The sequence below is a fragment of the Drosophila bipectinata genome, chromosome XR (genome assembly GCF_030179905.1).
Source record: "Drosophila bipectinata strain 14024-0381.07 chromosome XR, DbipHiC1v2, whole genome shotgun sequence".
NCBI lineage: Eukaryota > Metazoa > Arthropoda > Insecta > Diptera > Drosophilidae > Drosophila > Drosophila bipectinata.
Genome location: NC_091735.1, coordinates 11,246,784 through 11,390,962, shown reverse-complemented (window position 1 = coordinate 11,390,962; position 144,179 = coordinate 11,246,784). Strand labels below are relative to the sequence as shown.

The following is a 144,179-nucleotide window of genomic DNA, read 5'->3' as shown; positions in this document are numbered from 1 at the left end:
AAAACCAATCAAACTTTGCCAGATCAAAGAAAACGATTAAATATTCATAAATAAATGTTTTGCGCATTATTTTTATTAGCAATCAAAATACCAAAACTATTAGTGTGGTCATCATAATTTCTTACGGTGCAGTAAAGTTTTTGACCAAGTTGTGTTTTGCTCCGGCTGTAGGTCCATAATTTATCCTTTTTTTGCTCGCATTGTTGTGGCCGTCGAGCTCCTTTTTTCCTGTCACGTTTCTGTCGAAAAATTGTTGCGGTTGACCAAAATTATTTTTATGTTACCCCAAAAAGGGCGAAAAAAGCGAAGGGTAAAGTAAACAGGAAACTTTGTCAACGTGTTCGGTCAAAAAGGCTGGTGGCGTTCTAGCAAGTAGGGCAAGGACTACGGCTGAACCAATGTGTCAGCCATCACTCATCACTCACACACACCCCACAACGACCTAAACACATGTGGGCAAGAGCATGTTTGTGGCAGGGACATAAAGCCGAAATCCTCAACGCTAATTTGTGCATGATAAATTATTTATGTTAAAGCGAAAACCGCCGGAAACAAGCACCAACCGCACGGACAGCATAATCCGGCTAAGCAAAAATTACAATCTGAACTTAGGCAAGTTATGAGAGTCGGCTTTCCTGGAAAACTGGCTGGGAGAAGTCGTCTTCCATGCTATCGTCGTCACTTCACCTCTCATGTTGTGAGCTAGCTCGAAATAAATTGTCAGCAGACTAATCCCTTGAACCGCTCAGCCAACACGAATCATTCATTCACAAATCATTTTTCCCTCCTTCGATATGACTACTTGATTTTATATTTTCTACGCCCCCCCACACTCCATTCCATCGTGTTTTTCGGATTTTCCAACTGGCTTTCGTATTTTGTATACCCACAGGAATGCACTGGGGGAAGAAGCCGAAGCAGTAGCCGGGTAATGGAATCAAAGGGAATCAATAGGGAATCACAGTGAATTCGAATCGTTTCTTGGATAAACAGATTATACAAGCTTAAGCGGAGGACCCTGTGAATAAAAAAACAAGAAAGAAGAGCTAACTTCGGGCGGAGCTTCGGGCTCCGAAGCCCTTGCAGTTAAAACAGGAAAAATCCGATATAGTTGGCCGATCCCGGTCGTTCCGATTTATATACTGCGTGCAAAGGAAAGAAGGGTGTGTGCATAGTTTCAAGTCGATAGCTTTAAAACTGAGAGACTAGTTCGCATAGAGACAGACAGACGGACAGACGCACATGCTCATATCAACTCAGGAGGTGATCCTGATCAAGAATATATATACTTCATAGGGTCGGAGATGTCTCCTTCACTGCGTTGCACACTTTTGGACAAAATTAAAATACCCTCTGCAAGGGTATAATAAATCATGTTGTTTGTTTTTCATTTTAACTTAAACACTAGCTTGCCAATTGGTGACAGCCTTTCCAACAAAGGAAGCCATTTCTTATATTCAAAGGGTACTGAAAGGGACTTTACCTCTTGAAGATTTAAACTATTTTGTAGATGGCAGAAATATTTATTTTGTAGAGAAGAGTAGATATTTTTTATATTTTTTGAGTAGATCCCTTAATATGAAAAATATGGAAAATCTACGAATCAATGAATTTAATTACCGACCTTCTGCTTAAAGCCATCTGGGACACATTTACATTAGACCCTTCCATTTTGAATTAACATCCGTAGATCCGTTTCATCGCGTTATTGGGTTATGCAGGCCCAGGAAAATTGGGCCCCAACATAGGGCAAGCCATCAGCTTATTGATGCAGGATTCCTCCACTTAGTTCAACCACACCTTCTGACCTCTGCCTTCTGCCCTCCAGCTTCCCTTTCCCTTCAGCCGACGGAGACAAAGTCCTTGAGCATAATCAGCTGCTCCTTTGGCCGATGCACTTAAAGTCATTTGCTCGCCGCCCTATCCAGCATTTTTATCCGCACTCCCGGTCTTTGCTGGTAAAGCTGAAAGAAGACTCTGCTGTTTGTTGCCCATTTCATTGCTTTGGCAAACACTTCCGCCAGCTGCTACCTTCATTTGAATGGCCACAGTGTGTCGGGTAAATGGGCAAGGAGACTTGCTCAAAGTACAGTGGTTTCACAACAATATTTTTGTTTTTCAACAAATATAAAAAATATCTACTATCTTGACTGTACAAAAAGATTAATATATCGTTTGTCGTACTGACCTCTTCTCCCTTTATTGGTTTAAAAACAACTATTTAATTTAGTTGTTGAATTTACTTGAATTTATATAAAATGAAACCACTGTGCAACTAAGCCGGGAGCTGATCAAATGACGGCCATTTTGCGTCTGCTTTTGTTGGCATTTGGCAATGGCTCTGCAAGGTGTCCAGCATTGTTTCAATTAGTGTTGCAAGGCCACTATAGAGGGGCGGCAAGAAGGTGCACCCAAAGATGGGGACGTAGCAGTGGGCGATGGCGACCTGCAGCCCAACCCTTCTGGCCACTCATTAGCAGCGCTTGCAGATTGCGGTCTGCGGCTGATGCCTGAACTTTCCCACTCAGGATTAGCCACCTGCATGTCCGAGATCTCTCTCCCCGGAAAGGGTTCCGTCCAAATGCTTCGTCCCCTTCTGGCAGCAATTTGGGGAATCCACAATTGGTCGAGTCTAAAGTGGTAATTTTGGGCGAAAAAACTAAAACGTGCTTCCCAAATAAAAGGTCAGTCGAATGTTCGAGATAAGTGATTTTAGGGAGCTTATATGAAAGCTTAAAATAATTTTGGTTTACTTTTAAATAATTTACCTTTTTTGATGATTTTAAATTCCAAATGCTTGGAGAAACATTTCTATAAAACTTATTTGTTTCGGAACATGGTTGGAAAGTATTTATTAATTACTCTGATCACTTTATGTTTTAAGCACCGCTGTCTGTTGTCGTTGAATATTTAATTTTTTGTCATTTTTCGAAGCGTACTTTTTTCTGTAGTCCTTTTGCAGCTCGTTGTCCTGGGTACTGGCGCACCTACCTTTGCCTTTTCTTGCTCAATCGTATGCTTTGTGCATTTATAATCATTTTTCATAAATGTCTGACCAGTGGAGTTGAACGTGGAGCGAGTGGAGTGGATGGCCGAGGATACATGGAGCATTTGGCAGGGACTATTCGCATTTACTGTGACAGCTCTCAAAGGATTAGACGTGTTTCACATTTTAAACTGTTCTAGGCCGGACTGTCGGACTTCCTCAGGACAAAGACGAGGTCCAGGATGAGGATGCGGATGACGAAACGCGCAAGTACCATAAGGACACATGATGAATCAGATAAAGTGGATGTTGATAAAAACGATAGTTTCGTGGAATATCCGATTTTTTCAGAGCGTTAAAGTAAAGTGTGTCAAAATAAAATTTCCATAAGTATTGTGTACTATATAATATTTGAATAAAACGTGTTTGTCGTCATCTCCCAAATAAAACAAGAAAGGACGGCTAAAGTCGAGTTTCACGACTATATTATACCCGGTAATCATCTCTTCCACCCGCAATTTAACTAACCTTTAAAGTTAAAACTTTAACCGTATGGATTCTCAACAACAAATTTTGGTTGCATACTTTTGCGATTGGGAAAAACAACAACAACAAACCTACGGCCTTACATACAGATTCCAATTTGACTGCTTTTTATACCCTTGCAGAGGGTATTATAATTTTGGTCAAAAGTGTGCAACGCAGTGAAGGAGACATCTCCGACCCTATAAAGTATATATATTCTTGATCAGGATCACCTCCTGAGTTGATATGAGCATGTCCGTCTGTCCGTCTGTCTGTCCGTCTGTCTGTTTCTACGCAAACTAGTCTCTCAGTTTTAAAGCTATCGTCTTGAAACTTTGCACACACCCTTCTTTTTTTTGCACGCAGTATATAAGTCGTAAGCCCGGATCGGCCGACTATATCCTATAGCTGCCATATAACTGATTGATCGGAAATGGTATAACTTTGGTGTTTTTAAAGTTAGAGAGTTCAAATTTTAGGTGAGAGCTATTTTAAGCTATATTCAAAATAATACGACATGCCAAATTTCGTAAGGATCGGCCGACTATATCCTATAGCTGCCATATAACTGAACGATCGGAAATGACCCAACTTTGACCCAACTCGTGTTTTTAGAAAATAGAAAGCTGGAACTTGGTACAGATTATATATTTGGTCAGTTGATCCGACCTACCAAATTTCATTAGGATCGGCCGACTATATCCTATAGCTGCCATATAACTGAACGATCGGAAATGGTACTTGGTAGAAATATCAACTTTCGTATTTTTGAAGATAGAAGTTTGGGACTTTTTTTAGATTTTGTATTGTAAAAAATTGGATTATATATTCCTATTGCCATAAGGATCGGCCAACTATATCCGATGTTTGCGATATATATCCGGTTTTAACTGCAAGGGTATATAAACTTCGGCTCCGCCCGAAGTTAGCTTTCCTTTCTTGTTGATTTTTAGGTCGCGCTTTTAAAGTCAATTGTTCAGTGTCGTTTTGTTTAGGCCTAAAAACGCGGGAATATGTTAACAACTTGCAGCTAGTGAGTCAATTAAAGTGAAAATTCGAAGCTAAAAGTGTCTTTATAGAAAATAAAGATCAAGTTATCAAGGTAAATTTATAATTTTAAACGTTTTTCTATATTCAAATAGGTTTCAGTCGTTTTTTCCAATGTGTCTAGGGAAAAAGTACATTTGTTCTGTTAAAGTTTTCATTTAAGTGCCTTAAAAGTAAAAATTTAATGTTTTTAACAAATTACTATAAAATCAATTATTAGTATCGTTTTTTGCCGGTTTTTGCCCATTTTCAAAAAAAAAAATACATGTCCCAGGTGCTAATGAGTTCTCTCATGCAGCGCTCCTCGAAGTTTGGGAGGAGAGAAACCGGAAAGACGACTCTGTTAGAGGCTTAAATTAAATTTAAAAAGAAAGGAAAGCTAAGTAGCTTGTAGTTAAAACCGGATATATATCGCAAACATCGGATATAGATGGCCGATCCTTATGGGAATATGAATATATAATTCAATTTATTACAATACAAAATCTAAAAAAAGTCCCAAACTTCTATCTTCAAACATACCAAAGTTGGTATTTCAACCAAAAACCATTTCCGATCGTTCAGTTATATGGCAGCTATAGGATATAGTCGGCCGATCGGTCGGACGAAATTTGGCATGTCGCATTATTTTGCCAAAAATAGCTCTCGTGTAAAATTTGAACTCTCTAACTCTGAAAGCACCAAAGTATCCGCAAAAAAACGTATCCATAGTGCATTGGAACAGTTTGGCATTACTTAAAACATTTTCCAAAAACATTATCGAACTGGCGCTAACACCAGATTTCTAGTTTTCGGGAGTGGAGATTTGATCTGCGAGAATATCATACTATCCTAAGTACCAAATCTGATAGTTCTATCTCTTATAGTCTGTGAGATCCACGCGTTCATACGGACAGACGAACATGGCTATAATGACTCGGCTGTTGATGTTGATCAAGAATATGCATACTTTATTGGGTCGGAGATGATTCCTCCTCTATTCCTTCTCATAGATTCACACGACTACAATATACCCTTGTACATTATGAGTACCGGATATAAAAAACATTAAATTCGAAAGGACTTTCTAATTTAAGGATGTAGTCTCATGTGTGAGGTTGAAAAAATCAATTTTTTTTTTTTTTTATATTTTGGTAGTATTGTTTATTATGAATGTACTGTTAAAGTTTCAAATAAAAATATCAAATAATGACAGAGATACAGCCCATAATCGAGAGCGCGCCTTCACCGAAAAGTATGAGTTTCTCGGTAGCGTCTAAACTTTAAACGCGTTTTTCTCGAAACGACATTTTTGTGTGCGGCGCAGGTGATTTACAAAATTCTATGGTACCGATCTAGCTGAAATTTGGATATGTTGTTCTAAAAAGTAACACCTCTGTCCCGTACTAGAATCATTTATTTTTAATGATTAGTTTTTTTTTTATCATTAATTTAAGATAAATTTTTTTAATTTTTTTTAATTTTTTGTTTTGTGAGTTCGCCATTTTGTTGTTTATTGATGAAAATATTTCATTCTAGTACGGGACAGAGCCATTAGCTTACAAAACAATAATCTATTCTAATTTTTTGTTTCGGATGACTCTAGCAGTCGAAATCACCTGCGCCAGGGACCTATCTTTTTTTTTTATATGCATACTTTGGCATGCTATAAAGTGTATTAAACTACACAAGAATAAATTAAACGAAATATTTTCAAATAGTTTATGATGCTTATAAAAACATATTTGAAAATTGAAACGATCGCATTATTTTTTATTACAAAAAAATTTTTTTGAAATAACCTCTAAAAAGTAGGCCGGCACATGAGACTACATCCTTAAGGTGTTGGTTTGAAGGGAATGCTCTATCTGGAGCAAGAAATTTTAAGCTTCATCATATTTTTTTTTAGTAATTATTTGAAATTGTTAAATTTGACCACCTAATTAAAATTTGCAATTTAAACTTTTATAGACTAATGTTAATTAATTAGTGGTTGAATAAATATATTATTACGTTAAGAAAGGAGGATTTTCAACTTTGGAATATAGTACGTAAAATAAAATATATAAACTAAGGCTAAATTCCTTAAGACGTCAAAGATTCAAGGTTCAAAACACTTGCCAAAGACATTTGATATGGAAAAGATTTTTTGGAGTGCATTAACACTGGCATACCGTTAAACCCTTTCAGCAGTGGGGTCGCTCAATTTTCATATGTTGCTCCAGTTGGCCATTTATTGTTTTTTTTGCGTTTTAACTTTTTTAATTCACCAAAACTGATTTAAGCCGCTTACCTCCATCCGCCTCCGCTTCGCATTCGGCTTTCTCCCCCAATATGCAACACCCACAGTAGTCGGCTCATAAGCTGGACAGACGCTTTCAAAATGCCAATTCTGCGTGTCGGTGGCACACTCCCCCTCTTCCTTTTGGACGATTTTCTCCTCCGCGTGGGTTTGGGTAATTGACGTTGATGGAGATTATAGAGACATTATGTTGCGACAGCGCAAGTCCTGCCTTCCCCACTTTTAGAATCATGATTGTAAAAATAAATAAAAACATCGTGCAATATGGGAATTACAAAGAAAACGCGGATTGTGACTTTTGATACAGTTTTCAAAATGGGTTTGATGAATTCCATTGTCATGCCATTACTTAATTGGAATAACTACCAAGTTCTGAAGTTTGTTCACATATAGGACTAATTTGGATTAAATTTCTGACTTGGATTAAAAATCAGGTACTTCTATGTCTGCGTATTGGGCACTTGGCGTCCCCACCCACATTTCGAGAGAGAGGTATGAAGTTTTCTGAGAACACCCGGGAAGAAATAATAAAGAATAATCAAATAATAAATAGGAACTTAAAGAAAATTTCAGTCCCGTTTATGGTAAAGATCTGAAACAGTCAAAAAATCCGAAATACAGCCAATAGGATATAGAACGCACCTTTATCCAGAAAATCAGATGTGCAGATGTGCAGGAAATCCATATTTAAAATGGATAAATTTTGTCCAGATTGTACAAGATTGTATTTGTGTCCAGTACCTGATTGTTTTAACTGAAAGGGTATGCCAACTTCAGCTCCACTCGATGTTAGCTTTCCTTCTTATTCTTATGAATAAGCCGATTCTTATGGCCGATTCTTACGAAATTTGATAAGTTGAATTAACTGACTAAAAATAGAATCTGTACCAACATTCAGCTTTTTATCTTCAAAAGTTGGGTCATTTCCGATTGTTCAGTTATATGATAGCTATAGGATGTAGTCGGCCGATGCCTATGAAATTTGGCATGTCCTATTATTTTGTTAATAACTTTAGAATTTAAACCAGGGGTGCCCAGCCCCATTGCTCTCGGAGCTCCTTTGTTGTTGGAATTGCTCGTTATATGGGAAATGAAATTTTATATACGTGTGTGGCTCGTAGCATAGGCAAGGGCTAAATACAAAAACAATTTTTCGTTTTTCGAGTTAAGCAACAACAATTGTATAGTGTCTCAGTTTTTCGTACTAATACGAAGGCACTTTGTTTTTTTATTACCGAAAACTTTTCACTGCAAAAAATTACTTTTGGTTGAGATCTCAAAAAGAATGGTTAACATCTGAGCTATTAATTTCTTTTATTTATAACTTTATTACAGTTTTTAATTTTTATTTCATAAATATTTTTGTATTACTTTTTTCCATTGAAAATTGTACTATAATTTTTTTCAGTATACCGACATGACTTGCAAAAAAAATTTCTAGCTTTAATGTATTGGTGATTTTTTGCATTGGTATTCGAGTTTGCTCTGTCCTATGCTGAGCTTGGGCACCCCTGATTTAAACTCTCTAACTCTAAAAACCCCAAAATTATACCATTTCCGATCAATCAGTTATATGGCAGCTATAGGATATAGTCGGCCGATCTCGACCGTTTCGACATATATATGATCAAGAACGACGTGATCCTGATCAAGAATATACATATAGGGTATAGGGTATATACTTTATAGGGTCAGAGATGTCTCCTTCACTCTGTTGCACACTTTTGACCAAAATTTTAATACCCTCTGCAAGGGTATAACAACATAAGACGGTGTCGCGGCTTTCGTTTATGAGGGCGCGTCTAATGAAGCGGCAACAAATGCGCTTTTCAAGACACTGTAAAAAACAAACTTTTTTCAAAAATACATAAATGTTAACAATTTCATTTTTTATTTGCTTAGTAGCATGACCTTGAATTAAAGTTTTTATTTTCACAATTTTGACTTCTAGAATAGTTAAAAAATATATTTTATAGTTATATATCTTATAACTTATATCTTTTTAGAATATATTCTATATTGTATATAGACCAGAAAGTTACAATGTACATTTTTATGATGATGCTTATATATGCTTAAGCATTTTATCAAATATTTTTATTTTTTTTGAGAAAAATTGAATGTATTAAAAAGTTGTTTATGATATGTCATAAATAGTACTATATCAGTAGACTTTTTTTTATAATTTATTAAAGTTCCGCATATTACTTTACTTTTTTTTAGGAACAGCCAAAAGGGATAATTTTTGTTGGCCTACTATATTGCAATAATTTAATTAAATTGTGTAAGACAATAAACTAAAATTCATTTTTTATTCTTCATTTTTTATTTTTATTTTTATTTTATTTTTTTTTTTTGCTAATTTTTCCATTTTCCATGTATTAAATATTAATATGTTTTTTAGATGCAGCGTTTTCAGCTCCGTTGCCAGTCGGGTTGGAATCATCAAATGAGGCGTCATTAAATAATAAGTCTTGGTTTGGACTAGAAGTTTGATAAAAACAAAACCAGGGAGCGAGGCAAGATGAAGAAATTAAGTGGCTGGAAGGAGAAAGCAAGGTATAGAAAGTTTGGCCAAAAGCTATAAAAAAGAAGGCCACGCCCCGATTAACGACTTTATTTTCGGTTAAGTTTTAAGCAAAGCGTGAAAATTAGCTCCAACCGACACACTGGGAAGCTCAGTTGGCCCTGTCAATCACTTAATCAGTCAGTCAGTCAATCAGTCAGTCAGTCAGCCAGTCTGTGAGACGAAAGGAGTTTGGCAGAGGAAGCGGGAGCACGGAGGAGGCGCCATCTAAGGCGTGGCACTTCCATTTCCGCTTCAAGACTTTTAGAAAAAAAGAAGAAATGGCGGAAAGAACATTGCGCCAAACCCTCTACCCACATTTTCCTGTATCTCTTGTGCTTTTCAAGTGTCTCTCTTTCCTATCCCCTCTGTTCCGCCCACTCTGCGAACCCTGCTCCCCTTGTCCGGTGGCGCCTTTTTGTTTGCCATTTCCGAGCGGGGCGTGAAAAGTGGTTTCTATTTATTTATTTATATTCCCATTGTGGAAGTTGCAGGTAGCGAAAAAGTGGCATTATTTCCATTGGACATGGAATTGAAAGAATTGGGATGCGAGGACTCAGTACGCCAGTTGAAAGTTGCAAGGAGATTAGCGAAGTTATATCGCTTCATAGGGGCACGGTGTGCATATTTAAATTGAAACTTCACGTAAAGAAGCAGAGACAGGGAGGGTAATCCCGTAAATGATATAAGTTGGCTATCGATCAGCCATATTGAACTTTAAAGTGCTTCCCGTTGGGCTTCCTAGAACCACAAAGCGCCAGGTTTGAATAACGCCTGTTAGGTGAACCTTAAGGTTTTATGAGAAAATAAAGCCCTTTTGTTACAAAGAACTGTTTTAAAGGCATATAAACGAATTTATAAAGGTACATACACTATTCTTCACCTCTTAAGTCGATATAAGCATGCCCTGTCTATTCCTACACGAAATAGTCTCATCGAGTAACTTTGAGTATATCCTATAGCTGCTATACATATGTATATATAACAGAAAATTCGGAAAATTTGAAATTTGGCATCGTATTATTTTGCCGAAAATAGCATTCAGTTTATCAGTTCCTATATATCCTATAGCTGTCATATAACTGAACGATCGAAAATGACCCAACTTTCGTGTTTCTAAAGATAGAAAGCTGAATAATACAGATTCTATTTTTGGCCAGTTGATCCAACCTACCAAATTTCCTTAGGATCGGCCGACTATATCCTATAGCTGCCATATAACTGAACGATCGGAAATGGTATTTGGTAGAAATATCAACTTCGTATTTTTGAAGATAGATGTTTGGGACTTTTTTTAGATTTTGTATTGTAATAAATTGGATTATATATTCATATTCCCCTAAGCATCGGCCAACTATATCCGATGTTTGCGATATATATCCGGTTTAAACTGCAAGGGTATATAAACTTCGGCTCCGCCCGAAGTTAGCTTTCCTTTCTTGTTTTTATATATTTTATTGTAATTAATTGGTTTTATTATGATATTCTCATAAGGACCGGCATACTATATCCGATGTTTGCAATATATATATCCGCTTTTAACTGCAAGGGTATATCAACTTCGGCTCCGCCCGAAGTTAGCTTTCCTTTCTTGTTTAATTTTATTTTTGCTTGTTAAACACTGAATTATAGGGAAAAGGACTTAATTTTTAAGTTCAGCAAGAGAATAAGTTGGGGTGTTTTAGCTGTTTGTTCTTTCATTTCGATGCCATGCCACACTTGCCCACTTTCTCCGCTCATAGGGGCTGAGATGGTGAAAGTTTATAATCTTTTACTGAGCTGAAAACTAATTGCAATGTAAATAAATTACAGGCGACATTTGCAGCGCCAGAGTCGTCCTGCGTCCTTCTCATTTCTGGCGGCCTAGCGTTTTGGCAACCTCCTGCTGACGCATAGCAATATTTCACTCAATATTCCCCAGTCGGCGGATAATGCCACTCACACTTCCTTTCCGGCCAATTTGGGAGTAGCTTCCCAACGCCCACTTGTCGAAAAACGCATTCAACTCGACTTAACTAACTATTAAGCACTACTTGAAGTTTTACTCAGGATATATACGTAAGTATTCGTATTCTTTGTCCTTGCAGTCAGCCAAAGTGACTTTCCCTTCCCCATTCTCCAGACTATGTGGCCAAAGGGCGTGGCTGGGGGAACGGAAGAGGCATATTCCTGAAGGGTATTTTTAGGATAAATGTAATTGGATAGAAAACTTACTATTTCAAAATTAAGCCAAGACGAAGCCAATTCGATGAAAGGTACTGCCTATTTTGTTTGATCGTTTCTTGAAAGCTCTTAAATTGTGAATAATATTATAATAAACACAACACAAATTGTTTAGTTATTTCTTCATTAACTCATTTGATGCTAGTTTATCGAAATGACTTTTCTACCCTTAAATTTTGTAAATACCATAAATATTATAATATTATAAATATTTGTAAATAATATATATTTTGTCACAAGTTGACACTTTTTACACTGTTACAACACTGTTTCGAAGAATAAAAAATTTTAACTGTTGCACCTGACTTAAAAAAAAAACAGAGTATTGCGGCTTCGGTTCTATCCAGAATTGCGGGTTTCTTGTCGGTTTTAGATGTCCTTGGTCGTTTTTCTTGTCGGCATCGTTTGCAGCAAATCCTTGTCATTGTGTCATTACGACTTTGTGAGCGTGTGCCAAATAAGCGAGGACTCATGCAAGGGACCCCTTGTCGATTTACATGAATTGCAATTAGTGCGCTCCGCAGCCAAATCCCTTGTAGCATTGGCCACTCTTGCCCCAAATGGTCCTTGGTCAGGACACGTTTCTTAACCCATTGCCAGGCATGTTTGCGGTGTGCCTTTGTGCCGTCCAAATGTGCCGGAAAGTGTTTCCGCCCCTGGGAGTAGGCCAAAACCAGAAAACGGTACTCACCGAATCAGGGACAAGGGACCAGGGATCAGGACTCGAGAAAAGGACCTCTTTGAAGAGGATCCTGCTGCCGGCTTTTGGTGTGTGTAACTCATGCCTATCAAGTGCATCCGGCTGGCACATCCGTTTGGCAACAGCTTTCAGCTTTTATGGCTTTTAAATAGTTCCAGCCAGAAAAGTTTTCCAGGCCCCTCCTTTAAAAGTTCTCACCTATTAGCTAGGCACTTTTGACAGCCTGTCCTACCAAGCGCCAAATTTATGAGCGTATTAAGGGGATTCTTTACTTTCATTTTTTTCTTCATTATACCCTTGCAGAGGGTATTATAATTTTTTCCAAAAGTGTGCAACGCAGTGAAGGAGACATCTCCGACCCTATAAAGTATATATATTCTTGATCAGGATCACCTCCTGAATTGATATGATATGAGCGTCTGTCTGTCTGTTTCTACGCGAACTAATCTCTTAGTTTTAAAGCTATCGAATTAAAACTTTGCACACACCCTTTTTTCCTTTGCACGCAGTATAAAAGTCGGAACGGCCGGGATCGGCCGACTATAGCTGCCTGTAGCTGTCATATAACTGATTGATCGGAAATGGTGTAACTTTGGTGTTTTCAGAGTTAGAAAGTTCAAATTTTACACGAGAGCTATTTTTGGCAAAATAATACGACATGCCAAATTATTGGTTTTACTAGGATCGGCCAACTGTATCCGATGTTTGCGATATATATCCGGTTTTAACTGCAAGGGTATATCAACTTCGGCTCCGTCCGAAGCTAGCTTTCTTTTCTTGTTTTTATTAATTTTATATATGTAGGTAGTAAATGTAAAAATTCAATAAGCTTAACAAATATTTAATAGATCATTGTTTGATACTTATACAGGTACTTAAAACTATTAATCGTAGAAAACTGATATACATATGTGCAACACTGTTTATATGACAAAAATCAATATTATATACATTTGTATTTTAATTTTACTATTTTATTAATAGTATAGGATAAAATAGTATAGTATCTCCTTATTGCTGATCTAATAATTTCAATCGCTTCGGCATTGAATTTGCCAAGTTTTGGAGGACAGCTATATCAATGGATTCCATTCCTTTAAATCTTTAGGGTCTCAAATTGCCTTTCACCTCCAAAAAATTTGGCTGACAGAATGGTCCAAAGATCCTTAATCGGATTTTAGTCCGGACTAGCTGGCCACTGCATCAAATCGATTGCTTAACTTTCCAGAATCGTCTTCGTATACCGCGCTACGTGTATAGGAGCGTTATCCTGTTAAAAGACAAAATCTCTGGGATGAAACTCTTCGGAAAATGGTACTAGCTCACTTTTCAAGAGATTCGTATAAATTTCCCCATTCATCTAACATGGCACAAGGCAGTGGTCGGCACGGCCCTATTCCGCGGGTATATGAAATTTCTCTGCCACACAAACAGTATGAATGTGTGAAACGTCATGACGCGTCATGCTCACAGCCTACTATCTGCTATTCGTTACTAATATTCATGCGTTAAAACCATATGTATTGGGTGCCGACCACTGATATAGGCGATTTCCCGAAGTAACTAAGCTTTAGTTACATAAACTTTAGTATTTAAACCAAATACCATTTCCCAACGATCAGTTTTATGGCAGCTAAAAGATATAGTCGGCCGATCGTTATGAAATTTGGTAGGTCGTATAAACTAACCAATCCAAAAATAGAATCTGTACAAAGTTTCCATCGTTCAATCACGAAAGTTGGGTCATTTTCGATTGTTCAGCTATAAGGCAGATATAGGATATAATCGGCCGATCCTTATGAAATTCGGAATGTCGTATTATTTTGCCAAAAATAGCACTTGTAAAAAACTCTAAAAAAAAACCAAAGTTATAGCATTTCCGATCATTCAGTTATATGGCAGCTATAGGATATAGTCGGCCTATCTCAGCCGTTTCGACTTATGTATATACTGCGTGCAAAGGAAAGAAGGGCAAAGTTCTAAGTCGATAGCTTTAAAACTGAGAGACTAGTTGGCGTAAAAACAGACAGACATACCAACATGCTCATATCAACTCAGGAGGTGATCCTGATCAATAAGAGGTAACTTATCAGAAAAATATAGGGGAACGATTAGAAAAATTAAGAAAATTAAAATATTTGAAAAGCTCCCATATGATGTCTAAATATTAATATATGTTTAAAAATCTCCACCAGAAAAACAAAAAAATCGTGCTTATTGTGCATTAAATTGTCACTTACAGCTTTTTAACGCCTTGCAGCCAAGCTACACAAGTAAAAATGGATACCTTCCGATAACTAAAAAAAGCACTTTGTATCTTATTTCGATATGCGCACCTATAATTTTCGGCAAAATGAATTTGAACCACCATTACAGTTGATTTCAAATTTTCTTTGGTTTCATCAAAGTATTTTTGCTGGGCTCTTTTGACAAAAAAAAGAGGGCAATGTCATTTCCATTCAACGTTAAGATCCGATAGAGTTGCATCGGTTGTGAAAATTTCCATGGTGTTATTAATTTTGCGCCGATGCTGCCAACTTACTTCATCATTCATATTGTGAAAATATGAGAGAGGAATAAGTTGGTATCTCAAATCGTTAAAGCACTTCTTACAATTGCTTGACATGCAATTTTGACATCTCTAAGAATATTGCAGCACACATTTGCTTTCCAGCAAATAACCGAAATTAGCATGATACATACAAACACTCACATTGTTAGGCGTTTACTTATTAATTGCACATGACGTGGCCGCATCTTAAAAAAATATGACTTACATATTTTGTCGGTGGGATGTTCTTTTTTGAAGAGCTCATATGCTTCAGGGGAGGTTCTTTTGGATTTTTCCGAAAATTAAGCAAACTTTGAGAATGGATTGCCGGAAAATGAAAAGACATACGAACTTATGCTTTTGAACTTTTGATTCGTTGTTTATTAACGATTAAAATATTTAATATTCAGGAAATTCAAAATGGCTTCAAAATGGCGGATCTCGTCGACCTCAATTTTTCTGCTTTGTCGAGTGTCGGGCCGCTGGTAGTGAACTTAAATTAGAAATGTATATAATTTATTAAAATTGATGGAATTTCCTATGCCTTATACCTAACGAGAAATAATTTTGGTAAAAATAAACCAATTTCATGGACGTTTAAAAAACACATTTTTTCCCTTTTTTTTTTACGTTGATCTCATTTAAAAGTTATAAATAAACAATTTTTTATGCCAATTTTAGGTATAAGGCATACAAAAAAGTATGTACTTTTAAACATTTTTTGAATGAAGGAAATCGAATCAATAGAACGAGCCCTGTGCGCGACAAGAGGTTTGAAAACATGGTTCCGAGAAAAACGCGTTTAAAGTTTTTAGAAACCTTTTCCTTTGCCTTTAGATAGCTTTCTTGTTATCATGGGAATGTTTGACACGCTCTAGCTCAAGAAATACGCGTCGTACCGAAATATCCCTTAACACGTATATTCTACACATATGTAACTTTCATTTTATTACAAAAAAAAAATCGATTTTTTCAAAAAAATCCAAAAGAACCTTCACAGACATTCGTCATCATAAAACTTTTGGCAACTATGTACATCGCCTGCTATCAAAATTGTGTCCCTTTTTCCTGAGGCCAGGACAATAATATTGTTAATATAAAACTCTTTAATTGAGTTCACTAAGCTCTCTGGTAGGGAGTTCTCGAATTTATTTTTTCCAATATTTTTTTGGGAAATATCTTTAAATTTGTCTAACAAAATTTTTTTTTTGTATATTTACTGCACACACAAGCTCTGTTTGCAAAAAAAAATCTATGCGATTCGAGCAAGTACTTTGGATCCACTGATAAGGAATGTTGTTTTTCGGTCGCGGACGGGACGAAAATGCGAAAATGAAAATCAAAATTTTTACCGTTATTGTTGGTCGCATGTGACTTTTTGCGTTCTCTTTCGATTATTGCAATCTCGAAGTGATTTTAAAAAGCAAAAGAAAAAGCATAACGCATTTTTTTGTTGTTATTAAAAAAAAATAACAAATGTTAGATGTTGTTATTTAAAATAAAATATGCCCTACAACCATCATGACAACAGGTGCGTTTGCGCGACTTTACATTCGAATATTTTGAAATTTGTAAAATATATGTAAATGCAAAATTCTTTCAAGTTTATTAAACTTGAATATTTCTTTATACCATGTATAACCATGTTGAAAATAAATATAATTTTCATGATGAAATTCATGATAAATTCATTTCATGATAAAAAATAATTTTCATGAATTTTTAATTTTTTGGACGAGGACCTTTTGTGGAAATGTCAATATGTATTAAGTATGTATATTTATGTATTATTTTTTTTATGTAACATAAAATTATAATCTTAGTTTAACTCAACATAATAATATTTTAGTCCAATGTAACATTTTAAAAAATATTTATACCAAGTTTATAACAATTTTTGAAAAACCAATAAAAAAAATTTAGCATAAGGCTTTTAAAAACTGACCCTGAAACTGAAAAAAAAAAATTAGTTTATTTAAAAATATTTAAAAAAATTTTAAATCTTTAAATATATAAAATACTATAAAATTATAAACATACGCAATATGGCTTTAATACATTCTAACCGTTCGGTCACACTAATTTAGAGACAGAGACAGCATTTAAAGAAAAAGTTTTTTGTGCAATTAGGTCCCAAACCAGTTAAGCTGACTTTTTTTTAAGACATCCAAGCCTCCTTTTAAAGAACTATACTGAAACTTAAGTGACACGAATTTTCGGCAAAGTTGTTTCTGACAAGGCTGTGTTGTTTGTGCTTAGGTCCTGGCCATGTGTGGAGATTGTCGTGCTGTGTCCTGTCTAGCTACATCATGTGTCCAAGGATGTGGCTAAAGAATCTGTTGGCCAAAATGGAGCCCAAAAGCTGTTGAACTTCCGTGCTGCTGCTTCGGGTTTCATTGTGGCACAAAGTGTTTGTGTTGCATGATAGTAAAGGATCCTAGTACTTAAATATCTCCCCCTCCATTGTTCGCTTGCCTCTCCCCCATTCTTTGAGGACAACTCAAAGCTTCCAAGCTCGCACTTCATTTGCCACTTAAAGAGTGATGATAATGCAAGCGTATTATGTTGCTGACACACTTTCTCCGACTAGAATCGACGACTTTGTTTTATTATACCCGTTACTCGTTAAGTACAAGGGTATATTGTAGTCGTGTTAATGTATGTAACATAGAGAAGGAATCATCTCCGACCTCATAAAGTATATAAATACATGAACAGCATCCACATCAGAGTCGTCTGTCCGTATATACGTGGATCTGAGAGACTATAAGATAGAGGATTTGGAATGAAGACTCCTATAATGCCCACGCAGTTCAAGTTTGTTTCAAATTTTATGGATGCCCCCTTCCGTCTCCATAAATTTTCAATTTCTGTAGCACCAGTACAAAAGGGTATTACGAAAAACTTTTGATGCCAAACTATTTCTGTAATTAACTTATATCAGAAAAACTAATTTCATCCAATTCGGGATAATTTTAGAGGAGATATACCCATACCCATAGGAGGAATGAGGAGGCTTTGGTTATTTTTATGACCAAACGCATAAGTATGCTACCAAATTTGTTTCTAAGAATCCATACCGTTAAAGCTTAAACTTTAAAAGTTAGTTAAATTGTGGGTGGAAGAGATGAGTACCGGGTATAATATAGTCGGGAAACTAAACTATACCCGTCCTTACTCGTCTTTAGTGTTCAACATTAGGGACACGCCACACTATGGAACCAACGACCACTTTTTGTGTTCGAAAATTTAAATTTTTTTGGGGGGCAAGGGGCGTGGTAAAATTAAAATATTTTTTGTATGTGCCTGTAACGTAAACGGATTTTGAGGATTTTATTTGAAAGGTCTAGCTTTAAAAAACATCCGAAATATTCTGTTTTTGTGGGCTGTGAGGGCACAGACACGCCCACTTTTTCATTCTATAGTCTAATCTATAATATTTTAATCTATAAGTTAAAAAAAAAATCAGTTAAAAATCTCTTTTGATTTACTTTGGATTTAATGTAACAAAAAGTGGTCATTGGCCCCATAGTGCGCCATGCCAGTGGCATTGTTGCAGCAGCTTAGTTAAATTCAAGTCAAGAGTTAGTTTACAGCTAGAAGCTCATCGCCATCACGTGGCTTCTGCCGCATTGTTGCTGTCGTGTTGCTGCCGCATGTTGCCGCTTGTCGTTGTTGTTGTTTTTGCTGTTGTCGTCTCAAGTTCTTATGTGAAGTGCACTCTTTATGTTAATAGTTGACACTAATTAGGTATGTTTACACAACAAAGCGCACTACAAACACGCACACATTAGCCTCCACATTAGTGTGAGTGTCTTGGCCTGTTTGTGTAAGGCAGGTCCTGTAACCACCAAGCATCAAGCCCGCACAAAGGAATTTTTTAATTTCCTTATTGGGGGCATACAGGTGGCACTGGCTATGTCAGCTTGCTTGTGTGAAATGAGTCAATCTAGCGAGGTCATTCATTTTGAGGACTTTTGGTCTTAGCTAGTATTCGTTTTTATGTTTATAACCAAAGACCGTAAATAATGATTATTTTCGCTATTTTTAAATGAATAAATCAATCACTTCCAATCAACATAGAATAAGCATGACTAGCAAGTTTTTATCCTTTAAGGATACACTATGAATATCCTTGATAATTTTTAATTTTTAATTGTTATATTTATTCTTCTATTGTTAAACATTATTTTTGAGCAAAAAAAATAAAAATCACAAATAACACAGCCACACAAAAAAAAAAAAGTGTCCGGGTTGGGAGATCAGAGTACCCTATCCCCATGTATTTTGGACCGCTGAACACGAATCTGAAGTCCGTTTTGGTCCTGCACGTGTACGTTTCTTCCTAACCTCAAAAAAAGTTTTACATTTTTGGAGGTATGCGACTTTATTTTTAATTTATTGGATTTTCATGAAACTGGGTACCCAGGGATTTTTGGGGTCGCTGATTACGAACTTGAAGTCAGATTTTCAAAATTCAATATGGCGGATCCAATATGGCGGACGAATTTTTGAACAATTTTTGGATTTTCATGAAACTGGGTACTTAGGGGTTTTTGGGGTCGCTGATTACGAATCTAAAGTCAGATTTCCCAAATTCAATATGGCGGATTCAATATGGCGGACGAATTTTCAAAAATGAAAATCCACGAATTTTTTGAAAATTCGTCCGCCATATTGAATTTTGAAAATCTGACTTCAAATTCGTAATCAGCGACCCCAAAAACCCCTGGGTACCCAGTTTCATGAAAATCCAATAAATTAAAAATAAAGTCCCATACCTCCAAAAATGTAAAACTTTTTTTGAGGTTAGGAAGAAACGTACACGTGCAGGACCAAAACGGACTTCAGATTCGTGTTCAGCGGTCCAAAATACATGGGGATAGGGTACTCTGATCTCCCAACCCGGACACTTTTTTTTTTTTGTGTGGCTGTGTAATCATTAAGCTTAGGTAAAAAAAAAATAAAACTCAAAAATAATGATTATTCGTGATTTTTATTTTTTTCACTCAAAATAAAACTTACCAAGCAACAACTTTTGATCCTTTATGAGGACATAAGACAATATTGGCAATATTTTTTTTATAACCCATTTTCATCATCTGATAAATTAATTTGCTTAAATAATGCAAACATATTATTTAAATTGAACCAGGTAAGTTATACCAGATAGTTAGTTGTTGACTTATAAGTTTATTTATTTTAATTTTCAAAGTTTATTATTTTTTTTTTTTTTAATATTTAAAAAAATATTAAAATTTTCATCTCAACTTATGCATTTTCATAATTCCAAAACTGGAAAAATAAGATTTGTAATTATCTTAAAAGTTTAGGTAGCAAAAACTTAAATATTTTAAAAATGTAATCTGTTTAAATTTTTGGAAAAAAGAAATACAACTTTACTCTTTTAATTATATTTATCAACTATTTTTTTTGTAAAAAATTTGTATCTTGAAAAAACTTAGCTTATATACATTTTAAACATCCTGTTTGGCACACAACATTGTGTCTAAAATATCTTAAATTTTTTAAAGATTTATTTAAAACTGTAATATCTATCAACATTAATATATGTAAAATAGACTAAAAATATTTCCAATCCCATAATCCAAACCACACTGTCCCAAGAACCACAGGCCCATCGTTGTTATTTCTGATGGTTTGTAGGGCTTGCTATTGTAGAAAATCTGTTGCATTGTAGTTTGTAGGTTGTGCCATATAATCCAGCTCAACTACAACTTAATCATGCAACCTGTTTATTCGGCTTAATTCGCCATTAGTTCGCGCCACCAAAGGACGAGGATGAGGCTGTGTGCTGTACCCTCAAATCATTTCGGGGGGATTTGGCCTCGATTCGGTGGGGTTTCATGAACTCTCATGTTTGATGCCAAAAAGGTGGAAAGCCAGCCGAAGCTTTTTGACAACTTCGAGAATGTGTGTTTCATTCAAATGTGTCATTAATTTAAATGAACTTTGAACCTTTGAGACTGCTTAAGCAGTTTTTATATCCTGACATCTACTATAAGTTCCTACATATGTACATACGTGTATTTACCTGGAAAATTAAAAATTTAACTATATCTTACAAATTAAAAACTTTCTTTCTTTGTTAAAATCATTTTTTAATTTTTGATCATTATTTAATTTTTTAATTTTGGAATTTAAATATGTTAGGTTTTTACAAAGGAACAATTTTTTTTAAATTCCAAAGTTTTTATAATTTTTTATTTATAATTTTTATACCCTTGCAGAGGGTTGGGAATTTTGGTGAAAAGTGTGCAACGGAGTTAAGGATCAGGATTGGATCAGGATTGATCAGGATCACCTCCTGAGTTGATACATGTAGGTAAATCTGTCTGTTCGTCTATCCGTCTGTCTGTTTCTACTCAAAGTTATGAAGCTATCGACTTGAAACTTTTACACCCTTCTTTCTTTTGCACGCAGTATATAAGTCGAAATGCCTGGGGTTGGCCGACTATATCCTATCATACCATATAACTGAAAAATCGGAAACTAACTTTTTTAAGTTAGACAGACGGATTTTCGGCAAAAAAATTTTTAAGATAGAAAGTTGGAGCTTTGTACTGATTCTATTTTTGGTCAATTGATCCGACCTACCAAATTTCGTAAAGATCGGCCGACTATGTATCTTCCATATAACTGAACGATCAGAAATGGTATTTGGTAGAAAAACGATCTTTGGTATATTTGAAGATAAAAACTGGGGATTTTTTTTTAGATATTGGTTATATTATCTAAAAGATCTATTATCTATTATCTATTAAAGATCGGCCAACTATTTGTGATATATATATGTAGATCCGGTATTAACTGTAAGGGTATATCAACTTCGGCTCCGCCCGAAGTTATATTTCTTTTCTTGTTCTAATTTATTTCATCATTAGTTTTTAATAGCTAGTCTAAAAATAATTTGTTTTTCTGATGCAACTAATAATTTAAAAGCTTTACAAAGTTTTTTGCGTATTTGAAAATAGTTTTAAATAGTTTTCTTGGTTGCAGTGTCGACAATAATGGGTAGTGTTCGAAACTGGCACGGAGTGGCGGCCAAGCATATTGCAACAATCATGCATCCGCTCTGTGGCTCATAATGAAATTTTAATTTGGTGCGGATATGCGCAGTCAGAGTGTTTACGAACCACGACAGACGCCGCTGTGTCAGCACTGGAATACAAATGGCAAGGTGGGGGGAGGTGGGGCAAGATGTGGTTACATAGTATACTGGACAGCGATTGGGCTCCTCAGGTTTGGGGCAGTATCCAGCTGGCCAGCATCCCACCACTAGTCGGCACTCACCCACACTCTCTGGCATACACAATTACTTATGTATGATTTATGTCTATGGTTCTCTTCGGCGATACTTCTTTTGGCAAGCACTGAAAAGAAACTTAGGAATTGGTATATATAAAGTTCTAAAAGACAATTAGCCGAATTAATAATAAATTCCCTGTAATATATAGACAACAAATTTTTGTCCTTCTATAGTTTTATAATATTAATTTATGTTTAATAATGGTTTTGGAATTCATTGAAACCCATGAATTAAAATTATACATTTTTTAAAAAAAATATATTTCCGTACCTTCAAATATTTTGATGCATTTGAAGTCAATATAACGCATAAACTAGAAGAGCTTATGGCAGATCTTTAAAAAATATCGAACCTCTATGACCGTATCAAGTATAGATACATATTCCTGATCAGGCTCGCCGGTAGAGGTCCCTTCTATAAGAAGTAAAATAATATTTTCATAGAATTTAACGGACAGACTTATTCAAATATTGTCATACTTGTTAAACATACATACTAGTTGTAAAAATTCATTGTGTCGAAATGAAAATAGATATTTTTTGAGGACATAAAATACGAGATCTAAAGGAATAATTTTCTCCCAGTGCACAACCCAGTTGAGTTACCTTAGTGTTTCAGGTTTCCAATGATGATTGCCATTTCCATTGTGCGGCTTCTGTAGCTTCTGCTGTTTCTGCCACTGGAAGTCTTTAAGCTCACTGGAAGAGGGGGACTTGTCGGTGCTTAGCCTAATTTGTTGCGCTTCCATGGAGTACCTCTTTACAGGGCACTCTCCGGTGGATTTTGCAAACGGAGTGAGGCACGCATGGAGTTGCCCCGCTTGATAGCGGCATCATATTTTCTTCTTTTCCCGTTTTTTTTTTTCGCTCCGCATTCTGGCGGCTTTGATGTGTGATTTAGTGTTGATTGATGGGATATGCAAAGTTTGATTGAAAACCGATGTTGTTGATGGGTTGTGACGAGTACGAGATGCTGTCGGTCTATGTAAATCATTGAGAAATTGAGTTTTGAAAGTTTCCTAATGTCGGGAAGAACTCCTCCAGTCTCCAGTTGGGTCTCTAAGGGTTTTTCATTTCAGAAAGAACAGAGTTTAGACTGGGATTACGACTCACTTAGATGACTTGACAATGATTTTGATTTTATTGGATTTGTTTCCTCCCCAGTCCTGGTAATCAAATTTTCGATTCTCTCCCCCAGTCTTTCCCAGAACAAACTCCACGCCCCAGAAAACCAACTGACATTTTCTGCGTTGTAATGGAAAATGGTATACATACATAAACAATTTATAAACATGAATTATCACAAAAACGTAAAAATGATAAGGCAAAAGTGCCATCACTCAGCGGTATCCTGTCCTGCCCTGTCAGGGGCGGTGTGTCCACGTGGCTGTAGCGATTTGTATAAAATGCTGCCTACGGGGGCGAAGGTTTCTCCGAGTTGCATCCATCCTCCTGCGCTTTCTTTAAAAAGGGGGCGTGAGGCTTACAAGACAATAATTGCGGGGAGGGAACGTCTCAAGTGCCGCGAATAAATGTGATTACATTGCCTGCAGAGGACTCCAGAAACGACACTCAGGTCCTGGTGCGTCTGTGATTTGTCATCCTCCCACCTATTCGCATACATAAGCATTTTCTGTCAGAAATATACAAAGAGATACACAACCAATACTTTAACTGTATTCACCCAAAAATCAAACAACAAAAAAGCAGGGTTATAATAATTGTTATAATTTTTAAAATAAAAATTATAAAATAAAAATTATTTGTTGATTTTTATGACAAAAATTGAAATATAACTCTTATTTTCAATTTATATAATAATGATTAGGAATAAGAATTATTTTTCAATTTTTATTAAAAAAATTAAAAATAAGTGTTACGATTCAATTTTTTTAAAAAATTGAAAATAAAAATTGAATGCGAATAACTTCTGAACCGAGGGGACTATTAAAAAACCGGTTACATTTTTACGATCTGTGGCGCAGTACCTTTCAATGATGTATCGAATATCCTTAAAGGACATAATCAAGGATTCCTCAATTATTCAATTTATTTAGTTATATTTCTAGTGTGGGTCAACAGGGGTATATTGGGAATCAATGTCCAATACTATCGAGACCACCGTATTGAAGTAAAGACGCTTGGCGTGATTGCGCTCCATGAAAATTGAAAATTGGGACATTAATATATGTTTTCGGGGTCGTTGAATCCGAATCCGAGGTCCAAAAAACCCCAGCACGTCAGGGTTCTGACATAACCTCAAAAAACCTCATACAAAATTATATTGGAGTCCGTGTGTCAGACCATGTTTTTTTTATATGTTTTCAGGGTCGCTGAATCCGAATTCGAGGTCTAAAAAACTCCAGAATGTCAGGGTTACGACATAACCTCAAAAACTTGATAAAATTTTTATTTTCCGAGCGACCCCAAAAACATATGGTAAACATGATCTGAGCCCAGAACTCTGCATAAAAAGGCCCAAGCTTCTATAGGCTGAATCGCGGATCTCGACCTTTCCGATTTCCTTTTCTTAGCAAAAGAAGAAGTGTTTGTGGTCTATGGCTTTGGAAATGAGAGACTTGTTCACGAACAAACATTTTCGGTTTTTTATTCAATTTCCTCTCCCAAAACTATATAAACTTACCCCATCATTACTTAATGCAGGACTGGAGTCGGAATTTCTTTACGTTCACAATTTTTTGCTTCCGTAAAATCTGAAACGTAAAAATGGCCCATTAGCTAAGATTCTTCTTTGTGGTCGTCAACTTATCCTTCACTTACCCTTTTTTTATGCTTTATTTTTTGGCTACAGGGGGACTGGTGCTTAATAGAAGAAATATTAAAACTGGTTGGTTTTCTCCCCCATTTCATAGGCCATTGACCAGAGAGGACCGACATCCAGCAGCTGATTAATTGGTTCATTCCAATCGCCTGGGCAGGCCATACTCCAGGTTGTGGTTCGGACTCGGTCTCCGGTCCTCCGGCACTTGGGTTCTGATTCACATTCACATATCAAGGACATGTCCATGTCCTGACCACGTTCCGTTCTGTGGTTCACTTGCATGCGTTTTAAATACTTTTATTAATTACATTCTGGCCCGGGAACCGCACGCCACTGGCGGCGAAAAAATTTTTTGCAAGAGGGTTCAACAATGTGTAAGTAATTGTCGAAGTGCGACAGAGACGGTTAAAGTGGAAGTGGATCACCTCACCTCAGATACAATTTAAGACACTAAAAGAAATCTGAAGCATAGACAAAATAAGCTTGTTGAAACTGGAATTTAATTTGAAACAGTAACATAAACCATAAACAGTAAATATGGGCCTTTGTTTATAAAATAACCAAAAACTTAAACACCTTATATACAATATACAACAATAAATATAACAATATACAAAATATATAAGATGAATCTGTTGAACTCGAAGGATAGTAATGTCTGGCACACACAAAATTACAGTTGAAATAAAATTCAATACATCTTCTCTATTCAGGACTATCCTGACGATTTCTCTCGGTGTATTTGTAATGCTGCTTTACGCGTACTTTGCGCCAATTAATTTGTTAAATAAACGCATTTATCCATCGTCCTGCGTGTGCGGGAGCCCGTGTTGGGTTGTGTGAGTGAGTTCGTTAATTATCATTGGCCGGCTTTCATTTTAGGAGACGACAGAGAACTCCGACGTTGTATGGGCCTCAGGATGCACCGTCACATTTTCTTATTAATTGATTGGCCTATTCGACAATTTCTACTGAGGGTGCTACACGTACTTTCATTTTATTGAATTTCATTCGGGAATACTGAGCTACTTTTTCCATAAATCAATTTTAATTGTTGGTAATTATTGTTGATACTTTTTCTGGCATCATTAAATGTCCTGAAATTAATATCAAAATCGCTTTATTCCATTATATATTTGATATTTAATTGGTGAGTGGCCAGGAGCTGGGATTAAGCGGTTCGCTTGGACGAAACCTTGTGGCATCTTTAAGGTAAATATATTAAATTGAACTATTTGCATCTGGTTGGCCCACAGGCTATGAAATGCATATGGAATGCACTCTGATGAATAATTAAATATGAATAAATTAATTGAAAGATGTGACTATGATATTAGTTATGAGCTCTTCACTAGAAAATGTATAGGGAGGTCATGGGAATTCTACGAATGAGTCGGCGGATGGTTCGTCACAAAAATGTATAGCAAGGCGCATTTGTGACTAAAAGTTGACCTTATCGATATAATTTTTTATAAGATAATGCATAAGATGGTTAAACAAAATTCTACACAATCTATGCCTCTGAAGAAATTGAATTAAATAAATGTAAATAATTAATTAAATGTATCTTGGCTTTATAAAACTTTTTGGATATCTACTTTGGAAGCAATCTGCCCTTATTTAATGTTATATTAGAAAAATATTTTACCCAAAGCAAAGTGAAATACACTTTGTTACCTTAATTCAGTTGGCATTTATGGTATCCGCCGGTATATGGTATATACGCATCCTTCTTAGCGACGTGAGCCGGTGACCCCACTTGTAGTTTTTGTCTGCTTAAGAACTGCGGCACAATACTCTGTCTTTCTCAGGGTCAAAGGGTAAGATAACCATTTACCAAAACCTCCCTTGGACTTGGGTTACTTCCAAGACCCTTTCGCAATTCACATTTCATATCTTGCGGCAATTTTCTATTCCATTTGTCCGTTTCCTTGGACTCGCATCTCCAACTGAACACCCTGGACTCGTTGGAAATAGAGTTCATTGGACATGGATAAGTGTTAAGGTGTTTTATTTGACTTACTATTTATTACCTTGATGTGAAAAAAAAATAAATTGATTAATTTGTCTTCTTTTCCATCTTTTCCAAATTTGTGTTAATAAATATTTTCAGAAAATTACAATATTAAATTTTACTTATAATTGGAGATTGGATAGATATTTTAAAATTAATTTTTTACCACAATAATTTATATAATTAGTTTAGTTTTGTCGTAAAATATTTATATATGATAAGGTTGAATTTCGTCACACTTTAAATTTAAATTTTAGTTTACAACTATTAATAGGTAGTCGGTAAGTCGAATAGCAACTACTTAGGTGTCTCGTTTCGTCCTTCGGTTTACACTTTTTTCTTCGTACTGTTGGGGGCATTTTTATTGTTTTTTTTTTCTACTCATAACCAGACTGAAACACAAATGGCCAAATTTATAGCTTGACCATTTCAATTTCATGCAGCTTGACCACATTTACAGCATCCTTTCTTGCTCCTGCCCCTAGCCCCTTTTCTCTGCTCCCCTCGTATTTCTGGCTACTTGAGGTCTTAAACTTTCTACGTAATAATCTTTCCTTAAACCACTTGAACACTTCTTTGCAAGGTCCTATATGTAGACCTGGACCAGAAGTTGTTCAAACTGTAAGTATCATTGACCTTTGTGGCCTGCCAGGTGAATATCTTTATCAATACATATGTACATACATTTATGTATACATAAACACACATTAGAGTGGCAAGAGGTTCTCGAGGCTCAACAGTTGCAAGTAATGCGGCGGAGGTCCACAAAATTACCTTAAAATATATACAAAATCTGTGGGGTGTATTGGCGGCAGTGGAACAAGGGTAAAGGGTTAGGAAAGTGTGAGGTGTGAGGGTTAGGGTTGGGGGCGTTGCTAAAGGATGCGGGGCCAGAGCGTGCCAAGCAACGTGTGAAAATAATGAGCAGGCATGTCAAACACAAAGGCCGCGAGGCGAACTTAGCGGCCACCAACAAAAAAAACTTTTTTTTCAGTAAGAATTAAAACAAGAAAGGAAAGCTAACTTCGGGCGGAGCCGAAGTTTATATACCCTTGCAGCTAAAACCGGATATATATCGCAAACATCGGATATAGTTGGCCGATCCTTATGAAATTTGGTAGGATGGATCAAAATATAATCTGTACCAAGTTCCAGCTTTCTATCTTCAAAAACACAAAAGTTGGGTCATTTCCGATCGTTCAGTTATATGGCAGCTATAGGATATAGTCGGCCGATCCCGGCCGTTCCGACTTGAAATCCGTTCCGATCCTAATGAAATTTGGTAGGTTGGATCAACTAACCAAAAATAGAGTCTGTACTAAATTCCAGCTTTCTATCTTCAAAAACACGAAAGTTGGGTCATTTCCGATCGTTGAGTTATATGGCAGCTATAGGATATAGTCGGCCGATCCTTATGAAATTTGGCATGTCGTATTATTTTGCCAAAAATAGCTCTCATGTCAAATTTGAACTCTCTAACTCTAAAAACACCAAAGTTATACCATTTCCGATCAATCAGTTATATGGCAGCTATAGGATATAGTCGGCCGATCCCGGCCGTTCCGACTTATATACTGCGTGCAAAGGAAAGAAGGGTGTGTGCAAAGTTTCAAGACGATAGCTTTAAAACTGAGAGACTAGTTTGCGTAGAAACAGACAGACGGACAGACGGACAGACGGACATGCTCATATCAACTCAGGAGGTGATCCTGATCAAGAATATATATACTTTATAGGGTCGGAGATGTCTCCTTCACTGCGTTGCACACTTTTGGACAAAATTATAATACCCTCTGCAAGGGTATAAAAATGCATCCAAAATCCCTGGAAGATTGTGTTGTGAACTCTTTCCATTGTGTATTGGTACGTGTGTGCTACAGAGCATGTGTGTGTGTCTTGTCCATCATTCCGTGGCCAAATAAACAAAAGAAGAAGAGCAGAAAAAGAATGTACTTGGAAAAGCTACACTGAGAGAATTGAAGTGATTAGAATTGAAGGGCTAATTGAAGTGATTACCAAGACTTTCCACATATTGTGAAGGATTTAGTTGGTAGGCCTTGAGATTTCAAAGCCTTAAGAATTAGAATTTTATTACAATATATTTAAAATTATGTAGTTTAATTATTATAAGATAGAATACAAGCACTATTACAGCCGATTAATCTCGCCAGAGTCGACACGACTTAAAAAATATCTATAAGCTTCTTTTATATAAGCCAATCCTAATCTTAATATTAATAATGAATAATTGTTTAATTCAATATAAGTTATTGTAGATTTTTTATTAGATACACATTGATTATAGAATATTGATTAACTTTAAAAAAAAAAACTTAGGTGGAAAAAGTGCTTTAAGGTCAGTAGAGTTTATTTCATTTTCCAAAACTAGTCTCTAACTATTTTCCAAACTATTTCTTAAAGTGCAGTAGAGTATAAAAGTTTATTTGTAGACGGGCGCGTTGAAAATAAAAATTAATATATGCCGCAACACGTTCCAACATCCAATAGAGCCCATAGAGTTGCAGTCGCTGGTGAAGGGGCTGGACCTGGCACTGACAGGGGCGTTGGTTTTGGGGCAATGGTAAGGGGTTAGGTGGCGGGAGTAGGGGAAGCCCGTTTGTTGATTTTGAGGCAAAGAAAAGTTGGAAGTGTTTTCCATTAAAAAATCACATACAGAGCGTAAAAGAGAATGGAGATGCCACACATATACTGTTGCATTTAATGGGGTCTTCAAGTAGCAAGGCTAGAGATGGGACAGAAGCCTATAGGTGAGAGCTAAGGGGCTGCGGGGTAACCGAAAGCGCCCCTAATCTGACAGACATCCGGACTAAGATCCGCATACTGTCATCGAACCGGAATCAAAGCAATTGCATTGGCTTGAAACTTTTTGGGACAACTGGCGGCCACGCCTCATTAACCAAGAGTACTATAGAAACACGAAACAAGAAAGGAAAGCTAACTTCGGGCGGAGCCGAAGTTTATATACTCTTGCAGTTAAAACCGGATATATATCGCAAGCATCGGATGTAGTTGGCCGATCCTTATAAGAATATAACCCAATTTATTATAATACAAAACCTAAAAATGTCCCAAACTTCTATCTTCAAAAACACAAAAGTTGGGTAATTTCCGATCGTTCAGTTATATGGCAGCTGTAGGATATAGTCGGCCGATCCTAATGAAATTTGGTAGGTTCGATCAACTAACCAAAAATAGAATCTGTACTAAATTCCACCCTTCTATCTTTAAAAACACGAAAGTTGGGTCATTTCCGATCGTTCAGTTATTGGCAGCTATAGGATATAGTCGACCGATCCTTATGAAATTTGGCATGTTGTAATGTTTTGCCAAAAAATGCTCTCATGTCGAATTTGAACTCTCTAACTTTAAAAACGTCAAAGTTATACCATTTCCGATCAATCAGTTATATGGCAGCTATAGGATATAGTCGGCCGATCCGGGCCATTCCGACTTATATACTGCGTGCAAAGGAAAGAAGGGTGTGTGCAAAGTTTCAAGACGATAGCTTTAAAACTGAGAGACTAGTTCGCGTAGAAACAGACAGACAGACGGACAGAAGGACAGACGGACATGCTCATATCAACTCAGGAGGTGATCCTGATCAAGAATATATATACTTTATAGGGTCGGAGATGTCTCCTTCACTGCGTTGCACACTTTTGGACAAAATTATAATACCCTCTGCAAGGGTATAAAAAGAGAGAGGGATACGGATACAATTCCTTTAAAAAAGGTGGCAATATTGAGTAATGGGAAGAAGGGGTTAAAGGTTAATTTGATTTGTATTCCAGTCACTTGGCGGCAAACTGCAAACAGAACTGCAGACTGCATTAAAAGCAGCACTCAAAGATCTAGGATCTAGTTCCCCCCTTCGCTCTTTTGCTAGTCAGTCACCCAAAACCCGCCCCTCAGCCGCTATTCCCTTAGTACTTGCTCCTTAGATAGGACAAAGCTGTAAACAATGCGCAAACAACTCCTCAAGGAGTGTCGCCCGGAATGAGCTGTAAAAATTTCAAGGAGAAAAAAGTTAGAAATATTTAGACGCGGCTTACCGAGAGCTCAGCCAAGGAAAACAAGATAACAACAGACGGCCAAAAAAGGGGGCGGACAAGGATTGAGTGAAAGGATGAGGCGTGGCCTGTCAGGACTGCCAGCGGAGCAGACAATGTGTAAACTATGCTGGCTATATAGCCCGGAATACACTTATGCATCCTGGAACTGAAACAGAACTCCTCAAAACAGACTCCGGGACTTCATTCTCTCACAGGTCTCAGGGCTCACATTTTTCCGGCAATAGGACGCCAGCATCCGTAGAAATGTTCGAAACCCCGAAAGCGAAAAATGATGGAAAGACAGTAGAAAGGGGAAAACCGCATTAAACTGACGAAGTTTATTAGTGCGATGTACTTTAGCGAACAAATCTTTAGCGAAAATTATTTGGCATTAATTCTGGCCAGCTCCCTCTTAACATAAAAGTGCTAGAATTATAATTAAAATATCAAATAGGATGGAACTTTCTACATATCATATTAAATCCGTAGGACTTGCAAACTGTTACATTTCAATGGCTTAAAATCTAAGTCTTAGATTGTCAGATTTGCACTGAATTCCTTTACATTTATTTATAATTACTAGAAAAGTGCAGAAAGAAATAAGTGTGTTAACTTAATATTTGTATCTAGTAAAGTGCACTATAATATATTTTATTTTATGTTATACATTTCTTAAAAGTTTTCTAATCAGTTTGAAACTATTGTGACATTAAACATAGTATTTTAGCAGTATAAGCATTTTAACTGTATGTTTAATTTCATTAATTGTTTAAATTGTGGGTGTCTATACTAACAGTTTGTTTTTTTATGAATACAAAATGAACGATTGAAAATGGTATTTGATATTTGGAAAAAATACCAACTTTGGTATTTTTGAAGATAGAAGCTTGGGATTTTTTTTATATTTTGTATTGTAATACATTTTTTTATACCCTTCCAGAGGATATTATAATTTTGTCCAAAAGTGTGCAACACAGTGAAGGGGACATCTCCTACCCTATAATTCATATATTATAATTCATATATATATATATTAAATATATATAATTCATAAAATTCATAGTACATATATTCTTGATCAGGATCACCTCCTGAGTTGATATGAGCATGTCCGTCTGTCTATCTGTCCGTCTGTCTGTTTCTACGCAAACTAGTCTCTCAGTTTAAAAGCTATTGACTTAAACTTTGCAGATACCCTTCTTTCCTTTGCACGCAGTAAACAAGTCGAAACGCCCGGGATCGGCCGACTATATCCTATAGCTGCCATATAACAGTTATAATGTGTGTATGTATCCACTTGCATCTTAGAGACGATGGGCAGAGAATTTTTCCGATGCTACCTGAAAAAATACATATATTGTATGGCGCTCTTTAAGAGGCTAGTTTCAGGGGCTATGCCAGTGGCCTTCTGAATTTTTTTAGTCGCAAATGGTGCAAATATTTACCAATAGCCGCCTGTCTATGCTGAGTCAACTCGAATCTCGGCATCTCGGCTTCCGTTAACGAGTGGCCTTTGAGCGGCACGTTCGTGTTTAGACTCTTAACACATTTTTTGGAACGCTTCTGGACTGACGTCCCTTCGTTTTTAGTTCTTAGTCCTTCATTCTCAGTCTTATCATCCAGATGTGCAATCAGCAAAGGCAGGCGACCAGGAAAAAGGGAAAAGTGTTGACGTTTTATTGGCGGGAATGTTTTAAACATTTTAAATATAATAAATTTTAAATTTAATTAAGTATTCAAATTAAATTAAGAAAAACGGAGAAATGTTGTAAGCCTTTTTTGTAGCAGGTACAGAGTTTTCTTAATAATTAAATTTTAAAATTACAAAATAAAGCAAAAAATTTACGTTTACAAAAACTGTTCCTATTATAGACCAGGGCATGATAGTACAATTATACAATGTAGTCCATTCGGCTGACAAATTGTTCGGGTTTTGGTCCCTTAATTTCAAACTGTCAAACTGAAAGGTGATTTTTTTTTTTCAAAACTTTAACATTTAAGTGGCCAAGCAAAAAAAGACTTATTTTCAGTTCTTGTCGCAAACACGTGCTAGGCGTAACGTTTGTTTTTTTTTTTTTTTGTTTTTTTAAACTAAAAATTTAAAACAGACATTGTTAAACGCCGCTAAGCAGGTCGAAATTGGTGTAAATATAAACAAAAAATTTATTTTAAGATACGTATATACCTTAGAATTAAGAACTTAAACAAGAGAATGGCTGTCCAAAAAAAAAAAAAGAATTATGTCAACTTCAAAACAAATTGAAATAAAATTATAAGTCTATGAAAGCCTACCTTATTCCCTTTATACTAGAATATTCCCTTTATACTTTTTTTTAAAGTTTATAGACTTATCTTAGTCATAATAGACTTGGGACTTGAAAGCATAAGATCAACATTAAGAACTAGAGAATCTTACCGATATAAGTAAAAACAATTATTACTACTTATTATTACTAAGCCAAAGTAACCGCGAATCGCGACCTTTATCCCCGTCCTGTATGAGAATTTAGGCAGCTCTGGCGACGGATCATCTCGGACCGGCGAACATCATTGGCACGTACGAGGTTGTCTCGCCCAGACAGTTTGCAAACAGAGACCCCATCCTTTGAAGGCTCATTCTTGGTTCTTCGTCCCACCCACATCATGGCATCCTGCTTGGTCCACTCTGGCCCATTGTTTCGCTTTCGTGGAACGTGGAAAGCCAACAAGCTTTTACTTCGCCGGGGTTCGGCCCGGTCTTTTCATCCTTAAACATGAACAAAAAAAACCAGTGGATCAGCAGCACTTAATTACGTGAAACGAAAACTGTAACATTCCGTACAAGAAGATGAAGAAGAAGAAGGACCATTGTGCCCTGTGTCCTGTGGCATGTGACATGATAATTATCGAGTCACTCAGCATATCGCCGTTCATCGACTCATAAAACTGAAGCATCCGGTGGCTCAAGGGTCGTGGGTGTTAATTGACACAATTGCATGGGGTGCTGAAAGGTCTAAGGGGTCTGGGGCTTTAGCCAGATGGATACACCAGGTCCGAGAGGAGGCGTTGACCTACAAAACTGGCGGCCAAGCGGTGGATGCCCAAAACGGGAGCTGCCATCTTCGCTCCATCGCATAACTCGTATAATCTGATGCGATTTTGAGATTTGTAAAGGGATTTGTGGGGAGGGGGATTGCGGGGAGGAGTGGGAGAACAACGGAGACAGCTTTTTAAAAATGCAACAGCCGCAGCAGCAGAAGGCTGCTTGCCACAGCCACTGTGGCAGCAACAACAGCCAAGCGCCATAAAAGGAGCTGAAGTACAAATCGTTGTCACATGTGAGCCGCATTTTTATGGCCGCCGGCTTGGGAATTTCTACAAATTTCCGAAAGCTGCCGCCTCTCCTCCATACCCATCCTCCTGTTTCCCTCCTCGGCCTGCTCCCACTCCCCTTGCATGAAGAATTTATTGTCCGCGCTCTAAATGGTCAGAGGAAGCGGTAATTTTGGTCAGTCGCCAGGCCGGGCTCGGCATTGGGATTCGGATCAGATTTGGAATTGAAATTGCCATTGGACTGGCCTCTAGCTACTGGGCTTACACTTTTCAATTTTTCAAAAAATTAGGTAATTAATGACAAATTAAAAGTCTTTCAGATTGAATTTATAAACCATTAAGTCCTTTGTTAGTTAATTAACAATAGTTAGTCAACAGTAGTTAGTTAAACAATAAAAGTTTATGGAGCAATTAAAATTATGCGTGAAGAAAACAAAAATTGGAAATTGTCGGCCTGTGTAATTTTATAATTTTATTGAACAAAAATTTTTTTTTACACAGATAATTTTTAAATCATAATATAGTTTTCATAGTTTTATCTTCAGCGCTTCCATTTTAAAGTATGTATATTTTCATAATCTTTATTATTTAAAAAAAAACATTCTGACTATTTAATAGTTTCAATTAAGTTTTAAATATAAAATTCAAAAATAATAGATTTCATTTTCTACTTAGAAAATATATAAACAATATAAGTGACAATAATTATATTTAAAAGGTAAAATAATAAGTAAAAACATATTTGGGTGTCGGTTTTTTCCTTTATATTGATGTTTTTTATATAAAATATATAGTAAAGGCGCCTTTTTCCAGTGTACCTCCCACCTTTGCCTCTGTGCGTGGAAGTTGCAACCGCCATACAACGTTGCTCGCATTCAATTGTGCAACAAGTCGGCTCCGGGTGCAAAAGGCGCTGCAATTTTATTGCTTTCACGAGAATTTGGCATGCCCTTTAAAGGCGCTTAGGCCAGGAATATGGCTAAAAGAGAAAAGATATGGAAGGACAGGACTAGGGATAAGGGGGGTGGCTAAATTGACTAAGTGATTGACCGCGAGAGGAGTGAAGGAAGGAAGATGGCCCCCGCCACTGTGTTATCAGCCTGTGACGTCAAACAAATTGGTGATGGTGGACCCTGGAAATGCTGATTCCGGGTTGGAGAACACGAGCGGTTGATTGAAAACGGCAATTAAATAGGCAATTGAAATTGAGTATCGTCTCTAGAATATTGACAAATAGAAGCCACAATTTTTTCAAGTTGAGTGATCAACTCTGGTATTCCCGTCGCGTTCTCATGAGAGTTCATGATTTCAATATGGTTCGTGCCATAGTGATGATAAAATTGAACTGTATAATTTATTAAACCTGGGACCCTGACCATCAAAATAAGTTTTAATTGATTTTTATTCCCTTACAGAGGGTATTATAATTTTGGTCAAAAGTGTGCAACGCAGTGAAGGAGACATCTCCGACCCTATAGAATATATATGTATAATCTGGATCAGAATCACCTCCTGAGTTGATATGAGCATGTCCGTCTGTCTGTCTGTCTGTTTTTACGCGAACTTGTATCTAAGCTTTAAAGCTATCGACTTGAAACTTTGCACACACCCTTCTTTCCTTTGCACGCAGTATATATATAAGTCGGATCCTATAGCTGCCATATAACTGATTGATCGGAAATGGTTTAACTTTGGTGTTTTTAGAGTTAGAGAGTTCGGATTTTGCATGAGTGTCATTTTTGGCACAAACAAAATAATGCAACCCACCAAATTTCATAAGATTTGGACGATTATATCCTATAGCTGCCAAATAACTGAACGATCGGAAATGGTATTTGGTAAAAATACAACCTTTTGTTTTTTTCAAGTTTTAAGTTTGGGACTTTTTTTAGATTTTGTATTGTAATAAATTGGGTATATTATGGAATTCTCATAATGATCGGTCGACTATATCCGATTTTTTCGATATACATCCGTATTTACCTGCAAGGGTATATCATCTTCGGCTCCGTTCGAAATTAGCTTTCCTTTCTTGTTTATACTAAAATATGTTTGATTTACACTATAAATAATAATTTTATATAACTATAATAAGACGATTAATATAATTTTACCAATTAAAAAGGGTTCTATTCATTCATCTTTCCCATTGACTAACGTTCTTTTATTTATTAATTTATTTTACTAAAAACATTATAAAAGTTCCATTATTTGACTTCTTGTTCATGAAGTTTCGTTCGTCACGCTTGGCTATCTCACTTTAAGGCGAGTTTGTTAACTAACAAATGGCAAAAGCCAACAAAAGCCGTTTATTTGGTATGCAAAGTATTCTGATTCTGTTTTTTTTTTTCTGAATTCTTTTTTCAACTAGAAATCAAATTTTGTAAAATAGAGCTCCGACAGTCTAACGGGACCGGCTAGCTGATAAGACGATGCTTTCCAGCAGGGGCGTAGGTGTAGGTTGCGCCAAGGGAGCTTGAGCGTTTCGTGTCTATATTTGGGTGATTATTGTTAAGTTGCTAAGTATAGGAGATTTTATTTTAAAGATAAGGAAATACTCAAGATCTTGTAACCCTAAACTCCCCTCTGGCTCCCGCCCCTGACCTTGCCATAAATTTCCGAATGAAGTGAGCTGGCAGACAAAGTCCAAAGACCTGTTCCAGATTTCGATTCAATTCAGCGTGTTGGTCCGGCGCCTCATTGCGCTTCTGTCGCTCGAGAGGAATAGAACGGAAAGATCGCAAGATGTGGGTGCAGAGATTGGGCCGTTCCCTGGTTGGCTATGCCCCACGCTTTTTCCGCCCCATTAGTACCCGGATCGTGGGAAAAACAAACATAGAAGTCCAGGAGCAGACGGACTCCCAGCCGCTGATCTTTCCAGGCGTCTGGCTGAGGGACAACTGTCTTTGTGAGGATTGCTTCCACGTCAGCTCCCAGTCAAGGAAGTTAGATTGGGACAAGTTCGACACCCGAGTTCACCCTCTCAAAGTTCGGACGGATGAGAAGGCCCAGGAGGCAATCGTGAACTGGAGCGATCGCCACGAGAGCCGCTTCCCTATAAAGTGGCTTAAGGAGAGGAGCTTTCGGGAGGAGCACCAGGAGGAGTATCTTGCCGACCTCTACCGCCCGCCAACCCGGCTCTGGGCGGGGTCGCAGTTCAAAACAATTTCCCAGCACTTCGACTACGGCCAGGTGATGGATGACGACCAGGTGTTGGAGCAGTGGCTTCAGGCTCTGGCCGTCTACGGAGTGGCCCTAATACGGGGCGCCCCCCAGGACGAGGGGGTGGTGCGACGACTAGCCGAGCGGGTCGGCTTCATCCGGCGCACCACTTACGGCGAGGAGTTCGTGGTTCAGGCCAAGCCGGGCGCACAGAACTTCGCCTACCTCTCACTACCCCTGCCTCTGCACACCGACCTGCCCTACTACGAGTACAAGCCAAGTGTCAACATACTGCACTGCCTCGTCCAGACGGAGTCCCCGGGAGGCAGCAACCTCTTGGTTGACGCGTTTTACGTAGCCGATCGACTCCGCCGGGAGCATACCGAGGATTACGAGCGACTCTGCCGGATAGTGGTCGACTGGAACGACATTGGCAGCGAGGACGGGCGCGAGTTTCACAACATCTGGCGGGCGCCGGTCATTTGGTAAGTGTTCCTTACAAAGATTACAAAGTAGAGAATTGATTGGAAATATTTTCATTTTCACGCAAGCTTTTTTTGTACCCTTTCAGAGTCAATTTTGGTCAAAAAAGTGCTGTCTGTCTGTCTTTCCGTCTGTCAGTTTCTACGCAAAATAGTCTCTCAGTTTTAAGGCTATCGACTTGAAACTTTGCACACACCCTTCTTTCCTTTGCACGCAGTATATAAGTCGGAACGGCCCGGATCGGCCGACTATATCCTATAGCTGCCATATAACTGAACGATCGGAAATGACCCAACTTTCGTGTTTTTGAAGATAGAAAGCTGGAATTTGGTACAGATTATATTTTTGGTTAGTTAATCCGACCTACGAAATTTCAATAGGATCGGCCGACTATATCCTATAGCTGCCATATAACTGAAAGATCGGAAATGGTATTTGGTAGAAATATCAATTTTCGTATTTTTGAAGATAGAAGGTTGGGACTTTTTTTTAGATTTTTTTTTTTAGTTAATTGGTTTTATTATGATGTAATCATAAGGATCGGCCAACTATATCCGATGTTTGCGATATATATCCGGTTTTAACTGCAAGGGTATATAAACTTCGGCTCCGCCCGAAGTTAGCTTTCCTTTCTTGTTTTAGAGTAAAAGAGTTCGGATTTGGTATGAATGCTACAAAATAATACAAAATTTCACCCACCCACCAAATTTCATAAGGATCGATATAGTCGGTCGATAGCTGCCATATAACTGAAGGATCGGAAATGAATAACATGTCGTGTTTTTAAAAATAGAAAGTTGGAACTTCGTACAGATTATATTTTTGGTCAGTTGATCCAACCTACCAAATTTTATAACGATCGGCCAACTAAATCTTATAGCTGCCCTATAACTTAACGATCGGAAATGGTATTTGGTGAAACTACCAATTTTTTTATTTTTGGAGATAGAAGTTTGAGGCTTTTTTTTGAAGATTTTGTACTATAATAATTTGGTTATATTATTATATTACTTTGGCTCCGCCCGAAGCTAGCTTTCCTCTCTTGTTATAGTTCAATTACACAATGCGAAACAAAAATTGCAGGAACATTTAAACTTTTCGCCTTAAAATTACGCGTTTGGGACTTTTAAAAAGCAAAATAGTCCCAAAAATCGTTTTTTCTAAATAAATCAAGATTTCGAGGGTGTTACAAACATTTCAAACACGGATTTATACTATATTCTACTAGGTTATACTAGGTCACTTCAAAAGTTCCAAATCACTAGTGCGACAGTGTTATCCATTCTATTATCTTGAGTTGATAGTTTTGGTTTTAAGTTTTTTTTCGAGGCTTGTAAATATTAATTTAAATTGTCAAAATTTATCATAATATGGGTTGCTATCAATATTTTTAAATAGGGATAATAAATATTTAAAGTATTTTTTTTTATTTATTATTCAGTAAAATGACACTGAGTGCCGATTTCAAAATCTATATTTCGAGAAAAACGTATTCAAATATTGACATGTATCCTATCACATGATTTGATAGGATAAAAGATAAAAAAATTTAATGAAGCACTATAAAACTTAACTTCCAAGGCGGAGTATTCACTTTTTGATTTTAACTTTACAGTTTATAATAATAATGTACTATTTTGTTCCAATTATATAAAAATATGAAATACCGATTACCAAAATTTGTGGTTGCTTGACCAAAGAGTTAATAATTTTAATCCCCGAAGAGCAAATATGTCCACCCAATACTCGAAGCACTGCTAGCCATTTAAAGAATGAATTAAGCTTTTTAAAAAAGTTAGTTTATAATAGTAATAGAAGAGTATTCAGACTAATCCTCTATTCTTAATTCATCAAAGCACATCAAAAAAAAATAAATCATATGCCTTGTATCCTCGTAGTCTGGACGCCCAGGGGCAGTACACGCGAGTGAACCACAGCGTGCCCCAGCGGGACAGTCACTTCAACGTGCCGTTTGAGGAGGTGCAACCCTGGTACGAGTCGTACGCCAAGTTCGTGCAACTGTCCCGGTCGGAGGCCTACGCTTTTAAAACCCGGCCGGGCGAAGTGCTGACCTTCAACAACATCCGCCTGCTCCACGGTCGGACCGGCTACGACGACACTGAGCAAAACTCGAGGTACATTGTGGGAGCCTATCTGGACTGGGACATTATCTACTCGCGGCTGCGGGTCCTAAAAAAACGAAGAAACCAATAAAACCCCTACACGAGAAAGCGTATTTTCCAAGTCATTTGATGGGGGCTAAGCATTTAAATAATGGTCTTACATACACCACTCACCAGCACCCAAATCCACCTACCACCCACTGGATTACCCCGGCACATATGCTACTCCTTCGCCTAATCCTTTATAGCTGGAGGCGCAAATTTCGGCAGATAAACCAACTGAAGCGCATAAAAGTTGTAAAAAATCACGATGATCCAGGCGCAAAAAAAGTCACCAAGCTGGAATATCAGGGTGGATTTAAGGCGGCGATTGGTGGTTTATGACAGAGGATGGGAGTTTGGTCTGGAACCCGGTGTTGGTGCGGGTGTGGGTCTGGTAGCGGGTTGTCCTGGATAATTTGCATCGAGACATTGCCAGACAAATCGTTTTGAAAAATAATGACAGCGGGAGTTAAGATTATAAAAATAAAAAAAACGAGCTGAATTGCGAAATTTGGCCTAAACTCGAATTCGCAAATTTGAAAAGAAAAAGAGGTCTTATTGAAATATACAGTGTCAAGAAAACGAAAAGTTTTTGATTTATCATATTTTACTATTAAATAGGATTACGTACAAAAAACAAGGAAATAGACAGTGCAATTTTTAATCATAAAATAATCAAATTTTAATTTAGAACGCATCTGTTACGCATATGTTATATTTGTTTTCGAAAAAATAATTGATCAAAAAGTAGTAATGGGCCTTAATTCTTGTTGTAGAGAAAACAAAGCCCCATTGCCTCAGAAACTTCATGAAAGTGGCAAATATTTTCAAACTATTTCTAAATTTATTAAAATGCTTCAAATTTTGGTTAAAAGATTACCAAGTGTTATACTACCTTATGATGAAAAATATTTTTCATTTTATAGAGTAATAAAACAATTATTGTTATTTTTAGGATCAACAAATTTTTTAGGAGAACTCAGAAGTTATGGAGCAGAAGAAGGTAAGATTTCTAGCTCTGGCACTGTTTTTTTTGTATTTATTACAATAATATTTAAGAAACATGAAATAATACATAATAATACATAACCGAAATAAATTTTGAACTTATTCCCAAAATAATTTGAAACGTTTCAAGATAAAATGTAAAATCAGAAATGCACACTGAGTGCAAAAGCATACTCATGAAAGAATTTCCTGTGCCGATTTTCAAAAGAAAAAATGTATATTTAAAGAAAATATGGAAACCAATTATTCACGGCTTCGTGGACTTGATAGGCCTAAATCATTTTCAGCTGGGAGTGGCGTTGCCAAAGTTGTCAAGTCTGGTGGAGCTCCATCCAGATCCTTACAGGATCCTAGCCAGGACATTAACCTCAGGGCGCACTCATTAGAAAACACCGTTAATCGCTTAACACGCGCTTACAACTGCTTGAACTCTAGGGACTCTACTCCGGGCCCTTAAAAGAAGCAGAAGTACTGTACTTGCAGGACTCCCAACCCGACTCCAAAACTTCTATGCCAATTTCCTTTTGAATATTTCATAGGGCCCCATTATGCCTACTTATGTCTTGTTATAGTAATAAAATACAATTTAAAAAGTATCCTGGGGGGGCTGAGGGGATAAAGTTGATAAGAAATATATAAAAAGTCTGCGGTAGAAAAAACCCGACCACTCCCGGTCACTGGGAAACATTTTGAACAACAGCTCCGCATCTTCGGGTCCACGCCTAAACTCTTCCTGCCTTCTTCCTACCCCGCCTTCGCGGCCGTTCAATCCTGGCATCCTGGCAACAATAACAAAACAGACTGTAAAGGAGGCCCAAAAAAAGGGGTGAGACTGTAAAAAGTGTAGAGTAGGGCACAAAAAATAAAACTGGTCTGGCTTCATCGAGCGCTGTGTATAAAATATATTTGGAAAAATTATTTTCCCAAAAGTTATGGTTAATAATGCTTTAAAATATTAAAAATTATAGCTAGGTTTGGCAGCAAATGGAGAAAGCATACGAGAGCTATGTTAAGCTTTACAAAAGTAAAGCCGCCTGAAAGTATGTGGTAAATTATAAATTATTTAATTGAGAAATATAACATATCCTAGGGTGTTGAAATGAAAGCTTATAATTATTTTTCTATTTCTAAATACTTAAATTATAATTCATAATTTAAATAAAAACGCAAACTTCGCAAAGTCTGTTTCTACGCAAACTAGTCTCTCAGTTTTAAAACTATCGACTTAAAACTTTGCACACACCCTTCTTTCCTTTTCACGCAGTATATATATAAGTCGGAACGACCGGGATTTGCGGATTATTTCGTATAGCTGCCATATAACTGATTGATCGGAAACGACCCAAGTTTTGTGTTTTTGAAGATAGAAATATGGAACTTAGTACAGATTATATTTTTGATCGGATTATCTGACCTACCAAATTTTATAACGATTGGACATCTATATCTTATAGCTGCCATATATCTGAACGATCGGAAATGGTTTTTGGTAACTATACGAACTTTGGTATTTTTGAAGATAGGATCTTCGGACTTTTTGTAGATTTTTTATTGTAATAATTTGGTTTTATTATGATATTCTCATAAGGATCGACCAACTATATCCGATGTTTGCCATAAATATCCGGTTTTAACTGCAAGGGTATATCAACTTCGGGTCCGCCCAAAGTTAGCTTTCCTTTCTTGTTATATTTTTCAGGGTGTATACCCTTAACACGCATCATGACGCGCAGACGAAAGGCGTAGAACTTATTTCTTGTTCGACCCCCGTAACCCCCAGCCCACGCCCCACAAAACACGGAAAACACTCCCGCTAAGGAGGCAAATGAAAAGTTTACTTTTTTAATACTTTTCGCATTTATATGTAGAAAAATCTTGTAAAATGCGCCTTTTTTGCTCTTCACAATGCGCCCCATGTTGCTGCCATCGGTGTGATGCCCCCAAATCCTCATCCTGCCTGTGCAGGAACTCCGCGCTTGGGGTTCAGTGCAAAATTCTGTTACACTCAACTGCCTCCCCTGCGGCCTCCAAAAACTTGCCAATTCACTGTGTGGGATGTGCACTGGGCATGTTTCTCAGACAGGAACGTAGTTTTAACAAGAAAGGAAAGCTATCTTCGGGCGGAGCCGAAGTTGATATACCCTTGCAGTTAAAACCGGATGTATATTGCAAACATCGGATATAGTTGGCCGATCCTTATGATTAAATCATAATAAAACCAATTAATTAAAATAAAAAATCTTAAAAAAAGTCCCAAGTTTCTATCTTCAAAAATACGAAAGTTGATATTTCTACCAAATACCATTTCCGATCGTTTGGTTATATGGCCGCTATAGGATATAGTAGACCGATCCTTATGAAATTTGGCATGTCGTATTATTTAGCCAAAAATACCGCTCATGTAAAATTTGAACTCTAAAAACACCGAAGTTATACCATTTCCGATCAATCAGTTATATGGCAGCTATAGGATATAGTCGGCCGATCCTGGTCGTTCCGACTTATATACTGCGTGCAAAAGAAAGAAGGGTGTGTGCAAAGTTATAAGTCGATAGCTTTAAAACTGAGAGACTAGTTTGCGTAGAAACAGACAGACAGACGGACATGCTCAGGAGGTGATCCTAATCAAGAATATACAGGGTGGGCCATTTAAAGTTGACCCACTTGATTCTTAAAACAAAAACAAAAAAAGTGGACAATTTTTTTTTAATCCAAAAATTATTTATTTTGGTCCAAGGAGATTTTTTACAAATTATTATTAAGAAAGGAAAGCTAACTTCGGGCGAACCCGAAGTTGATATACCCTTGCAGGTAAAAGCGGATATATATCGCAAACATCGGATAAAGGTTGCTGGTCCTTTTGAGAATATCATCGTAAGACCAATTAATTACAATAAAATATATAAAAAAAAAAGTCCCTATCTTCAAAAATACCAAAGTTGGTATTTCTACCAAAAACCATTTCCGATCATTCAGTTATGTGTCTGCTATAAGATATAAACGACCGATCGTTATGAAATTTGGTAAATCGGATTAACTGACCAAAAATAGAATGTGTACCAAGTTTCAGCTTTCTATCTTAAAAAACACGAAAGTTGGCTCACTTCCGATCGTTCAGTTATATGGCAGCTATAGGGTATAGTCGGCCGATCCCGGTCGCTCCGACTTATATACTGCGTGCAAAGGAAAGAAGGGTGTGTGCAAAGTTTTAAGTCGATAGCTTTAAAACTGAGAGACTAGTTTGCGTAGAAACAGTCAGACAGACGGACAGACGGACATGCTCATATCAACTCAGGAGGTAATCCTAATCAAGAATATACAGGGTGGGCCATTTAAAGTTGACCCACTTGATTCTTAAAACAAAAACAAAAAAAGTGGACAATTTTTTTTTAATCCAAAAATTATTTATTTTGGTCCAAGGAGATTTTTTACAAATTATTATTAACAAGAAAGGAAAGCTAACTTCGGGCGGAGCCGAAGTTGATATACCCTTGCAGGTAGAAGCGGATATATATCGCAAACGTCGGATAAAGGTTGCCGGTCCTTTTGAGAATATCATCGTAAGACCAATTAATTACAATAAAATATAATATATAAACAGTTTCACTCCGAGCTTCAAAGAGTTAAGACGTGCAACTAACCTACGCTCCAAGCTACAGCCTATCTGTTTAATCTACCAACCGATCATCCGATTCAAAAACTTCTTCGCGATTAACCGCAAAAAAAAAACAAAAACTAGAAACAAGTGAACTTGCTTTACTTACGCACCAAGAGCCCGAGCCCAAAACAACTACAATGTTTCGCCCACCCGACCGACCGCCCGACCGACCACTGACAACGATTAACACGATAAAAAGTGAACCAAAGTACATAATTATTACCAGGACTGATAATGGGAAATTTGAAAAAATATCACCTTTTATTATTAAAAAAGTGATAGACTACACCTGTAATGGATCAGTCGAAACATGCAAAAAACTTAGATCTGGTACCCTTCTCGTCAAAAAAAAAACCATTTTTAAGCTCAGAAATTACTTAAAATGCAATTATTCCACAACTTTCCGGTACACGCCGAAGAGCACAAAACTCTAAACTCCAACAAAGGCATTATATACTCCAAAGATTTAAGGAACATTGATGAAAATGAAATCTTGGAAGAACTGAAACCTCAAAACGTTATTGACGTCCGAAAAATATTAAAAAAAGACAAGAACGATAGCAATAAAACGACAGAAACTGGCCATATCATACTTACCTTTGCTACAATTACCCTACCCGACAAACTCTGGATAGGATACGAAGTGGTTAACATACGACCATACATTCCACCTCCAATGAGATGCTTCAACTGTCTCAGATTTGGACACCCCTCCTCCTACTGTAAAAGCCCTAAAACATGCGCCAACTGCTCCAAAGAAAATCACACAACAAACGACGAACCATGCACCAATACCCCAACCTGCATCAACTGCATATACGAAGATGACCAAATCAAACACCACAACGCTATGGACAAATCATGCCCCGCCTTTATCAAACAAAAAGAATTAACGGCCATCAAAATAACGCAAAAAGTAGACCACAAGACAGCCCTTTTCATATACAACACACGCCATACCCACCCACCAATATCCTACGCCCAAAAAGCCGCTATCACTACACACAAAGAACCAGCTACCGAAACAACAACGCGCGCAACCACTACATCAAAAACAAGCCCACCAACTCCAAATCCTATAGCTAGACAAATTATCACCTAAGAAGACTCCCCTGAAGAACACATGGACACCACTGCATCAACATCATTATACTCCACACGCTCCGAAATTTCGGAAGAACTTAAATTAAAAATATTCACAGCCAAATCAAATAAGTTAGGAACTACCTTGAAATCAAAAGACAAAAACAGCCAAAAAACTAAATCCGATAAGAAAACTAGTAAGAAATGTAAGGTATCTGAGAACATGAATATAATGAGCACAGATGAAGATTTAGACCCATGAAATGATACGTAACATATCAATAGAAAATTATTTTACTTCTAGTTATCCTTAAAATATCCCTTAACATGCTTAAAGTATTACAATTAATTATAAATGGATACCTCAATAATTATAATCACCTACAAATACTCATAAAAATAAACAACCCTAAAATAATTTCCATTCAAGATACTCACCTTCACTCTACCAATCATATTCCCATCCCAATAAACTACACTCTTTACCACATAAGTACCTCAAACAACCCGTACGGTGGGGTAGCTCTCCTAATCCACAACTCTTTGCAACAAGAACAAACCCAGTAACAGTACAATCTAAAGTAAAATTTACAATAATTTCTAGTTATATACCTCCCAACAAACCTTTCACCCTTAAAGGATTACAAGACACTTATAACAATATTAACACTCCTTGCCTAATAACAGGCGATTTCAACAGCTGGCACAAAAGTTGGGGATCACAAAATAATAACGCACGAGGCAACCTGTTGTTTAAATTTATAAACCAATCCTTGCTAACCACACTCAATAATGGCTCCCCAACCCACTTTACCACACACCACACATTACACATATTGACCTCTCCTTAGCTTCCCCTGAACTATTCCTACACGCTAAATGGACGATTGACAATCAACTCTCAGGTAGTGACCACTTCCCGATCTCAATCCAACTTTTTGGAAATGAAACAACCGACTCCTCCATTAGCAAACCAAAGTTCAATATTGATAAAGCCAACTGGCCTCTCTATCAAAAACTTAGCAAACAGTTCTCCGATGACAGGCCACTCAGCCAACAAATAAACCAAGAAACAGCACGCCTTTGTACCATCATAAAACATAGCGCCCATTTATCCATACCACAATATCACCCTAACTCATCTAAACAGGTCCCCTGGTGGGACTCCGATCTACAAATTCTAAAAACCAACAAAAAAATAGCCTGGAAAAACATGTGTCGCAATATGAACACAGCCAACATAATAGCTTACAAAAAAGCCAACGCCATTCTTAAACGAGAAATAAAACAGAAAAAACGCAAAGCCCTGTACGAAGTTACCTCAGACGTAAACCCACAAACCCCAATTCCAACAATATGGAAAAAAATCAACAGATTCTGTGGCCTTAAAACTAGCACACAGATACACTGTCTCATTAACCCTAACAACCCATCTGACATCCATACAAGCAAATATGACATCTCCAAAGCCCTTTGCGAGTTCTGGTCAAATGCATCACTTAACAATAACTTCTATCCTACTTTTATATCACACAAAGAAAATATAAGCTACAATTTCTCCCACAGTACATCTCCACTAACCGCGATATAGAATGCGATATTTTAATTATCGAATTAAAAAGCGCTTTAAACCAATTAAAGGGCAAGACACCAGGTAGAGACCGTATTAGTTACCCGATGATCAAAAATCTACCAAATTCTGTAATGGAAAGGCTACTTAAACTATATAATAATATCCTCGACGCACATATTCCGCAGTCGTCTCGATAGTCGTCAAATGGGTTTCAGAAAGGGTAAATCGGTATCTGACTCTCTAGCAACGCTAGACTATCTGACTACCACCTCCCTCTCTAGAAAAAGCCACATTTCGATAATTTCACTAGACTTCTCTAAAGCATTTGACAAAATAGGAATTCACACAATCCTAGACGAACTCGTATATTGGAAAATAGGACCAAAAATTATGAAATACATAATAAACTTTCTAACCAATCGAAAAATTTGCGTTCAAATTCAAGACATACAATCTCAACCCTTGCCACTTGAAAATGGAATCCCCCAAGGATCACCATTATCAGTTATCCTGTTTGCCATTGCCTACAATAAAGTGAATAGGCACAAAAGAACGGACACAACAATAAACGTAAACGCAATGCTTACTGACATTCAAGAATGGTGTAATTACTCTGGAGCCAGTCTCTCTATACCCAAATCTAAATTTTTACACATTTGTCGCAAAAAAAAATGCAACTTTAAATTGCTTAATACCTTTAACTTAAAAAACGTAAAGTCTCTAAAAATACTGGGTGTTACCATAACCAATAATTATAAATGGGATGCGCACATAGATCGACTAACAACACAAATTTTTAAAAGACTAAATATAATAAAATGTCTATCTAGCACTAGTTTCAACTGCCACATTAAAACTATTATCTATATAATCCACTCAATTATCATGTCAAAAATTGATTATGGGTTATTTCTATACGGAAAAGCACCCAAATCAAAAATTAAAACAATATATCATTCAGCTATTAGAATAGCCTTCGGGGCCTTTCGCTCCTCACCAATAAACAACCTACTATACGAATCTAACATAAGACCAATTGAACAAAGAATTAAACATGCTACATTAAAAAACTTTAAAATGATATCCACCGCCAAAAAAACACCCCTAGACCAAATTATAAAAAAAATTTCGAAAACAAAACGAATCCCAAAACTGACATCAGCAATAAAAGACACTATTGACCACTGCAAAGCACTACAACTTCACACTGTCCCCATAACTAATAAAAAAGAAACCACGCCAAATTGGTCCTTCATCTTTTCGAATATAAACAAATCCTTACACACCTTATTAAAGCCAAACACACCACCAATAGTCTACAATAAAAACTTCCTAGAGATAAAATATACTCTCAAAAAGCACACATTCTTATACACAGACGGTTCCAAATCGGACAAGGGAGTTGCCTACAGCGTACATCCTCACAACAGGTCATAACTCAGAAAATACTTCCTTCCTACTCATCCATTTTCACCGCTGAAGTAGCAGCCATTCTCCACGCATGCAGATATGCGGAAAGACAAAAAGGAAAATTCGCTATTTGCACTGACTCACTCTCAGCCCTTACAGCACTGGAAAACCCAAATAACTCAACGTACTACATATTAGAAATTAGAAAAATAATGTCAAAATACAAATACAAATACACACTAATATGGGTCCCAGGACACTGCGGCATAATAGGCAACGAGCTCGCAGACAAAGCTGATAAGCAAGCACTCTCACTGCCACTAATATCAAAACAAAATTACAACATACACGATACTCTTAAATACATTAGTAACCACATGAAAGCCCAAAACGACCTAATCTGGAACAACACATCTGTTCACTACAAACTAATCAACACAAAAAAACAGAACAATATAGATCTTTTAAAGCCAACTACTTCCCGATTAGACACCATTAAATTTATGAGACTCAGAATTGGACACACTAAACTGACTCACTGCCACCTATTTGACAAAACACCTCCCCCCACATGCCAACAATGCAGTCAAAACCTTACCCTATCACACATATTCCTTGAATGCCCTAAATATATTGAGCAAAGACATAAATTCCTCCAACAATCTTTAGAAGAAATAGTAGACCCCATGAATATATCCACAACAATCCAATTTCTGAAATCCATTAACCTCTATAATAACATTTAAATTTAATTCGAATGTACATACAAACCTAGATTAAGAACACATATACATATACATCTATATCAGAGGTCGGCACGGCCCTATCTCGGGGGCATAGGAAATTTCTCTGCCCGAGCTCTGCCACACACACACAGTATAAATGTGTGAAACGTCATGCTCACAGCCTACTTTCTGCTATTCGTTACTAACACTAATGCGGTAAAATCATATCAATGTATTGGGGTGCCGACCACTGATCTATATTTAAGTCAAATGTCACAGAGTTTAAGCAGAAGGCCTTTGTAGCTATTGCCAAAGATTATACAGTACATAGATGGGACATCTCATACAAAGAAAAATTTTCTATGGCGGGTTCCAGCAGTGGAACCCGCTGGAACGAGCGGGTTCCATTGCGCGACAAGTTAAGTTTGAGAAATTTTTCGCGCGACAGAGAATGAGGAATAGCCCAGTGGTAGAGTGCTTGGCTGATGTGCAAAGTAAAACGAGTTCAAACCTGGCTCGGGAAGTCAATTTTTTTTTTAATTTTAAATCTATTTATATTATTGTTTTATTATTTTAATGTGTTTTCCTAAATTTATAATCCAATAAAAAAATACAAAATTATAAAATCATCTTAACATCGCCTCAGTTAGTAGTGGAACCCGCTGTAAAAATGTCTATAAGTGCGGTTTCTACGGCATTTTGGCAGGCCGCGTCGTGGAACCCGCTCTCAAATGTTTTCATTTTTCCGTCGTGGAACCCGCTGTAATAACGAAAACATTTGAGAGCGGGTTCCATGACAAACGGCTGGCAGATGAGAGAGGGAAAAAGAGAATTCTGTTTTTAGATCGTAGCATCTTTGGAACGATGAAAGTTTGAAACGTTGTAACCGAACCAATGTGAGAGTAAAGAGATCAGATATATCTTCTACTATCCTTACTCGTCAGCTCTGTTTTTGGTATAGTTTCAAGCGCCTCCTTTAACACCAATTTAAGTATCATAAAATGAACTTCGACGGTAGCCTGGATGGATAGTGCGCGGTCCTTACTCATGGGGTCCTGGGTTCGAATACATCAGCGGGCGTTTTTTTTCAATTTTGATAAAGTTTTAGTATTATGATTCTTTTTATACATATTTACTTTTATTTATTTTTTTACTTTTAATTTTTACGTTATTATTATTATTTTTAATTGCATTCTATTACAATTATTGTAAAAATAAGTGACGGACGTGTCGGATGACAAAATGCCGGAAGGACTCCCTTGAAATTTTATTAGCCGGACATAATGAAGAATTAAACAATTTTACAATTGTAAAATTAAAGAAAAATATTACAATTAAAGAAAAAAAACATAATAATAATTATAAAAGAAAGAAAAAGTTCAAAGTCCTTACGAGGATTTGAACACAGAAAAATGACACATAGAGTAACTACTCTATGCATTACGCTACCATCCTGTCTCGATCTGCGGCGATCAAAAATACTATTTGTTCTACCAACTACCACATCGGCGCATCGAAAACAGAAACGAGAAATTGAATTTGAAATTTGGAAGCCAAAACATTTTTACTCCGTCGTGCGAGCAGTCACACATACATGCAAAGGCTAACATTTTTGTTGACGGATACATGTAAAGAGTTCTAAAAATAGAATCGTATGCATGTGCGTTCCCCCCTCACCAACAAGCTCGAACAAAAAAGTTGACCGTTTTGGGCCCTGATGTCCCATCTATGTACTTTATAATCTTTGCTATTGCTTAATACAAACAAAAATTACCCACACTTTATAATTGCTGGCAATTTCGTTATAAGTTTCAGCTTTCTATCTTCAAAAACACGAAAGTTGGGTCATTTCCGATCGTTCAGTTATATGGCAGCTATAGGATATAGTCGGCCGATCCGGACCGTTCCGACTTATATACTGCGTGCAAAGGAAAAGAAGGAAAGAAGGGTGTGTGCAAAGTTTCAAGACGATAGCTTTAAAACTGAGAGACTAGTTCGCGTGAAAACAGACAGACAGACAGACGGACAGACGGACATGCTCATATCAACTCAGGAGGTGATCCTAATCAAGAATATACCCTTGCAGAGGGTATTATAATTTTGTCCAAAAGTGTGCAACGCAGTAAAGGAGACATCTCCGACCCTATTGTATATATATTCTCTCAGTTTTAAAGCTATCGTCTTGAAACTTTGCACACACCCTTCTTTCCTTTGCACGCAGTATATAAGTCGGAACGGCCCGGATCGGCCGACTATATCCTATAGCTGCCATATAACTGAATGATCGGAAATGGTATAACTTTGGTGTTTTTAGAGTTAGAGAGTTTAAATTTGACATGACAGCTATTTTTGGCAAAAAATTACATGCCAGATTTCATAAGGATCGGCCGACTATATCCTATAGCTGCCATATAACTGAACGATCGGAAATGACCCATATTTTGTGTTTTTGAAGATAGAAGTTTGGGACATTTTTAGGTTTTGTATTATAATAAATTGGGTTATATTATCATATTCTTATAAGGATCGGCCAACTATATCCGATGTTTGCGATATATACCCGGTTTTAACTGCAAGGGTATATAAACTTCGGCTCCGCCCGAAGTTAGTTTTCCTTTCTTGTTGAAGTTATAACGCTTTTCCCAAAACAAGTCAGTGCAATTTTACGAAAATGAAAGGGCACAGTATTACTCCGGAACGCTTGCAGGATTGCACTGACTTGTTTGGGAAAAGCGTTATAACTTCAACAATTTTCATAATTTCCTTTTTCTTTAAATTTTGATGGGTGCCTCTTACTAGGTATGTCTGTTCCCTTTTTTATGATTGGCGAAAAACGTATTTATAATGGAATGTTTATCAAATACAACTAAATAAAACATCAGCAATTATAGGAAAATTCTACAGCCCTGTCTTGGCCTGTCTAAAGGTCCTGTCTTAAAAACTGTTTGTGGCAACAACAAGTGATAGCACTTTAAATACAAGCGGCGAAATTCCAGCAGACTCCCGGATGCTGCTGGAATAACGATGCTTCTTATACTGGTAAAGAATCAGATACTTAGGGCCAGGGTGAAGGCCCTTTGAGCTCTACCAGGGGGATAGGCGGTGGGAGGAAAGAACAACAACACTACCCAAGGAAAGGTTTAATGCGGCCTAAGCCCTCACTCTCTGGGCTTTCCCGGCTTTTCCAATCCGGACGCTGGGACTCTAAGACTTCGCAACACCTACCCCGAAGGTGTACACCAACACCAGTGTACCTGTACAGTACACTCTCCTTGGTGGCAACCGCATCGTCAATCGGCATTCGGTATTAGGCATTTCTAGCCATGGCAACGCAAAACGGGAGGCCACAAAATCCCAGTGCCTGTCTCCATTGATTGGCCAACTAATCCTCGCATATCTTTTCATGGGGTAGCGCATTCTGGCTTACTTCGGAAGACACCCAACCACCCAACCACCTAACCACCCACGCACCCACAGCGAACCCTCTGGCAAATCCACCCCCGCCTCGCCCAGGGCAAAAGTGAAAGCGAAAGCGGAAAGCTTTGGCCAAGAAAGCATTTTTCAATTTTTCAAAATCTTTAATTAAATAAAAATTCATTCGTTGCGCTTATGAAGCGTGCAAGCTCGGAAAAAATCCAGGAAAAGGTCCGAGGCTGGGTGCAGAATACGTTGATGGGGTGGTGGAAGAAGTTATTGGGGACTTGGGCGTCTGCCACTGACAGACGGAGGCTTTATCCTTCGTCCATCACCACGGAAACCAGACGAATCGGCCTATGATTCTGAGCATGTCCTGGCTTCTGGCCTCTGATTGTTTCCCTTCCTGAATAAGTCTAAGCCCTTTATTTCAAACTCAATAATTTTCAGAAAGGGAAAGAACTGGGAAATATTTTTTTTAAAAGAAAACTTTAATGAAGGAAAACTGAATTTAATTAGGGCCTTTAAGAAATAAAATAGAGGTGAATTAGAGGACATAAGATTTTTCTGTTAATCTAAATATGTCCTATATCTATCATATATAATATATATCAAAACAAGAGAGGAAAGCTGAAGCGGACAGACAAAGCGGAGCCGAAGATTATATACCCTTGTAGTTAAAATCGAATATATATCGGAAATAGTTGGCCGATCCTTATGAGAAATTCATAATAAAACTATCTGTTGAAAGTTCAAATCTTTTATCTTCAAAAACACTAAAGTTAGGTCATTCCCGATTTTTCAGTTATATGACAGATATAGGATATAGTCCTATAATAAGTCCGGCAATAAAATCCATAAAAATTTGCAACTCTCTAACTCTAAAAACACCAAAGTTATTGCATTTCCGGTCAATCGGTTATATGGCAGCTATGTGGCCGACTTACTGCGTGTATAGAAAAGAACGGTATGTGAAAGCTTGAAGCTAATAGTTTTAAAACTGAGACTACTTCGCGTAGAAACAAACGGACAGAAAGACGTACATGCCTATATCAACTCAGGAGGTGATGCTGATCTGAATACTGAATATATACTTTACAGAGTCGGAGATGTCTCCTTCACTGCGTTGCAAACTTTTGATCAAAATTATAATACCCGCTGGTTTACTAAAAAAAAACTGTTCTGAATCTAGAATCTTCAAGCATTGGAGTCCACTTTAGGTCAACTAATGCGTTCCTTAAAATTTTATAAGTTCGGCCGGTTACATGCTGACATATACATACATACATACATAAGTGGCCGTTCGTGATTCGGAAGATAAAACCTTGGGACGAATTTGGATAACACTTTTAAAATTTATAAGGATCTTATTAGGATCGGCATCATTAGGAATAAAAAAACTCCTGTTAAATGAACCCCAAGAACCTCGAAACGAGGTTTAGGATATTAAAAATCCAAAAATTTAAAAAAAAATTAATATACTGTTCTAATTTTGTAATAAGGTGTTTTTATTATTAATTGGTTGATCTCTAAATTACAAATGGAAGTTAATTTTTTCATTTTCCATTCCTTTATTTCCATATATCCTTTATATCGTAGCGGGTGCCAGCGCCATACACCCAGTAACACATAAGCACTTTAAACTTATGGTGGGTATTCCACGGTCGTGTATTCCCTGTCATGAAATTCTCTGCCACTTACTTGCGAATGCCTTTTATTTTTTTGTCCAGTTAGCCAGAACAAACACTTTGTCTGCCGTTTTGCATTGCGGCCGACTACCTTCCTACAGTAAGACCAAAGATTATAAAGTACATAGATGGGACATCAGGGCCCAAAACGGTCAACTTTTTGCGTCGAGCTTGTTGGTGAGGGGGGAACGCACATGCATACGATTCTATTTTTAGAACTCATTACATGTATCCGTCAACAAAAATGTGAACCTATGTATGTATGTGTGACTGCTCGCACGACGGAGTAAAACTGTTTTGGCTTCCAAATTTCAATTTCAATTTCTCGTTTCTGTTTTCGATGCGCCGATGCGGTAGTTGGTAGAGCAAATAGTATTTTTGATCGCAGCAGATCGAGACAGGATGGTAGCGTAATGCATAGAGTAGTTACTCTTTGTGTAATTTTTCTGTGTTCAAATTCCTCGTAAGGACTTTGAACATTTTCTTTCTTTTATAATTATTATTATTATTTTTTTTTTAATTGTAATATTTTTCTTTAATTTTACAATTGTAAAATTGTTTAATTCTTCATTATGTCTCTCTAATAAAATGCTAATAAAATTTCAATTGAGTCCTTCCGGTATTTCGTCATCCCACACGTCCGTCACTTATTTTTACAACTGTAGTAGAATGCAATTAATAAAAAAAAATAATAAAAAAATAAAAGTAAATCTAAAAATAATCATAAAACTAAAACTTGATCAAAATTGAAACAACCGCCCGCTAATGAAATCGAACCCAGGGACCCCATGAATTAGGACCACGCATTATCCATCTAGGCTACCCTCGAAGTTGACTTTATGATACTTAAAATTGGTGTTCAAGGAGGCGCTAGAATCTATACCAAAAACAGAGTTGACGAGTAAGGATAGTAAAAGATATTTCTGATCTCTTTACTCTTACATTGGTTCGGTTACAACGTTTCAAACTTTCATCGTTCCAAAGATGTTACGATCTAAAAATAGAATTCTCTCTCTCCCTATCTCATCTGCCAGCCGTTTGTCGTGGAACCCGCTCTCAAATGTTTTCATTATTACAGCGGGTTCCACGACGGAAAAAATGAAAACATTTGAGAGCGGGTTCCACGACGCGGCCTGCCAAAATGCCGTAGAACCCGCACTTATAGACATTTTTACAGCGGGTTCCACTACGAACTGAGGCGTTGTTAAGGTGATTTTACAATTTTGTATTTTTTTTTATTGGATTATAAATTTAGAAAAATACATTAAAATAATAAAAATATAATATAAATAGATTTAACATTAAAAAAAATGGACTTCCCCCGAGCCTGGTTTGAACTCATTTTACTTTGCACACCAGCCAAACACTCTACCACGCGGCTATTCCTCATTCTTTGTCGCGCGAAAAATTTCTCAAACTTAACTTGTCGCGCAATGGAACCCGCTCGTTCCAGCGGGTTCCACTGCTGGAACCCGCCATAGAAAATTTTTCTTTGTATGAGATGTCCCATCTATGTACTGTATAATCTTTGGTAAGACTCACCCACACCCAGGACTCCTAAAAGTCCTTTTTCCCCGAAATCCCAAAGGCTGCAGGCTGATTTCCGACAAACTACAGTGAATGTACATTTTCAGTGGCCACTCCCCAGGGCGATGAAATTTGATAAGTATGCGTATTAGTTTCAGTTGCTGCTCAGAAGCAGAGTTCAAATAAAACTAAGAAATGGCCCCGGGCGGGAATTCTACTTAAATTGCGCTTTAAATTAATTTGCCCGGCCAAGGACGAGTGGCAAGTTTTCTGAGCTTCAGCTCCATCTCCTAGCCGTGGCAGAAAATCCTGCAGCACTCTGCGGAAAGACTTTCCACAGGACTAGCTGGCGCTATAAACCACTTATGCAAATGCAAAATCAATAAGAAGTGCTGATGATGCTTTCCGAGGATTAAGAGCTGCGAGCACAAAATTTAAATGACTGCCGCCGAGTAGTAGTCCTGCTCGCAGTTAAGGCTCCTGCTAGCTATACCCTGGGACTTAGGCTAGCTCAAGGGACTTAGGCGCTTTGATCAACCTGTTCCTGCCTTTTCCCTTATACTGATCGAACTGGTGTCAAAAATATTAAATTCATAATTTATTTTAACTAGTTTGAGGTGCTGCAAGTCGATAGCTTTAAAACTGAGAGACTAGTTCGCGTAGGATCAGACAGACAGAGAGACGGACGGACAGACGGACATGCTTATATCAACACAATATCCTGATCTAGAATATATGTATATACTTGATAGGGTCGGAGATGTCTCCTTCACTGCGTTGCACACTTTTGACCAAAATTTTAATACCACCTGAAAGGGTATAATAATACACGTTTTTGAAGATCTAATTGACATTAATCTTTCAAAAAAACATTTCCAAATTTCATATTATAAAATATAAAACTTTTATAAAAATAAAGTTTTTAAGCACATTTTTTAAATATTAAACTCTTGTGTACCGGATATCACTCAGTTCCAGTGCTGCCAACTTTTGACCAGCAAACAAAACTGTTTTTGACGGGAAGAATTAAGAAAAAAGCTAAAAACAAATGTATTAAAGAAGCGAAATGTCTATGATTCCAAATTTTCTATGATCGAAAAATAAAATTGTAACGGTTTGGCACATGTCCTGAAGGTACTTCGATCTACTAACAGGCTCCAGCCGTGCTCAGGGAAAGTGGGAGTGGTTCTTGTACCTTCAGTAGGGACATGGTCGTCACGCGAATCGTCGTAGATCGAATCGTAGCAAAAGGGACTGGGAGAAGGATACCCAAATAGCATTGTGAGGGGGATAACAAAAAAAAGATTCCTTGGCTGAGAGATTTGTTCGAGGTGGCTAAATGTTGTGGCTACATAGGTGGCGAGATTCTATCGGTGCCCAAACAAAATAGTATGAATTCATTTTAGTTAACGTTATAATTCAGGAAAATTTCTTATTAAAATAATTAACAAATTAAGTATTCATGTTTTACAGGAAGGTGGTTTTTATTAACCATAAGAATAAGAAAAAGATATCGAAATTATAATAATTCAAGGGTGATGCTTAAAGATAATAATTCAAATTTGGTGATTAAGAATAAGAATAATAATCGCTTAAGAATAATAATTAAGGAAGTATTAAAATTAAATAATTAAATGATATTAAATGACAGTATTAAATGATTCAAAAAGTAATAATTATAATTTTAATTGAATGGCTTAGAAATAATAATTCAAGGCGTATTCAAAAACGGTATAAAAACTGATAATTATGTTTTTTTATACCCTTGCAGAGGGTATTATAATTTTGTCCAAAAGTGTGCAACGCAGTGAAGGAGACATCTCCGACCCTATAAAGTATATATATTCTTGATCAGGATCACCTCCTGAGTTGATATGAGCATGTCCGTCTGTCCGTCTGTCCGTCTGTCTGTCCGTCTGTCTGTTTCTACGCAAACTAGTCTCTCAGTTTTAAAGCTATCGACTTGAAACTTTGCACACACCCTTCTTTCCTTTGCACGCAGTATATAAGTCGGAACGGCCCGGATCGACCGACTATATCATATAGCTGCCATATAACTGATTGATCGGAAATGGTATAACTTTGGTGTTTTTTGAGTTAGAGAGTTCAAATTTGACATGAGAGCTATTTTTGGCAAAATAATACGACATGCCAAATTTCGTAAGGATCGGCCGACTATATCCTATAGCTGCCATATAACTGAACGATCGGAAATGACCCAACTTTCGTGTTTTTGAAGATAGAAAGCTGGAACTTGGTACAGATTATATTTTTGGTCAGTTAATCCGACCTACCAAATTTCATTAGGATCGGCCGACTATATCCTATAGCTGCCATATAACTGAACGATCGGAAATGGTATTTGGTAGAAATATCAACTTTCGTATTTTTGAAGATAGAAGTTTGGGACTTTTTTTAGATTTTGTATTGTAATAAATTGGATTATATATTCCTATTCCCATAAGGATCGGCCAACTATATCCGATGTTTGCGATATATATCCGGTTTTAACTGCAAGGGTATATAAACTTCGGCTCCGCCCGAAGTTAGCATTCCTTTCTTGTTTTTTTTTCATTTGGTTAACTATACGTTAGGGTATTTGAATTTCATGATTTCTTTGTCCCTTTTCGCTGGGATAGTTAAGAATGTATTTACGTGGTTTGTATTTTTTTTTTATATAAAAAAAATACATAAAAAAATCCAATACTCCACAGGCAGTGGGGGGGCTTTATGCTACCGGCGGAATGTTAACAAAGGGTCGTAAATGTAATCCCTGCAGCTTGTTGACATCTCCTGTAGCAGCCTACCGTGGCACCGTGGTGATCACGTTGGATGGATGCCGGGTGGCTCACGTTGGTCAGGTGGTACCACCAAATCCCCTGGCATCGAGGGTCATCCAGCCACAAAAATCCGCTAAACGGGAAAATAAATGCTAAGCCAATGCAGGGAATGGCGTGGAGCTGAATATTTGCTCACCTCTATTTTGTTTCAAAAAAAAACACACTAATTTTTTTTCCACGAGGTTGGGTCACTGGACTTATAAATTTCTGCACGAATTTAGTGATCTGCCCGCTGCGAGAGCGAGCGAGTCAAACGAGCGACCCCCACAAAATTCACAAAATAATCCCGCAAACTCTTAGGCGTTTAAAGAGATTCCACCCCATAGATCTGTCTTCCCGTGTTGTACACTAACATTGTAACCAAATGTAAATAATTGTATATAGTCTAGGCCCATACCCCATATGTACCATACTCACCCCATCTTCTAAGCGCTCGGTTATGTTCAAATGGTTCTGAACGATTCCGGCGACAACAATAAAATTTAACTTGTTTAAAAAAAATAAATCCATATATCTGATGGAAAAATAAAAATCGTAAATAATCATTATTTTTGATGGCATTATTACAAATGATATATATACAAATAAACATTATTTTTGATTTTTATTTTTTTTTCGCTCAAAAGTATCACTCAGGTCATGATTTCATGATTTCAAATTGGCACCACTGCACAATTTATACTTACTTGATATTTTATCGGTTTTTAAACTATTCATATGTCCAATAAAAATCAGTGTTTTATTTCATTATTTTATTATTATTAATAATATTTCCTTTTATTATCATTAGCAATTTGTCCACTTACTTTAATTAAACATTCAAGTTTTCGACTGTATCTTTATTTTCGATATTCGACTCGTTAAGTTCACATAAATGATACATAGTTATGTATAACTTGGATTTTTTGCTTCGCTTGAATTTGATGTTCTTTTGCCAAAAAATTGCATATTTAGGTATTGTTATGATTAATCATATTTTAATATTTATTTTTTATATGTATATATGTCATATATGTATAAGTACCAACTACAATACTTTAATTTCAGACAATGTGAATTATTTTCCTTTTTTTCGTTTCTGTTTTTTGTTTTCTATTTTTTTTCTTTTGTTGTGTGTGCAATTTATTATATAACATAATAATTAGCAATAATTGATTATTTCTGGTTTCTCCACGACTCGTCGCATTTTTTGAGTATTTACAAAAAATTTAAGAAAAATTATGCTTGCTTTTTTTTGTTTGATTATAGTTATGTGTTACATATATGTATGCGTTTTATATTTATAATTCTTATATACTTCTTCCTAGACACACTCTTCTGGTACGCATTATTATATTATATATTTTATACGACAACAAAAAAAATCCTCTATAATCGTGTATAATTTCTGTGTGTCTTTGAAGGATATGTGATTAGTAAAATATGCTTAAGGCATGAAAAAACGAAAGGAAATAGAATTCTAGAACTTCAGATCCGTAACACAATTCGTTAAAACTATCCATTCCGTTTCCTATAACATATAAATACATTTTTTCTCTCTGTGTGTTCGCTATCGATACACTCCGATTAGGTGTTAATTTATAATCAAGATTAGGATAAGAAGGTGTAAATAAATAATCAGATTGACATATCAACTAATGACTAATTTGGTTATGTTTGCGTGTCTCTCCCTTAAGTATTTTTTAAGTACTTGTTTTATATTCGTGTTTTTCGAGTTTTGATGTTCTTGCGGAAACGGAAATCAATTTGTCAGCTTGGGGCTGTTTTTTAGTTTTTGTTTTAAGTTTAGTATTTTGGTGGGTATTCTACATAATTGTAAATCTGAACCAAACGCTATTAAACAGGTAAGAAAGACTACCAGGCTTTCAAAGACTACCAGAGCGCTGCCAATTTATATGCTAATGGATCCTGCAGTCCATGCCCCAACCATTCAAAAAAAAAAGTGTCAAAACCCCAATTTACTTAAATATATGTATAAATGTTTCAAATCAGAGCGTACATACATACATAAACCATAAGACTTTCTTGTTTTCAGCGGTCACACGTCCACACATGTGGCTGTCGCCCCACGCCCACTCCCTTTCAGGCCTTCTGGCCAGGACAAAAATTCAGTCAACGCAAAATTTCATTTAAATATGCATGAAGTCGCCGGGTTGAACCAAACCGACGACACCGCAATTCAATTTCTCATTTCATTTATAAATTTTTTCTTTTTTCCAGCCATTGTTCAATAATTTTTTTAAGCATTTTTTTGTGCCATTTTTTGTGTTTAACATTGAAGCTGAAATTGGAGTCTATTAAAATGAAAAACAAGAAAGGAAAGCTAACTTCGGGCGGAGCCGAAGTTTATATACCCTTGCAGTTAAAACCGGATATATATCGCAAACATCGGATATAGTTGGCCGATCCTAATGGGAATAGGAATATATAATCCAATTTTTTACAATACAAAATCTAAAAAAAGTCCCAAACTTCTATCTTCAAAAATACGAAAGTTGATATTTCTTCCAAGTACCATATCCGATCGTTCAGTTATATGGCAGCTATAGGATATAGTCGGCCGATCCTAATGAAATTTGGTAGGTCGGATCAACTGAAATATCAAATATATAATCTGTACCAAGTTGCAGCTTTCTATCTTCAAAAACACGAAAGTTGGGTCATTTCCGATCGTCCAGTTATATGACAGCTATAGGATATAGTCAGCCGATCCTTATGAAATTTGGCATGTCGTAATATTTTGCCAAAAATAGCACTCATGTCAAATTTGAACTCTCTTACTTTAAAAACACCAAAGTTATACCATTTCCGATCAATCAGTTATATGGCAGCTATAGGATATAGTCGGCCGATCCCGGTCATTCCGACTTATATACTGCGTGCAAAGGAAAGAAGGGTGTGTGCAAAGTTTCAAGACGATAGCTTTAAAACTGAGAGACTAGTTCGCGTAGAAACAGACAGACAGACGGACAGACGGACATGCTCATATCAACTCAGGAGGTGATCCTGATCAAGAATATATATACTTTATAGGGTCGGAGATGTCTCCTTCACTGCGTTGCACACTTTTGACCAAAATTATAATACCCTCTGCAAGGGTATAAAAATATGCAAGCTTGTTTTGGGGTTTCGGAAAACTTGTTGCGCAGAAAAGTGGGTAATTCGAATCTATGAAGAGACACTCTACTAAGAAAACGAAGAGACAAATTGTTAAACTTATAGAAAATTTTAAAATTTTAATGGGATTTTTCATTTAAGTGACTGGGAATAAAGCTCCTTTTCCATATTAACTGTTGTTGTACAAGTCAGTGACTTTTGGTATGACTCCTACGCCCTGTTAGCCAAGAATAGATCCAGGCTAATTATGCGTCCCTGGCCGGAGTGATCCAGTGAGTGAATGGGAATACAAATCTCGGCTTAAATGCCGCTGCTTGTTAACTGTCCGGCATGTGTTTTGTGCCCCTATTTTGATTTATCATACATCATGGTCACGGTCGGACCTCAATAACTTGTGAATGGTAATGGGCCCAGGGACTGAGGGAAACATTGGCGGACAGAGGGACACACACGATACATTGCTTACAAAAGTTGTTTGGCCCAAAGTCGGGCAAAAAGATCCCGATTCAGTCATTTTCTGGCGAATGGCAGACAGAACATAAACACGAAAATAAATTCATTAAAACATTTATCAAGTTCGACACCCGGCTGTCATATATCATGTTACATTTTGAGCCGAAACATGTTTAATCCGCAGCAACATCGAAAAAATGTAACTGCAATCGAGTTGGTTCAGGAGGGATTAAGGGGAGTTTGGTGTGGAAATAGGTATGTGTATACATCACAATACATGCACATACATACATATGTATATCTATAAAGGTATGTATGCGTCAGGTTCAAAGTTCACTTGAATGCTGTTGCCCAAGTGTAGCTGTTAAATAGTCCACCCCAAAAGAAGCTGAAGAGCCTTTTATTTATTTTAGTTTAAATTGTAAAATATTTATCGCTGATATTATGTCAGAGTCGAATGCGTTGAGGTGTAGACCTGGGGAATGTCTATCAAGTGACGGCTGCCCACACACTTGGCTCCAAAAAACAAGTTCACAGCCCCGACGCCTTCGATTTCGGAGGAACGAAGAGGAGGAGAAATACACCTTATTTACATGTATAACTCAAATTAAAAAATTATATTGAAATAAATATATTTTAAATGCCTGTTATTGATGAATTCATCGAACAAATTGATGTGCAAACCCGCGTGAAAAATCAACTAGCAAAATGTCAATAAACATGAGCATAATTGCTTTCAAAAACTGTTTGCATACAGTTCCAAGAGACGATTTGCGTTTGACCAAACATATGCAAACAATACTTTAAATAGATGGCCGAAAACTACCAAATTGCCAAAAAAAAAATGGAACCAATGGAAATTGTTCAGAAAAATTGTACTTGGCAAAAATTAAAATTGTTGAATCGATGTTTAAATAAAGGGAAGTGTTTTAAGGCGGGGTCCAAAAAAGGCCTGGTGCAAGCCAGACAACTAATGAAAATTATGACTTTACGCATTTTTGGATAGAAATTTAAATATTTTTGTTCCCCAAACAAATATTTGTCATTTTAGCCATGATTCCAAGCCAGTGGTGTGGTTTAATGAACTTGTATTTAAAATGTATATTCCAGTTTCGTAAATTTTTTTTCATAATTTGAATAAAAGCTTGTATTTCTTTTTATAAATGATTTCGGATAAAGCGCGTCGTCTCTACAAATCCAGGGTAAAGATACAAATGTATACTTTTGTGTTTGTTTGTTTAAAGGCCTGCTATTTGGTCACGGCTCATGTGTTGGTTTATGAATGCACTTATGTGTTGATCCGGCTTGTTTCGTCTTCCTACCGCCTTTTGGGAATACAAGGAATTTATGTCGTTACATTTTCTACTTTTTAGATGTTTGCTCATTACTTATCAATATTAAAAAAAATTGTACCTTGACTTTAGTTGAACCCGTATCGTGTCGCGCATCAACCTTGTGCACATCCCTAGCACGTGGTATATCATATTTAAGTCATATTTGCTCGCGACGGCTTCTTTTCGCACTTGTTTTCAATTTATAACTGTTTTTTATGGCATCCATAACTGTTATGGACACCGCCCATCGCCATTGGCAAGTAACTGTAATTAGCATTTGGTGTTTTATGAAGGGGATATACATAATGTTCTGTCGTATGCAGCCTGTCCGCTGTTGACTTTGTTTTAATGTTCTTTGCTTTTCGTCTGCCTGCCTGTTTTTTCGCGAAGTTTACTACTTTATGGACTAGAGAAATGCCCCTGGAGCCGGTGATCTAGGAGTTAATAAGATGCGTGTTTATAGTGGGTATCCGGGGAATGGTGGGGAAACTAATTTGGGGGCTCTGCTGATCTGACTGTCTTGGTTTAATTAATTTATAGCACAATGCCGAAGAAGGTGAGAAATTTGAGTAAACTGTACAATTTATACAAAAACTGATATCTAGCCAAGTGTGTGAAATTGAAATCCGCTCTGACATATTCCGTTTCCGGTTCGATTCAACTGCATTTTCGCGCCCGCCGTTGGAACCGCTTCATGCGCAGCGACCACTCGTCCTTCCACTCTAGGACTACCGAGCTTGGACCGATTGCCAGGTATCCTGGCGCCGCTTCCGAGTCGCGTCCAAGGATCAGATACGATCTGTGGAAAAAGCAAAAAGAGGTGTTACGGTTGGTAAATACATTAAATTTTTAAAAAGTTTTAAGAGTGGAATTTTATCAATTATTTAATGACTTTTATTACATTTATTACATCCATTAGAAGGAAAGCTAACTTCGGGCGGAGCCGAAGTTGATATTCCCTTGCAGTTAAAATCGGATATACATATATCGCAAAAATCAAATATAGTTGGCCGATCCTCATGAGAATATCATAATAAAACCAATTAATAATAATAAAATATCTAAAAAACAAGAAAGGAAAGCTAACTTCGGGCGGAGCCGAAGTTTATATACCCTTGCAGTTAAAACCGGATATATATCGCAAACATCGGATATAGTTGGCCGATCCTTATGGGAATAGGAATATATAATCCAATTTATTACAATACAAAATCTAAAAAACGTCCCAAACTTCTATCTTTAAAAATACGAAAGTTGATATTTCTACCAAATACCATTTCCGATCGTTCAGTTATATGGCAGCTATGGGATATAGTCGGCCGATCCTAATGAAATTTGGTAGGTTGGATCAACTGACTAAAAATAGAATCTGTATTAAATTCCAGCTTTCTATCTTCAAAAACACGAAAGTTGGGTCATTTCCGATCGTTCAGTTATATGGCAGCTATAGGATATAGTCGGCCGATCCTTATGAAATTTGGCATGACGTAATGTTTTGCCAAAAATAGCTCTCATGTCAAATTTGAACTTTCTAACTCTAAAAACACCAAAGTTATACCATTTCCGATCAATCAGTTATATGGCAGCTATAGGATATAGTCGGCCGATCCGGGCCGTTCCGACTTATATACTGCGTGCAAAGGAAAGAAGGGTGTGTGCAAAGTTTCAAGACGATAGCTTTAAAACTGAGAGACTAGTTCGCGTAGAAACGGACAGACAGACAGACGGACAGACGGACAGACGGACATGCTCATATCAACTCAGGAGGTGATCCTGATCAAGAATATATATACTTTATAGGGTCGGAGATGTCTCCTTCACTGCGTTGCACACTTTTGACCAAAATTATAATACCCTCTGCAAGGGTATAACAAGAAAGGAAAGCTAACTTCGGGCGGAGCCGAAGTTGATATACCCTTGCAGGTAAAACCAAATATCGATCGCAAACATCGTATATAGTTGGCCGATCCTTATGAGAATATGATAATATAACTCAAGTTATTATTATATAGAATCTAAAAAAAATCCCAAATTTCTATTTCCAAAATACCAGAGTTGGTATTTCTACCAAAAACCATTTCCGATCGTTCAATTATATGGCAGCTATAAGATAAGCCGGTCGTTATAAAATTTGGTAGGTCGGATTAACTGACCAAAAATATAATCTGTACCAAGTTCCAGCTTTCTATATTCAAAAACACAAAAGTTGGGTCAATTCCGATCGGTCAGTTGCATGGCAGCTATAGGATATAGTCGGCCGATCCTTATGAAATTTGGTAGGTCTGATTATCTGACCAAAAGTAGTTGTACGAAGTTTAAGATTTCTATCTTCAAAAACACGAAAGTTGGGTTATTTCCGATCAATCAGTTATATGGCAGCTATAGGATATAGTCGGCCGATCCCGGCCGTTCCGACTTATATACTGCGTGCAAAAGAAAGAAGGGTGTGTGCAAAGTTTCAAGACGATAGCTTTAAAACTGAGAGACTAGTTCGCGTAGAAACAGACAGACAGACGGACAGACAGACGGACAGACGGACAGACGGACCGACGGACAGACGGACATGCTCATATCAACTCAGGAGGTGATCCTGATGACGAATATATATACTTTATAGGGTCGGAGATGTCTCCTTCACTGCGTTGCACACTTTTGACCAAAATTATAACACCCTCTGCAAGGGTATAAAAAATGCTAGTAGGTGACCAAGTTCTACTTTGTACATCGGTACCTACACATAAAAAATATGTTATTTCTGATACGAGACAGATCAGAAATAAGGTAATAATATTAATTATTGAAAGGATAAATACAATTAATTTAAATCAAAAATAAACAAAAATTTAAGTTGAAAGAAATAAATTAGTGTTATTTCTAGAAAACATAAATAGTTTTTAGAAAAAAATAAAAAATTAATTTTATATATTAAATTAATAGAAAATATTCGATATATTTTATTTCATTCGTTACCTATTTTTTTTTATTTAAATACTTACTTATTTAGTTTTATTTTGGGGCACTGACATTCGATACTCTTGCGGGGCACGAGCAGCATCATGTTGCCACGTCCCAGGAGAGAACTGGTCGTGCCGGACATAGGATTCCGCTTGAAAATCGTTTGAATGTTGATTTCATACTTGTAGATCTCATTCTGTCGCTCTATGGAAAACTTTTCGGTGCTAATGTCCTGGGAGGCACGGTCGTAACCAATCACCTTGGCCAAAATTGCTAAAAAGTTTCAAAAAGTAAGATATTTTTTTATTACAGTTAAAATATTAGAGTGGAAGGTAAATATTTTACTTGGAAACTTTTATAGTAAATAAATAACTATAAATAACTTTTATTAAACTTTTTATTTATTAGTATACCAATGCAGGCTATGTTAATTTTGTTCAGAAAATTGTGACGCGTGAAAGGAACTGGGAAGCAGTGGTGTCATTTCCGCTTTTTTCCCGTCAGATCTGGGTTTTTTTGAAGCGTGATTGCGGGAAAAATATGAAAACAGCGGGCAGCGGAAATTCTGGCTTTTTGAGCAAATTTACGCAGCTTTTTTTTTTGTTTACTTTTTGATGCATTCTCTGTTGAAAATATTTTAAAAATCAAAAAGAAACAAATCTCTCCAATCCTTGAGTATTTTGGTACTCCTAATATAGATAAAATTGAACGACTGTACAACGACATAACCCTGGTAGAGTGGGAAAATGTCGATGATACTATTAAGTTCTGGGCTGAAGTTCTTAAATATCGGGATTCTGGCGGAAACTGCCGTTTTCCGGAATTGGCTTCAGTTGCTCTGCAAATGCAGTCCTGCCTTGGTCGAATGCCGACGTCGAGCGGGTGTTCAGCCAAGTACATTTAATAAAAACGAAAATTCGAAATAGCATGAGCGTTGAAACGTTAAACGCTATACTGAGTATAAGGTCCATATTTTAATTTTTATCTTAAAATTATAAATTAATTTACTTAAAATTTAAGGTACGGGCTGCGTCGAAACAATATGTGCTGTTTTAACTATAATATACCACCCAGCTGCCTATCTACAATTGTAGACAAGAAATTTTATCCAACTGATGATGATGATAATATTGACGACATCTTAAATATAATATAGATCTTAATTTTTGTACATTATTGTTTTTTTTTGGTTTCTTTGTAATGATATCCGTTAGAGAATTACCCATATATTTTATGTTAAGTGGAACTGAGGGCTTATTAGTGAATAACATGCAGTACATTGCCTTATAAAAATCAGTTTTTTTCTTAACTTTTTTTCTCTGGTATTCCGCTTTTTTTAGCTTTTTTTTTTCATTGATCCAGCTTTTTTTGCTCAGAAAAAAGTGACACCACTGCTGGGAAGCCGCTGAGCTGTGCATTTTTTTTTTATTAATTTTATTATTTGTATCTTCATTTTGAAATAATCATAAACCGGTATAACTAAAAAAAAAAACAGAAAAATGTCTACTAAATTTGTTTTTTCTAAGTTAATCAATAATCTCTCTGTTGAAATTATCGTCTCAACCCTTATAGCGTAATCTTTGAACTCTTAAGAATTTTCTAGTGCATATATCATTTACATCAAGATTTTTTTAGTCTGTGGCTTAAATCCTTTAGCCCCACGTTGCTACAAAATCCCTTTATTGATTTCCCAATAAATTATATATATTGAATAAATGGCTCACCATAGTCCTCCATGCAAAACTTGTTCAGATTGAGCTTCCTCGGACTGGCCTTGCACTTGCCGCAGTCTGTGGTAAAAAAGTTTGGGACACAGTCTTGTTTGGGGCACATTCTTGGCTATGTCTTTCAGTGTACTTACATTTCTTCATTTCCTCGGCTTGCGAGCTACCACCGTTCTTGTAGTCCCCGTTTGCGCCGCCTCCGGCGCTCTCGGCCTGGATCATGTTCGCGTTGGTTGGCACTTCTGTGTGTTGGACGGGGATAGAGGCGCGACTTAACTTGGGGTATGTATAAGGGGAGTGGGAGGACTTACTGATGCAGGGCGCCACATGGGAGCGTGTCTGTTGGTAGCCACGGGCACAGCGGTTGCAGGTCAGTCCGGTAACGCCCTCCTTGCAAGGACACTGTCCGCTCAGGTGGTTGCACGTCTTGCCAGTCGAGCCTACGGGGTGGCAGTCACATCCTGCGGTTAACCACAAAAATATGGATGCAATCTTCATTAGAGAGGCATACAGGGCAAATGTACACATCTAGATAAATGGCCTGCCAGACGCCTGACGGAATCACTTATTGATGACTGTTTTTTGTTAAAACAAAAAAAGTATGAAAAGCAAAAGAATCTAATTCCATACTATACAAATGTATAACTCTAAGATAAATAAAAAGGTCTACCTAAATATTTTAACACTTTACATTATTTCTTAAAGCATTAAACATTTATAAAAGACTTATATAACTTAAAAATTATCAAAGTTTTTAAATAACATAGTCCTATTAAATAACAACTTACGCTTGCAGACTTTGCGATGATTTGGCGGCTTGTTGGCATCTCGGTAGTATCCTTCGCGGCAATAGTGGCAGTATCTTCCTGTGGTGTCGTGCTGGCAGTTGTAGCACACTCCTCCAGAGACTCTGCCGGATAGTTTGTAAAGCTCCAAATTAAATCGACATCTTCGGGCATGTCCATTACATTGGCACACTGAAAATAAAATTTTAGAGAAACGGTAAGTGCGTGTCTGAAAGTCTTTAAAAGCTTAAGGCTGCCAAAGAACGCAATAGTGTGCCAACCAAAAAGATTCCTTTATCTACTCCAAAATAGTTTGGCCAAATTACGGTAATGACTCAACGAGCTTAACCCGCTCCTGTGTCCTTCCTATCAGGCATAAGCCATCGTTCTGGTCAGTGAAGCTAAAGAAACCTAAGCATTTAATGGCGGAACTGCCTTGGGTTTCATATTTTTTCCCCGGGAGGGCTTCATAAATAATTAATAATGATAGAAAACTGTTACGTGCTCTATTTTTCCGACCGGTGCGGGGTGCTTCCACCAACATCCCTTCGGCTATGATTGATTATTTTTGTTGTTGCCTTGATTGATGAAATGTCTTGTGCAGGATCTTGGGAGATACTGGGGATTGGGATGGCGGCGACTGCCTTTCGATTTTTTTTATTTATGGCATTCTGATGATTCTGTACACACCCTTTATGTTCATTTAATTAGTTGGACAATATTATTAAATAATTTTAGCAACTAATTGGCAGCACTTGACTGCAATTTATGGTACAGTCTTTTCCTGGAATTGTTTCAGCTTCCCCAAGGTCTCGGGTCTTACTTGATTTTAGGTAAGTAACCTAAAGAAAAAACAGACCACGAACAAGTACACTGTGAATTTTGTTCGAATGAATAAAATAAGATTTTAGTTTATCGAATTAAAAAATTAATAATAAATTGTTTCCGATTTCTCATTAACAGACATTTTCGGGAAAGCCACTTAATTGTACTTATAGAAAACATTGTCGGGAGAAAAAATTTTCCTTCAAAATTTTGGAATTTTCGGATGTAATTCATATTCCTTGTGGAAGGGCACAGCCGTCCATCTCCACGCACTGTCGGCTTTCAAGGGGGTGAAAGCCTTTGGTGAGTGGTGCGACTATTGTGACTGCTGTTGCCTCATATTTTTCATATCTTCTGTCTGCATCATCGCCGATCTGGGTCTGGGGCGAAGAATAAGAAGGAAGGAGCCGGAGGCTGCCTGACAACAAAAGACTCCCCAGGGTCGGAGAGGCATGGGCGGCGGAAGACAACGCGGATGGAGGGTCGTCTATTTGGCAAATAATAACAGCAACAATGGAACAGCAACCGGACAGACGACAGCCAGGCAAGGGCAAACGGACGGACAGACAAAGAGACACAAGTGGAAGAAGGAAGCTTATAAGCTTCCATATATATACGTATGTATGTACGTTGATGACTGAAATATTATCGAACATTATACTTGCAGCCAAGCACTCAGTATGTGCCCCATTCCACTCACGACTCTCGTCATCGTTTTCGTTGCACAAATTAAAATGAATTTTATTTACTTGACACTCGACTTCTAAAACACCTTTTCTTTGGATATAAAATGTCCAAAAAATAGTGGCACTAGACAAGCATAACGCCTTTTGGATTCTTTTCATAGTTTTTGGCTTTCAATTCCAAGATCTTGATTATTGAATTTACACAAAATTTATTGATATAGGGGTTTAAAAAGTAACTGAATACTTGGCTTACCAATAGAAAAAAAAGTAATAATATCTATCATATAAGCAATAAATTATCATATTGGCAATAAAACGTACTAAACTATTGACTATTGGCTCAGTGATGACTATTGAATTCCGTATCTGCCTCTAACAAAGAGCATTTCACGTATCATTTTCATCTTCGATTCCATTGTCCTTTCCGCAATAAGCCTGATTTTCCGAAATTCTTCGGACACAGCTTTTCGTCAGTACGGCTTGTTTACGTTATTGTCCCATATTACTTTTAATGATAACAATGATGATAATAAGATACCGAGGCACCACTCCTTCTGATGGAGATGGAGGGATTCCTTGACTGGCAGGGATTTGATATTCAATGTCGTATTGCCTTTGACACGCATTACAATTGAGTTGATCTGCTAGCACGATAAACTCGAGTACTGTGTGCCTGCACTGATAGAAAATGGGCTGGCTAGTGCGGAAACCTGGGGAACAGATCTCTAGCAGAGCCCCGCAAATATTTCGAAAACTGTCTAAACCAGAAATGAAAAGCCAGCGGATATAAGGCAAAAAGGCACATTTGTTTTCGGAGGACACGGATCGGGGGGTTTGGAAATGAATGTGGCAATGTGGGGGGATTAAGTCGTGCATGTCGATCGATCGATTGACTTAATTGGGTAACAATAAACGCATTTTTACGCCAATTTTTTCACGGTTAATTTGGCGTGGCCCCGATTTTTATTTGTTGTCCATCAAGATGCAAAGATGTTAAGATTTGCATATTTCGGGGGAAACCTCTAAAAAGCTAAAATTCCAGAAATATTTGCACATCTCTCTGGACTGAGGCAAACCGGGGCTCTCCTTTTTTTCTTTGTGATATACAACGAGACAGCCCATGACCCAAACCCTAAAAGAAATTTGCAGTCGTTGGAGAAAAGAAAAGTTCATAATTTAGCTGCAATTTTAATTAAAAGCCAAACTCTCTGTGGAAACTCTCTAGGGAAAATGGAAATGCGAATGGAAAAACGAAAAGTGGCAAAAACACATGCAAACCAACTATAAAAGTGCGAAAACAGCAACTCAGAGTGAAATAAAGGAAAACATGTGAAAATCGTTTTGAACCTATCATTTGGTGGATATAGAGAGGGGATTCGGGGAGGGAGGGGGTACCCGGCGCCGACAGATAAGCCCGGACCGGAGGTCGGGAACGGGGGCCCGGGACCCGGGGCACAGCGGCCGGACTGGTCCAAACCTCCCGTTCATAAGTCCACACGAGTCAAAGAGTTATGTGCCGTTTGTTGTAAAACGGCAAAGAAATTATGGACGAAAACCAAACAGGCCTTATTTTGTGGATACTTCCGAGAGGGGGGATGGCAGGAGGAGGGGAAGTTGGTCATATACAAGGCTATATCCCATGCCATGGCATCTTAAACTGGCAAAAAAATTTGTACATTTTTTTCTCCATCGCTTGCAGCTTCAAAAGAAAAGTGGGAGGGTTTGCAAAGAACAAAACCAAAAAAAAAAAAAAAAAAAAAAAAAAAAAAAAAAAAAAAAGACAGACAAAGGGGAAGGAGAGAAACATGATATGATACGATCTCAAGACTCGAGTACAGCCCCATTCTTCCCATTCTGGGATTCCATAAACGGAAGAATGAGGAGCGAACATTGTATCATTTGCCTTTCTGCCGAAAGTAAGTCAGTTCACATAAATCGCCAGGGAAACCGACTTTCTAAAAGATATACGACTCTACGAGTCGTATTTAGGAAATGGGATGTCCCCTTTTGGGATGAGTTCGCCAAACCAACTCACAACGCCACGAAAATAAACATGGCTGGCAGGAAACATGTCTCAAATTATGTCGAGATGTTCGTTACACGGAAAAGCCGTATTTCACCATAAACTATACAATATATTTGATCAGCGGGGAATAATTTTAAAATAAGAGCAATCTAACGCTTTGGAATATACCTTCCTAAAAACAGCCTGAGACTTTATTAAAAGTACGGGGTTATTCTTCGTAAGCATTTATGGTATGTTTTAAACCAGTAATGCCCACAAAAATACATTTAAATCTTAGAATTGTTCGAATAAGTAGAATTCTCCCTTCACATTATGGAGCCTTCAATAATACCAGGAAATCGAAAGAGATTTTTTACTGAGTTTATTTTTAACTATATAGCTCAGGGATCTGTCAGCGCCCCACCACCCTCAAAAACAACAAAAAAACCATATATTTTTATCATTTTTAAAGATAGACCTTTCAAATAAAGTTATCAATATGCGTTTACGTTAAAGGCAGATAAATAAAATATTTAAATTTTACTATGCTCCTTTCCACCCACAAAAATTAAATATGGAGAACAAATTTTAAAGCTAATGACCAAATATTCTATTTCATATTTTCAAGATTTTCTACAAATTTTGTCCAGATTGGATAAAAAACAAGTTAACTTCGGCCAACTATATCCGATGTTTGCTATATGAATCCGGTTTTACCTGCAGGGGTATATCAACTTCGGCTCCAACCGAAATGAGCTTTCCTTTCTTGTTTTTGTTTCTAAAAAACAAGCGTAAAAGCTTGGTGTCATTTTTTCGCCAGTTGACAGAAAAATGTGCCTTGCTTTGCCCAATTATACCCTTGTAGAGGCTATTATAATTTTGGTCAAAAGTGTGCAACGCAGTGAAGGAGACATCTCCGACCCTATAAAGTATATATATTCTTGATCAGGATCACCTCCTGAGTTGATATGAGCATGTCCGTCTGTCCGTCTGTATGTCCGTTTGTCTGTTTCTACGCAAACTAGTCTCTCAGTTTTAAAGATATCGTCTTGAAACTTTGCACACACCCTTCTTTCCTTTGCACGCAGTATATAAGTCGGAACGGCCCGGATCGGCCGACTATATCCTATAGCTGCCATATAAGTGATTGATCGGGAATGGTATAACTTTGGTGTTTTTAAAGATAGAAAGCTGGAACTTGGTACAGATTATATTTTTGGTCAGTTAATTCGACCTACCAAATTTTATAACGACCGGCTGACTATATCTTATAGCTGCCATATAACTGAACGATCGGAAATGGTTTTTGGTAGAAATACCAACTTTGGTATTTTTGAAGATAGAGGTTTGGGACTTTTATTAGATTTTATATTAAAATAAATTGGGATATATTATCATATGCTTATAAGGATCGGCCAACTATATCCGATGTTAGCGATATATATCCGCTTTAAACTGCAAGGGTATATCAACTTCGGCTCCGCCCGAAGTAAGCTTTCCTTTCTTGTTTTTCGCCTTCTTCTCGTTTGGGGGTTATTTTATTTTTATATTTATGTACTCGAATTTTTATTTGGTTCGACAGCGATTTGCGAGGTTTGTGTGTTTTAGAATTTGATGTGATTTGAATTCTCAATGAGTTGCCAGAGTACTCCAGCTTTCTCAATTTTGCCAGTTTTCCAGCAGAAGCCAAATAAGGTTAAATTGTGAAGAGCTAGTGAAGCGTGAAGAGAGGCGAGTAGTAGTTCATGCCATCTCTTTCTCCTACCGCCTGCCCAACTTTTTCTTACTGTATGGCCGTCCAAGTCTGCTGTTCCATGGACAAAAACCTCATCGAAGGCAAATGATTTTTAAATGTGCTGCGTCGCATAATTTTATTTATTTTTCAATTTGTTCACCCTGTTCCTTTTTTGCTTTCTTGTCACCAGAATCTGGTATGTTATACATAAGTCTCCCATATACCCTCCATATCAGTAGTCCTACATCTCATCCTCTCCACTCTAGTCTCGAACTGAAAATGTGCCGACAGTTTCTCGCATCTCGCTTCAATTTATTTCAAAATTAAACTTGCCATGATATTTGTCGCTTAAATGGCAAATGATTTTTATATTTAGGCTTCGAGTGAGTTTACCACACTTTCTGTTTCAAAAAAAAAACAAGAAAGGAAAGCTAACTTCGGGCGGAGCCGAAGTTGATATACCCTTGCAGTTAAAACCGGATATATATCGCAAACATCGGATATAGTTGGCCGATCCGTATGAGAATAAAATAATATAACCTAGTTTATTATAAAATAAAATCTTTTTTTTTTTTTTTTTTTTTTTTTTCGCGGTCTTTCAGAATTTGGAAATGGCTTGTGCATCAATAAGAGCATCAGCTAGCATTCCTGTATTCATCATAAAGCTTAGAGGCCCAGACGACCGAGGGGCGCTCAATTATCAATTAATTATTAAGCTAAGAGGAGTTAGTAAGGAAATTTAAAATTCTATATTTTAAATTAGAGGGACAGGAAAGAGATGTAATAGAGTAGAGACCATTGTAGTTCGAACATAATACCCTAAAAGGGTCATGCAGTGCATATGTCGAACTACAACGGCTAAGGAACAGAGGACTAAAGTTTCGAGTCCTTCTATTAGGAATGTTGAAATTTAAGCGTGTTAGTAAATGCTGGCTATCAAATTCCCGTTAATAAGGTTATGCAGAAAAACTACACCGAGCATTGTCCTACGATTTGTTAAGCTAGGTAAGTTAATAAGTAAAAGTCTGCTACTGTAGGATGGAAGCTGAAGATTTGCATCCCAGTATAGACCTCTAAGTGCAAATATTAAAAAGTTCTTTTGTACGGATTCTATGCGGTCCTTATGTACTCCATATTGGGGACTCCAGACACATGAACCGTACTCTAGTATCGGACGGACCAAAGAAATGAATAAAGTTTTGGTTATATAGGGGTCATTAAATTCTTTTGACCACCTTTTAATAAAACCAAGGACTCCTTTAGCCTTATTAACCATTAAGGAAATATGGTCGGCAAATTTAAGTTTTATGTCTAATAGGATGCCGAGATCATTACCCTGGGTTAATTTTTCTAAGGCAATCCCATTAATGGAATACGTAGCTTGCAGAGGGCAAGAACGATAAAAAGACATATGCTTGCATTTTGATCCATTAAGTATTAGATCATTAGCCAAACACCATTTTTGAAAGTTATCAAGGTCAGAGTGAAGACTGCATTGGGCAGAGATGGATTTATACTGAAGACAAAGCTTTACATCATCTGCATACATAAGAACTAGAGAGTTCGTTAAAGCAGGGGGCAAGTCGTTTATAAAAAGCGTAAATAATAACGGGCCAAGATGACTTCCTTGAGGGACGCCGGATGTAGCACGGACCAGACGGGACTGTATGTTTTTAAATAAGACTCTTTGTGTCCTTCCATCTAGGTAGCTGGAGATCCACGTTAAGAGGTCTTTAGGAAAACCCAGCATATTCAGTTTACTCAACAAAAGTGAGTGATTAACTGAATCAAATGCTTTGCTGAAGTCTGTGTAAATTACATCGGTTTGATATCCCTTACAAAAGGGATAGAGTTCTCCCTTACAAATCTTAAAAAAAGTTCCAAGCCTCTATCTTCAAAAATACCAAAGTTTGTATTTCTACCAAAAAACATTTCCGATCGTTCAGTTATATGGCAGCTATAGTTGGCCGATCCTTATGAAATTATCTCACCAAAAATAGAATCTGTACTAAGTTTCAGCTTTCTATCTTCAATAACACGAAAGTTGGGTCATTTCCGATCGTTCAGTTATATTGCAGCTATAGGATATAGTCTGCCGATCCTTATGAAATTTGGCATGTCGTAATGTTTTGCCAAAAATAGCTCTCATGTCAAATTTGAACTCTCTTACTTTAAAAACACCAAAGTTATACCATTTCCGATCAATCAGTTATATGGCAGCTATAGGATATAGTCGGCCGATCCGGGCCGTTCCGACTTATATACTGCGTGCAAAGGAAAGAAGGGTGTGTGCAAAGTTTCTAATTAAGGTGGCAAACTAATACGACATGCCAAATTTCGTAAGGATCGGCCGACTATATCCTATAGCTGCCATATAACTGATTGATCGGAAATGGTATAACTTTGGTGTTTTTAGAGTTAGAGGGCTAAAAATTGACATGAGAGCTATTTTTGGCAAAATAATATGACATGCCAAGTTTCATATGGATCGGCCGACTATATCTTATAGCTGCCATATAACTAAACGATCGGAAATGACCCAACTTTCGTGTTTTTGAAGATAGAAAGCTAGAACTTGGTACACATTCTATTTTTGGTCAGTTAATCCGACCTACAAAATTTCATTAGGATCGGCCGACTATATCCTATAGCTGCCATATAACTGAACGATCGGAAATGGTATTTGGTAGAAATATCAACTTTTGTATTTTTGAAGATAGAAGCTTGGGACTTTTTTTTCAATTTTTTATTGTAATTGATTGGTTTTATTATGATGTAATCATAAGGATTGGCCAACTATATCCGATGTTTGCAATATATATCCGGTTTTAGCTGCAAGGGTATATCAACTTCGGCTCCGCCCGAAGTTAGCTTTGCTTTCTTGTATTAATGGAGTTCTCAAAATAGATTCAATAAAATAAATAACTCATATAACTTTATGTAATGAGTGCCCTAAATGTAACTTTACAAAATATTATATTTAATATTTCAAGTAATCCAAGTAATTAGGAATCATTTAAATAATTTGGCGTTTATTGTTTTTACCTTTAAGAGGTTGTAGATTTTTTACTTTTTTACAGAATGGGTAATAACATGGGCGTAAATGAAACAAGAAAGGAAAGCTAACTTCGGGCGCAGCCGAAGTTTATATACCCTTGCAGTTAAAACCGGATATATATCGCAATTATCGGATATAGTTGTCCCAAAAAAAAGTTGGTATTTCTACCAAAAACCATTTCCGATCGTTTAGTTATATGGCAGCTATAAGATATAGTCGGTCGATCCTTATGAAATTTGGCATATCTACTCAGTAAGTGATCCTGATTAAGAATATTTATACTATACAATATATATACTTTATAGTTTCGGAGATGTCTCCTTCACTACGTTGCACACTTTTGACCAAAATTATAATACCCTCTGCAAGGGTATAACCAATTTGTCAAAGGGGCCCAGTTCAACATGTGAACTAACATCTAAAATCTGTAAAAAACTACTACTTTAAATCAATGCTTACTACTAATTGCATTGATTTATTTTTGCTTTGCAGTTTTCATCCTTGTTAACATCTAAAATAGTCTCCATATGTTGTACAGGGAACAACATATGTAAACTGAACTTCCATTTGTAATGAGCTAAACCATGCATTTTCTATCCAAAAGTCGAAGAGAAAATTAAATTCTCCCACCAAAGTGGAATGGCGAAATTGGCTTTGGGTTGGCTATTGGTTTTGCCAACGTTATTATTAATGGGCCAGTGGGCGGTGTGGCATTACAGCTGTATGTGGCTGTTGTTGCTATCGACACCCCCATAAAACGGTAAGCGACAGAGTGACAACTCGGCTAATAATGACGGCAATGACGCCAACATGCGAATTTGGCAAACAAATTACGACAAATATGTGCATCGGGACATAGAAAATTGCAGACCCAAAATCGCCAACATCCCGTTCCCGTCCGCCCGGTCCTGCCACGAAACGCATTGTTGCGTCCCCGCCCACCACTTCAACTTTCTCCTTCCTCTTCTTCACCATTCACCAAAAAATATATGCACATATGTATATGCAGGGGCGTTTAAAAGATTAGTTACAAAAAATTTTCAATTTTTAGAGATACGGAGAATATAAGAATATTTAGAGAAATATGGTAAGTATTGAAAGAACTTATTTATATAATGAAAATATGTAAAATATACATTTTTTAATTATCAAGGCTTAACACGTATAATGTTAGAATACTAACAACAAGCAGTATTATAGTAAATAGGGAGTTAAAATACACACAAATAAATAAACAATGTATTTTACATTGTTATTTTTATTTATTTATAAATTAAATAAAATACAACATATAAACAAGTTTTAGGAGGGATACAATTAACCTGGTGATTAGTTAGACTGGCAAACAAGCAATGTAAAAGAAAAGAAACCCGCTAATACGTCATATTTCGTGGGGATTGTGCAACTTAAAGTCTGTGTGGGTTGGCTGGGTAGCTACAAATTGGTATTGGAAAATGGAAAACGAAAAATTGAAATTGAGACGAGTTTGCGCCGCTGACGAGTGAGAAAGGAAAATCCTTTCCGCGCCGTAAAAACTCATAATAATTGAAAAGCAAGAAGTAGGTTCCCTTTGAAGCAATAGAAAAAAAAAGTTATAAATCAGATTTGGATTTAGTCTTTTTGCCGCACCTGGCACTGTGTTTGGATAATTGAACGAAGCCCCCGAGAACAGTTGATTGGCCAGTTGACTGTTCTGACCAGAATTGATGCTTGTGTGTCGAGCCAACAAAATTTTAATTTTTCAACTCTTTTTCATTTTGAGAATTACTGAAATTATTTCACAGTTAGCTCTACTCAATAAATTTAATGGCATTCCATAGAGTCTTTGAATTTAATTTTTTTTTGGCCATCTGTACTACTTTCCACTACATTCCCCCACATAAATACATGTCTTCTGAAACCCGTACATTAGCATTGCCTCTCTGCCAATGTCACTTGGCTTTTACGCCCCGAGCCCACAACCAAGAATCTTGACTTGCTCTTTGGTGTATGGTTTTGGTCTGGGTCTTGGGTTTCGAGACTAGAATTTTCATAAGACATAAATTGTGCGATTTGGCTTAATTCGCTCTAGACTTGGCCGGATCATTTGTGGCAGGGTCGGATGTCTCTGGGAGAGGGGGATACACTGAAGTGGCGTTCAATTACCCTCTCACATGGAGGTACATGGACCCACATTCCCAGCCACACACCCATGTCCGCAGCCAGTTGGTGGGCATGACAATTGAAAGGATCCCAAAAAGGCTCCAGAACTCCAGACAAGGTGACAGAACTCTTAAACTGCGACAAACTCATATTGCCTCGAGACTCACAGGGGAACAAGATCCATAATTATGGATTATTATTATAATTATAATTAATGATCTCTTTTTATACCCCTGCAGAGGGTATTATAATTTTGGTCAAAAGTGTGCAACGCAGTGAAGGAAACACCTCCAACCCTATAAAGTATATATATTCTTGACCAGGATCACCTCCTGGGTTAATATGAGCATGTTCGTCTGTCTGTCTGTTTCTACGCGAACTAGTCTCTCAGTTTTAAAACTTTGCACAAATTTACTGGAGTTGACATCCTTTGTCATAGAAAGCTTTTGTAAGGGATATCAAACCGATGTAATTTACACAATTTACAATTTTTACTTCAGCAAAGCATTTGATTCAGTTAACGTGGATCTCCAGCTACTTAGATGGAAGGACACAAAGAGTCTTATTAAAAAACATACAGTCCCGTCTGGTCCGTGCTACATCTGGCGTCCCTCAAGATAATCATCTTCGCCCGTTATTATTTACGCTTTTTAAGAACGCCCCCTGCTTTAACGAACTCTCTAGTTATATATTCGAACACTCTCTTATGTATGCAGATGATGTAAAGCTTTGTCTTCAGTAAATATCCATCTCTGCCCTATGCAGTCTTCAGTCTGACCTTGATAACTTTCAAAAATGGTGTTTAGCTAATGATCTAATACTTAATGGATCAAAATGCAAGCATATGTCTTTTTATCGTTTTTGCCCTCTCCAAGCTACGTATTCAATTAATGGGATTGCCTTAGAGAAATTAACTCAGGTTAATGATTTCGGCGTCCTATTAGACATTAAACTTAAATTTTCCGACCATATTTCCTTAATGGTTAAGAAGGCTAAAGCAGTCCTTGGTTTTATTAAAAGGGGGTCAAAAGACCACCACATTATTTATTTCTTTGGTCCGTCCGATACTGGAGTACGGTTCATGTGTCTGGAGTCCCCAATATGAAGTACATAAGGACCGCATAGAATCCGTACAAAAGAACTTTTTAATATTCGCACTTAGAGGGGTATACTGGGATGCAAATCTTTAGCTTCCACCCTACAGTAGCAGACTTTTGCTTATAAACTTACCTAGCTTAACAAATCGTAGGGCAATGCTTGGTGTAGACTTTCTGCATAACCTTATTAACTGGGATGTAGATATGCAGCATTTACTAACACGCTTGAAATTTAACATTCCTAATAGAAGGACTCGAAACTTTAATCCTCTGTTCCTTAGCCATTGTAGTTCGACATATGCACTGCATGACCCTTTTAGGGTATTATTTTCGAACTACAATGGTCTTTACTCTATAACATCTCTTTCCTGTCCCTCTAATTTAAAATATAGAATTTTAAATTTTCTTACTTACTTAGCTTAACAAATTACAAATACCTTAATACGCATTACGTATGTACTAACAAATCGTTTCTCGAGCGCCCCTCGTTCGTCTGGGCCTCTAAGCTTTATGATGAATACAGGAATGCTAGCTAGATGAAAGTACGCAAAATAAAAAAATAGCATATTATAATAAGCATTGGCCAACTGCATCCAATTTTTGCGGTATATATCCGGTTTTAACATACATGTTTCAGCTTAAGCAAATTATAATTTTATAATTGTCCAAATGTAGGCCTTATAGAACTATTTCTTATTAATTTAATTAATATAATTTCTTTTCCTCGTATTATATTGTCAGAATGACGAGTAACTTAATTAAATTAAATTACTTATTAGTAACTTGCTAGTAACTTAATGTCTTTTTACGGCTATCCATATATATCGATGAAACCTATTTATTTTTCCATAGGGTAAAGAAAAATAAAATTAAGAAAAATGTTATACCAGATTAAATTTTAAAACTCAATTCTTCGTCTTTCAGAACCTCTTTTGGCCTATCTGCTTAAGAGGCTCTAAATGGGGTATTTTGTAGGCAAATTGCATTCACATCGCATCTCCGCTGCACCGACCCATAGATATATAAACAAGAAAGGAAAGCTAACTTCGGGCGGAGCCGAAGTTTATATACCCTTGCAGTTAAAACCGGATAATCGCAAACATCGGATATAGTAGGCCGATCCTTATGGGAATAGGAATATATAATCCGATTTATTACAATACAAAATCTAAAAAAAGTCCCAAACTTCTATCTTCAAAAATACGAAAGTTGATATTTCTACCAAATACCATTTCCGATCGTTCAGTTATATGGCAGCTATGGGATATAGTCAGCCGATCCTAATGAAATTTGGTAGGTTGGATCAACTGACCAAAAATAGAATCTGTATTAAATTCCAGCTTTCTATCTACAAAAACCTGAAAGTTGGGTCATTTCCGATCGTTCAGTTATATGGCAGCTATAAGATATAGTCGGCCGATCTTTATGAAATTTGGCATGACGTAATGTTTTGCCAAAAATAGCTCTCATGTCAAATTTGAACTCTCTAACTCTAAAAACACCAAAATTATACCATTTCCGATCAATCAGTTATATGGCAGCTATAGGATATAGTCGGCCGATCCGGGCCGTTCCGACTTATATACTGCGTGCAAAGGAAAGAAGGGTGTGTGCAAAGTTTCAAGACGATAGCTTTAAAACTGAGAGACTAGTTCGCGTAGAAACGGACAGACAGACAGACGGACAGACGGACAGACGGACATGCTCATATCAACTCAGGAGGTGATCCTGATCAAGAATATATACACTTTATAGGGTCGGAGATGTCTCCTTCACTGCGTTGCACACTTTTGACCAAAATTATAATACCCTCTGCAAGGGTATAAAAAGGTAATAAATAAATAAGGAAAGCAAAAAGAAGAGATGGATTGGGGAAAAAGAGAGAGACTGGTTCCAGTGATATGACATACGACCAGATGGTAGCCAGAACGGCCATTGGCGTTGTCAATGTGCCATTGTGATGATGGAACGATTTATGAGTTTCGTGGAAGCTTTGATTACGATTGCGGCAAACCGGTTGCGGATTCGATTTCGATATTGTCGCTCCGCAGAGGTGTTTGCCTGCCACATGAAAATGCAATTAAACACAGGCAATCGTTCTGGCCAAGTGCAAAAATTGGCAAAAGCTTCGTTATTTCATGGGTAATGGCCCGTCAATAGGACCAGCCTTCGCCTCTGCCAATTGTCAAACGAGTTGGGCCAGCTTGAATCCTAGACAAGTGGGCTTTGCGAATGTAAGATGTACATGTAAATTGAATATCCGAAATGTTCATCTTTTATTATTGTCAAAAATTATTACACATAAGAGTGCCGTGTTAGGTGAAGATAAATGGGTTTCCCGCCTGGAAAATGGTCTTTGGTTGAAAAATATCTCGCTGATTTTTGCTTTTAGTCCCTTCATTTTAAAGGTAGTATTAAATAGCCTTGAAGTTGCCACGTCAGAAAACAAATGGTGTCTTTGGCACTTTTTGCAGAGACTCTATGTAGGAGTCTGCATATATGTACATACCAAATTGATATAAAACAAGAAAGGAAAGCTAACCGAAGTTGATATACCCTTGCAGCTAAAACCTGATATACATATATAGCATAAATCGGAATTTTCCTGATTTTTAGAAAGTTACAGCATTTCTCTTTAGTCTTCTATTACTTAGACATTATAGTTCGCCATATGCAAAACACGACCCTCTTAGAGTCTTATGTTTGTACAAAGTTTGTCACTAAAGCTTACAAAAAGTTACGAAACGTTTTATAAAAAGCAATATTTTAAAAGAACAATGTAAATTCTGATAAAAAAAATTTTATTATTTAAAATTAGCAATAATACTTTGTCACTCTAAATATTTGCTTATTATACCCTTGCAGAGGGTATTATAATTTTGGTCAAAAGTGTGCAACGCAGTGAAGGAGACATCTCCGACCCTATAAAGTATATATATTCTTGATCAGGATCACCTCCTGAGTTGATATGAGCATGTCCGTCTGTCCGTCTGTCTGTTTCTACGCGAACTAGTCCCTCAGTTTCAAAGCTATCGTCTTGAAACTTTGCACACACCCTTTTTTCCTTTGCACGCAGTATATAAGTCGGAACGGCCCGGATCGGCCGACTATATCCTATAGCTGCCATATAACTGATTGATCGGAAATGGTATAATTTTGGTGTTTTTAGAGTTAGAGAGTTCAAATTTGACACGAGAGCTATTTTTGGCAAACCATTACGACGTGCCAAATTTCATAAGGATCGGCCGACTATATCCTATAGCTGCCATATAACTGAACGATCGGAAATGACCTAACTTTCGTGTTTTTGAAGAAAGAAAGCTGGAATTTAGTACAGACTCTATTTTTGGTCAGTTGATTCAACCTACCAAATTTCATTAGGATCGGCCGACTATATCCTATAGCTGCCATATAACTGAACGATCGGAAATGGTATTTGGTAGAAATATCAACTTTCGTATTTTTGAAGATAGAAGTTTGGGACTTTTTTTAGATTTTGTATTGTAATAAATTGGAGTATATATTCCTATTCCCATAAGGATCGGCCAACTATATCCGATGTTTGCGATATATATCCGGTTTTAACTGCAAGGGTATATAAGCTTCGGCTCCGCCCGAAGTTAGCTTTCCTTTCTTGTTTTTCGCTTATTTTCCTTTTACTACGAATTTATTTTTTATACCCTTGCAGAGGGTATTATAATTTTGGTCAAAAGTGTGCAACGCAGTGAAGGAGACATCTCCGACCCTATAAAGTGTATATATTCTTGATCAGGATCACCTCCTGAGTTGATATGAGCATGTCCGTCTGTCCGTCTGTCCGTCTGTCTGTCTGTCCGTTTCTACGCGAACTAGTCTCTCAGTTTTAAAGCTATCGTCTTGAAACTTTGCACACACCCTTCTTTCCTTTGCACGCAGTATATAAGTCGGAACGGCCCGGATCGGCCGACTATATCCTATAGCTGCCATATAACTGATTGATCGGAAATGGTATAATTTTGGTGTTTTTAGAGTTAGAGAGTTCAAATTTGACATGAGAGCTATTTTTGGCAAAACATTACGTCATGCCAAATTTCATAAAGATCGGCCGACTATATCTTATAGCTGCCATATAACTGAACGATCGGAAATGACCCAACTTTCGTGTTTTTGTAGATAGAAAGCTGGAATTTAATACAGATTCTATTTTTGGTCAGTTGATCCAACCTACCAAATTTCATTAGGATCGGCTGACTATATCCCATAGCTGCCATATAACTGAACGATCGGAAATGGTATTTGGTAGAAATATCAACTTTCGTATTTTTGAAGATAGAAGTTTGGGACTTTTTTTAGATTTTGTATTGTAATAAATCGGTTTATATATTCCTATTCCCATAAGGATCGGCCTACTATATCCGATGTTTGCGATTATCCGGTTTTAACTGCAAGGGTATATAAACTTCGGCTCCGCCCGAAGTTAGCTTTCCTTTCTTGTTTGCCTTTTTTTTGGCAACTACGTGGACTGCCGTCGACCTAATTGAAAAGCTTAAAACTTAAATTGCCACTCGATGAACTTTGTTATGGCTTTTGGGAAAAGCCCCATAGTCTCGAATCCCCCACCTTCCTCCCGGTCCTTTTCTGCACTTTTCTTCTTCGACTGTGGTTCCTAATCTTTTGGTGTCCGATCAGCCGACGCACAGTGAGTAAATTTCAAGCAAAAAATTAATTTGTTTGCAATATATACTTCGAGTATATTAAAAATAAGTTTTTCTTTAAATAAATTAATTTGTGCTAAAATTGCAACTGAAGATAAGTTATTTTAAAGATTTTTATACCCTTGCAGAGGGTATTATAATTTTGTCCAAAAGTGTGCAACGCAGTGAAGGAGACATCTCCGACCCTATAAAGTATATATATTCATGATCAGGATCACCTCCTGAGTTGATATGAGCATGTCCGTCTGTCCGTCTGTCCGTCGGTCCGTCTGTCTGTCTGTCTGTCTGTCCGTTTCTACGCGAACTAGTCTCTCAGTTTTAAAGCTATCGTCTTGAAACTTTGCACACACCCTTCTTTCCTTTGCACGCAGTATATAAGTCGGAACGGCCCGGATCGGCCGACTATATCCTATAGCTGCCATATAACTGATTGATCGGAAATGGTATAACTTTGGTGTTTTTAGAGTTAGAGAGTTCAAATTTGACATGAGTGCTATTTTTGGCTAAAACATTACGACATGCCAAATTTCATAAGGATCGGCCGACTATATCATATAGCTGCCATATAACTGAACGATCGGAAATGACCCAACTTTCGTGTTTTTGAAGATAGAAAGCTGAAATTTAATACAGATTCTATTTTTGGTCAGTTGATCCAACCTACCAAATTTCATAAGGATCGGCCGACTATATCTTATAGCTGCCATATAACTGAACAATCGGAAATGACCCAACTTTCGTGTTTTTGAAGATAGAAAGCTGGAACTTGGTACAGATTCTATTCTATATTCCGGTTTTAACTGCAAGGGTGTATCAACTTCGGCTCCGCCCGAAGTTAGCTTTCCTTTCTTGTTATACCCTTGCAGAGGGTATTATAATTTTGTCCAAAAGTGTGCAACGCAGTGAAGGAGACATCTCCGACCCTATAAAGTATATATATTCTTGATCAGGATCACCTCCTGAGTTGATATGAGCATGTCCGTCTGTCCGTCTGTCCGTCTGTCCGTCTGTCCGTCTGTCTGTTTCTACGCAAACTAGTCTCTCAGTTTTAAAGCTATCGTCTTGAAACTTTGCACACACCCTTCTTTCCTTTGCACGCAGTATATAAGTCGGAACGGCCCGGATCGGCCCACTATATCCTATAGCTGCCATATAACTGATTGATCGGAAATGGTATAACTTTGGTATTTTTAGAGTTAGAGAGTTTAAATTTTAGGTGAGAGCTATTTTTGGCAAAATAATACGACATGCCAAATTTCATAAGGATCGGCCGACTATATCCTATAGCTGTCATATAACTGAACGATCGGAAATGACCCAACTTTCGTGTTTTTGAAGATAGAAAGCTGGAATTTAGTACAGACTCTATTTTTGGTCAGTTGATCCAACCTACCAAATTTCATTAGGATCGGCCGACTATATCCTATAGCTGCCATATAACTGAACGATCGGAAATGGTATTTGGTAGAAATATCAACTTTCGTATTTTTGAAGATAGAAGCTTGGGACTTTTTTTAGATTTTGTATTGTAATAAATTGGAGTATATATTCCTATTCCCATAAGGATCGGCCAACTATATCCGATGTTTGCGATATATATCCGGTTTTAACTGCAAGGGTATATAAACTTCGGCTCCGCCCGAAGTTAGCTTTGCTTTCTTGTTTTTATTAAATTTTTCTTTTAATTTAAGTGGAAGTAACTTATGTGTTACATGTATGTGAATATTTAATATGAACTATTTCTCCGGAGTAAAAATGTAATTCTTATAAATAATTAATAACGAATAAACGATAAAACGCAAAAACTTGTGTTTTTTTTGTTTCTAGCCACTAACCATTTTTAAATTTACATGATTTTTAATCGGATACAGGAAAAGGTTCCATTAAGATTCATGAAATTAGTTTACGGTTTTATTATTTAATTAATAATATTCATAAGTTTTTATTATATTTTAAAAACATAGCTGGCCTTTCGGCCTTAATTCACCCGCGCCACCTACATAAGCCGTTATCCCCAAAGTAAGCCACTCGTTTCACTGTCTATCGGAAGAGAGGCTGGCATATTTTCCTTTTTACTTTTGTGCTCCTTTTTTAATGTACACACACTCGAACACCCGCACTTGTTCATCTCACACCCACCCCAGACCCAGACACGTGCAGATAACAAATATGCTGCAGAATTTGTATTTGTATTTTTGCCGAATGATTTTGCGAATTGTGAATACAGCGAACGGAAAAATGCAAAGCCAAACTGCTTAAAATGCAAAACTAAAAGCTGTCTGTTCCCAGTTTTCCCTTTGTGTCCTTCGAGTGTGAGTGCGTGTGGGAGAGAGTGTTTGCATGAGAGTGTGTGTGTGTGTGCTAAGTGGCAAGAAAAGCTGTTGGAAAACATAGAAAATCCTTTTGAGAAACAAAACACAATTGCAGAGGAGCCAGAGGTTGAAACTGCGCGGTATGCAGCTTCTGCGTATTGACAAAGCAGCACAATTGCGAAAAAATACGCAGCAGCAGAAAAGCTGCATCTCGTAAGCCACGCTCTAGGACACTCACTCCGACCAGCCACAGCGCGTCATCATCCTTAAACCCCTTTTGTGGCGGCAGCGGGAAAGAAAAAGTGGCAGCTTTGAACTGTCACACTGCAGTTTTAACCCAGAAACATAAATATTACAAAGCGCCCTAGGATAAAGGATATATTAGGGGGTTCTGCAAACTAAACATGGAACAATACGAGTATTTAAACATGCACTTTTTTGGTCTATAATCCTCGACTATTTTCTCTAAAAAAAAAAATAAATTTGTTCATTCAAGCTGAGAAAAGACGCTTATCTTTTCCAGTAACTTATTAAATTATGACTTTAAAAAAGTTTCGGTTATTTAACTGAAAGCATTCGGTCGGTCAAATTAGGTCAAATCCTGCTTAAAATACGGCTTCTTAAAATTTTCATAATAAATCAATTTAAAAACCATGTTTCCATATTTATTTTACTACAGAGTTTTTTTTACTACATAATATCCGGTACGGTATGATATATCCGCTGCTGTTTCGCAATGCTGTTTCTTTTTAAAAAGATTATGTAACCGTTAAAAAAATATACTATAAAAAAAAAAATTTTTTTTGAATGTTTTCCAGCGCTTTGGAACAAGATAGTGCCAGTACAGAACAAAATAAGTATATTGCTTCTGGTAAGTTGGTTGTAAATTTGGTAAATTTGAAAAACCTTTTTTCTAATAAAACGTTAAAAAACATTGAGGTAGTATTTAGTTATCTGTTAAAATTTACAACAAAATATTACACAAAAAAAAGGAATCAAATGTAGGATGAAACTAATTTTATTTCGAAGTTTGTGACATAGAAGTTTGTGTTGGAAAAGCAGAAGAGTGGATCGCCTTCTTAGGGTTACTTCAAGAAGTACTGTATTAAGAGATGCATATATGAATGTATCTACAGAGGTATTGGGGTGGACATTAAGACGAAATATGGATCTCTAAGAACCGCGCTTGTCTCAAGACGGTTGTCTTGAATCAGAACATTATTAGCATTAAAATGTTGCTTATATTATGTAACTATATATGACAAACTATACAAACCGATGTTCCAAAAGGAAATAATTCCTACAAAAACTGCATATATGCAGATGATCGATCGTAGCACTTTTGCTCTTTCGAGAGAGCGGTAAAGGCGAAATCGATGTTTGTAAATTTAACCAAATGGCTGAATGAGAATAAACTTAAGTTTCCTGGTATCCTTGAAAGATTTTTAGATTTTAGAATGCTAGAATTTTATTGTTTCTCTGGGTGTCTGTGCTCGCAAATGCAATCGGAAGGGAGTCCCCATTGAATGCTTATTATATGTGACTTTGTGGCTTCTGCTGACTTTTTCCAGAGGTCAGAGGTCGCGTATGTGTATGTACATAGTCATATGTGTGCCATATCTAATTCAATTGATATCCCCTGCGCGTGAGAAATCCATTAGCCGAGTTCGCTATCCATCATCTTAAAAAGCTGAGTGTGTGAAATCCTGTGAGCTGTGTGGCTCACGTTTTGTTAAAGGACGCGGGACTCGGGAGTTGGAAGCCGGAACTCGAGTTACGCATACGTTCTGTGTGCCGGGATAACTTTGTCGTTCATCTCTATGTAGAGAGCATGCGGACGAACACCAAATGTATTTAAGTTAATTTAGTTCGAGTTACTTAAAAAAGCTTTTAAAAGTAACGGCAAACAAGCCAAACAAAACGGACAAAAAAAAGGTGAAAAGAGACGAAAGGAGCGAAATACAAAACATGGAGCTTGCGAAACCAAAACACAAACACAAAATAAAAACAAAAGTTTCGGGCAAGCAGGAAAAACATAAAAAATTTTTCGCAAAAACCAGCGGTGCAGAGGGTAGTGCTACAGTGGGCCGGGAATTTAAAATTCATTAACATGTAGATATGCAGATTATATGATTTAGAGTATTATGCATGGACTGCGCTGGTGCATTTGAAGATTTTTCGAATTTTCCGGGCCAGCGAGATGACGGATTTCCTTCGTCCTTCGGCCGCAGCAGAATCAACAAGGGCGCATCCAGTGGTCCTAATAAGGGAACGCAAGGGATGAAAATCGCCCAACAAGGGCGAAGCCAGAAGCTCAAAAGAAGTGTACGGCAAATTTGCTTCCAGAAAGCCAAACTATCAGCTAATGAAAAGCCATCGCTACACTCAAACCAGTTAAGCTCTTACACTGAGGAAAAAGGATAAGGATCCATAAGGATTCAAAGAAACATAGAACAAGTAGTAAGTACTTGTAAAATAATGTAAAATAAACATAGAAGTCAAGGAGTCTCATACCTAACTAAATATTTGTTAAATTTTATGATTCTATGGTGTAAACATTAAATGGAATTATTAAATTTACAGAATCTGTAAAGTATAAGGGTTGAAGGATTTTATGATAAATAAAAATTAAAAAATAAATAATAAATTTTTTAATTTAATCTCGATTAATAATTTAATTAACTACTCTTTCTCAGCCGCCGCAACAATAGTTGGGCTTTTTATGAATACTGCACAGGCACAAAAACGGATAAACATATATGTATACATATATATATATATACATACTTATTATGTTCCATCTGAAAGGTATTGATGTGTAGATATACATATATATTGGATCTGGCTTCTACGGATCAAAAGATATATAGATTCAATCTTTATTTCCAATTTTTAAAATAAAAGTTATCAAATAATTTTTATTTTCCAAGTTATATAATAAAAATTGAAAATAAAAGTTATTGCGTAATTTTTACATAAAAATTGACACCTAATAATTATTATTAATTTATTATTATTAAAATTAATTTTAATTATTAAAAATCAATTTTTTTCATAAAAATTGGAAAAAAATTTATCTTGTTTTTCAATTCTTCATGAAAATTTAACTTATGACAATTTTTTCCATTTTTTTTTTGGAGACTGTTTTGGGCTTCAATTTTTTTAAACTAATAAACCATTTAGACACTAAATGGTAAAATGCAGATATTTATCTTAATTATAGGATATAGGCTATATCTAAGTTAAGGTGATAATGACCAAAAATTAAATATTATATTAGCTCTATTATAATTATGAAAAGCAATAAATGGATATTAATATATATATGGATATATATTAATGTATATATACGGATTACAAAACAATTAAATTTTTCTCCAGTGTATCTGTGTATTTGTTCAGTAAACGAAAATACATCAAAATAAATGCAAAGGAACCGGGAGGAGAACGGGTAAAAAATGCTAGCAAAGCAAACGTCGAAAGAGTAAAATGCAAATATGTATGAAAATGTACAATGTTAGGAATGCGTGTGTGCTTGGCACGGACGTTTCGGTTGTGATGAGTTCCGAATATGAGAACACCATTGGCCATTAGCAAATATGCCTAAACAAATATTTGGCACACTTTTCCGCCAACCTCCCAAATATCTGGCTGACAGCTTCCAGGCAACCCTCTTCAAACAGCATCCCCAAAGTCCTTTGCAGGGTGGATGGGTGGAAGGATAAGGGGCAGCAAAAATTTCTACCTGATGTCAAAAGTAATTAAATGAAATGCCAGCAGCCAAGCAAAAGCTGGCAAAAGAACCACAACGCATATACTATGCTACATACATTGTATAATCCGGAACTAGTGGCAAATGGCAGAGCGAAGCTGAAGTCAACTTCCAAGTCCGAGACTAACGAAATTACGGCTCTTTTGTCCAACTTTCCAAAGGAGACCCAGTCCATTCCTTTTCAGCTTTTTCTTAAGAAAACTGTCACTGCCACTCGGAAGCGAATTTGCATTTGCAACATGCAACTGAAGATTTGAAAAAAAACATTATATTTATAGTATAGTATATACATATGTATATATATGTAAATTTTTTTTTTGTCTTTGTGTGAACACCCGCTTGCACCATAGGGTATTCGTTTATTTTATATTTTTATGAGGAGCGATACAAATAGAGTCTGTTCGACGTTTCCATTTGTCCACCAGATATTCATTATATGTATTTATTTATTCAGATCTGTGACATACCGTGCTAAAATCTTTTAAAATAATTCAAAATTAGTATAGCACTTAGTTGTCATGGCAGAACGAAAAAAGCCATGTTTCATAAGTAGAGTGTTTTTTTTATTTTACTAAAAACTAATTAGAGCCTGTTTTCTTAAGGCCCTTAAAAATTTAATTTTATTAAAAAAGAAAAGTTACAAAAAATAAAAATACAATTTTTTCCGCGATCCGTAATCTCCTCTGGATGCTCATTACTGGGAAGAAATACACTTTACAGCCAGAGTTTGGGTCGAGTCATTAAATTACCTGGCAAAGTTGCTGAGACTGCAGTCGACTGGGGGCCTCGTCCAGGCAAACGGTGATGGAAAAAGTAAAGAAAAAACCTGAAAGAAAAACGGCGAAAGGACAAAAGTAGTGGAGAGTTTGACGGCTGCACCTTTTTTGTGTTCCGGGCAAAGCCGGTGAAAAGTCAAAAGGGAAAGATGAGGCAGAAAGTGTAATGAGAAAAATTTTTGTAACGAAAATACAAGGAAATAAGCTTAAAAACAATCAGCTACAGGGCTTGTTTGGAGTTCACGGAAAACTTTATGCTATAGTGTGACAATGGACGTTTAAAAGAGCGTTTCCCTAAGAATTCTCCCTTCAGACAGCGAGGTTAAGGGGTTACGCCACCCTGACCGCGTGGAAACGGGACGGTTTTTCAGGAATTTCTTGTGACTAAACTAGTTGAGATAGGATTTTTCCACTTTTATTTCTATTCAATACAACTAATGAGCTTTATAAATTCTAAAAAAAAACTTGTTTTCAATGCAAAATGGCGGAGATATGAACATCGGCGATCATCGGTTTTACCGGAGTGCTCCTTGATGGGCATGATTCACGTGTCAATTTTCATCCCAATCAAGTGAACACAATTTTTTTTTAAAAGTGATAAATTTGGAACAGAGTGACGTAGCCGTTTAAGAAAAAAAAAAATTACGCAAATGAGAGCACTTTAAAAATTGACTCAATTTTTTTGGCCAAAAATTTCGTACTAAAAATTGCATAAAAAAATTTCTATCCATTGGAAATCCTACGTCACTGTGGAAAATCTATGTAAGAAGATGTGTTTCAATTTTCAAGTCAATCGGTTGAACAGTTTTTGAGTTATCATGCCCACCGTCTTGAAAAAAAAGGTTTCGAGAAAAACGCAAAAGAAGAAAAAGAAGTGTCTTAGGTGCCCTTCTGCCGTGCCGACTTCAAATAAATTCCATAATTATCAAGATATTGTCTTCGGGGACGTCTTAAAATACGCGTAAGAATATAGTCTTTTAAATTAAGTAAAAAAAAAATTTGAAATTTTTTGAAAATTTCAGGGTGGCGTAACCCCTTAAAGCCCGGCCAGACTCGCTTGTTTTTTCTCAGCTGTTTGCTGTAAATGGCTGTGTAATAAAATTAATTTTAAACAATTAAATAAAATGGTACGCAAGCGGTACCTTGCGTACCTGCAAAACAGCTGCGGGGGAGGATATCTCCGTTTCATTTGCTGCCAAAGTTAAATTTTTCCGACTTCCCTCAAAATGTCAGAAGTCTCAGTCGGAAGTTGTTGGAATTATTAAACATGAAGTGTGCCAACTAGGTTCATGAATACTAGTATTTGGAATGCATACATATATTCTTCTCCTCGATAGTAATAAGATGGCTTTGTATTATTTGGGGGACTTTGGGGGCGTGTCCGGAAGTGTGCAATATGCACTTGCGCCCCAATGAAATATGTTGCAAATGATGAAATATTTGAAACTTTTTAGCCATGAATTGCGGCATCCAAGGAGCCAAAATGCAGACAGGCGTGGGAAGAGGGAGATGGCGGGCAGCTGGGCCACTGTTTTCCGGACCCGGGGGTGGGCCTGGGTCCTGGTCCGGTCTCTGGGCCTGGCGCTGGTCTTGGTTTAGCAATGACGTTATGGGCATTTAAGTTTTCATAAGTTGTGCAAATAAATTTTAATCGAAAAATGCGCCAAAGCAATAACCAGCAAGCGTATAAAGAAAACTTGTGACAAGGTGTCCTGGGTTGCCAGGGGCGTCGCACACCCATTGGTGGATGGGAAAACTGCGACAACTTGGCGGCCCAACTGCTGCAGTAAAAGTTAAAGAAAGGCGGCGACAGCTAAGATGTTCCAAATGGAATGGCTATCAATAAAAAAAAGTTCCATTTTTGCAAAAAAAAAAAAAAAAAAAAAAAAAAAAAGCGAAAAGATTCGAGTTGCCGCCATTTATTTATTCATTTACAAAAAAAAAAAATAAATAAAACATGTACCTACCTATCTAATATTATAATGTATAATGTTATAAGTTTAATTTTAAACAGGGCTTCCAATTGATTTTCAAAGAACCAACAACAAAGCTAGAGCTACTAAACAAGCCCAAAGCACTAAATATTTTTATTATATTTTCGTTATTTATTATATATAACAAATTTCAACTAGAAACATTGAAACATGTCCAGAAACATTGTTCCCTAGTCTACGCTGAGCGTTTTATTAAATTTCAGAATCTGTATCCCAGAGTAACATAACTGCATTTCTGTTTTGGTAATTTGTGACTTGTAATCTCCGTGTTTGGCCTCCGATACCAGTCGAATTCATTATTTATATACGAAATGTGAGGGAAGGGGCCCTCCATGTGGGAACCTTCCTGTAATGACATTAGCGTCTGGAGCTGGCGGGCAGGCAATTCGATTAGCACCCTGGCAAAATCATTAGAAAAAACAAGGAGTGTAGTTCAGCCGAAGCACACAATACTGGAGACGGACAAATAAACAAACATTGGGGAGTGGGGGCATGTTAAACATATGCAAACAAGCGAATGGAACCAGGAGGATTTGGATTTGGATTGGGAATGAAATTGGTACTGGGACTCAGATTGGCACCGGGACTCCGACTACAACTGGGACTGGGAGATGGAAATCCGAGAGATGGAAGCTGTCTAGGACATGTTTGCTTGTTGCTCTGGAAGAAGCATAAATAAGCAACAAATTAAGTAAGTAACAGAGTCGGAGAGGCAACAACTGGGGCAAGAAAGTGCCAGCTCCAGAGCCAGGAAGCCCCGAGCAGATAAGACGGCTTAGCAGATAACATGAGACAGTCATTTGTGATGACGAGCGGACAAGGAGCAGGCTGAGATGGCTCAGATCCCTGTGTGCTTATGCGAGTGTATGGCAAACCCAAGGGAGTACGGGATGACCAGGCAGAGGGGGTGCGCCTTCCCCAAAGTGCAGGCCTTCCCAGCAGTCATTTGTGCTTTTGTAAGTCAAATTCTGGCTGCCAGAAATTAACCGGGTGTCGCAACAATACTTCTGCCTCAAGCCAAAAGAAACTAAAATAAATCGATTCCTTTTTGAAGTAAAAATTATAAATAATAAATGAAATAAATAATCGGACCTTAATTCAAAGAAACAGTTCCCTAAAAAATAGAAGTTGCTAAAAACTAATACATAAATGTATGCAAACAATTAAAATAAAATCCTTTATATGACAAGATGACAATGTCTTCTTACAAGCCCTTTAAATTCATAAATAATAACATATTTTAATGAACAATTTTGTAGGAATAATATTTCGTTTAATAATTTTTTTCCAAGTGTAAGAAAAAACCCGCCTGGGTGGAAATGTTTCAGATAAAGACGATGGGCTTGTGCCTTCTCGAGCGTAGGATTCTCTTTATATTTTTTTCGGTCTTTTAATAAATTAGGCCAAACCAACGGGAAGGAGATGGGGCTTAGAGCCAGACTCCAGGTTTCGTGTGCGTGTCATGTAATTAATTCGAGTCAAATGAATGAGCAGGCCAACCGAAGAAAAAGCAAACAAATAGACAAATAATTCGAGGAACGGGAAGTCGTGAAGAAGAAACTCGCCATATGTGACTACCGAGCCGTTCTGGTTTTTTCTATTCTTAAAGCTGATCGCGTATACATATGCCCACACATTTAAAAAGTGGGATAAGTTGGGGAGCGAGGCTTGATGGAAGCTGGTCTTCTGCCACTAGGGATACCAAGCTGGTGTTTCCAGCGCAGGGAACTCCTTTCTAGCTGTACACTATCCAAAATTTTTATTTTTTTATATTAGTTATAAGGAGTATTATAAGAAAGTTAATAGTTTTTATAAAAAAAATGGGTTAACCATGTTTTAGAGTAAATCAAAAAAGGTGTTTACTCCCTTGGCTGTCTGGTAGTTTCATTTAATTTTTTTTGTAGCACTAATAACACCAACCATTTTCCTTTTATATAAATCACATTTTCGTTTGTCTATTTGAATAAAATTCAAGAATTAAGCACAAAAATTCATTTTAATAAAAGAAATAAATAAAGCGTACTTTCTAAATTTCAGTGCAGTCTCTACGTTAAAGAGCAGCGGAATGCCACGCCCCCGCCGCAGTCTGGCCGCCCTCCTCAATCCCCCCTGGAATCCACCTACTGGCATCCGGCACGCAAATTTCTTCGCGTTTGCTGCGCGTGCTACGCAAGCTGGCGATAAATTGTAATACCTTGGCCAAGACAGACAGAGCGAGGACGCGGACGAGGGCGGGTACAAGGACGACGGGTTTGGCTGGCACGGCGCATTTGAAAATTTATTGTTATTATATGAATTTTATAAACGATGCTGTGCTATCACCAGAGTCCCTGATTCTGTTGCTGTTGTTGCACTTAATTAAATTTTATGTGCGTTCTCCCAGCAAAGCCGTGGCAACACAACTCCAGGAACGAAAAGGATTTCCACCATCGGGGTACGAAATACAAAAATGCGAAAATATTATAAACAGTAGAAGAAAAGCGGGAGTCCTGTTTCTGTGGAGGAGTTTAGTAGCCGCTCGGTAATGTTTTTTATTCTCGTCTCCTATTGGCAACTTGAAAACTTTTAGCCAAAGCAGCAAAAAATATTTTGCCTTCGTCCGTTTTTTTATTATTTGTAATTTACGAGGTGTTTCCTTATGCTGCCAAGTGCTTTGTTTATTCCGGAGGAGAGTGCCCGATCAGAGCGGTATGCCAGCTTCATTATCTAATAAAGGATAAATGAACATTACCTTCCACGGGCTGTATTTATTTTCTGGTCAGCAAAGTCCATGAAAGTTTTGCTTTTAATTTGGTTTATAATGGGGTTTTTTCTTTTGTTCTTTAATTTGGTTTTTCTGTCTCGATTAAGTGTTTCCAATTTCCGTATTATTGGTGGCATTTTTCCACAGTGACTGTTCTTAAGTAGGAAATAGGAGTGCAACCCCATCCCAGTCATAATCCCGATGATGTTTTTGGCCTTGGTTTTATGTAAATTTATTAGCAAATATGTACCTTTCATCAAACCAACCCTGGAATTCCACAGTTCGCACAAAAGGCGGGTCCATTTTGTCAATGAAAATCAAGAGATGCCGAACCTTTCGGCGACAAATTGGAAAAAAAGAATGTCGAACGAAAGAACGAGAATGTCGAGGAAATTCCAGCACATTTTTTTATGGAGGAACGTCGATTGAGCGATGCCACCCTAACCCGAAACATTTTAAATTCCTGTCTTTAAAATCGTGTGAAGTAGCTAAACAAACTCGACGCAGAAATCCTTTTTAAAATGGGGCACCGACAGATACACGACGAGAAACTAAATTCACTTACTTTTAGGAATACTTATTTGTAAGATCGTACCAATTTTTTTCTCGAGTGGATTGTTAAAATAGCTCAGATAGCAACACTGACAACAGCAATAAAATAGGACAGGACAACGTCCCCATTTTCTTAGACGCACGCGGAAAATTTCGTCCTTGTTTGCAATTTATTAGGGATTCACCAGGGGAGCTAACACGAAAATAAACAGAAGTCGAACGAAATGCCTACCATGTCATACATTTGACAATTCAGCGGGGCTTGCGTAATATGCAAATGTGTTAAGAATCTTGCAAATTTGTTAAGCAAAACGAAGATGCCGTCAAAAAAACGGAAAGCCAGTCCTCCGGCGTGTTGAACCTAGCCCGTAGCATTTATCATTCGGACCATGGTGGCTATGAATCACCACGTGATTTATAAATGGTCCAGGTAACAAGGTATTGCGCTGGGGTTAATGGGCGGCTCAATGAGCACAAAGCAATTGCTTAGGGCCTTTACGAACTGCCAAATAGCTCGCAAACAAGCCAACTTCAGGCTCCGACAGGCATCCTTCATCACTGGCCCTCGGGCCTCCAGCCTGCCATCTGCCACCACCCTTCTTTCCAATCCATCTGCAAAACATCAATAAAATATTGGTTCTTATAGCCTCTGAACTCCCTAACGATTTCAAAGAAGTATCCTTAAAAAAGGATGGAAATTCGCAGCCAAATAATTCATACACAAATGGGCGAGCATTCGAATGCCTTTAAATTCAATGGCTTAAATGTTAACAGTGAATACTTCTTAACAAACTAGCTTTATAAACATTTTTATTATATTTATAGATTTTATTGTAACATTTTTATGTAATGTATAACTTTAATTAAAGTCAAGGTTTTAAAAAAAAGAAAATGTCTAAAGTTAAGGTCTTCATATAAAGTCCAAGACAATAATAAAAAAAAGTTTTGATAAAAAAAAAAAAAGGTTTCCTAAAGATAAATATGTAAATATATCACGATATTAATACATTTGAATATCATTTATTTTAAATGTCAAATTTATACATTTTTTGCATTCCTTTCTTTTGCTTTAATTAAATAAATTAATAAAATAGACAAGTGCCATTTTTTAAATAAAATTATTTTCAGAACCTACCTCAAAATAGTATATAGTTATTTAATATATATAATATATATAAAATATATAATATGTATAATATACATATTATATATAATATATGATATATATTTTTTTCTAACTTTTAACTATGGCACTCGGAAAAAAAGTTCGATTTCCGCCAAAAAAGGACATATAAATACGATTACTTTTCAAAAATATAACTGGGGGTCGGTGCCTTTCAAGAGGATTATTTGTATTCCTCGAAGGTTTCTTTGGACTTGTCTGTTTTCTTGTTTTTTCGGCAATTTGCGGCAGACACACTTCAATAAATACACGTGTACGGCTTTGCATTTTCCTGTAAACGCTGAGCCTTTGAGGTGGCGCCACCTTCGAGCGCTAATCTATTTGAACGGGCGAATAAATAACAATAATTTTGCATCGTTTAAGGCAAGCCGTCGACCCAAACCACATAGCCAACACAGTCCATCCAGGCCAACCCAGTCCACCCCGTCCAGGTGGAAACTTCAAACAGTTTTTACCTGCCACCTGTGGGGCGATGGTGGTTTTATGTGGGAGATGTGGCGCGGCGGTATGTTTCAGGGTGGATGGGGCTCACTCAAGTGAGCTGGGGGATTCCTCGTGGCCTGGTCAAAACGGTAACCTATTTCGGCCTCGACTGGGAGACCGAGACGGAGACGCTGACTCTAGGCGCGGCCTAGTTAGTCGCGACTTCGATAAGGATTTCTTTGAAATATCCGGCTGCGAATCAAGGAAGCGGAACGCAAAGCGGATTTAAATTTCATTTCACTACCGCAAGGTAAACAAGAGTTTCCTCTCAGTCCGTATACAAATTAAATTTGAATGCTTTTCAATTGGGGCACGGCGAGAAATAATGTTGGAAAACAAACATTTTATGAGAGTTTCATATATAAATCAATAATAAACATTTGAGAGTTTGTATTTGATAAAAATAATGAATATTTATATTTTAAATCCTAATATACAATTTTGTAAGCTCCAGTTCCAGTTGAGTAATTTATGCAGAATTATTTACTATCTCAAAGTCACAGTCACCAATGAGCTTGCTTTGCAACTCTACGATGTAAGAACTACAGTCTAATACACAACATTTTTACACAGACCATATAAATACTATACAAAGTAACTTTTTTCCCAGTGCACACTTAAATTTTGGTGGTGCGTAGGGTGTAGCAGACATGGTTTCTATGGGGAGTGGTGTGGGTTAGGATGGGTGGTTTCGGGCGGTTTTGGATGGTTCTGCTGGTTGTCGCTCGGATCGTTTTCGTTATCAATGGCGGAATGGTAAGACAAATGGCTGGCTGGATCGGACGGATGGGGCGCATTATATGCCCCACTGCATTAAGAAGCGATTATCTTGCTCCTGTTCCGGCCTATTCTCCCATCTCCAAACCCGTCAAGCCCTGTTTCCAGCCGAAAAGTTTTTCCAAGTTCTGTAGCCCAAACACACACACTTCATCATAAATAACATACAACCGTCAAATTACATATTCATACTCGGGTTGTGAGTATGAGCGAGCTAAAATTTATGCTAATGCTTATCCCAGGACAGGTCTGGTCCCCACTCGACGCCCCTCTACCAGCCAATAGTGTGTGCGTACAATTGCCGAAAAACTTGGCTTAAATGGCCATGAACAGTTCACAGACTGTACTTAAGCCAGGTGATAAATATTGGTGCATCGTGTTGCCACATAATTTAAGTGGCACAGTGGATTTCACACCGGCCGTTGCTTGGATGAGGAATTCGGAGCAAAAGCTTCCTCTGGAACTCGACAGTCACGGTCGCCGAGTCACAAACTACATTCGTTCTTTGTTTTAAATTTTCGAATTAAGCTAAAGATACTATATGTGAAAATGAAGCAGTAGAATTCGTTAGTTTTTATCAGACTAACCAATGCCTCCTCCATAAATCAGATCCGGCACGTTCACAGATCCATAAATGTTTCAGATTTGAATATTTAGCAGTTATGAAATCGCAAAGAATGAGTGGCCAATGAATTATTAATTAGAATTGCAGAATGGCTATGAATTTATAGCCCCAAAATTAACTCCAAAGTCGAACCGTTTTGCTGATACCTGAAAATACACGTATTGGGAGGAAGTGGCAGGGCCACTTCCCAAATTATTATCAATGCTAATGTATTCATTTCGGTGGCACAAAGCCATGCCCTGCAAAAAAAAACGCAAATTAGGCAAATCGCACGGAAAATGCGCAAAAATCGCGCCGCCATAAATTATGTCTGCGAATCGCAAAATCAATACGGCGACTTGCGCTTCGCTTCTGCGAGTTGCGGGCGGTCTGAAAATCGCGAATTCCGCAGCAGGACCCGGCAGGGTCCGTGGGGGGTAGGGCCTTTGACTGAGTGAGTGCAAATTATACTTTAATGTGACAGGCGGTTTTCAAGGGCGTGCAGCAAGTGACGGATGGTGGCGTGATTAGTGGGGACTGCCGCTGACAGCATGCTGATGATTTTTGCACCTTTTTTGTACATCCTCCTTCTACACTGCAGCAATAAAAGCAAAAATGCAAAGAAAAAACTATTGCATCCAATTCCCTTTTTTCCACCGACATCTATAGCCTTCTCGTCATTTTCCTTTACTTTTTTCTTTTTTCTTGGCCTTTTTTTCTACTTTTTCTCTTTTGCGTTTTAATTCCCCGGGCGCGCTTTCAACGCTTGTCATCTTACCGCTAATGGCGGCTACATGTCAACCACTCATCTCACCGACTCCCGTTTTAACTCCCGCCACGTCGTCTCTGGCTTTTGGCCATGGCTCAGATTCTCGGATTAAGCCGCGCCAGGCCTCTTTCCGGCTTACAAGGCTTCCCAGCTGCTCCTTTTCAGCCAACACTGTCAGAATTTAAAGACCGCCAGACGAAGTTCGACTCTTCAAGTGAACTACAATTATGTATGTACATATGTATATCAAAAACTACATATATGTACAATGCTTATATTTTTTTTTATGTATTTTTAAAGGTGGATATTCTAAAAAAAATTTTTGTTAATTTGAATATATATTCCAAATCCGTTTTTAAAAAAGTTTCTTAGAAAAAAAACCAATCCAAATTAGAGAACTTTAATTCTTTACTCAGCAAGTTAGAAGGCTTTAGAGACTGATTTTCCTGTCGCAAAATTTCCTCCCGTGCATGCTGCAACGGGGAGCATACAACCGCGCTCTAGTCCTTCGTCCTGCCAAATATACGTTCACCAACCGACCTGTCGTCATAAAAATTTGTGTGAAAACTGGCGTTGCAAAAAATATCAATAACACCAACAGGAAATGCAGAAACAATGTGTCGGCCCCAAACTGTCTGTGTGTGTTGGGAAATTCTTGGGAAGAATTGGCCCCAAAACAGCGAATGGTAATACACTAACGCTGTTAGAATTCTCAATTCAATTCTCAGTTCAAGCAACAGAGAATGCAAAAATTGACTGAGAAAACCAAATACCCAATAATATTTTAATAAGAATTAAATGGGTCTAAAATTTAAAATAATCAAAATATCACCATTAAGTAATATGTACCAGTGACACCTTTTAAGCAGATCTTAGTATTTCCCTTATTTCTGGACGAGCTCCATCAATGGGCCGAAAATGAACATAACTTCATATACACACTGGACGAAAAAAGAGAACCAAAGGTATGTCAAAGGTCTCTAGTGGATACCATTTACAAGCTTGCTACATTTAAATAGTGAGGGCCTGCTCCGAAAAGACTATAAATAACCGCAAGAAGTTACAAATCTTCAGGAGATTTACCCGAATCGGGTGACCAAGTAAGATCTTTTGGGCGAAGATTTATGGCCTAGCCAATATGCCCAATTGTTTCTCGGTCCAGGACTTGCTCCCTTTCTTAGGAGGAGGAACAGTCGGGTAAAAAAAAAAAACAAGAAAGGAAAGCTAACTTCGGGCGGAGCCGAAGTTTATATACCCTTGCAGTTAAAACCGGATATATATCGCAAACATCGGATATAGTTGGCAGATCCTTATGATTACATCATAATAAAACCAATTAATTTAAATAAAAAATCTAAAAAAAGTTCCAAGCTTCTATCTTCCAAAATACGAAAGTTGATATTTCTACCAAATACCATTTCCGATCGTTCAGTTATATGGCAGCTATAGGATATAGTCGACCGATCTTAATGAAATTTGGTAGGTCGGATCAACTGGCCAATAATAGAATCTGTATTAAGTTTAAGCTTTCTATCTTCAAAAACACGAAAGTTAGGTCATTTCCGATCGTTCAGTTATATGGCAGCTATAAGATATAGTCGGCCGATCCTTATGAAATTTGGCATGTCGTAATAATTTACCAAAAATAGCTCTCGTGTCAAATTTGACTCTCTAACTCTAAAAACACCAAAGTTATACCATTTCCGATCAATCAGTTATATGGCAGCTATAGGATATAGTCGGCCGATCCGGGCCGTTCCGACTTATATACTGCGTGCAAAGGAAAGAAGGGTGTGTGCAAAGTTTCAAGACGATAGCTTCAAAACTGAGAGACTAGTTCGCGTAGAAACGGACAGACAGACAGACAGACAGACGGACAGACGGACAGACGGACATGCTCATATCAACTCAGGAGGTGATCCTGATCAAGAATATATATACTTTATAGGGTCGGAGATGTCTCCTTCACTGCGTTGCACACTTTTGGACAAAATTATAATACCCTCTGCAAGGGTATAAAAATTTTAAGCGCATCGTAACGATGTTGTCAGGTGAGGCAGGGGGTCGGCGTCAAGACATAGTTTCGCTAATGAGTTTCCGTTTGCCGAGCACTGGATATGACTGTGTGTAGCAGGTGCATCTGCAACATCGGATGATATTGCCTAAACGTTCGGGCGATAAAGAGCAGACGGGGCATATATATACTATGTATCGTATAGCCCCTATATATACATACATATATGTATGTATTTATGGATCCGATGAAAGACGCCTGCAAATGAGCCGTAACGAGATGGCTGCTGGCTGCATCATATCCGTCGGCAGGCGAGGCCATTAGTTGGCTTAATAATTGGCCAGACTCCGTGGCGGCGGCGGCATCTCCACGGCGGTTTTTTATTTCCTACCCACTCAGCCCCCCATTTTTCCCTGTCCCCCCGCACTGTCAGTGGTACAAGTGGAGCGTTTCTGTTTGCTTTGACAATATCAACAAGCAAACAGTCAGTCGGGCAGTCAATCCATCAGTTTGCCATTCATCGCCGACATCAGAATACACATCAGAAACACAACGTGGACAAGAACGTTCCTCCAGTTGTCGGGGGGGGGTGGGGGGGGGGTGGCGATATGGGCTAATCGACACTGTCACTGCCACCTGCCACGCCCCCTTTTCAGAGACCGACAGGCAACAACATGGTTAAGTATCTTGAAATAATATTTACACTTTCCGCAAAAGACGCAACGCAAACAACGCAGCCCAGAATGAAGAAAGAGAGCCTCGAAATTCCGTAAAATATGCGACTGTGAAAATACCCAAGATTTGTGTTTATTTTTTGCCAACACGCAGAGTAAAACTGCGGCATGCAGATCTCTTTCTGTTTTGAGATTACGGAAGCGATAATACTGAAACATGCCAAGATAATATCATAATCTCTCAGAAAATCTAAATTTTCTTAAAGATAAAATTTCTCGGGTGGCTTTTAGGTGGAAAAGGTAATACTCTAAGAAGTATATAGTTCTTCATGAGCGTACCTTCCTTGCTTTATTATTATGTTATGGGTAACATGTAATATGGGATTAAAATTAAATTAAGGGATTTCACTTAAAGTAGCAACAACTTATGCGTGAAAGTAAAGAAAACTTAATAAAGCAATGAGAATTTTTATAGGGTTATGATAAACATAAATTTGTTGTTAATTTCCCAAAAAAAAAAAACAGTATAGCTATTCATATTTTAAAATAACGTTAACCAAGATTCGTAAAAATATCCCATTCGAATATCCCTCAAGCTCTCTGAACTAACGGGTATTGAAAGCGAACCAGTGGCAGCTTTGGTCCAAAGGGGATTGATTGAGATCTGGGAGCTGGCAACACGGAACAGGAAACTGGGACAAATAAGTTAAACTCAAATAAGTTAATCGCTCTGCCAGTATGACAATGGGCCATGTGGACCCAGCCGGACAAGGGTCACTTTAAATGAAAGAAAGAATTAAAAGTGGAGAAGATAAATGCTTCCCCTGCAGATGAAATAATAAAACTCTCGACTTGGCAGGCGGAGGAGGAATCAATTTTTGTGTGTTGTGAATTCCGAGGAGATAGTCCCGTAATAATCAATGAGTTTTATGATACGACAGATGCCGTCAACTGGTATACATATGTTATCTTTGGAATTCGTTGAGTTTGCGGTTAGAAACCAAAATTAAGGAACTACGGAAGCATTTGTTTACTTTATACCAGAAGAATTGTGGATTCTTGAAACACACTTAGAACACACTTTCTGCGAGTGTAGAAAAGCCGGTCGCTGCTTTTATATATTTTTAGCCTGACCTGCTCCCCCAGCCCTCGAATTCCCCGATTCCGGCACGCAAATCTATTTTTAAATCACGCCACCACAGATGCAGACAAAACGGCGCAGACAAGGCGATTTGGCCCGCAAGGAGGCGGGCCAGAACAGAAGCAGACGAGTATCAGACTTGTCCCCCCAGCATCCGGAACTCAAAGCTCAGAACTTGAAACTCAGAGCCAGAGCCCCAAGACCTGGAAGCCCCGACCCCTTTTTCGGAGCGAAGCAAAACCAAAAACTGCGGTCAAATGATACGCGCTGCGAGGAAGCTCTCCACCTCCGGCTTATGTGCCGCAATTGAAATTGCATTTGCATTTCCATTTGGATTTAATTGAATTGCATTGTTTTCAGAGACACCAGAGAGGACCGGTGAGAGGCTGGCTGGCTGGTTGGGAAAGAACGCCTGAATGCCGGTGTGCAGAAATGGCCTGAGAGGCTGCTAATGCAAATTATCAATTTTGCCTTATGGCCACTGATATAGCGTCTTTGATCGCCCTGCTAATGCAAAGTCATTGGACTGATGGCTATCGAACATACAAAGTAGCAACCAGACCACGTAGTTTTATTCGAAGCCGATTAATAAACAGCCACAGAAGAAAAGGTTCTTCTGTTAAGAAGGTCCCACACAACTTATGGCTTTCAAAGCCAAAAAGAAAAAAAATATTATAATAATGAGTTTGACTTTGATGTGGTTAGATGGCCCAACTGAATTCGTTTGTTCTAGACTCTAGAGTCTGAGTCGGAGCTATGGTTTTCCTGATGCAAACACTTTGGCCCTGTAATTGGCCAATTTAGTTGGCCGACTTTTCTTTCTCCTCCGGTTTTGTTTACTTTGTCACTCGGACTCATACTTTTGGCCCCCAGCTTCGACTTTAAGTCCAATTCCGAGTCCGACTGGGCTTTGGCTTTTTGTGTAATTTCCAAGAGATAATTGAAAATTAATTGCTTTCGACAGCTGAACATGGCCGGGCCGAACTTCGTTTCCAGTCTTCCCTGTCCAGAGTCTGCCTGATGCAAAAGAACGAGTTATTTAATTAGTTTTGACGCGGAGCTCTCTTGGCCAAGCATAAAGGCGTTGGTGATGGTAATGGCGTTATCGTTGGCCAGGCCGACACCAGATTCCCTTATGCCCAATTTTGACGGCAGATCGTTTCTGGGATGAACGACCCCAAGCAGGGCAGTTCGAAATGGAGGTGTATGTTTGGATAAAAGTCTGGAATCTGTTATGCTATCCCCCCAATAATCTGCATATATATTTGCCGATCAGCAGAGGAGCAGTGCATGCTAGGACGTTAATTGAATTTTCATTTTGTGGGCCATGACAAATTTCTAGACGGTCCAGCCAGGTCTAAGTAGCAAATCGGATGCCCGAAGGAGACGAAAGAATTTCAGGTTTTCCAGAGCCCGGACAATTGCCAATGTTCAATGATTAAGAAGGTGCAAGTGGGTGGGTCTGATGGCAAAAAACCAACAAGATTTCACAATCAGTGCTTGACCGAAAAGTGTCGAGTTTGAATATCGAGTTAAACGGCAGTAGGAGCTCTCCTGGTCGCAATGGTCACGTGGGATGAGTAATGATGAGCAAGTCAGTAATGATGAGAAAGTTCATCCAGAAGCTGTGATTGTCACAAATGTGTGACTTAAATTGAGGATTTGGTTAAATATTTAAAACTAAAGCCCCTTTGCACTTGGTCTTTGAATACTTCTGTGAAAATTGATACTGCAACCCTACTGAGAACCAATCTGGCCGCAACTCCCTATGAAGCCACTAACGAGCCGGGTAACTTAACTGCTACTGCTACTGCTGCTGCTGCCAGCTTCTGGCTCAAATATCTCTTGACCAGGCCAACTGGAAAACGGTGGAGTATATGTAAATGCCTCCTGCCTGGAAGCAACTGAGCAATGTTTGACCAAATCACATTCCGACTACGTTTGCTCGACAAAGACCCAACTGCTGATTTCGCATGACAACCTGCAGGAAGCATGGGGCTGGGGCATGGACATGGGGCAAGAAGCAATCGTTGCCAGAGAAAATATTTTATGGCTCTAGCCATGGGCAATGAAAGTGCACAGTTGTCAACTCTCAACAGACAGCAAAAACAGAAGGCACATGTTGAAAGAGCAGTCACGAGAAGGGGATGCCAGGTTCTCTGGCTTTAGTTTTGGATTTCGGCTGTGATTGTGATTCGTATTCGGATTCGGTCTCGGATTGAAATGCGGACTTCAACGATCGCCGCCGGCCATGTCTCCTGCTTTGTACCTCTCCCTTGGTGTGTGTGCAATTGAAGCATGAAGCCTTTTTCTATCTGCCACAGGCCCAATGTGGTCTTCCTCTTGGACACTGTATGGGGACTAAAAACTGCCTGCAGATGCACTTAGTCCACATTTTATTGTCGACAATGATTCATCGATTTTCGACCCCAGCCTTTGCTGCGTGGAAGGAGTTTTGACAGCCCAGTTCCCACTAATTGAGAGCCACAAGAAAGGCGAAGGAAAGACGAATCAATCAAAAATTGTGTATTAAGCTTAACGAGCACATCTTTTAGGAAGTTTCCTTTCCTGGATTATACACTCCCGGTTCTTAGATATAAAATTTGTCTTTAAGAAGGTCATTTTTCTCACTGCGGCCAAATATAAACCAATGTTTTAAAATTTTTGCGGGAAAATGAAAATAAATACGAGCTTTTACTTTTGATCATCAAGCTAGGTACACACGATGCAAACAATTTTGCAGAAAGTTGATTTCTGCAACCAAATTTTCTCGTATAAACACGAGTGAAAACATTTTGCTGCAAACAAAGAACTTGCACAGTTTTTTAGCAGCAATATTTTTTGCTTGTCGTCTGTATACATTTTTATACCCTTGCAGAGGGTATAATAATTTTGGTCAAAAGTGTGCAACGCAGTGGAGACATCTCCGACCCTATAAAGTATATATATTCTTTATCAAGATCACCTCCTGAGTTGATATGAGCATGTCCGTCTGTCTGTCCGACTGTCTGTTTCTACGCAAACTAGTCTCTCAGTTTTAAAGCTAGCGACTTGAAACTTTGCAACTTTACACGCAGTATATAAGTCGGAACTACCGGAATCGGCCGAATATATCCTATAGCTGCCATAAAACTGATAATTATTCATGATTTATATTTTTTCGCTCAGAGAATAATGATTATTTTCAGATTTTTATTTTTCGCTCAGAGAGTAATCTTTATTTTGTGATTTTTAAAATAAAAATCATAACAATAATCATTATTTACGGTCCCTGAAATTTAACTTAAATTAAATGAATTTGAATAACAAAAACATCAATTTTACACACTTCAAATTTTTCTTTGCTACAAAATATATATAAACAACTTTTTAGAGCTATTTTTAGTTCGAAGCAAACAACATGGGTATATTCCAGATTGGTATATTTGAAGTTAGGGACTTTTTTTTTAATTTTGGATTCCAATAATTTTTTTCCGGTTTTTATTATGAAATTCTCATAATGATCGGTCAACTATAATATATCCAATATTTGCGATATATATGGTATCTTAACTGCAAGGGTGTATCAACATCGGCACCGCCCAAAGTTATCTTTTCTTTCTTGCAAGGGCTATACCCACAACCCCCAATATGAAAAGTGTTTCGAGGACCTCTTTAGCTATAAAGTATATTTTTGTATAAATTCAATAAGTTTTTATAAGAAAAAAATACCTGTGTATTTTCACTCATGTCTTGCCATTAACAATAGGCGCCCTGAGCCAAGAAATGTCAATGGACTTTTTGATGGATTTTTGTATGTAGATCGGCTACAACACTTTTTCGATTTGAAAGAGATGAATAAGAGATCCTGCTACGCCTGATTCACGCTTCAAATCACTTTAAAATTATTCTGGGCTTTTGTTTCTTGAAATGTTGGACAGCTTAGAGTTGGCTTTGCAGCTGCGTTCTTCGCATCGCCTGGCGCCCACGTCAAAGCGAGTGACAATCGCAGCGAAAACAGTGTCAGCAGCAACGGCAACATCAACGGCAGCAGCATCAGGAGCCTCATAACAACCAACAGCAACATTCGGCAGTCGAGGCTCTGGCATAAATCATAATTTGTCAGCGTGAAATTTGGTTGACGTTGCTGCCGCCGCTTTGTTTTCAGCCACTTTGCGTAGCTTCTTTTCTTTTCTCTGTTTTTATTTTTTGTAGTTAAACTTTTTTTTTTTTTAATTTAGCCACTTGTTTACAGTTTTTGTGGCCCATCTGAAAATTCTTTTCTTTTAATTTGCATTTCTCGGCGCTGCTGCTATTTTTTATATTCGCTTGTCGCTCACTTTTAATTAGCCGAAAATGCGCTTAACAATAAATGACATCAACAAAGAGAAATTATAATTTATATGCCTACCTTTAGTGCGAAGGAGCTGGCTGGATGAGTCGGAGGGGAGGATCTTGGCTCTCTCCAACTGGGTCAACACGTCATATGCGCAATGGGAAATTCAGAAAATGAAAGGTTTACGTGTGCAGCGGCCTCGCGACTGACGCTGCTGACAGCGTCTATCACATACGGCACACACCGAAAATTGGGTTAACAAGGGGAGTCCCCTTAAAGCATTATTAAATATATAAACCCATATTTTTACTTATACTCTACAACACCCGGACTTCCTTCGTTCTGGTATAAAAACGATATCCAATTTTGCCGTAAAGGTATTTTTTTAATGGCAAATACAATACAACTTCAGGACACATTCTCCTTCTCAAGCGACGAAATGACCAACAATGACCGAGCTTTTATCCTTCGAGCCAAGCAGGAAATCTACGCTTCAATACGGAACCCATTTGTATGAAAATCCATGGAAAACAAAAGCGAAAACAACAAATCCATATTGAAAATCGGATTTTTTCTCTACGGGGAATTTCAATGAATTCGAATACCCTAAATGTTCCTCTATATTCAGTTTCTAAAATGGAGGATAATTCTGATTTTCTGCCATATTTGACGGTACTATAAGTATACCCGGTACCCGGCCTTAAAACCTTATCCATTAACTTTTAAGCTACTAATCACTAATTTGGAATCAATCCATTGTTGTTGACATACTGTAATATGTTGTTTGAAATGTGATTATTATAAATTTGAAATCATTTAAAAACGTATGCTACAACTCGTTTTAAAACGTATGCTACAACATAAAAACGTTAGATCTACATTCAAAGTGTACGAATAAATAGAAATCTCGAAATCTGAAACGATAATATAATATTAAAAATCTGATTCTTTCTTCACCAGAATCTTAAATGAATGCGAATACCTACATAAACATTTTCGAGGAAAAATCGTGTCCGTCTGATTGTTAGAACCGATCATGAAGTGTTCTGGTGAAACTCAAAACAGGATCGTGCTAAATCATCCCCACTTGTTTACAAAGGCGACTAGGAAGGGTATAAAAACTTCGGAAGTAGGCTTTTAACGCTTGATTCTTTTTTTTTTTTTCAACTTTTTTCCCAATCAAGTGCTCCTTGTTCGGTCGATGAATAAATGGCAACTGTAAATGAAAACAATTCAAATTAAACATGGACGGGAGCCGGCAGTCGGGAGCCAGAGGAAGGCCATGTGCTCGAAAACTGCAACAGAGCAGAAACTTCAATGGACTGGATGCCAGAAACGTATTTCGAAAAAAAGAATCAGCAAGTGTACTTCAGGCTAATATCACAAACGCAATTACACGGACTTTCCTCTCACTTGGGTGGCTGGGTGGTGCGATGGACTGGTCAGGGTGGTTGGTCAGCCACCTGCCTGGCGAAAATGTATTTTTTGTTCTCTCGAAACAAAAGCAATTGCCCAGCGGTCCCTGGCTGGCGCCCCTACCCTCCTGCCTCGACCTGCGACGCATCCCCATGGGGCGATTGAACATTGTGGATCATTCAATGGGCACACACACACACCCTCTCAGCCACACGCGGCCAGACACTGGCAAAATAAGAATAACATTCGTTGATTTTCAGGACTAAACATACATATAATATGAATGAATTTTTACACTGCAATTACTTCAAGGTTATTCTAAAAATCATTTTAATTTTAATATTTCTTCTAATTTTTTCGATTTTTTTCCGAAGTGTTGGGACACAAGCCATGTCCCTGGATTAACCAGTCTCATCGACCGCTTTTGTCTCTGAAAATTCAACGACGAACTGTTTACAGGTAGTACGTAGAACTTTATTTGTTGTTTTTGCATTTTTTCTTCCTGGACCATGTCCGCTGGGAAAGTTAACGGAAGCAAGCAATTTAGCTGCTAAAAAGGCCGAGGCCAAGGAATTGCCAATCAGCCCTCTGGGATAGAGCAGCGATTGAAAAATCAGTGTCTGTGGGCTAAAGCCTTAACCAGCGGTGCTGATAATTCAAGAACTATGGAAATTAGATACAATAAATCCGTATTGAAATTGGATAAAATAAATCCTTAAATTTAAATAATTTCTGTAAGTTTTTAGTTATATTTAGTTACAAATACGTCTAATATGTCATTTTTAAATTTAGCTCTGTAATGGCTTATTTGCCATACAAGCTATATTTAATTTTTAAATCCTTCCATGACAGTTCTTTTATTATTATTCCACTCTTTCTTCGTCAAACATTGCACATTTCGCTTCTGTCGTAATTTGTGCGCTTTGTTTTAATTAAAATTCAAATGCGTTGCAATTTCATTAATTACCAGACGCACACACACAGATGGACATTGACGCACACACGTAGCCACACAGCACAGACATCGAAGATAGACGTGGATGTGGATGGTTTTGTTGTTGCTACTGCCACTTGCAGCCATTTTATTGTTGGGAGGCTTTTGAAAATGGCGCTGACGTGGCTCTCCTTCTGATTGTTGTTGTTTTTGTGTTTTTTTCTGCTACTGTTGTTGTTGCTGTGGGTGCTGCTAGTCATTGCATGCCACGGGCGAAGCGAACCATGAAAGCAAACGCATTCGCATCAACTAAACGGGCCATGCCCCATCTTCGTCCCACCTCATCCTTGCTTCGAAACCCCAAAAGCGGTGAACCTCATTCGCACGAAGCCTGTCCAGAAATTTTGCCCCCGGTTCCTTGCATTAACCCTCATCGGCCTCCTTCTTTTCCCCCTCCGTAAAACATACACATAATGTACATATGTGTGTGTCAGTCAACAATTCAATTAACATGATGATGATTTTGTGGCATGCAACATAGCAAACGAGTTGCAAATGCGTAGAGAACTCATCACCAGCGTCATCGTCATGGCCCGCAGTTGTTCAGTTTGCATTTTCAGCTACAGCATATTAATGAGCAATTGATTGCCGCAACCTCTCACCCTTCCTTCCCTGCCAATAGCCACCCCACGATCCAGCAAACACACGGGTGTTGTCTACTTTCCAGCCCCAATTTGTCAATTAGTTGCCCAGTTTTCCCAACACTTTTCACTTTCCACTGGCGTTTTGGGGGCTTCCCCGGTAGTCGCAATTAAACAAATGTCTCGTTAATGTTTTCTCCAATTGCCATGGGCACAAATCCCTAACACTTTCCAAATAAACGCATTAATTTTATGGGTATATGCCCGAAGATATATATTCTATATCGAGCTTGGCTGTTTTTGGGGGACTTACTATCTCGTCTTGGCGTCTAGGCATCCTGGCATCTCGCATATCAAATTTAATTTGCTCATTTTCCCTAAAAGCTTTTAATGTGCCTTGGGTGGCCTCCTTGGGAGATGGCTGGGAAAAATTCGCCCCTAATTAAATTCAATATTAAATTGAGCAAAACGCAATTAACTCAAAAGGTGCGCACCCGGCAGACGGCAACGACTACGCCGACGAAGGAGATGGCCATCATTTTGGCCATGAGCCAGCCAGTTCATAGGCCAGTGCATCCCCATCTTCCCAGTCCTCTCAACGGTTCCCCCATCTTGCCACTTTCACGACCACCCCACCCTCCCAGCATAGGCATAACGTATACGCCGGATGGACTCTGGCGGCCATGATTTGCCGCCCGGAGATACTGGAAATACATAAACAAAATAAGTGATAATGTGGGCCACTGGGCAGGAACTCCCCCTTTCGTCCTTATCTGCCAGAAGGCAGTATAGATTCGTTTCAGATGATTAGAAGTGAAAAAGGCCAGAGGACGCCGGACTCGCAGATACTTTTCAAGCAATAATTTTAAAATGAATTTAAAATTATTATTCATAAAGGATTTGAAACGGAGGCAGACCAGTTACTCGACTGATTATTTCCGGTACTTAAAAATCATTTCACATTAAAACCGTATGCTCATGGCAAAAGCTCTTAAAATTGGGGTAATAATTGGTATTATTTTTCTCATCTCTAGCCGTACAGCTCCTTCTGGCTCAACCAAGAGCACATAGTTCGTTTTGGAAATTTTGAATTACAAGAAGGCGCGGTAAGCCAGGAATTCCAGCACTAACCACCAATATTTTGATCAGAAGCATATGAAACACCTACTTGCCACTCGACGAACCATCAACTGTCTGGCTATGATCCGCTGGCTAACATGCAACACGGTTAGTTGCATACATAGACAAGAAACAGCTTTTGTAGTTTCTCAGACCCATTACCCCTGCCCCGTATAGTGTCCCTGTCCCAGCCTCTGCCTCTTTCCTCGTGCCTGTTCCGGGGCCTTAACCCCTGCTGTCACCCCATGAACCGGCTTCACCTGGTGCCAGGTCGCAATTGTTAGAGGCGGCTGTGTAACCCGCCGGCAACGTTGTGGCAATCTTAGATGTCGGCAAACATTTTGTGTGTGCTGCTTATCCGCTTCGATGCTGCCGTCCGCGGGTAATTTTACACTTTCAGAAATAAAATAACCCAAATAGCATTTTATTTATAATTTGGAAAGATTTTTCCAAGCTCTTTTTTGCAGTATTGAAATCCTTTTTAAGATTTAAAGCCTATAACATTTGAAAGCTTGGATTCAAAATAAAAGCTTATATTTAAAATATGTTTACCTCTTATTAACCTATTAGCCACTATGCTCTAATAAAGCTATAAAATATTATCTGACCACCAGAAACCTCTTTCAAATATTGAGCTGTTTGTGAGATGTACTTAGAACAACATCTACATATATCAAATATATGTATTTGTTACATTTTGATTTTGGTAGTATTGGAAATGTAAAATAAAAATTGTCCTATTTTTCAAGACATTAAAAACTCTCTGAAGATAATCTACAATTTATTAAAATGAGTTCTCCCACTATTTTTTTTACATTAAATTTTATTGGTAGTAGCCCAATATTTAAAAAATAGAAAAAGGGTCGCACATTTCTCATCGGAATTCATGGCTAGGTGCGGCTTTTGTTCGAAAGCGGTGGAGTGTTTTTTTTTTTCTTGTTATTTCTTATTTCTTGTTATTTTTTGTTAAGCTTTTAAATTAATAGCATGATTTTAAAAAATATAGATGCATTTAAAAATATAAAATACCTATTTACAAAATTAAATAAAAATGGAGAATATTTATGATGTTATTTATAATATTTATTTATTAAAGTACCTAAGTCCAATATAACCACCACATTTTTCTCTTAGTGCTCTTTAATCTGGTCTAGTCGAGCTGTGATCTGATGACAGCGAAAACTGTACGTCGTTCTCGACACATGCAGAGCAAAATTAATGTCTGTTAATGATTTGCAACCACTGTCCCCGCTCGCCCCCACCTCCGCCTTTGCTCCTGCCTCTGCCCCAGCTCACTTCTCATTCCACAAGACCCGCATCCCCAGACCCTCTGCCTCGCCCCCTTGAATACTTCTCCGGTGCCCGGAACAAGCCAAGCAGGCAACCAAACTTTGGCTACAACATGCAAAGTGCTTAATGTTTCATAACACAGCTGGTCAGTGGTGAGGGGCGCCGAAGGGTAAAAAGGGGTACAAAGTCAAACAGAAACTTGCGAGGGCTCTGCTCCAAGTGGCGGAGGGAACTCCGGATTGCAGTAGAACAAATGTCATTGCAATCTCACTTTCAGTTGTCAGTTTGGCTCGTTTAGTTTCCAGTCCTGCCATCCGGCATACTTTCCGTACCAATGCATACCGAGCGACTACACTCCTGCCCAAAATTCGAAGTACCAGAATGCGAAAACGAAAACGATCAAAACAAAGTATGCAGAATGATAGCACAAAGCGTAATGCACAAAATGTGATATTCTTATCTCTGCTTGGATCTCCCGTTGTCAAGTTGGCTGCACGTGTTGCAAAACTATACGACACATTGTGCATTACTCTTTGTGTTATCATTCCTCATAATTTGTTTTGATCGTTTTCGTTTTCGCATTTTTCTACGACAGCCGAAACAAAAAATTTAGAGGTGTCATATAATTTTATAGTGTAACCCTCCATTCAATCCGCATATCATAAATTATTTTGCTAAGGGATAAGTTGCTCGAGATGTACGCTGGAATCTAGTACAAAGCGCAGCCTTGTTTCGAGTTCAATAAACAAAATAGAAAAGATCATTCAGGAAGGTTTTATGATTCGGGTTTAAGGGTTGGCTTGAATGGTTTTAATAATTAAAACAAGTAAGGAAAGCTAACTTCGGGCGGAGCCGAAGTTGATATACCCTTGCAGTTAAAACCGGATATATATCCTAAGCATCGGATATAGTTGGCCTCTGCCAACCTATATCTAAAAAAAAAGTCCCAAAGTCTATATTCAAAAATACCAAAGTTGGTATTTTTTACCAAATATTATTTCTGATCGTTCAGTTATATAGCAGCTATATAATATAGTCGGCCGATCCTTATGAAATTTTTTATGTGGTATTAGTTTGCCAAAAATAGCACTCATGCAAAATCCGAACTCTCAAACTGAAAAACTACAAAATGACAGCATTTCCGATCAATCAGTTATATGGCAGCTACAGGGTATTGTCGGCCGATCCCGGCCGTTCCGACTTATATACTGCGTGCAAAGGAAAGACTGGGTATATATATACTGAGTGCAAAGTTTCAAGTCGATAGCTTTAAAACTGAGAGACTAGTTTGCGTAGAAACAGACAGACGGACAGACGGACATGCTCATATCAACTCAGGAGGTGATCCTGATAAAGAATATATATACTTTATAGGGTCGGAGATGTCTCTTTCACTGCGTTGCACACTTTTTACCAAAATGTTAATACCCTCTGCAGGGGTATAAAAATCGAGTATGAGTTATTAACTAAAACAGTGGGTCATACCTGGTATTCGATGAAAATGCCTAGGGATACTTTAGTTCTTAACTTCGCAGACATGTTTCTATACCCGGTACTGGTATATTCTACATACATATATTGGGTAACTTGTATATACAAGGGTATATTGAAGTCGTGTAAATGTAGGTATCTTAGAGAAGGAATCATCTCCATAAAGAATCAACAGCCGAGTCGATATAGCCATGTCCGCCTGTCCGTATGAACGCGTGGATCTCAGAGTCTATCAGAGATAGAAGTATCAGATTTGGAACTTTAGATCTTATGACATCCGCGCAGATCAAGTTTATGTCAAAATTTTGCCACGCCCCCAAAAATCGAATAGAAGATATTTAGAGGAGTTATATACTTTTTAGTCTCCTACCCTTCTGTTTTGATAGTATGGCGGGTGGTTTGTTTTTGTTGTTTTCAAAAGCATGCACAAAAGTATGGGTGGAAGAGATTACTACCGAGTATAATATAGTCGGGAAACTCGACCATCGTCCTTTCTTGTTCCACAATTTGGTAGTAAATTATCATTGAAAAAAGGTTAACGGTCTAACCGGAATTTAAGGATAAGTGCAAAACTTGTAAAGGCTTGTACTTGGGAATTCGTTGATGATGCACTTACTAAAAACAATGGGTTCAAACTATAAACAATTAATTTTGAATGTCGCAAGAAGTGCAGCTTATTCCCCACAACTGATATGGAAGAAAATGCGATGAACATTGTCGAAGCTTTGGACAAACACAAAGGGAAGTCCGTCTTATCGATGGGCTAATGTCCAACTTTTGTTGGGTATCCAAGCCTCAACAATTTACATCAACGCCAAGTGCCATCGAAATGCTACTCATGCATATTCATGGACCACCCACACTTGGCACGTTTCGCTGCAACAGCAACAGCGACAGCTACAGCAAAATCTAAAGCAACACCCACACTAGCAACACCACGGCTTCACAGAGTGACCGCCTTCAATTTGGTTAAGACACGTAAATGTGGGTGTTGCCTTAGCAAAATGCTTAACTCAATTGCAATTACGGGTAATGCTAGCTTATAATTTGATTAAACTTTTCAATTACAATATGCAATGAAGTTGCTCACTCGACAGCAGCAGGAACATCAGGTACAAGTTCGAGGGCGTGCCGCCAATGGGGGCGTGGTGGCCATGTGTGTAGGGACAGACGCGACTGTCCGGACTGCTAATTTCCACCATTACAATTTGCTGGCCAGGCAATCGAGAGCAACACTTTTGATACTGTTGATACACTTTTTTAAACATTTTCTACCTGATAATTAGTAAAATTTCAAAACAAGATCTCAGTATTAAATGATAGAAAAAGATTATCATTTGAAGATACTTTAAGATCAAATAAGTTCAAAGAAAATATAAGAAAATATTCAAATAAGTTCAAAGCTAAAAGTTCTCTAGCTCATCAGAGAGTATTAAAAATTAAGTTGCAGGCAGGCAGGTGCACCTGCCGCCAGTGAGAATGGAAATGGTTAGGGAATTGTGGCATGGACTGGAGGATACAGCTGCTTGCTGCGGAAGAGAGGAACGAAAGGCAGTGCCAAGAACAAGGGGCTTGGCCAAGAGCCAGGCAAAGAATGGAACATATTGCCAAGGCCTAGACCTGCTCTGCTCCGGGCGTGATCCCCCCTCGCCACTGTTCGGTCCGTTTGCTGTCTGTGTGTTGTTCATAATCTTAAATTGCCAGGTTCAGGACCAGGACCAGGACCACTTCCATTTCCTCTGCCACATCCAGGTTCGGCTTGGCTGGATTGGTCCCGTTTCGTTTGGCTGGCGGCTTGGAGCCGTGCCATGTCTGTACGTGCTCATGTGTGCAATGCGATAGAATTTCTTTGCACCATGCCCCAGACCCCGTGCTTCTGCCCCACCTGCTCCTCCTGTTGCCCTTGCTGCAGGTTAATCTAAATTAGTAAAATATACACGCAGAGGCAGCAACAACATTGGCAGCGGCGTCGCGTTTAACCAACTCAATGGCACATAGACAACGCCAACATTACACACAGAAAAAATATAAAGGCTATCAAGCTGTTTATGGCTACAGAATACCTTTCTAATTAATTTTAATACTAAATCAATTTTCACACAAAGTAAAATCAACTTATAGTAATGGAAATTGAAATAAGATACATTTTTGAGAAAATTCGAGACTTAAATCATTATATATAGGTTTTTCAAAAATAGATTTACATAGGATTTATTCTGAAAAGAAAAAAAACTGTTGAAAAACCATACAAAAATATTTTGAATAATTGGAAATACTAAAAACGATTCGCCTTTAAAAAAAAATGATTTCGCTTTTTTATAAAAAGAGTAAATGTTTCTGTAAACAAGAAAGCAAAGCTAACTTCGGGCGGAGCCGAAGTTTATATACCCTTGCAGTTTAAACCGGATATATGTCGCAAACATCGGATATAGTTGGCCGATCCTTATGGGAATATGAATATATAATCCAATTTATTACAATACAAAATCTAAAAAAAGTCTCAAGCTTCTATCTTCAAAAGTACCAAAGTTCGTATTTCTACCAAAAACCATTTCCGATCGTTCAGTTATATGGCAGCTATAAGATATAGTCGGCCGATCGTTATGAAATTTGGTAGGTCGGATTAACTGACCAAGAATATAATCTGTACCAAGTTCCAGCTTTCTATCTTCAAAAACACGAAAGTTGGGTCATTTCCGATCGTTCAGTTATATGACAGCTATAGGATATAGTCTGCCGATACTTACGAAATTTGGCATGTCGTATTATTTTGCCAAAAATAGCGCTCGTGTAAAATTGTGCAACGCAGTGAAGAAGACATCTCCGACCCTATAAAGTATATATATTCTTGATCAGCATCACCTCCTGAGTTGATATGAGCGTGTCCGTCTGTCTGTTTCTACGCAAACTAGTCTCTCAGTTCTAAAGCTATCGACTTGAAACTTTGCAAACACCCTTCTTTCTTTTGCACGCAGTATATAAGTCGGAATGGCCGGGATCGGCCGACTATATCCTATAGCTGCCATATAACTGATTGATCGGAAATGGCATAACTTTGGGGTTTTTCGAGCTAGATAGTTGGATTTTCTATGGATTCTTTTTTTTGCAAAATATTACGATCTATTAAGTTTCATAGGGTTCGGAAGACTATATTCTCCAGCTGCCATATAACTGAACGATCGGAAATGGTTTTTGGTAGAAATACCAACTTTGGTATTTTTGAAGATAGAAGTTTGGGACTTGTTTTAAATTTTTTATTATAATAAATTGGGTTATATTATCATATTCTCATAAGGATCAGCCAACTATATCCGATGTTTGCGATATATATCCGGTTTAACTGCAAGGGTATATCAACTTCGACTCCGCCCGAAGTTTGCTTTCCGTTCTTTTTTTTTTGTTTTCTGTGCATCAGCGACAGCAGCAAAATCAACTGCCGCAGCGACATCGTCAAGCGTCGACAACTCTTCAGTTTATTTGTTGTTGCTTGGTTTCTTGCCACTGTTGTTGTTGTTGTTGTTCACCGTCTGATGCGGCTGTATGTGCGAAAGTACATGGGCGGAGGCTGGGGCTGTGAGTCTGAGGATGAGGATGAGACTCGAGGGTGCCTTGCCGTTGCCGTCGTTGGTTTTGCAGTTGCAGTTGCAAAAACCAATGTAAACTTTAAACAAAACTTGGCACAAAGCAACCTGGCGTTTTTGTTGTTTTTGTAGCTTATTACTTTGACGGTTATTTGCTTGGCAGAGATGAGCAATCGACAAGTTAACAAAGGAAGCCAAAAGCGAATATGGTGTAGTTTTAATCTTAATTAAAACAAATATCGTTTAGGATGGTACACTCCAAATACGGGACATATTCTAAAGATTTGTCCTTTAATATTTAATATTACATTTTGTTTAACCGTAAGTTTGGTTTTTATTAATATTTAATATATGTATAATTTTTAAGAGCAAAAAAGTCCCGAAAAAACCTTTTTTTCTAAATAAGTCAAGATTTTGAAGCTGTTAGAAAAATTTTAAACACGGTTTTATACTATACTCGATCTAATGAACAATTCCTACTAGGTCTCTTCAAAAGTTCCAAATCACTGTCGAACTGTGTTATTATTCAAGTCTTTGTTTTTTTATACCCTTGCAGAGGGTATTATAATTTTGTCCAAATGTGTGCAACGCAGTGAAGGAGACATCTCCGACCCTATTAAGTATATATATTCTTGATCAGGATCACCTCCTGAGTTGATATGAGCATGTCCGTCTGTCCGTCTGTCTGTTTCTACGCAAACTAGTCTCTCAGTTTCAAAGCTATCGACTTGAAACTTTGCACACACCGTTCTTTCCTTTGCACGCAGTATATAAGTCGGAACGGCCGGGATCGGCCGACTATATCCTATAGCTGCCATATAACTGGTCGATCGGAAATGATATAACTTTGGTGTTTTTAGAGTTAGAGAGTTCAAATTTGACACGAGAGCTATTTTTGGCAACACATTACGACATGCCAAATTTCATAAGGATCGGCCAACTATATCTTATAGCTGCCATATAACTGAACGATCGGAAATGACCCAATTTTCGTGTTATTGAAGATAGAATGCTGAAACTTAGTACAGATTCTATTTTGTTGATCCAACCTACCAAATTTCATTAGGATCGGCCGACTATATCTTATAGCTGCCATATAACTGAACGATCGGAAATGACCCAACTTTCGTTTTATTGAAGATATAATGCTGAAACTTAGTACAGATTCTATTTTGTTGATCCAACCTACCAAATTTCGTTAGGATCGGCCGACTATATCCTATAGCTGCCATATAACTGAACTATCGGAAATGGTATTTGGTAGAAATATAAACTTTCGTATTTTTGAAGATAGAAGCTTGGGACTTTTTTAAAGATTTTTATACCCTTGCAGAGGTTATTATAATTTTGTCCAAAAGTGTGCAACGCAGTGAAGGAGACATCTCCGACCCTATAAAGTATATATATTCTTGATCAGGATCACCTCCTGAGTTGATATGAGCATGTCCGTCTGTCCGTCTGTCCGTCTGTCCGTCTGTCTGTCTGTCTGTCCGTTTCTACGCGAACTAGTCTCTCAGTTTTAAAGCTATCGACTTGAAACTTTGCACACACCCTTCTTTCCTTTGCACGCAGTATATAAGTCGGAACGACCGGGATCGGTCGACTATATCCTATAGCTGCCATATAACTGATTGATCGGAAATGGTATAACTTTGGTGTTTTTAAAGTTAGAAAGTTCTAATTTAACATGAGAGCTATTTTTGGCAAAACAATACGACGTGCCAAATTTCATAAGGATCGGCCGACTATATCCTATAGCTGTCATATAACTGAACGATCGGAAATGACCCAACTTTCGTGTTTTTGAAGATAGAATGCTGGAATTCCATACAGATTCTATTTTTGGTCAGTTGATCCAACCTACCAAATTTCATAAGGATCGGCCGACTATATCTTATAGCTGCCATATAACTGAACGATCAGAAATGGTATTTGGTGTTTAGTAAAAATAACAACTTTGTTTTTTTTGACGATAGAAGCTTGGGACTTTTTTTTAGATTTTGTAATTTAATTAATTGGTTTTATTATAATGTAATCATAAGGATCGGCCAACTAAATCCGATGTTTGCGATATATATCCGGTTTTAACTGCAAGGGTATATCAACTTCGGCTCCGCCCGAAGTTAGCTTTCCTTTCTTGTTTATTGTAATTAATTGGTTTTATTATGATGTAATCATAAGGATCGGCCAACTATATCCGATGTTTGCGATATATATCCGGTTTTAACTGCAAGGGTATATCAGCTTGTTACTTAAAATAGGTAATTATGAATTATGAATCTGTACACTCATATTCCCTTTCTACCACAATTTACTAAAGATAAAGTTTTCGGCTTACGTATCAAATTTCCTAGCAGGCTGTTCCAGGGCATCCTTTTCATGATTTCCTGGCTAGTCGCATATTTTAAAAACCTAATCTATCCCAAAGGTTAAAACTCCAAAACCTGGGTAGTCATCGTCACCTTTGTTGTTGACTTAACATTCACAGTTACAGCTACGGTCGCTGGGACAACCGCCATGCGTGACACGGGAGAAACGAAAGCAGCTAGATTCGAGCTTGGGCAGGTCTTGCCTATTTTAAGCTGCTTTGCTGTCACAATCACGTTACAATAACAATCGTGCCTGTGGCTTCCCCTCCGAAAAGTCTCTTGTGACTGCGCCCCCTATTCACCCGTCGCTCCTCGCCCCCGGAGAAGGCATCTCTATTTCGTATTTGCAGTCAGCGGGGCGACGAGCATAAGAGGATTTTCATTAAAGCGAATAAAAATGTGCGACCCTCCTATGGTGGTTGCCATTCTTCTTATTCTTCCGATTGTGGGTATCTCCGCATGCCGATACAGAAAATAAAAAACCTGGGTACTCCTGGGTTACCTTTACCAACGATTTACAGGGCAGGGGGCGGAGGAGCACTCAACTTTAGCCGGAAATGAGGAGGCACAGCAATATCAATGCGCGTGTTACTCCTTGCCCTTTGACCTCAAAGGCTAAAGCTCGGTTTGCGGGCCGGTGCCCAAAAAAATTGTCTTGGGCTTTAAATAAGTTGGCTTACTTATTAAATAGTAGTATGACGGATAATACGAGAGGCGTAACCAACTAATAGATGTCGCAGTTGTCGCTGTCATTAAGAGCATAAGAATTTCAACTCCGCATAGCAAAGTGCAACCGCAGAATCATGCTGGGAAAAAAATTCAAGTACATCGTACGCTGTAGTATCATTTGCACGTACTTGTCACTCGAGTCTGTGGTGCCACCAAATCACCTACTCCTCCTCCAAAGAGGAATACTCTTCAGCCTCCATCTTGGCCTCTCCCTGCTGCAGATGTTACTGCTGTCGCTGTTACTGTTGCTCCTGCTGATGTTGCTTCGCTGCCCAGCGGCCAAAGTCTCGACATGGATTCTGGTGGTTTGACTGTTTCAGTTTCGATTGCCCTTTAGGCAGCATGTCTCTCTGCCAAGGCCTAGACAACTTGTCAGCATCTCATCGCACAGCTCGACACACCCCCTCGGTCGACTTTTAGAAAAGGGGCCGCAGTAAGGCATTACAAAATATGAGGTATTAGATCCTTATGAATTAAAAATATTTATTTAATATTTTCCATTCTAAAAAGGTCCTTATTAAGAATTATTGACTCAGGTATTGGATATCACCTACACAGGTAAGTTACAATTTTGGACTATCTAATATCATAGGTTCTATTCCCTTGCTATGCATGCTTATGAGGGTGAGGCTTATATCCTAAATTTAAATTATAAAAAAATATATTATACTTTATGTTTATTTAATTTTTAATCAATCAATGAATCCTTTTTTAGAAAACTTTTAAATCAATTTCCTACACCATTAAATAATTTGTAAATGTAACGTATAAAATATCTTTATAAAGTGAAGTAAATCCACGTAAAATCTGACCACTTTCAAGATTAAGGGATGATTGCCGTTCTTCGGGTATACACTGTACAGATTTGTCGAATGGGACAATCATTTGAATGCTCCACACTTTGCATAAAATTAATATTGAGCCCGGTCTATGGTCCACGGTCCTCGGTCTTTGGACCCCCCGGCTGCTGTGAAGATATTGCTATTGCCTCGACTTCTCCAGCTCATTCCCAACCTATGTTTCTGACAGTTCATTGCGAGTGTTTTAACGGCCGCCACATCCGCCATAGGGCGGATCTTCTTATTTTTCATTTTTCTTTCTAGCCTTATGTACCTAGTACTTGGGGTGTACCAAGCTATCTTCACATCAGGAACTTACAGGAATCAAAAATATACGATTTCGCTGCAATGTATATAATATCTTAATAAGCTTCTAATATTTCACTCTATTTTTTGTTTGGTCTTTTATTTACGTTGTCAGATGGTAACTCGAATAAATAACTCTTATATTATTAAGCCCTAATATTTATATTGGAAAATAAGGTTTTCTTTACCTTAACACCCATAAGATATTAAGAAAGCACAAAGTATCAGGTATTTGTAGTCGAAATGCTTTCCTTTTCTTTTCCTTGCGACTTATTTTTCGGTTTGTCCGCTCGCATAATTCGCTCTTTTATGTTAGCTTTGCCATTTCAAATATTTAATTTAAAAAAATAATTTATTCATTTCCGTCAAAACAAAACCCCTCCCCAGCTTGCCTTCCCGTTGATGATTTTTCTTGATTCGTTCTACTGTTGTTCTATATAATTTTTTTTTGTTCTTTTTTTCCTTTTTGTTGACTTGCAACCGCAATTTTATTTTCTTTGTTTTGGAAAAATTGAAACTGAACTGTAACCAAAGCCCGGCTATTGATGTCATTTCGTCCTTAACAAAAAACAGACGCAATCGTCATCTTCATCTGTCCAGTGAGCGGAAAATGTAAACGAATTTTCGCATCTATTCCCAATATGAATTTCAATAAAAAGGTATTGGATTTCCGCGATTTAATTAGCTCGGCAGGCACAGTTTTATTGAAAGTAAGACGGTTCTACGCGGTGGTTGTCACGAAATCCATACAAACAAGAAAGGAAAGCTAACTTCGGGCGGAGCCGAAGTTTATATACCCTTGCAGTTAAGACCGGATATATATCGCAAACCGATTCTTATGATTAAATCATAATAAAACCAATAAACTACAATAAAAAATCTAAAAAAAAAGTCCCAAACTTCTATCTTCAAAAGTACCAAAGTTGGTATTTCTACCAAAAACCATTTCCGATCGTTCAGTTATATGGCAGCTATAAGATATAGTCGGCCAATCCTTATCAAATTTGTCGTGTCGTAATGTTTTGCCAAAAATAGCTCTCGTGTCAAATTTGAACCGTGAAATCCGCGCCGTTCCGACTTATATACTGCGTGCAAAGGAAAGAAGGGTGTGTGCAAAGTTTCAAGTCGATAGCTTTAAAACTGAGAGACTAGTTCGCGTAGAAACGGACAGACAGACAGACGGACAGACAGACGGACAGACAGACATGCTCATGTCAACTCATGTCAACTGATCCTGATCAAGAATATATATACTTTATAGGGTCGGAGATGTCTCCTTCACTTTTGGACAAAATTATAATACCCTCTGCAAGGGTATAAAAATGGAGGGACATCGCATCGGAAAACTTTCGAGATTTATATTTACTTAAACTTGGTATTTTATATGTTCCTGTTATATAAATATTTGAAAATTATTTATGTCAGTATGTTCTCAAATAACAAAGCTTAATCAACGCTTAAATTGCTCTCCCATGGCTCAGAATCTTTAGTTAAATGGTCTGACTAACTTAGTAGGTTAAAGCACTGGAAATCACTCATACGCCATATGGGCCGCCATCAGTCTGGTTATCGGAATCGGGGTATTTTGAAAAATGCGCACACTTAACTGCAGCGAAATCAACCAAAATTGATTGCAGTCATTTGTGCTCAGCTTAAAAATGCATTCGATTTAATTATCGCGTATAAATTTACCCCACCAGAACCCCGGCCGGCCGATCGGCAGTCTCCCACCTGTGTGTGTGTGCGCCACCCACCCGTTTTCATCATCAGTTGTTGCTGCAGTTAATTGTCCGGCTTTTTGTGGCATCCACAGCGCGACGGCATCGACATCAGAATGATACAGCGTTAATGGCTATGAATGGGGTCCAATTTTTCTGGCGGGTGTTCCACAGCAATTTCGGGGCTGGCTTTAATATTGATGAGCTTGTCGAACGATTTTTAAAACAATGGGGCTACCAAAAATGAGCAAAATTATTCTAGTGGGTAATATTTAAGTGCATACGGGGGTGAAAAAAAAAATTTAAATACAAATTTTAAAAAATTGCTCAGAACTAATACACCAACGGATATAAATATGTAATAATAATCTTTAGGGTATCTCCGGAATTCCTATAACCAATAATTCGAGTTAAAAACACTCGAAAGCCATTCTTTCAAAATAGCCAAGATTCATAACTTTAACAGATCTTTACAGATTATCTTAAAAGATTCACACTGTTTCGGTTACTTTAATTTTACTTTTAAATTTCATATAGATTTTTTTTTAATAATTCTAACTAATTTTTTTAATAAAATACTTAATCACAAATATAAAAAACGTTTCAGGTACAAAAAAACATTTTTTATGATTTTTTAAATTTAAAATATTATGTAAGCTTTATAAAAACGATTTTTCGGTCAATTCATTAATTTTTTTTTCATTTATATATCAATATATCTTAAAAATATTTGTAGAAAGAAACCTAACTTTACCGATTTTCGATGGCCATTTCATTCAAACAAACACAAAAACCCTAAAATAACGTATATTTTTATTTAGTTTCTTAGTCCCCTTATGTTCAGTGCAATTGAGTCGCAGTCCCCACAAATACAAATATGTGCCAACCGAAAATTTAATTACACAGTTTTATTCTTGGTCACGTTTTTGGCATTATGGCTTTTCGATGAATGCGCCAGCATTTTCCACTCCAATTTAAAATTGAAATTCGGGGCAATAAGTTTTTTTTGGAACTTTTCACTTTAATGCAGAGGTCGGCACGGCCCTATCTCGGGGGCATAGGAAATTTCTCTGCCCGAGCTCTGCCACACACACACAGTATAAATGCGAGAAACGTCATGCTCACAGCCTACTTTCTGCTATTCGTTACTAACACTAATGCGGTAAAATCATATCAATGTATTGGGGTGCCGACCACTGCTTTAATGAAATGAATTCTCTGGAATCTGGAATCTCGGGCTCCTAACTCCCCCAATCACTATGTATATCGGTTTTGCTAATAATAGCTTTATAGAAGTACTATTTACAACATGCTACATTTAAATAAACTCAAAAATATATGTTTACGGGATATTTTATTAGTCAGTTTTATTTTTTATAAAAATGTATTTCTGTTTATGAGAGTGGCTGTCGATTTCATTTTGTTTGTGGTCATAAATAATGCGTAATGAAACACGTCTTAAGTGAAAACTAAATCGCACTGGTAAGCAGCTTCAAAGCTTTTTTCATACTTTTCCAGGCAGCGTTTGTGCATTTTATGAAAAAACTTTGAGCCTTTTTCCGCCTGTTAATTAGGCAGAATTTTATTGCAGCTCCAACAACACCCACTCCACCCATTTCCACCTCATTAGGCGGAGGGAATTAAAAGAGACAGAACAGGGGGTCAGAACACAATATATCATTAGTTTATCGGCCACTGGCAACTGTTGGGTTAAAAGTTATTAGCGACAGTTTAAAATTAAATTGGCCTGAAATTTTATTTTTCTTGTTGTTTATGTGTTTTTGTTTTTTGCCAACGATGTTGCTGGTGTATTTCCCTTGTTAGCATATTCATTTGAAAGTTAATGAACTCGTCAATTAATTTTCCATTGTTTGAGCAGCCGCTGGCCAGTGACAAATAATTCAATATTAATAAGCCGCGACCCGTGGATTTGGGGAGAGAGAATCGAACTTAAAGCAAGTCCCCAACCAAAGAGGCTTTAAGTTTCAGTTCATTTTTCTATTTCATTTTTCCTTCGCCTCGAATTCAAATTATGAATATACATACATAGATTAACGCAGAAGGCATGCATAAATTAATTAATTACACGGGAAATGCAAAACAAACAAGTAGTAATAATTACAAACGGTCCCGAACAAGTGTTTGCATTTAGTTCATTAATGCTTGACGTCCTAATTAGTTTGAATAAAAGGATTTTGCTTCAAGTTCACGTGTTAATGCAAAGGTTTTACCATAACTGAGAATATGGTATCTAAACATTTTAATTGTCCATCTGGTTTTAACATTCTCCATCCTAATACTAAGTACTTCATCCAAATAATGTTCCTAATATAAGATTAAACAATATGAACTTAACATGAAATCCCAAACTTGTCCCACCTCATGATGTCTTAAAATCTTTTTTAAATAGTTTATTTGTCTGTTAGGCTTTTCAAAGGTTCATATTCTTTAGTATATTATTTCCAACCAGAGAGGAAAGCTAACTTCGGGCAGAGCCGACGTTGATACACCCTTGCAGTTAAAACCGGATATGTATCACAAACATCGGATATAGTTGGCCGAAATTTGAAATTATGAAATTTGGTAGGACGGATTAGGATATAGTCGGCCGATACTGAAATTTGGAATTGAGTATAGTATGAATTTTAACTTTGGTATGTGGTATTATTTTTCCAAAAATAGAACTCATGCAAAATCCGAACTCTCTAACTCAAAAAACTACAATGTTACAGCATTTCCCTTGCAGAGGGTATTATAATTTTGGTCAAAAGTGTGCAACGCAGTGAAGGAGACATAAAATATATATATTCCGACCCTATAAAATATATATATTCTTGATCAGGAAATGGTATTTGGTAAAAATACCAACTTTGGTATTTTTGAAGGTAAAAACTTGAGACTTTTTTATACCCTTTTTTATATATTATAATTTTGTCCAAAAGTGTGCAACGCAGTGAAGGAGACATCTCCGACCCTATAAAGTATATATATTCTTGATCAGGATCACCTCCTGAGTTGATATGAGCATGTCCGTCTGTCCGTCTGTCCGTCTGTCCGTCTGTCTGTTTCTACGCAAACTAGTCTCTCAGTTTTAAAGCTATCGTCTTGAAACTTTGCACACACCCTTCTTTCCTTTGCACGCAGTATATAAGTCGGAACGGCCGGGATCGGCCGTTTATATCCTATAGCTGCCATATAACTGATTGATCGGAAATGGTATAACTTTGGTGTTTTTAGAGTTAGAGAGTTCAAATTTGACATGAGAGCAAAATTTTGCAAAATAATACGACATGCCAAATTTCATAAGGATCGGCCGACTATATCCTATAGCTGCCATATAACTCAACGATCGGAAATGACCCAACTTTCGTGTTTTTGAAGATAGAAAGCTGGAATTTAGTACAGACTCTATTTTTGGTTAGTTGATCCAACCTACCAAATTTCATTAGGATCGGCCGACTATATCCTATAGCTGCCATATAACTGAACGATCGGAAATGACCCAACTTTTGTGTTTTTGAAGATAGAAAGCTGGAACTTGGTACAGATTATATTTTGATCCATCCTACCAAATTTCATAAGGATCGGCCGATGTTTGCGATATATATCCGGTTTTAGCTGCAAGGGTATATAAACTTCGGCTCCGCCCGAAGTTAGCTTTCCTTTCTTGTTTTAAGTTTTTTATTGTAATAAATTGGTTATATTATGATATTCTCATAAGGATCGGGCATTTGTATCCGAAGTTTGCGATACATATCCGGTTTTAACTGCAAGGGTGTATCAATTTCGGCTCCGCCCGAAGTTTGCTTTTCCTTCTTGTTTAAACTTTTTTTGGTTTTTTTTTCTCCTAAATGGTAAAAAATATATGTTTTTCGTTGTTTAGAAGTTGCAAGTTTATTGCGATATCATAAAGTCATAGGATTTAAAAAATTTTGACATATCGGAAAAACACAATCAGAAATCAAAGTGAAACTCAACCGCTTCTCATTATTTCCCTCATCAAGGGGTAGCCAGCCGTCTCTTTCGTCTGATATACAGCCGTCTCTTTTGGTGGCATAAAAACCACGCAATTTGATACACTTTTAACACTTGCACGGCTCAATGAAGTGCAAAGAGACGCACTCAACTAACCAACCACCGTTACCCATCCCTCCCGCCACGAGATACACCCTTGCACCATTGATCGCCCGCCCCTCCCCCACTGCTACTCCCACAAGTCAAATAGAAAAGCCCCAAAGAATGTGAAAAAGATAAAAAAGAAGGGCGAAAAGAAATGGAATTTGAAATGCTTTTACAGGAGAAACGATTCAAACTAACCGAAGGCCGCATGATTCTGCGGTTACTGCTGCGCCCGGCCCCACCCCCAATGACCGGCCAGCCCCTCACTCACCCTTCCGTGGTCAGTGCAGTCGAATCTGTGCTCCCCCTACTGGGGGAGAGCCAGCTCTTTTCGCTGGCTTTTATTTGCCTGGCTTTCATTTGGCAGTCAATGCTACGCTTTCGCGCTTTTCAAAAAAATTTTAACGACTACGTGCTGCAGTTTTATCTGCCTTTTACCTACGTCCCTGGCCAACCCCTCGTGGTCTTTGCCCCTACCTCATTTCAAGGCCCCACCCGCATGCGGTCCACGTGTAACTTAAAAAAGGCCTAGAAAGATGATGCAGTAATGGGATTCGACAACGAAGATAACCTCCCCAAAAAGGCAACCATCAAGGCAAGGAATCCAAAGGCTTTCAAATTATTAAGTAGTTTAGCTTTGCTATTTAATACTTCATATATCTTACAAAAATAATTATTATACCTCCTATGGCTTTCAAGGCAAGTATCTGAACTACACCCACCGTAAAGGTTACGTAAAGGTTAAAACCCTAAGATCTGCTAATTCGTTCGTTGAATCATTTTGTAGCCTCACCATTTTTAATGAAAACATACATAAAAGAAAATACACAACAAAAATGAATAAATTCCCAAAAATCTAGGGTATAAATACAGAATACTTAAAGAGAATATATACATCCAAATGCTTTAGTACTTATACATAGGTGTCTCTGGCATTGTATACTTTTCACAAAAATCACTTTATTACTTCCAACTTCTATTAAAAATGTAAGAGAAAACACATTTTATTTTTAGTGTAAGTACCACATAACGGCGCCTGGTTACCAATCCTCTAGGGAGAACACCCTTCTTCATTGTGTTAAAAGTGGCAAACAAACACAGAAAAAATATAAACTAAACTAAAAACAAATTCGAATTGGAAGTGATTAACACTTAAATGCAAAGGGAACTGTGGGGGTTGCGGCAAGAGGGAAAGAAGGGGAAGCTGTGGGAGCTCGAGAGACAGGCAACAAATCGCTGGAACTTATTAACATCCCCCCCTTTCCAGGTGCCACACGACGCTCACCCATTTTCGTCTGGAGGAAAAGGCCATCAAAATGCTGCTTGAAAATTAATTTTTTAAGTGTGCCGAGACTCCCCAATGGGATGTGGAACACACACAGAAGACCGACCCATTCGAGTGCTGCCAGGTTGGCTTATACCTGATCGAAAAATGTAGATAGAGGTGGTAGTGCCACAAGTCGGGACTATTATGACTTGTCCCTAAACAATTGGGACTTTGGAATCTATCTAGCAATTAATGTAACTATGTCTAGAAGTTACAGATGTTTAAGAATGGTAAGAAACTAGCTGAATAGATTAAATAACTTAATTTTTAATACCTTCAAATCTTTTTGAAAGTTTTCGAGCTGACCCACTCTTCGAAAAAAAGGTGCGATATTTCGTGTTTTAAACAGTTTCTTTGAGAGTATGAATAAAATACAATATTTTCCCCAAGACGCAGTATTTTCACGCTTCACACATGCCCGACTATCACCCTCCACCAAATGAGCCATTTCCGCGTAGGGCAGAACATTTTTGGTTTGAAATGCTTTTCCGACTAAAGGCAGACCCACTGAACCCCGACACCGCAACATCCCTAGTTCCATGTCACACCACCACCTCAAAATATAATTTTCTTCATTAACACACAGCCATGGCAATCGAAGCCACGACAAAATGCTATAATAGTTTCTCCGTGCCTTTAATTTATGTGAATTTTCAAGGCAACTAACGAGATGAAACCGAAATCGGAAAGGTGACCCTGACGCAGTCGGACATTTTAAACGAGTCCCCAAAACCCTCGACCCACCTACCCACTGAAATCATTTGGATCAAAATTGCAATCAAAATTGTTTTTAAATTGTGGCGGCAACTTCACCGTAACATATACCCCGAAAACTAACTAAACAAACATTGTTTCTATACTGCTTTGTCGTTTTTTAGGGGTTTGTTTCATTGTTTTACTTTTTCTTATTTTTTTTTGCAGTGCATTACAAAATATTTGGCAATTAAAATACCACCAGAGGTAGAAGGTGAGTGGAATAGTTTTTGGATACAATTTTAGCCAAGGAAAGGGATTAGAACTGTATTTTATTTTGCGAAGAATTGTATGAATTACCCGAAATTATTGAACGAGAATAAAATGTTTAGGTACGTCAGTGAAGGAATCTCTATCGAATCAATTGAGAAAGCAAGGAACTATGCTTTTAGCAAACGAAATCCAAACAACCCGCAAATGCCACAAGAAAATAAAAGAAAAAGAAAGGGCTTGCAAATGGCTTTCCTGTCTCTGGAATCCCCCACATCGCAGCATAAGTCAACACTAATTGCAATTTGCAGCTAAACACGACCCGACTAAGTCGGAGAAACGGAAATGGAGAAACATATCTGTAAAAACAAAAAACAACTAAAATGAGTAAGCAGGACTTATTTTGAAAGGAGTTTCAGTTTTTACACCCTAGCAAATATTTTTCCAAAAACCAGATGTTTTAATAATTTTTTCGTTTTTTAAAGATAGATGGAAATGAGTTAGTTAAGCCCTCCATCTCAACAAAAAAACGTCTAATAGAATTAGAACCTAAATATACATGATATATTACTACAAAAAGGTCTAATACAACCAAATATTTATAAAAAAAAATTAAATAAGAGTTTTACATAAAATATTACAAAAATATTTTAAACAAGAAAGGAAAGCTAACTTCGGGCGGAGTCGAAGTTGATACACCCTTGCAGTTAAAACCGGATATATATCGCAAACATCGGATATAGTTGGCCGATCCCTATGAAAATATGTATAATAATATAACCCAATTTATTATAATATAAAATCTAAAAAAAAGTCCAAACTTCTATCTTCAAAAATACCAAAGTTGGTATTTCCACCAAAAAACATTTCCGATCGTTCAGTTATATGGCAGCTATAGGATATAGTTGGCCAATCCTTATGAAATTGAGTGGGTCGGATTATCTGACCAAAAATATAATCTGTACTAAGTTCCAGCTTTCTATCTTCAAAATCACGAAAGTTGGGTCATTTCCGATCAATCAGATATATCGCAGCTATAGGATATAGTCGGCCGATCTTTATGAAATTTGGCATGTCGTAATATTTTGCCAAAAATAGCTCTCATGTCAAAACTCTCTAATTTGACAAGACCACACGAGAATAAAACGAGACCAATTTTATTAGGAAATTATGAGAATTGTTGATGTTATAACGCTTTTATTCAGAATTAACGAGACAATATTGATATGTGTCAAAAATTATATCATTTCTTAGAAATTGTACCGAAAAAATGGCGTCAAAGTCTAAAAAACACGACAAAAATTCAAAAATGTCAGTTTCTTGCGTAAAAATTGTATCCTTTTTGTTTAAATAAATTAAGGATCTATTTTTTTTTTCAAAAGCTACAACATTAAACTATTAAAAAACGTCTACAATTTTAAAATCGTTTTAAAATTACGCGCTTAGGAATTTTTAGGAGCAAAAAAGTCCCGAAAAACCGTTTTTTCTAAATAAATCAAGATTTTGAGGGTGTTAAAAAAATTTCAATCACGGTTTTATACTATACTCGACCTAATGAACAATTCCTACTAGGTCTCTTCAAAAGTTCCAAATCACTGTCGCACTGTGTAATTAATAAATTTTAAAAATCTATAAATCTGTTGTAATATGTGAAAGGCAGTTTTAACCAGTTACAAGAAGACAGGAATCGTTTTTAGTACTGTTTAGTGTTAGTGTTAGTGTTTTTAGTGTTTATAATTTAAATATTTCACTAGTTTATAAAGCATTGAGTCTTGGGTGGAAGTCGTTAATAATAAATAAGGAATTCAATAAAGCAGAAATAGGCAGTAATGTATTAAAATCCAATAAACTTCAATACATCTTCGATGTACTAATGCCAAGAACGAAAACCTGACTCATAAAAACAAAACCAAATCATAGTAGAAACAATACTGGAAAAACAAAGAACCTTAAAAGTATTCCGGGTCTTCGGACCAGGATCGGAGTTGAACTCCAGGCAAGCGAAAGAACAAAACCAAGACCAGAGGGTAAACAACAAAAGTAAACAGAACTACCTATAAAAAAAACCAAGCACACTTCACAAAAAATAAAATAAAAACGTAAAAGAGAGTAAAAAGCGAACGAATTAATTGAAATATTCGTCTGCATCTGACAAGTGAGCGAAATAAGAATTAGAGTCCAATTTAAAAGGAAAAATGAGGTTCTTAAAGACTTCAACAAGTGACCTGATAATCTCTGAAGGCCTTATGATTTTGTGATAAAAATACATACTGAAAGTGTTACCAAGTAGGGAAACTGTTTGGCCCCAGTGACACACGATGAAGTCATTTTTGTTGCTGGAAAGCATAAATTAAAAATTAATTTTTATAGCGAAATCTAATTGGAGATGCATTAACCAACATATAAAAAAAGCCAAGACCGAGAGGCTCTTTGAAGTGCCTTTGGCCCAAAGCAGCGGATGGCACAAACAACATCTGCGGCGGCTGACCAAAAAATGAGAGTCGCATAAAAAACGACTCGATGGAGGCTAGCCATTCCATATGGAAAGCAATGTCAAAAGAAAAAATAGCAGCTTTTTTTTTTTTTTTTTATTTTCGTGGGCGGAGTTTTTTTTATAGGTTCCTTTAATCAGCCACAACCCCCCGAACACTGAGACTCGAGAAGAATTTTGGCCAATAAACTAGAACTTGAATTATAATCTTTCAAGTATTGATATCACCTTTCGCAACAGTTATGAGAGAGTAAATGCAACTCCTCTGTAGCTCCATTCTACTCATTTTTTCTAAGTGTAGTTGGGACGGAAGACAAGAAGCTGTAGAAGTAGGTGATTTAATGGGGCGTTGCAACTATTGACGTGGTTCTTTTGTTGCTGGCGCAAAATGCTCGCTCAAATTAAAAAGTAATTGCTTGAGAAAAAGTCAGTAAAAAAATATGCAACAAACAGCGACAAAAACAGCAACTTGGGCGGGGCTACGTGGGTCATAGTTTGGTGCAGTTGAAAGGTTTCAAGTTTCTGGCAAAAGCTAAAAAACCATCAACTTATAGTTGTTCTTCGGCCAAGAGGCAGCCAGACCCCAAAAATGTTTGGTTGCTGTGGGTGTAGTATAGGCAGTAGCAATCTTGTAACATTCCCAGGGAATGGTGAAACTGGTGGTTCACAAATGCTCGCGGGAACAATTAAATAAAAGTAAAAATGATGAATCAAACGCTGTAAAGTGATGCCTGTAATTCGAGTGCTTTCGAAGTCATGAGTCCTGCAGATGGAACTGCCAGAATGTACGGCAATCCCCCGGTGTAACCGATCCAAGTTTACCGTTTACGCAGAAATGCAGTTGGCACCGGTTCGAAACTTAAGCATTTTGTTACTGGTAGTTCTATAAGGGCTGCCATTAAACAATTCCTATAATTTCTTTCACAAACACATCGGGATTCTTTTGTTTCCACTTCAAGATGTTTCTTGGAGCATTCTCTCGATCCGCTGTAAAGTTTAGGTCTTAATGCCTCTCCACAAAGTATCAAGTTATATCTATTTAATTCCGCAATAATGTCCTAACTGTTGCAAAATTTGGCTATATTGTAAAGCTTTTCTCGATTTTTCTCCTTATTTACTGCTGCCTCCCTCTACTGCAGCTTCATTCATTAGATGGGAGGAAATAAATTGCTCAAAAACATTCCAGAAGTCCTTTGCTATAAGCACTCCACTAGACAATGAGTGAATTTTAGCCCGATTAAGATTCCCATTGCGCATTTTGCAAACAATTTCGCTTAAATTCCAGACAACGAAACAAATCACATTTATGCCCGTGGCCGGCGGGTTGCATGCAAATTAAGTACAGTCTCGAATCCGGCCACCGCACAAAGGACACTCATTATGCACGAGACTCTAGCGCGATTTTTGCGTTTTTTAAATTGTCAACTTCTTTTTGCAGAGTTAAAGGGGCGAGCGACTAAAACAAAAAACTAAAGGATAAATCGAAACGATAGTAGTATTTTATTACATTGACACCCCAACCGTCTCCCATCCTTCCAGCGTTCGGGCAGGACAATAAGGATCTAGTGAGGCTGGAAAGAAAGCCACAGCATTGTGGTTATGCATAAAATGTTGCATTTTTTTTCCTAGTTTGTGAAACAACTCAACTACCAACCGCTAGGTAACTTATTCTATTTTTCAGCTCCTGTTGTTTTATGTTCCACTATTTCATGTGCACAGTGAGAGATTTTTGGGTTTTAAGAAAAACTTTTTTACTTCGCTTTAATAGAGTTTTATTTAGAGTGATAGCGACAACACAAAGATTTAAATCGAGAAAGAGGCTGAAGAAGGTTTTGATACCCGGTATCGTGTATATTTTACCGCATTAATATAAAAGCAATCTCTTCGCTAATGTTTTAGAAATTTAAGTGACTTCCTTGCAACAACATACTATATCCCATATCAAGGCCAGATTACACGGTAGAATCAAAACCTTCACGAATTTTATTCGGATCTAGAAAAACCCCTGATGAAATTGGCAGTGCAATAGGAGGAAAGCTAGGCCAATTTGTTGCAAGTCAGTACTGGGTGCCTAGATGCGGAATGTATAAATTTGTAGCATCGTTAACACCTCGTCCCACTATTCCCGCTCACCCAAAGAGCGCCCAGCTGTCGGGATTACCAGGCACAATTGGCAAACGAATTAGTTTCGAAGCGAATTTGTCGCGCCCCCGAGCTGCATATATGTACACACACAGAAGCACACCGAACACCCCTCGGACCGACACTGAGCGTGTGGAAAGAGAGACGGGCAGGCGGAGGGGTAAACACATGAAAATCACACAAAAATAAATGTAATAAAGAAAACAGCATCTCAATAAAGGACACAAGACCCGAGGTCCAGTTAAATGAAAAGGGGACGGCAACAACGGGGCCGGACGGGACGGCCCCTTGGCTTGTTGGTTTCCATTGCCAATGCCACCAACCCTACCCCTGCCCCTGTCCCTGCCTCTTTGTTTCTACCACCCCCGCTCCCGGAACGGCTGCAGTCTGCCAAAAATTTAACAGATGTCTCGAATTAGATGCGCTTCACTCGACCCCAGAGGCCCGCGAGCCGTGAGCTACCGAATTTACAGTAAAACGAGTCGGCCAATTTTTAGGCATAATAAAATAGTTACAACTATTGTTCGCTTAATAAGCCTGAGAAATAGTCAAATTGATCGATTTTTTCTCAATCAGATCGCGTACATGACAACATTATGAATATTCTTCTGTTTTACGATATTTAAGTTGAATTTTGTACCTGGTCAGATAAAAAACAAACTTTTATATATTACAATAATCAAATTTTAAAATTACAAAAGTGTACTATATCAACCTTTTTCACAGTACTTAATTGGCTCTTTAGAAATCTTTGAAAAAATAAGTATTAGTTTCCAAAAAATTATAAAAATCATAATCCAATAAAATCCTTTACTTCAACTTTGAATTTTTTTTTTCATATTATTTTTACAGAGTATATTCACTTAATCACCCACTGTTCGAAACGACCTGTTCGAAACGAGTGGACATGGGAATGAGATATGAGGCATGGGGACTGGGAAAGGGAGCAATTTATCGGATCGCTTCCAAAAGCGACCGCCGAACTACAAACGGAATCGAAACAAACCGCCGGCGAATAAAGCAAATCCAAATATTAATGTGCGACTCAATGGTTCGGAAGTGAGCGGAAAGCAAGTAGGGGCGGGGGCGTGGCTGGTCAAAGGGGATTCCTATGCGTTCAGGAACTCTGAGAAATAAAGTCACACCACAGTAGGTAGCAAAATATTTTACGTTACTGCGTAAATACTCCAGTTCTTGTTCTGTTTTCACGCGAGGGACCTACCTACATACATACATATGTGGGAACATAAAATGTACAGAATTTATTTGAAAAAAAAATTGCATATTAAATAAAATCTGGCTTTATATTTGTGAAGTCCAGAAAAAATACATTGTTGATTGATTGTGAAGAAAAAATACATCTGTTTCATGTTATATGTTACAACCGATAGGCACATTTTTATCCCCTTGCAGAGGGTATTATAATTTTGTCCAAAAGTGTGCAACGCAGTGAAGGAGACATCTCCGACCCTATAAAGTACATATATGTACATATATATTCTTGATCATGATCACCTCCTGAGTTGATATGAGCATGTCCGTCTTTCCGTCAGTCTGTTTCTCCGCAAACTAATCTCTTTTTTCCTTTTCACACAGTATATATGTAAGTCGGAACGGCCGGGATCGGCCGACTTTATCATATAGGTTCCATATAAGTGATTCATTGTATAATGGTATAATGGTATAATGGAAATGGTATAACTTTTGTGTTTTTAGAGATAGATTCGGATTTTGCATGAGTGCTATTTTTAGCAAAACAATACGACCCTCCAAATTTCATATGGATCGGCAGACTATATCCTATTGCTGTCATATAACTGAACGATCGGAAATGACCCAACTTTCGTGTTTTTAAAGATAGAAAGCTGGAACTTAGTACAGATTCTATTGTTGGTCAGTTTACCTACCTACCAAATTTCATAAGGTATTCTCATAATGGTCGGCCAACTATATCCGATGTTTGCGATATATATCCGGTTTTATCTGCAAGGGTATATCAAATTTGGCTCCGACCAAAGTTAGCTTTCCTTTCTAGTTAATTGTGAATCTAAATTTGACCATATTTTAGACCAAATTCATAAGTTTTTGCTATTACTTTTGTGAGAAAGATATTTCTATAAATAAACCACACTATAAATATTCCTTGGTTACTTTCCAAGTTCTTAATCCTTCAGTCCATGGTTCAGTCCAGTCCAGTCCAATAAAATAGGATTCCTTTTTCCTTGTTTTGTCGCTTAAGTAATAAATTAGTGACGACTGTCTTGGCTCTGCTGCCATATAACTGAACGAAGCTGGCCTACGATGGTGCGGTTCGTACGTACGCGTAACCACCCCGAATCATCACCAAAAACCCCAGTGTCTCTTCAGGTTTGATGCTTTTTGATTAATTTTGGAGGGGGGTACGACCAACGTCGACGTCAATGGCTTACAAAAAGTTAATCATTAGTAATTTATGGCTCTTTGCGGAGGCGGACTGCCAAGGTGAGTCCATCTAAAGGGGATAAACCAGGGGATAAACCATGTGCATAAGCTTTAGAATGTTTGATGACAATGATGGCGATGTTGACTTTTCAAAGGGAATATTTGCGAAAATGTTTTGGATTGTTTCCTACCTGTCACTTTTCATGTTATAAAACTAAGAATATATCTTTTTTGATCCGTTTTTTCGTTCAGAAATGTTATATGAAAAGTATTAAAAAGATATTTAAAAAAAAATATATTAAAAAGCTAAAATGATTTTCATAAGATAATGTAATGACTGTCATTAAGGAATTACTTAGAAGTCGCTAGTAAAGCAATTTTAAGGCAATTTTCTTTAAATAAAGTATTAGGCAGGTATTGTATTTTAGGTATTGTAGGCATTTCATATAGGCATTGTTGAATCTTAAGAGATAGGGGCGATTTAGAGATAAGGTTAAAACTAATAATTTGATTACTTATTTAAATAAAATATTTCTGGATGGCAATGGGGTACAGACAATCGTCTCGATTCGAGGCTTTCAACTGCGCCATTTCCCAAGTATTGAATAAAGAATGCAAGAGAAGGAATGTTGATGGCATTACGGAGCATTGGGATCGATGGCGAGCACTCCAATGTCACAAAGGAGGAGGGCATGGACAGTGGGAGGTGGTGGAGTGGCACACAATGCTCACAATTGAAATCGGCACTCGATTTAGAGCACACGTACGTTCCATGCTCCATTTCCCCCTCCATTCAGCCATCCAGTCACCAGCAAATGCACTCAATTGCAGTGTCCACTGCCAGTGACCATGAAAAGAGCTCTGGCTCTTTGCCGAGGGTCGCTCCAATGACCATTACAGAATAAAAAAGAGGGATCCCGCACCCGGGGTTCACGCTTCGAGTGCAATGAAAGAATAGAAGCCTCAGAATGGTATAATGTTTTCCCAAGTTTTCAAGGTTTAAAGTGAACTTATCTTTCAAAAAAAAGGGAATTTCTAAAATAAAACGTTTTTAAAAAAAGTGGCAAATTGGGGCATATTTAAATGATTATCGTCTGTGATATATATATATATATCATATATCTATAATATAATATAAATTTATATCTTTAGTAACCAGGAACCGCTAAGGCCAATCCAACCTCAAAACACGATTTATTGGACACTTAAATTGGGACAGCAAAGACAGACGATTAAGTGGATGGAATTTAATATCTAAATATCATGGAATTTTCTTCTAAATATATGTAATTCTTCTAAGAATTATGTGTTTCAAAGATTATATTAAATATAGTAGCCTGATATCATAGAATACAATTTTTATGGAAATAATTATTTAAGTAATAAAATATTAATAATAATATATTACAATTACTATTTACTATTTTACTACTATTTTTACGTATTTTTTAAGCATTGAGGGAAAACCAAAACTTTAGTAAAGACTGTCTAAAGACTTAGTGTCATAACTTAATCACAATATAAGTATATTTAAAACTAATTATATATAATGTACATATATATAAACTCTTTTTAAACACCTCGGATATTGTGTCTAGAGAAATCATAAAATTACGATATTTTTATGCATCACATTCCTAATTTTTAATCCTTTTATACAAACATCCCCAGATATGCAGTTGCCTCATTTCTGTGTGGCAGGAAATGTGTCAAGGTACTTACTTTTGCACTCGTTGGCATCTTGGTCGGTGGCCCTGCCCCAAGGGCGGTCGAAGTAAAAGGGCTTGCAACGCTCGCACTCGGGTCCAGCGGTATTGTGCTTGCAGGCGCAAGTCATGGCCAGTTTGAAGCCCATTTGCAATGGCAGGGAGCTGCGACCGAAGTGCCCTGCCGCGAGGTGCGAGTCTTCGTCCTGGCCATCGTCCGGGTCCGAGAGTCCTGATCCGGTCGTGGATCCGGCGGTGGCCACACATTCGGAAGCATGGCCGTTGCACTTGCAACGCCCACCGACGGCAAAGTCAGAGACAGCATACTGATGGGAAACGGGCAGGACTGTTTGGGCGACGGCAGAGGCGGTGGTGGTGCTGGACGGGGTGCTCTTGGACGATTCGGGTGGTGTGGTGGCTGAGAGCTTTCCTTGGTAGTGTTTCTCATAGAGATTTCCCTTGTGCTTGGAGGAGTGCCGTTTGGACGCTTCGCCATCGCTGGCGTAGTCCAGATGCAGTTCGTCGTCAAGCTCCAGCTTCTTCTTGGGCTCCTCGTACTCTTCGTCGTAGCCAGCGTCGCCGCTATCGTTGTCCTGTAGATTGTAATCGTACTCGTCCTGGTCGCCGTCTAGTTCCAGATCGGCGTCGTCGTTGTCATCGTCCGTTTCCTGACTGCCTCCCATCTCGTCGCTGAAGCTGTTGGCGTTCTTAGCCTTCAGCAATTGCGGTGGCAGTTCCAGGCGGTGGAAAACCACTCGGATGTCGGTGGCGGTCACCCAGTCCTGGAGCACCAGGGAGGCGTCCAAATCGTTGGCAGAGGGTCTCCCCTCCAAGGTATTGAAGGCGAATCGTTGGGGCGCGCCTCCTGTGCCAGCCCCGGCGCCGCTGACATCGTGCTGGGAATTAATGCAACGTGCCTCTTGTTCGTTGAACTTGGAGATCTTGGCCCGATCCGGGCGGCCATAGAACTTCTGGCACTGGGAGCTGTAGAACTGGAACGGCTGCCAAGTCTGCCCGAAGTCGGAGCTCTTGAAGATGGCTAGGGAGTCGGGGCGGGGGGAGCGCGGGCAAAACGACAGCGAGATGTAAGTTAGCTCGTACTTCTTGCCCAGTGACAGGGTCAGGGTCACATTGTCCGGCGGCGCGCTGTCCGGGTCGTGGGGCACATTGACCCCCCCCGACCGCCAGCAAGTTACATTGCTGGGGTTATTCAAGTCGGTCAGTGCGGCAGCTCCATACCGCAGTTGCTGCTGCTGCTGTTGCATGTCGCAGGTGCGGCACTCGCCGGTGCTACCGTCGCGCAGCAATTCGCAGTACCTCTCCGGCTGCTGGCCGCCGCACACACTCGAGGCATGAACCGGATTCCCGTAGGCGGCGTTCACGAAGCTGGGCAGGCACTTGCGCGGCTTGCCCTCAAAGTAGCAGGGGTCGTTGGTGGAGGCGCCAGCGGCGGAGGCTGGTCGAGGACCCACGGCCAGGCCAAGGATCAGCGCTAGTGTCAGTGCCAGGAGCAGGCTTGCCATTGTCATAGTGGATTCCTGGCACTCTCAACCCTGGATAGCGAAGGAGGTCAACAAGTAAACGGTGATGTCAACGTATGGCAACCAGAGAACAGTGGGACAGACTTCCCCAAGCTTTTCATATTCCAAATAAAGAATGACATCTATATAGTTTAGGAAACATTAACTACTGCATTTTGAAAAATTCAAAAATATTTATTATCCTTTCCGATGGCACATTTACCCAAAACTCAATAAATCAATAGTACATACAATTAATTTTATGTCAGTATTTTAAACAACTGATGGTATAAAAAAATAAAAAAAAAATATTAAAAACTCTATATCAATAAAAACCGGGAAAACGCGGTCCTCAGAAAAGAAAACACAATATATGTTGTGACAATTTAATATTTTGATTCAGTATTTAATAAGTCCCATGACCTGTAACTATACCTTTTAACTAAAACTATTAGGTATAAAATATATTTTGTCTGCTTCAATCTCGATCAGGAATATGAAAAACCTTGTAGTATCCCCGCGTATCACCTATGTATGTACGTACATACACTAACTCAGACTCGAGATACCTCGCACTCCACGAGTTCCTCCAACTCACTATAGTCTCTCTCTCTATTCGTTTATATTTTTATTTGATTATATACTGTGGATCAGTTTATTTGGTTCACTGTTGCCTGTTGCAAGACACACGCGCGAATCAGATCGTTTCACTAAACAAACAAAAAACAAAAACAAGACGCGACACGGCGTTACTTCTGACAGCGACGAAATCTCTAAGCGTCTCTGCCCTTGATAGCGTTCCTGTGTGACGTCGCGACTGTTTACCGTTACTCTGCTGCGTCGCCTCGTCGACTGAAACATCCGATACCTCTGGATGCCGGCGAAGCTCATTCGTTCACTCTGCCGCCTTCGGCAGCGCTCGGTTGCGTTCGCTAGGAGCCGAAGCCGAGATTTTCGACTGCGCGTGCGTGTCAACGGTGTCAGAGAGCGCGGCAGTGACAGAGAGAGCGGCGCGAACCGGTTGCAGCCTCCGCGGAAATTGTCCCCTAGAAAAAGCCCGTCATCTCCCCATACCATGCCGATCTTCTCTAAACTGTCATCTAAATATGCAATTACTTTTGATAATTTAAACCTGCATACACTTATACATAAATCCTTAATCAGGAATCTGGAATACGTCTAAAAGTGCGTTGTAAAAAGCCTCCACTTCTGG

At 37.8% G+C, this 144,179-nt stretch overlaps 2 protein-coding genes and 2 long non-coding RNA genes across 5 annotated transcripts in view; 3 read left to right on the top strand and 1 right to left on the bottom strand.

Annotated features, from left to right (window-relative positions):
* Window positions 1–11,680, top strand: part of LOC138925663 (uncharacterized) — a 12,400-nt gene extending 720 nt beyond the window's left edge. Inside the window, exons 2-5 of the long non-coding RNA XR_011441848.1 lie at window positions 2,952–3,481; window positions 9,244–9,398; window positions 11,218–11,463; window positions 11,528–11,680. This is a non-coding gene — a long non-coding RNA (uncharacterized lncRNA). The remainder of the gene's footprint in view (window positions 1–2,951; window positions 3,482–9,243; window positions 9,399–11,217; window positions 11,464–11,527) is intronic.
* Window positions 11,681–36,842: 25,162 nt separating this feature from the next.
* LOC108125428 (gamma-butyrobetaine dioxygenase) lies at window positions 36,843–40,270 on the top strand. The gene is made up of 2 exons (XM_043213093.2): window positions 36,843–38,036; window positions 39,933–40,270. Exons 1-2 carry the CDS (start codon window positions 37,135–37,137, stop codon window positions 40,246–40,248), a joined length of 1,218 nt encoding a protein of 405 aa, XP_043069028.1. The 5' UTR covers window positions 36,843–37,134; the 3' UTR covers window positions 40,249–40,270.
* A 21,686-nt stretch (window positions 40,271–61,956) lies between these two features.
* Window positions 61,957–143,833, bottom strand: NetB (Netrin-B). 2 transcript variants are annotated; one of them, XM_043212900.2, is made up of 8 exons: window positions 143,515–143,833; window positions 141,463–142,999; window positions 69,497–69,685; window positions 69,020–69,169; window positions 68,846–68,950; window positions 68,709–68,774; window positions 67,026–67,257; window positions 61,957–64,828 (listed from the first exon to the last, which is right to left on the bottom strand). In XM_043212900.2, exons 2-8 carry the CDS (start codon window positions 142,973–142,975, stop codon window positions 64,687–64,689), a joined length of 2,397 nt encoding a protein of 798 aa, XP_043068835.1. In that variant the 5' UTR covers window positions 142,976–142,999; window positions 143,515–143,833; the 3' UTR covers window positions 61,957–64,686. The 2 variants fall into 2 exon arrangements, with proteins under 2 accessions (XP_043068835.1, XP_043068834.1); XM_043212899.2 differs by having other exon boundaries at window positions 61,958–64,828; window positions 143,511–143,833.
* LOC138927752 (uncharacterized) lies at window positions 110,904–111,948 on the top strand. Its single transcript, XR_011444229.1, has 3 exons — window positions 110,904–110,973; window positions 111,029–111,572; window positions 111,635–111,948. It is a non-coding gene; the product is annotated as an uncharacterized lncRNA (long non-coding RNA).
* Window positions 143,834–144,179: the final 346 nt, after the last annotated feature.

Coding starts and splice junctions, on each gene's coding strand:
- LOC108125428 (XM_043213093.2), top strand. CDS start 37,135: ATGTGGGTGCAGAGATTGGGCCGTTCCCTGGTTGGCTATGCCCCACGC. Junction 38,037..39,932: donor TGGCGGGCGCCGGTCATTTG/GTAAGTGTTCCT, acceptor GTATCCTCGTAG/TCTGGACGCCCAGGGGCAGT.
- NetB (XM_043212900.2), bottom strand. CDS start 142,975: ATGACAATGGCAAGCCTGCTCCTGGCACTGACACTAGCGCTGATCCTT. Junction 68,951..69,019: donor CCATGTGGCGCCCTGCATCA/GTAAGTCCTCCC, acceptor TCCAACACACAG/AAGTGCCAACCAACGCGAAC. Junction 64,829..67,025: donor CCCAAAATAAAACTAAATAA/GTAAGTATTTAA, acceptor CTTTTTCCACAG/ATCGTATCTGATCCTTGGAC.